At 49.8% G+C, this 141,800-nt stretch overlaps 1 protein-coding gene across 21 annotated transcripts; it reads left to right on the top strand.

Annotated features, from left to right (window-relative positions):
• The first annotated feature begins 80,853 nt into the window (after positions 1-80,853).
• LOC132587502 (tropomyosin alpha-1 chain) lies at positions 80,854-136,893 on the top strand. Of its 21 annotated transcripts, none has more exons than XM_060259772.1 (10): positions 80,969-81,102; positions 82,904-83,029; positions 83,219-83,344; positions 108,716-108,849; positions 111,453-111,570; positions 112,976-113,046; positions 114,591-114,666; positions 119,922-119,984; positions 120,640-120,709; positions 135,925-136,893. In XM_060259772.1, exons 1-10 carry the CDS (start codon positions 80,989-80,991, stop codon positions 136,005-136,007), a joined length of 981 nt encoding a protein of 326 aa, XP_060115755.1. In that variant the 5' UTR covers positions 80,969-80,988; the 3' UTR covers positions 136,008-136,893. The 21 variants fall into 21 exon arrangements, with proteins under 21 accessions (XP_060115740.1, XP_060115743.1, XP_060115742.1 ...); XM_060259754.1 differs by lacking the exons at positions 82,904-83,029; positions 135,925-136,893 and adding exons at positions 123,883-123,961; positions 125,972-126,211; XM_060259755.1 differs by lacking the exons at positions 82,904-83,029; positions 114,591-114,666; positions 135,925-136,893 and adding exons at positions 113,363-113,438; positions 123,883-123,961; positions 125,972-126,211.
• Positions 136,894-141,800: the final 4,907 nt, after the last annotated feature.

The following is a 141,800-nucleotide window of genomic DNA, read 5'->3' as shown; positions in this document are numbered from 1 at the left end:
TTTCCCTTCCTCCCCCACAACAGACACCCTGTGAGGTAGATGAAGATATTGGATTTATATCCCGCCCTCCACTCCGGAGAGTCTCAGAGCGGCTCACAATCTCCTTTCCCTTCCTCCCCCACAACAGACATCCTGTGAGGTAGATGAAGATACTGGATTTATAAACCGCCCTCCACTCCAAAGAGTCTCAGAGCGGCTCACAATCTCCTTTCCCTTCCTCTCCCACAACAGACACCCTGTGAGGTGGGTGGGGCTGGAGAGGGCTCTCACAGCAGCTGCCCTTTCAAGGACAACCTCTGCCAGAGCTATGGCTGACCCAAGGCCATGCTAGCAGGTGCAAGTGGAGAAGTGGGGAATCAAACCCGGTTCTCCCAGATAAGAGTCCGCACACTTAACCACTACACCAAACTGGCTCTCCTAATTCATGTCCTTCAAAATGTCCTCTCGTTGATGGCCTTGCTCAGGTCTTGCAAAACCGAAGGCCCTGGCTTTGGTGAAGTCCATCCATCTCAGGTCGGGTCTTCCTTATGAATGAACATATGAAGCTGCCTTATACTGAATCAGACCTTTGGTCCATCAAAGTCAGTATTCTCTTCTCAGACTGGCAGCGGCTCTCCAGGGTCTCAAGCTGAGGTTTTTCACACCTATTTGCCTGGACCCTTTTTTGGAGATGCCAGGGATTGAACCTGGGACCTTCTGCTTCCCAAGCAGATGCTCTACCACTGAGCCACCGTCCCTCCTTTTCCCCTGCTGCTTTCTACTTTTCATAGCATTGTCTTTTCCCAGCGACTTTTGCCTTCTCATGATGTGCCCAAGGTACAAGAGCATCAGTTTGGTCATCTTAACTTCTGTATAGCAACCCTGGACTTCTCTAGCGGTCTCCCCTCCAAGTACGAACCGGGGCTGGTTCTTTTTAGCCTAACTCTTCTGCGTCCCTGGGTTCCGATCCTACAGAATTTGCACTTGGCCGCTTGCAACGGAAGGTGCGGAAGAATATCGGCGCCCCATTGGCTGCAAAAGGGCTGGCCAGTGGAAAGAATTTAGAAGCTGCCCCGAGAACCGCTTTGCAAAAGCGGACACAATGGCGCAGCAACCCTGTTGTCAAATCTGCAGATTCAATGATGAGTCGATGTAGATACAAAGAAATTATTTTATTGATACTGATACTTGTGGCCTAAGCCAAGGCTTGAAAAGACTAAAGTACATACAGTAGATACATTGCATATAAGGGGTACTTCAAAAGGATTCCTACAAGGGGGGGGGGATTGTGCAGGAAACATTCACACTTAGATGTTACAAATACATTCTCATGTTGATTAGAGGCCCAATTGGCCTTGATGCTTCCAGGCTCCTTCCTCTCCCCCTGAGCCTGAGCTGAGAAGACACAGATAAGACTTTTCACACATTTCCATTTCAAAGCAGGAACACTCTCTACGGGGAGGGAGGGGGGATAGGAGAGAGTTTGTTAGCAGCATTTGGTTACACTTTGGTTTTACGCAGCATGCTCCTTGGTTGAGCCAGAGTTATAGACAGACTTGACATGTGTTATCTGATGTTCACTCGGAAGCCTTCCTCACTGCTGGGAACACTCCCTCCCCGGGCCAGAATCCTTCAACGCAAATATTTTCCTCCCCTCCATAAACTTTAACGGAGTTTGCAATTCCCCAGGCTTCCGAAATCGTGGGTTTGCGATGAAACTTGGCAAGAGCCGCCTGTGTTCCTTTGGCGCTGGGCAGCTTCAAGCTATAAAAGGCAAACGCGAGCCTTTTGTTTACGCGGAGGGAAATCTGTGGGTCGTGCCAGGGTATTCGACAGGGGCTCTTCGCGTCTGATTTTCCGTCATCGTTCATGCATCTCTAGAAAGAACTATTGCAGAGAAACGGATCTAACAAAAGTATGGAGGATTTTTTTAATGGGAAGATGGGGTGGGGAAAATCTGAGCTGCAGAGAAAGGGCTGTCCTCGTTCACAAGCCTGGAAGCCCACCACAAGACTCAAGATGCAGGATTTGATATTGTCCATATCACAGCTTACTCGTGTTTTAAAAAGCAGGGAGCGCTGGTGGCTCAATGGCAGAGCCTCTGCTTGGCATGCAAAAGGTCCCAGGTTCAATCCCCAGCATCTCCAGTTAGAACAGGGGTGTCAAACTCATTTGTCATGAGGGCTGGATCTGACATAATTGAGAGCCTGTTGGGTGTCGGGTCAGGCCATGTGTGTATCTATTTAAAATTAGGTAGCAATACTGCAGTCTGAACTCTCTGCCCACGATCTGAGTTCGATCCCAGCGGAAGCTGGTTACAGGTTGCCGGCTCCAGGTTGACTCAGCCTTCCATCCTTCCGAGGTCGGTCAAATGAGTACCCAGCTTGCTGGGGGGGGGGAAGCGTAGATGACTGGGGAAGGCAAGGGCAAACCATCCCGTAAAAAGTCTGCCGTGAAAACGTTGTGAAAGCAACGTCACCCCAGAGTCGAAAATGACTGGTGCTTGCACAGGGGACTACCTTGACCTTTTTAGCAGAGATATAAACTTTTTAAAGGACCCAGACAAATATGACTAAAGATTAAAAAAAAAAAAACATGCTTAAAACATCAGCATTTGCTGGTCTTAAAGGTGCTTTCTATATATTTCTCCCATGGGATCTAGGGAATTGGACAAAGGAAGCTCTGGCTCTTTCCCTCCCTCCCCAGGAGACCAGGAGGGGGAGGAGCCTCAGCCAATGCAGAAAATAGAGGTTTTGCTCTGTAGCTCTGCTGTGCGATTGAGCAAGCCTGGCAAAGCAAGCTGAGATGCAGGAGGAAGCAAGAGAGAGGGAGAAGGAAGCAGATGACAGACCATTGCTTGGGGGCCTGATAGGAGCCCTCTGGGGGTCTGATTCAGCCCCCGGGCCGCATGTTTGCATATTAGGCCATACCTCCTGATGCCAAGCCAGCTAGAATTGCATTCCTGCTGAATAAAAGCCCTGCTGACCTTAATGGACCAATGGTTTGATTCAGTATAAGGCAGCCTTATGTGTTCATGTATTATACAAGAAGAGCTATGGCTCAGTGGAAGAGCCTCTGCTTGGCATGCAGAAGGTCCCAGGTTCAATTCCCGGCATCTCCAGTTTAAAAGGACCAGGCAGGAGGTGATGGGAAAGACCTCAACCTGAGACCCTGGAGAGCCACTGCTGGTCTACAATACTGCACTTGATGGGGAGAGAGTGTGGCTCAGTGGAAGAGCCTCTGCTTGGCATGCAGAAGGTCCCAGGTTCGATCCCCAACATCTCCAGTTAAAAGGACCAGGCAGGAGGTGATGGGAAAGACCTCAACCTGAGACCCTGGAGAGCCATTGCTGGTCTACAATACTGCACTTGATGGGGAGAGAGTGTGCCTCAGTGGGCAGAGCCTCTGCTTGGCATGCAGAAGGTCCCAGGTTCGATCCCCGACATCTCCAGTTAAAAGGACCAGGCAGGAGGTGATGGGAAAGACCTCAACCTGAGACCCTGGAGAGCCATTGCTGGTCTACAATACTGCACTTGATGGGAGAGAGTGTGGCTCAGTGGCAGAGCCTCTGCTTGGCATGCAGAAGATCCCAGGTTCAATCCCTGGCATCTTCAGTTGAAAGGACCAGAATGGGGGTGATGTGAAAGACCTCCGCCAGAGACCCTGGAGAGCGGCTGCCAGTCTGAGCAGACAATACTGACCTGGACGGTCTGATTCACTGAAAGGCAGTCTCCTATGCACATATGTATAGTCTGTTACAAAGACAACATTAAAGCATGTTGGGTTTGGATGGGATTTACAGTACTAGAAACAAATGGATGTGCAGCGATCCATCTTTCACTGAACGGAACACAAGATGCAGGGCTTTTTCTTTTTGAGCAGGTGTACACAGGAACGCAGTTCCGGCTGGCTTGGTGTCTGGGGGTGTGGCCTAATATGCAAATGAGTCCCTGCTGGGCTTTTTCTACTAAAAAAGCCCTGATCACATGCCTTGTGGGTGCGTGTCAAGTTTGCGGCTGAAGGCAGCTGTAGCGCCTCCTCATCAGAGGGCTGACCTCTCTACCCGCTACTTTTTGGTTTTTAGAGAAGCCATGTTGGATCAGGCCAATGGTCCATCCAGTCCAACAGTCTGTGTCACACAGTGGCCAAAACAACCAGGTGCCATCAAGAGGTCCACCAGTGGGGCCAGGACACTAGAAGCCCTCCCACTGTGACCCCACCCCAAGCACCCAGAATACAGAGCATCACTGCCCCAGACAGAAGAACATAAGAGAAGTCATGTTGGATCAGGCCAATGGCCCATCCAGTCCAACACTCTGTGTCACAGAAGAACATAAGAGAAGCCATATTGGGTCAGGCCAGTAGCCCATCCAGTCCAACACTCTGTGTCACACAGTGGCCAAGAAAACCAGGTGCCATCAGGAGATCCATCAGTGGGGCCAGGACACTAGAAGCCCTCTCACTGTGCCCCTCCAAAGCACCAAGAATACAGAGCATCACTGCTCCAGACATAAGAGAAGCCATGTTGGATCAGGCCAATGGCCCATCCAGTCCAACACTCTGTGTCACATAAGAACATAAGAGAAGCCATGTTGGATCAGGCCAATGGCCCATCCATTCCAACACTCTGTGTCACAGAAGAACATAAGAGAAGCCATATTGGGTCAGGCCAATGGCCCATCCAGTCCAACACTCTGTGTCACACAGTGGCCAAGAAAACCAGGTGCCATCAGGAGATCCATCAGTGGGGCCAGGACACTAGAAGCCCTCTCACTGTGCCCCTCCAAAGCACCAAGAATACTGAGCATCACTGCTCCAGACATAAGAGAAGCCATGTTGGATCAGGCCAATGGCCCATCCAGTCCAACACTGTGTCACACAGTTGCCAAAAAACCAGGTGCCATCAGGAGGTCCACCAGAGGGGCCAGGACACAAAAGCCCTCCCACTGTGCCCTTGAGGTCAAAAGGCATACTGTTCGATGCACTTCTGGTGGTCGGGTTCCTACCTAGCATCCTCGAGATCTCTTCGAAATGGTTCAAACGCCGAGCCACGTTGTCATGTGTTTAATGTGAACGCTGCAGAGATTACAGTATGGAAGACGGAGAGTGGCTTGCAAAATCCATCAAGGCTTGGCCTGCTGGACTTCTGCCCAGAAAAAAAAAATTCCTCTCTTAACAGCATAGCAAGGAAGGTCTGGGAAGTATCTTCAACCACAAAGGCCTCTGTTCTTTCTTATCCTTATTAGAGCAAAGTGGGATTTTTTTTTTTCAAACACGGTGAGACGAGTGACTCATCGCCGAAGGATGCAAGACTCTCCGCAGAATGCGATCCCTTCTCTTCCCGCTAAGTGCAAGGCTGGGTATAGAGTCCCTGTAGACACAATTTCAGATGTAGATCTTACCCAGAGAATGAGCTCTTGTGCATTTTCTTGCCATGATTTAGTCTTTGCCGGATAAGCTCATGCAGAAACAACCTAAACAATGAGGCAAGGCGAAAAGACCATCTTCTGGAAAATTCGGCGTAACGCAGAGTGGAACGCCAACCCACGCCGGAGAGGGTAGCAAACAGGGCCAGTGCGTGAGAGTAGACAGTGTAGGTGGCTGTCTAGAGTGCCACCTGGTCTAGGGGAACCACAAGGTGCCCCTTCTCCTCACACCCAGTGCCCACTGCCTTCCTGACTTAGCTGAGGCTTGGGAATAGGGTTGCCAAGTCCAATTCAAGAAATATCTGGGGAATTTGGGGGGTGGAGCCAGGAGACTTTGGGGGTGGAGCCAGGAGACTTTGGGGGGTGGAGCCAGAAGCAAAGTTGTGACAAGCATAATTGAATGCCAAAGGGAGTTCCGGCCATCACGTTTAAAGGGACCGCACACCTTTTAATGAAGGAGCAGGGCACCTTCTTCGGGGGCTCACAGAATTGGACCCCCTGGTCCAATCTTTTTGAAACTTGGAGAGCATTTTGAGGAGAGCCATCAGATGCTATGCTGAAAATTTGGAGCCTCTCCCTCAAAAAACAGCCCCCCACCCCTCCAGAGCCCCAGATACCCATGGATCAATACTCCATTATACCCTATGGGAATCGTTCTCCATAGGGAATAATGGAGTGCCCAGCAGATATTTCCTCCCTCCCCCCGCTTTCTGATGGCTCTGAAGTGGGGGGGGGCTCCAAACTGGGGGATCCCCTGCCCCCACCTGGGGATTGGCAACCCTACTTGGGAAGCCTTGGCGAAGTTGAGGGGCGTGGTGGCGAGCGCTCTCAGAGCCCAGCTCTGAGCGCGCCCGCTGCCTTCCTGACATCAAACTGATCCCGGAATCTGTTTCTTAGACCGGGCCCCTCAGCTCTCTGGGGCAGAGAAAACACAATTTACTGGCAGCGACATGAATGCAGATGACTTTTGCTCGAGCAAAACCTTCCAGTCGGGCAGAGGCAAATGAATTTACCGGCCTGAGTGATCATGAATCCTCTGGGTATGACGTAATCAGGGCTTTTTTTGTAGCAGGAGCTCCTTTGCATATTAGGCCACACACCTACCGATGTAGCCAATCCTCCAAGAGCTTACAGGGCTCTTTGGTGTAGAGCCAGTTTGGTGTTGTGGTTAAGGGCACGGACTCTTATCTGGGAGAACCGGGTTTGATTCCCCACTCCTCCCCTTGCAGCTGCTGGAATGGCCTTGGCTCAGCCATAGCTGCGGCAGAGGTTGTCCTTGAAAGGGCAGCTGCTGTGAGATCCTTCTCAGCCCCACCCACCTCACAGGGTGTCTGTTGTGGGGGGAGAAGATATGGGAAATTGTAAGCCACTCTGAGTCTCTGATTCAGAGAGAAGGGTGGGGTAGAAATCTGAAGTTGGCTTCTTTTTCTTCTTACAGGGCCTGTTGTAAGCTCCAGGAGGATGGGCTACACCAGGGGGTGCAGCCTAATATGCAAAGGAGCTCCTGCTACAAAAAAAAAGCCCTGAAAAGCATCTTGCTCAAAGCCTATCTGAAAGTAGGGATGCCAGCTTCCAGGTGAGACCTGGGGATCCCTTGGAATTAGTCGTCTCCAGACTACAGAGCTCAGTTCCCCAGGCTCCATCCCCAAATCTCCAGGAGTTTCCCAACCAGAATCTGGCAACCCCACCTCCCCCTCTGGCGGTGGCTGGGGGGGTCTGGCAACTCTCTCAGGAAATCAATGGAATGGTAGCATTTGAGCCAGCTGTGGTAGAAGAAGGAGCAGTGGACTTGGATCTTGGACAACCTGGGTTCGAATCCCAAGTCCTTCCTCGGTAACTTGCTGAGTGACCTTGGGCCCATCACAAACTCTCAGCTCGGCCTACCTCACACGGCTGTTGTTAGCAAATGGAGGAGGGGAGGCCGATGTTCTGAAGCCGCTTTTGAGTCCCACCTAGGGAGAAATAAAGGTAAAGGAAAGATCCCCTGTGCAAGCACCAGTCGTTTCCGACTCTGGGGTGACGTCTCATCACCATGTTTTCATGGCAGACTTTTGACGGGGTGGCTTGCCCTTGCCTTCCCCAGTCATCTACGCTCCCCCCCCCCAGCAAGCTGGGTGCTCCTTTAACCGACCTCGGAAGCATGGAAGGCTGAGTCAACCTTGAGCCGACCACCTGAAAGCCCAGCTTCCGCCAGGGATCGAACTCAGGTCGTGAGCAGAGAGCTTGGACTGCAGTACTGCAGCTTTAACACTCTGCGCCACGGGGCTGCTAGGGAGAAACAGCAGGATCTAAATAAATAAAACAGCACTTGAAGAGTTGGAATTGCCCGGTTTTTCTTTGTGTTCCTCAGTTCTGAATTCTGTTTTATGTTCCACGGGAGCAAACGGGGCCGTGGTGGCAGCACGTTATACCGCTGGCGGAACATGGAGTGGCCGCGCTTCAGAAAAGCAGATGGGTTAGGGCTGTACCATGTCTGGGTGCCACACTCCTTATCCGATAGTTTAGCAGACGGAAAGAGACTCTGTGTACGCACAGGGGCGCATTCCACTATGACGCCCTCTGCTCTAAAGCTGAATTCCGCCAGCGTTGCGTCTGCTAAGTGCCGGCCTCAAATTTCACTCCAATCGAAGAAGACATCTCTTATTTGTTTTCCATTAGTGGAGGTCTCTCAGGACGCTAACAAAAAGCACATTTCCAGAGGACGCCGAGACAGAAAGTGATGCCTTGCTCCATCCCACCAGGGGGTGCTGCTTTAGCATGCTAACCTGCGACCGCATCAAGGTGAAGCCGCAAGAGGAGGAAGTGGAGTAGTTTGTGGCCAAGAAATGGTCCGGTGCTCCATCTTCGCAGAACCGATGAGATGCGTTTCTTTGGGGCGATTCCCTTCGCCCGCCAGCTGTGCTCTGCTCATGACGTGCTGTCATGCAGGCTCTTGGCAGCTGCGCTTTCTGTCTGCAGGCGTGGGTTGCAGACCGTTTGCGGCGTGGCTCTCAGCTCCGGGCATTCATGCCGGGCAGGGTGGCCGGGTGGTCCGACTGGATGAGGATGTTTGACCCTCTGGAGAGTTGCCGTGGGGACTGTCTGGGATGGAGCACCTCTGTCTTTAACAGCTGCTTGGCAGGTGGAGGCGCAACTGGGGGACGCCTTCCCGCTGGGCCAGGATTGTGAAAGGAAAAGGTGGTTTCTGAACCTCCAGGTTTAGAGGCTGTCTGCCTCTCTAGCACCAGGAGGCAGCATTGGTCGAAGGCCTCGGTCTCGGTGCCCTGTTGTTGGCCCTCCAGAGGAACTGGTTGGCTGCTGTGTGAGACAGGATGATGGACTGGATGGGCCCACACTGGTCTGATCCAGCAGGACTCTTCAGATGTTCTTCTCAGAGGAAGGCCTCGGCCTCTCTGTCCTGTTGTTGGCCCTCCAGAGGAACTGGTTGGCCCCTGTGTGAGACAGGAGGCTGGACTAGATGGACCCTCCCTGGTCTGTTCCAGCAGGGCTCTTCGGATGTTCTTCTCAGGGGAAGGCCTCGGCCTCTCTGCCCTGTAGTTGGCCCTCCAGAGGAACTGGTTGGCCACTGTGTGAGACAGGAGACTGGACTAGATGGACCCTCCCTGGCATGATCCAGCAGGGCTCTTCTGATGTTTTTCTCAGGGGAAGGCCTCGGCCTCTCTGCCCTGTAGTTGGCCCTCCAGAGGAACTGGTTGGCCACTGTGTGAGACAGGAGGCTGGACTGGACTAGATGGACCTTCACTGGTCTGGGCTCTTCGGATGTTCTTCTCAGGGGAAGGCCTCGGCCTCTCTGCCCTCTTGCTGGCCCTGGACCCTCACTGGTCTGATCCTCTCCCCACATACTGGAAGACGACATCCAGTTAAACAGATGCATGTAGTAGATTCAGGCTAGACAAAAATAAATACTACTTTAAGAAGAGTTGGTTTTATACCCTGCTCTACACTAGCCGAAGGAGTCTCAGAGTGGCTTACAACCTCCTTCCTCTCTCCACAATAGACACCCTGTGAGTAATGCTCCCTCTAAGCCAGGAGTGTCAAACATTTGGTCTGGGGGCCGAATCAGGCCTCTGGAGGGCTCCTATCAGGCCCCCGAGCAACTGGCTCTCGACTGCTTCCTTCTCCCTCTCTCTTGCTTCCTTCTGCATAACAGCTTGCTTTGCAAGGCTTGCTCAACTGCATAGGAGCTACAGAGCAAAACCTCTGTTTTTGCCATTGGCTGAGGCTCCTCTCTTGGGGAGCTTGCTTTGCCAGGCTCTCTCAATCGCACAACAGAGTTCCTGAGCCAAGCCTCTCTTGCTTCTATTGGCTGAAGCTCCTCCCCCTCCTGGTCCCCTGGGGGAGGAAGGAAAGAGCCGGAGCTTCCTTTGCCAAGTTCCCTGGATCCCATGGGAGAAATACAAAGAAAGCACCTTTAAGACCAATGAGTGCTAACGTTTTAAGCATGTCTTAAGTTTTTAAAAAGTATATATTTAATTGTGTCTGTCTGTGTCCTGTATAAAGTTTATATCTCTGCTACCTAATCTTAAATAGGTCAACACATGACTTGGCCTGAGATGGCCTGGCCCAACGAGGTCTCCTCTAGCTCAGAGAAGGCTACTGGAAATTGAACAGAGAGCGTTTTCGCACTTACCTTAATCGGCAGCGACGTCCCTCTTCACCGCGCAGCGTCTGCACGGATTTCGCACTAATTGCGCCGCAGAACCCGGAAGAGCCGCAAAGTCTCGCGGCTTCTGCGTCGCAAATGTAAACTGGGTTTTGGCGGTTTACATTTGCGACGCAAAAGCCGCGGGACTTTGCGGCTCTTCCAGGTTCTGCGGAGCAATTAGTGCGAAACCCGTGCAGACGCTGCGCGGTGAAGAGGGACGTCGCTCCAGCTTAAGGTAAGTGCGAAAACGCCCTCAGTTTATCACCTGCCTAAAACCAAGAGCTTAGAAGCACCCTACTGGAAATTGACCAGAGTTTTGGAAACCGACTTTTTTTTTTTGCATTCTAGACATGAATTATGGCTCTGGAAAGGTCACCGTTGAGTGCATGAGCGTGCAAATAACAATTATAACATGCTAATTTAAGCAAGATCCAGGGTTGTTTATTTTGCGGTTGCTCCACTTCCAGGTGGCAGCGGGAGATCTCCCGCCCGTTTCAACTCCTGTCCAGGTGACAGAGACCAGTTCATCGGGAGGAAATGGCCGCTTTGGACGGTAAACTTTTATCACATTACAGCCCAGCTAAGTCCCACCCCTCCCCAAACCCTGCCCACCCCAAATCTCCAGGTATTTCCCAAGCCGAAGCTGGCAACCCTAGCCTTTAATGGTGGGGGAGATGCCAGGAATATCACTCTGCTGCTACGATCTATATAGATGGGAAAGGAAAGGTCCCCTGTGCAAGCACCAGTTGTTTTCAATTTCGACTCTGGGGTGATGTCGCATCATGATGTTTTCACGGCAGACTTTTTTACGGGGTGGTTTGCCCTTCCCCAGTCATTTACACTTCCCTCCCCTCCTGGTATAGAACAAAATATGGTCATTATTATAATAAAATTCAATAATAGTTACTTGAAAATCATTGCTTGATTTTTTTCATGACTGTTATATTATTAGTTTGAATCTATCACAGTCTTTTTTATATATATAGGGTGTGTAGCGTATGTAAACATTGGAATAGATCTAAAAATTATTTCATCTAATTGTTTTTCTTTCTCTGACATAGCTGTAAGCAGGGGTGGAATTCTAGCAGGAGCTGCTTTGCATATTAAGCCACACCCCCAGATGTAGCCAATCCTCCAAGAGCTTACAAGGTTGTTTTTTGTAAGCTCCAGGAGGATTGGCTACATCCGGGGTGTGTGGCCTAATATGCAAAGGAGCTTCTGCTAGAATTCCGCCCCTGACTGTGAGTATAATGGTCATGATAAAATGTATATTAAGGGAGCTGAAAAGTAAAGCCGGTTTGGTGTAATGGAGAGCCGGTTTGGTGTAGTGGTTAAGTGTGCGGACTCTTATCTGGGAGAACCGGGTTTGATTCCCCACTCCTCCACTTGCAGCTGCTGGAATGGCCTTGGGTCAGCCATAGCTCTGGCAGAGGTTGTCCTTGAAAGGGCAGCTGTTGTGAGAGCCCTCTCCAGCCCCACCCACCTCACAGGGTGACTGTTGTGGGGGAGGAAGGTAAAGGAGATTGTGAGCCGCTCTGAGACTCTTCGGAGTGGAGGGCGGGATATAAATCCAATATCATCATCATCTTCTTCTTCTTCTTCTTCTTCTTCTTCTTCTTCTTCTTCTTCTTCTTCTTCTTCTTCTTCTTCTTCTTCTTCTTCTTCTTCTTCTTCTTCTTCTTCTTCTTCAGTGTTTCAGAGAATATCCTATTTTTGTTGTATGCCCCATACATAATATGAAGGTCCTTGAGAACGGTGAATAATTTGACATAATTAACTTTTTCTATACCCTATTCCCTCTTTTTCTTATTGTACCATTGGGGTGCCCATGAGCACACATTGTGGGACCCCAGACAGCTGGCCAAGAATTTCAATAGAAGGAACTCTTTGAGTACAGCGGCCATTTTTTGTTTAATGCTGCTAGTCACGTGACTGGAGAGACCGAACTCGCCCTCGTGACTCCCCTCCAGTGCGCTTCTCCAGTTGGCACTTACTGTACCTTCTCCTTGGGGTGTGCCTAAGCTTATCTTCGAGCTGCTCTGGCAAGGAGAGAAGTATTTCGGTGTCAGCTCAAAGCCTCCTTCTAAACTGGGCCTTGGCTCCTCATGCTGGCTTTATTTTGGGCAGTCCTTGAAATCAAATACCTCCCTTGCCTGGCAGTTCCTTAGCCCTTCTGTTCTCAGTGGATGCTGAAGCGCCCAGCTAAATACGAGGCTGCTTGCTTTGTGCTCTCGTCAGGCATTTAATCCTTGGGCTGGTCCCGGTAGGGTTGCCAATCCCCAGGTGGGGGCAGGGGATCCCCCAGTTTGGAGGCCCTCCCCCCGCTTCAGGGTCGTCAGAAAGCGGGGGGAGGGAAATGTCTGCTGGGAACTCTGTTATTCCCTAGGGAGATTTATTCCCATAGAAAATCATGGAGAATTGATCCACGGGTATCTGGGGCTTTGGGGGGGGCTGTTTTTGGGGGTAGAGGCACCAAATTTTCAATATGGCATCTAGTGCCTCTCCCCAAAATACCCTCCAAGTTTCAAAAAGATTGGACCAGGGGGTCCAATTCTATGAGCCCCAAAAGAAGGTGCCCCTATCCTTCATGATTTCCGAAGGAAGGAAGGGATTGAAAAGGGGTGCCGTCCCTTTAAATGTGATGGCCAGAACTCCCTTGGAGTTCAATTATGCTTGTCACAGCCTTGATCTTGGCTCCACCCCCAAAGTCTCCTGGCTCCACCCCCAGTCCCCAGATATTTCTTGAATTGGACTTGGCAACCCTAGAGGCCGACCAGGAAACGAACAGCGAGCTGCGTCCACATTTGAGTCCAGTGGCGCATTTCAAACCAACGAAATTTTATTCCATTATGTGCAAACTTTGTTCTGCTGCTTCAGCCCACCTGGATCTAGCAAGATACATCAATATGTTAAATATTGGGAACTGATCCATAGCAAAATCAAATAAGGGATCCGTTCATTAGGAGCAAAATAGCTCATGAAATCTCCGACACAGCTCCAGACCCATATGAATCTAAATTCATAACAACTTGGTTTCCCCTTTTGAACTGCATGGTGGGAAATGATATAATTCCTAAGATCCCGCAATATATATCTATGTTGGGGTGTCAAATATGCGGCCCAGGGGCCAAATCAAGCCCCCGAGCAACTGACTCATGTGTACTTCCTTCTCCCTCTCTTTTCCTTCCTTCTGCATCTCAGCTTGCTTTGCCAGGCTTGCTCAGGAGCTACAGAGCAAAGCCTCGATTTTATCCATTGGCTGAGGCTCCTCCCCCTCCTGATCCCCTGGGGAAGGAAGGAAAGAGCCAGAGCTTCCTTTGCCCAGTTCCCTGGATCCCATGGGAGAAATACAAAGAAAACATCTTTAAGACCAACAAATGCTAATGTTTTAAGCATCTTTTAAGGGTTTTTTTTTTAACTTTGTGTTTGTCTGTGTCCTTTGAAAAGTTTATATCTCTGCTACCTAATCTTAAATAGGTACACACGTGGCCCAGTCAACCGTGGCCTGGCTCAACAAGATCTCATTTACATCATAACAAATGAGTTTGACACCCCTAATCTATGTTATATTTTAAATTTTTGGTGAATTCTTATTATGTGACAATTGTGGGGTTTTTTTTCTTTCCTTTTGGAAGAACTATCATAATAATGGCATTCCTGGTATGTCATACGGTGGTATGATAGCACTGGGGCTTTTTTTGGTAGAAAAGGCCTAGCAGGAACTCATTTGCATATTAGGCCACACCTCCTGACACCAAGTCTGCTGCAACTGCATTCCTGTGCATAAAAAAGGCCCTGAGCAGCACAGATGAAAAAGGCATACTATTGTCTGTCGCAGGACACTGAATAAAGAAAAAAAATACGTTAAATATTGGGAATGCAGAAAGCGAGCGGCTGAGTTCTTTAATGCTTCTCTTCCTCGTAATTATACTTGCTTGGGTCGAGATTTGAACCCAGGACTTTGCTGTTAATGCTTTTGAGCAGCTCTTGCCCTCGGCCGGGGCCGCATCCTCTGCCTTGCACGCGGCTTCAACGGCTGAGGCATGCCCAAATGCCTCCCGATTTCATGGGGACGTTCCCCTCTTTATTAATCAGCCGCTCCTAAAAGGGCTGTTTGATCTCCACGTGCAAAGCATTACTGACTGTTATGATTCGTGCCTGTCAGATCGAATCAGGCCGCAGCGAGGAACACCCCGTGGATTCCTTGTGGACTTTGCCTTCCCGAGACAAATCTGCCCTTCTTTGATCCAGCCGGGCCTTGGAAGCTGTTTCAAGTTTACATTCTGAAGATCACGTTTCTTTTTCGAAACCTCCCTCCAGGGCCACATAAAAGATTTCTTCCAAAATAGAGAACTATTCTGTACGGGGTGCAACCAGGCTCATTCTGTTTGGGGAGGGCTCTGGAATGCTAGCGAGTGAGTTCTGCCCAGGTTTATAGACATGGCTATTATCTCTCGGCACAAGTTTCGACTGTCCCCGGCAAGAGATCTTTCCAGCAGAGAAACATGCCTTTAAAAGGGAAACGGCTCGCCTCTGTTCCAGCAGTTCCTTCCACAGGCAAGGCCTGCCTGTGGAATTGTGGGGGGGAGAGATGGCTGTCCTCGGCCCATTTGAGAAGTGCATTTCCTCTAGGTCTGCGTGGCTCAGCAGCTGCATTTGTCTCTAGGGCAAACTGTTGAACAGTTTCATCCCACCCATTTGTCCTCACAATAACCTTGGGAGGTAAGTTGGGCTAAGACAGGATGGCCAATCTTGCTTAATGTAAGAGCCACATAGAAGAAAGGTCAGTGTCTGAGAGCCTCAAGACGTGAACATTGGATGTTGGAAGGAAGGAAGGAAGGAAGGAAGGAAGGAAGGAAGGAAGGAAGGAAGGAAGGAAGGAAGGAAGGAAGGAAGGAAGGAAGGCAGGCAGGCAGGCAGGCAGGCAGGAAGGAAGGAAGGAAGGAAGGAAGGAAGGAAAATGGGGGAAGGGGAGGTAGAAAGAAAGCAACTTGAACGTTACATTCTCCAAGCTACTGGAACAGAGAACACCCCCTGGCTATGAAATTTTGGAAATAGTGAAATTTGTTGTAACAGCAACACTATTTTGAACTACATGGGTGAAACACTTTGTTCTGTGTACGTTTTAAGGCCTGACTTGGATGTTATTAAGTGTGATGCTTGTTGAATGAGATAAACTTACATAAGGATTTTCTTCACACGGAGGCTCGGCCTTGATTCTCTCGCTTCCTTCCGTGCTTCTCGCTTGTGTTGCCAAGCCTCCAGGTGGGACCTGGAGCTCTCTTGTTTTTACAACTGACCGCCAGCTGGCAGAGATCAGCTCCCCTGGAGAAAACGGCTGCTTGGAAGGGTGGACTCTAGGGCCCTGCTGAGGCCCCTCCCTCCCCCAAACCCCACCCTCGCCCAGATCCACCCCCAAAGTCTCCAGGTATTTCCCAACCCAGACTTGGCAACCCTAAGAAAATAGCAAGAGTCCAGTCGCACATTAAAGACTAACAAAAAAAATGGTGGCAGGGGACTGGAGGAGCTTTTGGGAGTCACTGCTATCTTCTTCCGGTAAAAATATCTGAAGAATTTAGCAGTGACCCACGAAAGCTCATCCCTTGCCACAGATTTTATTAGTCTTCATAGGGTTGCCAATCCCCAGGTGGGGGCAGGGGATCCCCCAGTTTGGAGACCCTCCCCCCGCTTCAGAGGCGTCAGAAAGCAGTGTGGGGGAGGGAAATGTCTGCTGGGCACTCCATTATTCCCTATGGAGACCGATTCCCATAGGGAATAATGGAAAATTGATCTGTGGGTATCTGGGGCTCAGGGGGATGCCTGTTTTTTGAGGTAGAGGCACCACATTTTCAGCATAGCATCCAGTGCGTCTCCCCAAAATACCCTCCAATTTTCAAAAGGATTGGACCAGGGCGTCCAATTCTCATGAGCCCCCAAAGAAGGTGCCCCTGTCCTTCATTATTTCCAATGGAGGAAGGGCATTTAAAAGGTGCGCAGTCCCTTGAAATGTGATGCCCAGAACTCCCTTTGGAGTTCAATTATGCTTGGCGTGACCTTGCTCCTGGCTCCACCTCCAATGTCTCCTGGTTTGGTTCCCCAAAGTGTTTCTTGAATTGGACTTGGCAACCCAAAATCTTTAAGGTGTGAATGAACTCTTGTTGTTTTAAACTACAAACAGTTAGGGTTCCAGGTCCCCCCTAGCCACTGGTGGGGGTAGGGAATAAGGTTGCCAGCTCCAGGTTGGGAAACTCCTGGAGATTTTGAGATAGACCCTGGGGAAGACAGGGATTTCAGTGAGGTACAATGCCATTCTAGAGCCCGCCCGCCAAAGCATCCATTTCATCTAGGGCAAGGGATCTCTGTAGTCTGGAGAGGAGCTGTAATTTCAGGGGATCCCCAGGTCTCACCTGGAGGCTGGCATCCCTTTGGGCTCCCGGAGAGCACCCTATTTAATCAGCCTAAATGCTTTTCTTACTTAAGGAATTGCACCCATTAATACAGCAGCCCTCTGTTTATATCTCTTGTCTCCCTGCAGCCGTGAGTTTTCCTGGAAGCCTTCTCGCTCCTTGTGAGTTTTACCGGAGGCTCTCCCCGCACACCGGAGTTCTTTGCGTAATTAAGAAAAGAGAGACATTATGTTGATTGCTTTGCCATATGGCATCTAGTCTTAGACGAGGCCTCTTGCGCTTTGCAATTTAAATTTAAATCATACCCAAAGACCGACTGCCTTCGCCCAGAGAATCTGCTCGCTCATTCACTCAAAGCGATACCCAGTGCGAGGCCATGCCCTTGAAGGATTTCCAACTTGCCTGTTTTATGCTGGTGGAACGGGTTTCTTTGCCCTGTTGGGATGGTTGTCATTTTTTAAAAACATCAGGGAGACAAAATTGGCCCGTTTGTAACCATTCCGTGCCTTTTTGGCACAGGAATTTGTTGTCTCGAAGAGCTGCGCAAACAGATTTTTGCTTTCGTTTTGGGGGGAGGCTGCTCCACACCTCAAAATTAAGCTGTTGTTTCTCTTGGGTGTTTTCTTAGGGTTTCCGGGTCGCGGTTGGAAAATACCTGGAGACTTTGGGGGTGGAGCCGGGAGAGGGCGGGGTTTGGAGAGGGGAGGGGCCTCAGCATGGGACAATGCCCCAGAGCCCACCCTTCCAAGCAACCCCGTAGCGCAGAGTGGTCAAGCTGCAGAGCTGCAGTCGGAGCCCTCTGCTCACAACCTGAGTTCGATCCCAGAAGAAGCTGGTTCAGGTAGCCAGCTCCAGGTTGACTCAGCCTTCCATCCTTCCGAGGTCGGTCAAAGGAGTCCCCAGCTTGCTGGAAGGAACATAAGAACATAAGAACATAAGAGAAGCCATGTTGGATCAGGCCAACGGCCCATCAAGTCCAACCCTCTGTGTCACACAGTGGCAAAAAAATGTTATATACACATATACACTGTGGCTAATAGCCACTGATGGACCTGTGCTCCATATTTTTATCTAAACCCCTCTTGAAGGTGGCTATACTTGTGGCCGCCACCACCTCCTGTGGCAGTGAATTCCACATGTTAATCACCCTTTGGGTGAAGAAGGACTTCCTTTTATCCGTTTTAACCTGTCTGCTCAGCAATTTCATCGAATGCCCACGAGTTCTTGTATTGTGAGAAAGGGAGAAAAGTACTTCTTTCTCTACTTTCTCCATTCCATGCATTATCTTGTAAACCTCTATCATGTCACCCCGCAGTCGACGTTTCTCCAAGCTAAAGAGTCCCAAGCGTTTCAACCTTTCTTCATAGGGAAAGTGCTCCAGCCCTTTAATCATTCTAGTTGCCCTTCTCTGCACCTTCTCTAATGCTATATATCCTTTTTGAGGTGCGGCGACCAGAACTGCACACAGTACTCCAAATGAGACCGCACCATCAATTTATACAGGGGCATTATGATACTGGCTGATTTGTTTTCAATTCCCTTCCTAATAATTCCCAGCATGGCGTTGGCCTTTTTTATTGCAAACGCACACTGTCTTGACACTTTCAGTGAGTTATCTATCATGACCCCAAGATCTCTCTCTTGGTCAGTCTCTGCCAGTTCACACCCCATCAACTTGTATTTGTAGCTGGGATTCTTAGCTCCAATGTGCATTACTTTGCACTTGGCCACATTGAACCGCATCTGCCACGTTGACGCCCACTCACCCAGCCTCAACAGATCCCTTTGGAGTTCCTCACAATCCTCTCTAAAGGGATCTGTTGAGGCTGGGTGAGTGGGCGTCAACGTGGCAGATGCGGTTCAATGTGGCCAAGTGCAAAGTAATGCACATTGGAGCTAAGAATCCCAGCTACAAATACAAGTTGATGGGGTGTGAACTGGCAGAGACTGACCAAGAGAGAGATCTTGGGGTCAGGAAAGCGTGGATGTCTGGGGAAGGCAATGGCAAACCACCCCGTCAAAAGTTCTTCTCGTCCCCCTCCTCCTCACCTTCTCCTCCTCCTCTTTGCCTTCTCCTCCTCCTTTTCTTCCTTTTCCTCCTCCTCTTCATCTTCTCCTCCTACTCCTTCTCCTCCTCCTTTTCTTCCTTTCCCTCCTCCTCCTCCTCTTCATCTTCTCCTTTTCCTTCTCTTTCTTCTGCTCCTCCTCCTCCTCTTCGCCTTCTCCTCCTTCTCCTCCTCCTTCTCCTGCTCCTCCTCCTCCTCTTCACCTTCTCTTCCTCCTTTTCCTGCTCCTCCTCCTCCTCTTCACCTTCGCCTTTTCCTTCTCCTCCTCCTTCTCCTTCTTCTGCTCCTCCTCCTCCTCTTTCTCCTCCTCCTCATCTTCATCTTCTTCGTGTGCTCCAAGAAGCACAGAAAGTCGAAAGGGGGGGGAAGTGAGGCAGAGATTAGCCTTTTAGGCCGCCCCACCCAGAGAATGTAGAGGGCACGGGAAGGGCGATATTTGTATTGGGGGAGAAGGAATTTCCAAATTGCTTACTCTCTGCCCCCCCCCCCCAGCCATGATTCCCTGCAAAACCCCCAAGCGTGCGTTATTTGGATTGGCATCGTTCAGAGAGCCCAAATGCAAGAAGACGTACGGCTTCACCTGCTGTGATTTTAGTGTTTGCAGCTTGGGATTCGGTGTCAGGGCCGCTGCGGTCACTTCTAAGCCCTCAATTTCCTGTTCGGAGTTTGCACAGGGTTTCAGGTTACTCCAGATATTTGCACCTGGATCACGCGGATAGCGATACGGTCAGTGAGGCCTGTTTTCGTTGTTCGTCTTGCTGGCAGCGCCGGATTCCCCCCAACTGACAAACCATCGCTAACCTGGAAAGCGGGGGGTTCTCTCAATCTCAACAAATATTCTGGGCAAATGAAGAGCAAGGCTTTGTTTGTGTGGATGGGCTGAACTGAAGCCAGGATTCAGCCTTCAAAGAGCCGAAGTGGGGAGAGGGGGGGATTTGTCCAGCTGCAGGGCAGCCCACTGGTTTCTCCGAGGCTCTGCCTTTTCTTTCCCATGTTCTGCTCCACAATATACTAGAACAGACTCTAAAAAGGTAAAGCTAGTCCCCTGTGCAAGCACCAGTCATTTTCGACTCTGGGGTGATGTTGCTTTCACGTTTTCATGGCAGACTTTTTATGGGGTGGTTTGCCATTGCCTTCCCCAGTCATCTACACTTTCCCCCCAGCAAGCTGGGGACTCATTTTATGGACCTCGGAAAGATGGTAGGCTGAGTCAACCTCAAGCCGGCTACCTGAACCCAGCTTCCGCCGGGATTGAACTCAGGTAAGCGGCCCCATGGCACAGAGTGGTAAAGCAGCAGTACTGCAGTACTGTGGTCTGAACTCTCTGCTCAGGACTTGAGTTCGATTCCGGCGGAAGCTGGATTCAGGTAGCCGGCCCAAGGTTGACTCAGCCTTCCATCCTTCTGAGGTAGGCAGGGCTGAGAACAGCTCTGAGAGAACTGCGGCTGCCCCAAGGTCGCCCAGCAGCTGCAAGTGGAGGAGTGCGGAATCAAACCCAGTTCCCCCAGATTAGAGTCTGTGCTCTTAAGCACTATGCTGAACTGGCTCTCAGTTCGACAGGATCTCCCTAATCCAGCTACAGCTCTCCGGTTAGAGGAAAAGAACATTTGCTCCCTTTGAGCGGGTCATTTGTGAGGGCAGTGAGAACATTAAGGCATCCAGCCCTACAGCGTTGGATTACAGACAGGATTCATCGGTATTCCACACACACACTAGGGAAGGGGATGAAAGGCACCTGTTAAATATTTTTGTCTGTATTAATTAGTGTTATAATGCTGTCCCTTCCCACTTTTAATGCTTTTCAGCAGGGCATTTTTTTGCATATTAGGCCACACCCCTGATGTAGCCAATAGAAGAAGAAGATGATGATGATATTGGATTCATATCCCACCCTATGCTCTGAATCTCAATGTCTCAGAGCAGCTCATAATCTCCTTTACCTTCTCCCCCCACAACAGACACTCTGTGAGGTGGGTGGAGCTGAGAGAGATCTCCCAGAAGCTGCCCTTTCAAGGACAACTACTACGAGAGCGCAATGGCTGACCCAAGGCCATTCCGGCAGCTGCAAGTGAAGTTGGCCTGTCTCTTTTTGACCAAATAACCCATCTGTCCACAGACGGCGAGGAGCCCTGACCTCTGACTCTTTGCCCCTAGGAGCCCTGCCTAAGCTATTTATCAGGGCAAAGAATGCCCGAACGCTCACAGATCACAATGGGGAAAGGAAACCAATGATGGGAAAGGAAATGAAGCCAAAGTGATGACATCACACGGAGCGTGTGCTGAGTGTGGGAGACTTAAAAACCAAGTCTGGGAGTTAATCACTCTGCTCACTGACTTTCCCCAGAAGAACTTCTGGGCTTTATTTCTGAGTCCGAGTCGTAAGGCCGGTCCTGCTGTAAGGCAAACTAGGCCAGGGCTTTTTTTATACCAGGAACTCCTTTGCATATTAGGCCACACCCCACTGATGTAGCCAATCCTCCAAGAGCTTACAGGGCTCTTCATAGAGGGCCTGTTTGGTGTAGAGACCCAGTTTGGTGTAGTGGTTAAGTGTGCGGACTCTTCTTTGGAAGAACCGGGTTTGATTCCCCACTCCCCCACTTGCAACTGCTGGAATAGGCTTGGGTCAGCCATAGCTCTCGCAGGAGTTGTCCTTGAAAGGGTAGCTTCTGGGAGAGCTCTCTCAGCCCCACCTACCTCACAGGGTGTCTGTTGTGGGGGGAGAAGATATAGGAGATTGTAAGCCGCTCTACGTCTCTGATTCAGAGAGAAAAGTGGAGTATAAATCTGCAGTCTTCGTCGTCTTCTTCTATTGTTAGCTCCAGGACGATTGGCTGCATCAGGAGGGTGCGGCCTAATATGCAAAGGTGATCCTGCTCAAAAAAACACCCTACCTGGGCCCCAACCTTCTGGGGGTGTGACTTAGGCTTCCCAACCCCCCCGCCCTGGCGGGGGACTCCAGAATTTATAGCCTCCTCCCCCGCTCTTCAAAAGTCCAGAAGCGGGGGGGGGGGGAGGGAACGGCGCCAATTTCATGCCACTCTCCTGGAGAGAGCCTGCCTGATTCCCTGCACCCACCGAAGGCTCGGCACTGGAGTCCAGTCATCACCCAGGCATGCTAAGAAAGAGCCTAAAAAGAAGGGAAGGGAGGGGGGGGGTGTCTGTCCTGTCCTGTTAGTAAGGAAGATTTGTAGAGCCTGCGCGATTTGTAGATCTCATTGCTCAAACGGTGGTTGGTGTGTAAATAAACATTCCTTCCAGGCACCGAGAGAGGGGAGATCTAGCAAACATTTTCTCCTCACACAAACCTGCCCTGTGCCTTCACTACAGAACAGAAAGGCATGGGGTGTTCTTGATGAGATTTTGAATGATGCATGAACTGATAAACTGCCTTGCCCTCAAACTGTCAGCAGCAACTTCTGCAGAACTTTGCAGTAGAATACTTATTGAGAACTTTTGGGGTTGCTTTGCTTTTAAGAAGAAAAGCCTCTCTTCCAGAACAGGAATTGCAGTGGGTGGGTGTGCAGGCAAGGAGTAGTCTTCTGACGCTGTTTTGCTCTGCGGCTAATGTGCTTTCTACAATGATTTAAGGTATTGGTTTAGAGTGCTTAAGTTTTCGTTTTATGTGCTTTTCAGCCGGGCTGGGCTAAGCGCAGTCCCAGCCTTGTGTTCTTGTGGAGACTGTTTATTTTTTCATTGTCTTATCTGATTTATTGCCTCCTCTGCTTTTATTGCCTTTGGCTACCCCATGTTCAGCTTAACTTTAGTATATGCTGGCCCGGGTGTCTGGAACATTCTGAAGAAATTTGTCTTAATTTTTAAAACCTTGCTAAAACTTTGAACCCAGTGGCACCTTTAAGACCAACAAAGTTTAATTCAAGGTATATTTTTTCATGTGCAAGCATACTTATTCAACTCATTTCCAGATTACAGAAGTTATTTTCACTTGAGAAAATGGGTGTTAAAACTAACCTGTTTTTATTTGCTAGCATTGTTTAGCTGAGTTAATTATCTTGCTCTCCTTCCCCCCCTTAAGATATAGCAGGTTTTTTTTTATCACAACAAACACACCAAACAAACCAATCCTATAACAACTGGGGGGAGGGATTTTCCAGGTAAAGATCAGATAGTTTGACAGGAATTGTATTTTTTGTGAAAAAGAAGCAATATAGTTTATTGCATTATGAATATGTTGGTTCTAGATTACATTTAAACATATTTTTGAGCAATGTTTCCTCTAAGCTGAGTTAGAGTGAGCTAGTTCAGTTTTTAGTCTCCAGGTCACATATTTTTGTCTTAGCTCAGGAAAAATGGCCCCACATGAAACTAATTTATGCAGGAGCTCATGACTTCAATGCCAGTAGCTCACAAAGTAGATATTTTGCTCACATGACCCCACAGCTTAGAGGGAACATTGCTTCTGAGTCTCAGGTGTTCTAAATGCAGTACTGCAGATATTGTTTTGATATTGTGTTCTTTTCTAATCCCACTAAATGGAAAGACGAATAACTGATACTTGAAAGTATTTCCTGTTATTATGGCATATCTCCAGATTACAAAGTCAATTTCTACTGGAGAAAATGGATGCTTTGGAGGGTGGCCTTTGGGAGCATTGTAATCCCCTGAGTTCTGTGTCCTCCCCAGGCTCCACCTCCAAGTCTCCAGGAATACCCCAACCTGGAGCTGGCAACCCTACTCCTGCCTCTGGTCAGTGACAGGTCCTGGCAACCCTAGAGCTATTCTATTACATGATGGTAACCAGAGCTGCTTATTAGGATTTTTGGTAGGGGTGATATATGCAAACCTCCACTCCCAATTGCTAGACATAGAGGAGGACATAATATGCTCTAGTGTGCATATAAGAATTTTCTCTGGTGTGAATTATCTTAAGCTTCCAAATTGCCAAGTTCCTGAAGCATAAAGAGCTACAAATTCTTTTTTGTGGCAAAGGGAATGCAACTGAGAAATACTTGACCACAGAATTACCAGAGGTATGATAGAGCTACTTAGCCTTGTAATTGTGTTTGACCTGAGAAGACAGCAGTAACTAAGTCTTACTAGGTTGGGAATGGCTTCCACTGTTTAAGGGGGAAGCCCATATCTGTTTTGAATTAAGTGACATTATTTAGCAAGCTTTCATCCAAATTTGTCAATTAGAATCTTATCATTTGAATTGAGTCTAGCACTAAAGTCTCTCCCCCCCCCCCCCTTTAGAATCAGGTGTGCTGGAGTATCTAATAAAAGTTCTTCAATAAAAAAATTCAGATTAATTACAGCACCTTGCTATATCTGATCATTTTTGCTGGGGAGGGATATATACATTTAGTATTAGAAGAGACCCCATTTTGAAGTGTAGGAGGATAGCCATTGCCCATGGGTTTGAATTTTTTAGATGGACAGATTCAATTTAAGTGATGTAGAAATTAGGATTCCTAAACCCCCGTGAAGGGTTTTAGAGGTGGGGTTTGATGCAGTGTGCTGGAAGTGATATAGAGGGGTGAAGCTCAGGAAGTGACATCACTTGACCTTTGACTTGGAAGTGATGTCACTTCCTTGCTCCTGGCTCCACCCCCAAAGTCTCCTGGCTCCACCCCCAAAGTCCCCAGATATTTCTTAAATTGGACTTGGCAACCCTAGTGTGACTCAGTGACAGGGCCAGGTTAACAAATAGGCCAAGTAGGGTGTTTAGGGGCCCACACCTTTAGGGGCCCCAGGCTGGTTTGCCTCTCTCTGCCTCTCCCCGGCAGCTTTGTCAAAGGGGGTTTTGAGAAGGTGCCTGCAGGAGATATTAGGAGATCATTTACAAGGGGGGGGGCAAGATTCCAATTGCCTTAGGGCCTCCACAGGGTTTAATCCAGCAGCATTCAGTGATGATATCAGTGCAGGGGTGGGGGTTTGCCAGAAGTTTGCCTTGCCTAGGGTGCCAGAGATGAACTCCGTGGCGGAGTGGTAAAGCTGCAGTGCTGCAGTCGGAGCCCTCTGCTCATGACCTGAGTTCGATCCCAGCGGAAGCTGGTTCAGGTAGCCGGCTCCAGGTTGACTCAGCCTTCCATCCTTCCGAGGTCGGTCAAAGGAGTCCCCAGCTTGCTGGGAGGAAAGCGTGGATGACTGGGGAAGGCAATGGCAAACCACCCCCTAAAACAGGGGTGGGGAACTTGGTGTGGCCCTCGGGGATTGCTGGGCCGAACCGAGCCATGTGGCAGCCTCCCTGGGGCCTAGTTAGCCAGCGTGGATCGTGGGGCCCAGCCGCGCTGTGCAGCAGCCTCCCGAGTGTGTGACCTGATATGCTAATATTAGGGGATATGGTCTAATATGCTACTGAGTTCCTATACATTTGCCTAGGGCGGCGGGCTGGATGTGTGTGTGTGTGTGTGTGTGTGTGCGCGCCAGATTAGGCTCTCTCCACATGACTTCAAAGAGAAAAACAATGATTTGCATTAATTTTGCAGGCCTGAATCATTCTCCCTCGGCGGAGCACTGTTTTTAAAGTTGAGAATTTTTTATGGCCCACGAATGATGTTATAAATATCCGTACGGCCCTTGGCAGAAAAAAGGTTTCCCACCCCTGCCGTAAAAAGTCTGCCGCGAAAACGTTGTGAAAGCAACGTCACCCCAGAGTCTAAAACGACTGGTGCTTGCACAGGGGACTACCGGTTTTTGCCTTTAGGGTGTCAGACAGTCTAGGCCTGGCTGTGTCCGAGTGGAGGGCTCTTGTGTCGTCATAAGCAGTTCAGAACGGGGCTGGCGCTGCACGCAACCCGGGCTCTGCAGGACGTTGAGAGATCCCTCTTGCAAGGGCACTAAATCACTTGTCAGCTACTCAGACTTTAAGCTGGAGGCAACTTTAATAGGAACCCGGGTTTCTCAGGCTCTAATCTGCTAAGGCACTGGCATTGGAAGTATTCCCAGGAAAATGTGGCTCTGGCACAATCTGTGGAAGATTTACCGTCTGTCAGGCCCCGCTGGGGTCTGTGGAATCTCAAGGAGAATGAGGGTTGCGAGCCTTAAAAACACGTTTCCTATAAAAGTCAAAATGCCCCGAAGTCAAGGGAATGGACTTCCAAGTGAATGTATAGAGAAGCAGATACTAAATCAACTGTTGTATTTTCTTTTTTTGAGAGAGAGAAACTTCAAATGAAAGTGATTGTGCAGAACTCTGGAAAGTTTTGGGGGCTGGCGGCTGGGAAGGCACCCTTGGGAGGAGGAAGCCCAGAACTCGAGGGGCTGGGAAGGGCCAGTTTGGTGCCCAGACTCTTATCTGGGAGAACCGGGTTGGATTCCCCACTCCTCTACTTGCAGCTGCTGGAATGGCCTTGGGTCAGCCATAGCTCTAAGTGTGCAGACTCTTATCTGGGAGAACCGGGTTGGATTCCCCCCTCCTCCACTTGCAGCTGCTGGAATGGCCTTGGGTCAGCCATAGCTCTAAGTGTGCAGACTCTTATCTGGGAGAACCGGGTTGGATTCCCCCCTCCTCCACTTGCAGCTGCTGGAATGGCCTTGGGTCAGTCATAGCTCTAAGTGTGCAGACTCTTATCTGGGAGAACCGGGTTGGATTCCCCCCTCCTCCACTTGCAGCTGCTGGAATGGCCTTGGGTCAGCCATAGCTCTCACAGAGTTGTCCTTGAAAGGGCAGCTTCTGGGAGAGCTCTCTCAGCCCCACCAACCTCCCCGGGTGTCTGTTGTGGGGGAGGAAGGTAAAGGAGATGGTAAGCTGTTCTGAGACTCTGAGATTCAGAACCTGTTCATTCTGATGGAGCTCAGACAAAACTAAGAATCCTGTACTCAGCCGCCCTGAGCCTGCCTCGGCGGCGAGGGCGGGATATAAATAAAGTTATTATAATATTATTATTATTATTACTCATTGGTGGGGGCACATTTTTACTCTCCAGAGCCAGGGGTGGCCAAACTGTGACTCGGGAGCCAGATGTGGATCTTTCACTCATATTTTTTGTCTCTTGAAGCACCCAACGGCCAACTTGAAAGAAGGCATTTGTCTCTTTAAATCACTTCGCCACGCCAAGCCAGCTGGCAGCTTGGAGAATGCATTAAAGTTGCTTTCTTTCCATCTCTCCCTCCCTCCTCATCTTCCTTCCTTCCTGTTTGGTGTCATGGTTAAGTGTGCAGACTCTTATCTGGGAGAACCGGGTTGGATTCCCCCCTCCTCCACTTGCAGCTGCTGGAATGGCCTTCGGTCAGCCATAGCTCTCACAGAGTTGTCCTTGAAAGGGCAGCTTCTGTCAGAGCCCTCTCAGCCCCACCCACCTCACAGGGTGTCTCTTGTGGGGGGAGAAGACATAGGTCGGAGATTGTAACCCGCTCTGAGCCTCTGATCCAGAGAGGAGAGAAGGGCGGGGTATAAATCTGCAGTCTTCCTCATCTTCTTCTATTGTAGCATGGCTAGTGGCTGGGCTGGGGGTGGGGAGTCTGCAAATGCGTCTTACATTTCCTGAAGGACAGCAGAGCCTCTTGAAAGTCTGCCCCTGTTGCTGTGGGCTGCATGCCTGTCCCTCCCACACTCCGCTGGCCGATACACAGATATTCCCTGTCTGCATTCAGAGCTGAAGGATTGGCTGCAGGGTTCAGAGTTGGGATGGTTGCCAGGTCTCCCCAGCCCACCACCAGAGTTTAGGGTTCCCATCTCCAGAATTCCGCCCCTGCGAGGGGGGACCTGATCTCTGTAGTCCGGAGAGGAGTTGGAATTCTAGGGCATCCCCAGGTCCCACCTGGAGGCTGGCATCCCTGGGAGTAGGGTTGCCAACTGCCACTTGGGAAATTCCTGGAGTTTGTGTGCCCCTGTCACCCAGTTCGGGTGAAGCGGATTTTAAGAGCAATTCAGTCATCCGGGCATGACTCAGATTTTCCGTCCGTCAAAGCAGTGGCGACTTTCCTAGGCCGGTGGATGCCAGAGAGACACAAATCCGGGTGGAATTGTTGATGCGACGTCATTGTTCATGTGCAAGAGGAGGATTCAGCTGTCTCCTTTCAAGAGCCATCCTGTCTTCTCCTTACTTGCAAAATTCCTGTGCGGTTCTCAGCAGATGCCGAGCTTCTCCGCTTTCACTTGGGCAACGTTTGCAGCCTCTTTCCACTTGTGGCCATAAATTAATTCCGCCCCCCCCCTTCCCCCTGCAATGCAGAGTTGGGTCTCCTTCTGGAACCAGCAGGTTGAGCCAATCCCGGCTATTTATATCTGCTCGGTGTCTCTGGAAAGCAGTTCGGTTGATCGATCCCTTTCTCATTTGGAATACTGTGTACAATTCTGGTCACCGCATTCTGGTCAACATTCTGGTCAACTAGAATGATTAAAGATTTGGAACGCTTTCCCTATGAAGAAAGGTTGAAACGCTTGGGACTCTTTAGCTTGGAGAAATGTCGACTGCGGGGTGACATGATAGAGGTTTACGAGATGATGCAGGGGATGGAGAAAGTAGAGGAATAAGTACTTTTCTCCCTTTCTCACAATACCAGAACTCGTGGGCACTCAATGAAATTGCTGAGCAGTCGGGTTAGAACGGATAAAAGGAAGTCCTTCTTCACCCAAAGGGTGATTAACATGTGGAATTCACTGCCACAGGAGGTGGTGGCGGCTACAAGCATAGCCAGCTTCAAGAGGGGATTGGATAAAAATATGGAGCAGAGGTCCATCAGCGGCTAATAGCCACAGCATATTGTTGGAACTGTCTGGGGAAGTGATGCTCTGTATTCTTGGTGCTTGGGGGGGAGCGGGCAAAGTGGAAGGGCTTCAAGTTCTAGCTCCACTTGTGAACCTCCTGATGGCACTTGTGGGGTTTTTGGCCACTGTGTGACACAGAGTGTTGGACTGGATGGGCCATTGGCCTGATCCAACATGGTTTCTCTTTTGTTCTTATGTACTCCAGAGAAGTCACACTTTGCTCAATGGGACTTGCGGCTAAACATGCCCGCAATATTTGCCAGCACTGCAGTTGTTACACTAGCACTCTGTTGTAACTGCTTTTAAAAGGAAGGAAGGAAGGAAGGAAGGAAGGAGGGAAGGAGGGAGGGAAGGAAGGAAGGAAGGAAGGAAGGAAATAGATGGGGAGGAAGAAGTGGAAAGAAAGCAAATTTAACTTTAAATGCATTCTCCAAGCCAGCAGCTGGTTTGGCAAACTGATTTAAAGAGACAAATGCCTTCTCTGGGACATCTGACGGGGTGGGGGGCTTTGAGAGCCACACAGTATATGTGAAGGCCGCAGTTGGGCCACCCTGCTCTAAAACAGCCATTTGTCTCCAGGGGAACTGGTCTGTGTAGTCTGGAGATGAGCTGGAATTCTGGGGGATCCCCAGGTCCCACCTGGAGGCTGGCCTCCCTAGCACTAGCCTTAATTGCCCAAGGGTGGGTGGCAGAAATAGACATTATTTCATTTGTAGGATCGCGAGTGCAGGAAACCTCTTCTGCCCTGGGCTTAAACCTATTGCCAAAGGTGAATTTTGCCCTACAGGAGGACAGCGTGGGCTGGAAGGTGAAGCGCCCGTTGGCGTATGGCACTGCTCCTCCGGAAGCACGTGTGTCGACTGCATCATCAGCTTTATTAATAAAGCCGAGGTAAGTCTCTGGGCTCTAGTGTGTGTTCAAAGGCTATCATTATTTCAGGCAGCAGAAATTAAGACCTGAGTCATTCCAGTGCAGGTAAAGATAATTAGCCTGCCCTTGTCGAAAATAGCAAGGGTTCGGACGACAGCTGCGGTTGGGAGCTCCCAGGACACAGCGAATCTTACCAAATTGCGCCCCCCCCTTCCCCAAAATGGTTAATTAAATCGTCAGGACTTGTGCCCGCTGAACTCCAGAACCGATCTGGAACTGGACGTTTTGTCTTTTTGATAATCCAATTGGGCCTCTGGAGGGTACAGGACAAGTGGGGGAGCTGTTTCCGGAGAAGAAACGGCTGGCATGTTTTGTTCTGATTTAAGTTAAAAGACAACACAGAAACCACAGGATTTGAAAAGCAAATTCACATATGCTAAACCCACCTTCACCAAGTATAGCTATATATCCACAGTATTCCAATGTATTTCTCTTTTAGAATAGTATATCAGAAGAATGGGGGTTTTTTTATTCACATACTCAGATAAGAAGAGCCCTGTGGTGCAGAGTGGTAAAGCTGCAGTAGTACTGCAGTCGGAGCCCTCTGCTCACGACCTGAGTTCGATCCCAGCGGAAGCTGGTTCAGGTAGCCGGCTCCAGGGTGACTCAGCCTTCCATCCTTCCGAGGTCGGTAAAAATGAGTACCCAGCTTGCTGGGGGGGGGAAGTGTAGATGACAATGGCAAACCACCCCGTAAAAAGTCTGCCGTGAAAATGTTGTGAAAGCAACGTCGAAAACGTTGAGTCGAAAATGACTGGTGCTTGCACAGGGGACTACCTTACCTTTTTAATCAAATAAGGGATATCGGCTGTTTATCTCTTTACATATACCAGCCTATCTTCCACTATATTTTTATGTATTCTTTTTTTTCTACTGGCAAACTAGAATGTTATTTATATGCGTGTTACATGTTTAAATTAAACCTCTGAGAAACCAATGCCCTCATTTTAACCCAGAGCTAACATTACAACAGACTCTTATTTATTGCACTTCACACCTCATGACATAGACATCAATATGCTATTCCGACTTACATTGCCTTCGTTGTTGTCTCAGCCCAGTCAACGCAAACTAACAAACACCAGACCCCAACTTGTGACTCTTTTAATCTGCTAAAAACATTTCCATGATTTTGCATACTAACTCAATGCCCACTTTCTCTATATTTACGACTGCTTGCCATTCCATCCTGTCGTCTGATGAAGTGTGCTTCTAGCGCACGAAAGCTGACATTCTGAATGAAACTTGGTTGGTCTTAAAGGTGAAACTTGACTCCTGCTTTGTTCTACTGCTTCAGACCAATACCGCTGCCCACCTGGGCCTATCTGCAAAGGGAAGCTGTCGTCTCAGTTCAGTTTCAACTTCCTGAAAGCCCGGCTCAGTCTGATACAACAATCCATCTTTTCCGCTCGTGCCCGTTTGGGATGGCGAGGAGCCAGGGTTGCCAACTCTGGGTTGGGTAATTCCTGGAGACTTTGGGGATGGAGTCTGGGGTGGGCGTGGTTTGGGAAGGGAGGGAGGGAGGGAGCTCAGGGTGCTGTGATACCCTAGAGTCCACCTTCTCCTGGGGAAGGGATCTCTGTAATCTGGAGACCAGTTGTAATACCAGATCTCCAGCCGTCACCTGGAGATTTGTAGCAGAAAACAGGAGAAAGTAACACAAAACTATCTTACAACAGAAAAACCCAGAGGAATCGTAACTAAGTAACCAGGGGTGGAATTTTCCTTTGCATATTAGGCCACACCTCCCCTGATGTAGCCAATCCTCAAAGAGCGTACAAGTCTCTTTTTTGTAAGCTCTTGGAGGATTGGCTACATCAGGGGTGTGTGGCCTAATATGCAAAGGAGCTCCTGCTAGAATTCCACTCCTACAAATAACTAAGAATCACCAGGCCTCATTTTGGGCAGGAGTGGAGCTCCAGAACCTCTAAATTTTATTGTGCTCTTTCTTTCTCTCCCCCCCCCCCTCAAAAAACCCCCAAACACATGCTTCTGGGCTCCACTGTTCAAACCCCCTGTGAGAATTTTGCTGAACTCTTAAGATTCGCCAAACTTTCTAATATTTTTCCTCACAAAAAATAGGGAAAGAACCAAAACGTATAAAACAGACCAATGGAAATCTTCATCATGCCACTGTGGCCACATTTGTTGTTGTTCAGTCGCACAGTCGAGTCCGACTCTCTGCGACCCCATGGACAAAGTCACGCCAGGCCCTCCTGTCTTCCACCATCCTCTGAAGTCTGCTCAAATTCATGTTACCACAGTAACGCTGTCCAGCCATCTCCTCTTTTGCCGTCCCGTTCTTCTTTTGCCTTCTGTCTTTCCCAGCATCAGGGTCTTCTCCAGGGAGTGCTCCCTTCTCATTGGGTGGCCAAAATATCTGAGCTTCAGCTTCAGCATCTGACCTTCCAGGGAACAGTCAGGGTTGATTTCCCTTAGGACTGATGTGGCCACATAGGAGAAAGTAATTTAAAAAGTATGGTGGGAGTAAGGTTTTATTATGACAATTCTAATTCAAAAAGCATTTGAAGGTAGATGCTGAGCTGATATAATTTAATACGTCTTCTGGTGATGTCAGAGGTGGGTGGCCTATGCAAATGAGTTATGTAAATGAGTTGATCTGATGAGCTCCAGCCCCTCTTTTTCTACAAAATGACCCCTGCATATTCTTCTTATACAAAATTATTTAAAACAGCACAACTCCATAGGAAATTCTTTATAAACATCAGTGCAAAAGTCCATGTATTGTAATGAAATGGTCCAACATGTTTGTAGAATTCTCACGCAAGAAAGTCTCTCCGTATTGTTAAAGGTTTGCAGTGTCTTCATTTGCTGCATCTTCGTTTGCAGTGTCTAGTTTCCAATTGCTTTTCAAACGCAAGTAATTGTTTCCAAGAAGTTGCGAAGAATTTGGAAATAGTCACCTTTGGGAAGGGTTGAATTATTTCTTGGACGTGTCCTTGTTGTAATCTGCCCTAAGCCCTGCTTGCAGCAGGCTTAATAAATCTACATAAATAAAATCAGTAACTGCTCAAAGATGGCAAAAAAAAATAACATCCTTCCAGGCCCAGCAGAACTGCAGGGCTCCGATGTTATTCAGTTGAGAGTTCCACCAGGTTGGAGCCAGGACGGAAAATGCCCGGGTTCCGCCTGAGGACCAGCCCTCAGATTCAGCAGGAACTCACAGGAGCACAGCTCCTGAACCTTTCTGAAGGTTCCCCCTCCTCCTCCCCACCTACCTTGTCCATTGAATAGGAGGTGCAGCTGCATCACAATTCCTGGATTAGGAGAGCGGGCAGCCAGCCAGCCACCAGGGGCTTTGCCACACCCCCAGCAGCCCTCATTAACCCTTGGAGAAGCTCCCCACCCTTTCTCCACTTCTTATGTGATTTGGGGCAGTAGGTGGCTTGCTGGCCTTTTGACTGTGGGGGGGGGGGGCAACCCAGGAGAGTCCCAGGTGAGTGAGGCCTGCTTGGGCTGGCTGGATTTCCTGCTTGGGCTGTCTCACCTTTCTTGCATCGGGTTGTTTTTGGCTGGGCGGGGTGGTGGCATATGCTAATGAGTTATGCTAATGAGCTCCACCACCTATTTTTCTACAAAATGACCCCTGCTGAGGACAGCTAGATATCTCTTAAACCAGGGACCACCAGCATGGGAACTGATCTCCTAGATCCCCTCTTTACGCCTTGCTGACCGGCGACCGCTGATACTTTCTACCAAGCAGCTGGATCTTCTCTCCATTGTCTACAGCAGGGGTGGCCAAACTGTGACTCGGGAGCCACATGCGGCTCTTTCACACATGTTATGCGGCTCCCGGAGGTCAAGGAGGAACTTAATGCAGACTGACTCTCAAGTCTTCCCTATGCTGGTCTTACGGGGACTGTTATTCCCAGCTTTTGTCCTTTAAAAAGTATCCTTCTAAGATGGTTGCGTTATATAGTGCATACCTATGTATTTTATCTTTCTGTGCAAAGAAAGCATTAAGAGTTTTCATAAAGACATGTATGTAATATTTGTTCATGTCTTGCGGCTCTCAAACATCTGTTGTGTATTCTATGCGGCTCTTACGTTGAGCAAGTTTGGCCACCCCTGGTCTACAGTCAAGTGTTTCCAAAGGAGCTCCTTTTCACTCCAACCTTCCCAGATCTACCTTCCTTCTTCTCCCTCGGTCATAGGTCCGTCGTGTCTGGATCAGATTGCTCGCCTGTGGGCAGGTCTGGGGTTCTTTTACATTTTGCATGCCATATGTGGTGGTTGGGGATGCAGCACAGCAAACAAATTAATAGTAATCTGAAATGAAGGGCAGAACAGCTCCAGGACTCCTGCATGGCCCGAGGGACTGAGCTTGGGTTTCTTCTCATTTATTATTTTTCACTTAATTAATATCCTCGCTTTCTCCCCAGTGGGGGACCCAAAGCAGTTTACATCATTCCCCTGGCCTCCATTTTTCCCGTCACAACAACCCTGTAATGTAGGTCAGGCTAAGAGTATGAGGTCAGCCCAAGGCTTCCCAGCAAGCTTCTGTGGCGGAGTGGAGAACTCGAACGCTGAAATCTCCCAAATCCTACACCAGGGAGGGGTGGCCAAACTTGTTTAACGTAAGAGCCACATGGAATAAACGTCAGGTGTTGGGAGGAAGGAAGGAAAGAAGGGAGGGAGGGAGGAGGGAGGGAAAGTAGGAAAGAAAAGAACTTTAAATGCATTTTCCAAGCTGACGGCTGGTTTGGCTTGGAGAAGTGATTTAAAGAGAGAGATGCCTTTTCCAACTTGGCCAATTTAGTGGTGAGGGCTTTGATAGTCACGCAATATGTGTGAAAGAGCCATATGTGGCTCCCAAGCTGTAGTTTGGCCACCCCTGGACTAGACTGTCACTCTAGCCATGACCCCCAATGCCTCTCCAAATAGAATCCATCACTTCTGAAACTGAGGGGACTCTTCAAAAGCCCTTTGGCTGCTTCTGAAAAGCACTTTATTGGATGGTGGACAGTGTCTGGCCTTAGAGAAGGAGTATGCTCCAAAAACTAAAGATGCGTAACGCATGTGGTTAGGACCAATGCAAATATCGCAAAGCTGTGTCCATCGCAAAATAGTACACAGGCCACGAGTTCCCTAGAACTCTTCAGCAGGCTGGGCGTTCTGTGCAAAAAAGCTTGTTCTTTTACGGCACGGTTTCAACATTTTCCATGTTTTTTTTTTCTCCCTCGCCACTTTTTCTCCCGTCGCACGAAGTATCCAGCGTGGTGAAGAGTTCTAGAGAAGGTGGAAACTTGCGCTCTTTCTGTTATGCAAGCCGTTTGGTGATATTTGAGTTGTTCCTAATAAGAGGTGTTAGATGACTTTCTGTCTGTGGGCTGAAAAGTTTGCTTGCAAAGTTTGGCTAAGAGGAGTCGGGCAAGTGGAGCTACAGAACTGGCCTCCTTTTTACACCTCGTCTTGTGGGGTGTGCTGTTAGTAAAGGCTGTCCCTGGAACTGAGTTGTTTTCCAGTGCTTAATAAGCACTGTGTTGAATCTTCTAGATCAGGAGTGTTGAGCGCATTTCTTATGAGGGCCACATCTGATGTAAATGAGACCTTGTCGGGCCCGGCCATGTGTGTCATAAAATGTAATGCCAGGTAGCAGAGATATAAACTTTATAAAGGGCACAGAGGATTAAAGATTTTTTAAATCTTAAAAATAAAAAGCATGCTTAAAACGTTAGCGCTTGTTGGTCTTAAAGGTGCTTTCTTTGTATCTCTCTGGTGTGATCCAGGGAACTGAGCAAAGAAAGCTCTGGCTCTTTCCTTCCTTCCCCAGGGAAACAGGAGCAGGGGGAGCCTCAGCCAACAGAAGGAAGAGAGGCTTGGCTTAGTAGCTCTGCTGTGTTATTGAGAGAGCCTGGCAAAGAAACTATCCCTCTGCCCCTTCCTCCCTAAGGGAGGAGCTTTAGCCAATGGAGAAAACAGAGGTTTTGCTCTGTAGCTCCTGTGCGATTGAGCAAGCCTGGCAAAGCAAGCTGTGATGCAGAAGGAAGCAGGCAAGAGGGAGAAAGAAGCAGATGACAGCCAGTTGCTCAGGGGCCTGATAGGAGCCCTCCAGGGGCCTGATTCGCCCCCTGGGCCACATGCTTGACCGCCCTGGTCTAGATTTTAGGAGTGAAAAATCCAATCTGTTCTCCTGCCCATGGACTGACAGTCAAAACTAGATGTGATGGGGGAGGGGGGGGAGACAAATTTAGACAAATTTCCACCAATTTGTCAAGTGTAAGGTAGTTTTGCTGGCAACCGAGACCAAGATACTTCATGGCATAGTATTCCCCATTACTATTTTGGGATGTGAAAGTTGGACAAGGCAGAAAGCTGACAGGAAAAAAGATGGATTCCTTTGAAATGTGGTGTCAGAGAGGAGCTTTTTAAAAAATATATATAATTTTTATCTAACTTTTTCAAATAAAAAAAGAAACTTAAGCGTAGAGTAATCCATCAGTATTTCCATATACAATTTTGTAATCAGAGGTCGTTAATACATAGATGTAAATAACATTAAAACAATTAACAGTACGCTTTGTAACTCTGCTATAATATTCCTTATTTCTTCTTGCTTCTGTTAGTAGATATCCATTCTTCCATACATTACTAATACTTCTTATCATTTATATTACTACCATAACTGTAGCGATGTAACAACCTCGGGGATTTCCTTTTATAGAATAAGATAGTCCAAAATTGGATACCAGATGGTATAGAAGTCAGAGTTTTCCAGTTCTATGTCTGTTTTTGTCAAATCCGTTAGCGTACCCTTAATATAAAGCTGCCATAGTTTCATATGCCGGTGATTCAGATTAGGAGCAGATGCTCACTTCCATTTTGCTGCAATGGTTATTTTGGCCACAAATGTTAGTATAGCGGTTCTTTTCACCAATACTGAAGTCAATTTTAACTGATCTCTATAGTTTAGCAGAATTGTTTCTGCTGATAGAGGTATTCTTATACAGTGATGATATTTACCTTATCCTGAACTTTTAACCAATATGTATATATTTTAGGGCACCATAACCAACGGTGTGTATATGTTCCAGCTTGTGAACATTATTTTCAACATAGTGGTGAAAGAGCCCCTATTACTAAATGATAACTGTTTTGGCGTACAATACCAGAAGGGTGATAATTTAAACGTAAGGGTCTTAATTATTGTGATATTTGTTGTATTTTCAACTGGTTTCCAAATTGTATCCCAATTTTCTTGGGTAAGCATACTTAGAACATTCTTTTTGCCACTGTTTTTGGTATGATATGATAGATTTTTGATGTTTGGAGTCTATATAATTTATATTTTTGAAATAATACCTCTCGTTTGTGTTTCACTAATTTTCAGTACCATCTCTAGTTCAGTTAATGGCAATTTCATAGTGTCTAGTAATTTAATTGAAGAACAGAGATGTGCCACTTGAAGGTATTTAAACCATGGTATTTTACTACCTATTATTGTTTCTAAGTCTTTCTTTTCCTTTAATATATATTTACTTCTTACCATTAGATCCATTAACTTTGCTATGCCAGCTGTGTGCCAGAATCTATATTCTAATGTAGCCAGCCCTGGAGATTATCAAGCCTGTCCTGTAAAATATGAAAATCTAGAGATTTCAGGTAAGTACTGTTTGCGCATAATGTCCCATTCTTTCAGTATAGGTTGCAGATAAGGAATTAATTTTGCTGTGCTACGTCTTTTTTGGGGGGTCTGCCAGATTATTTCTTTTATAGAGTACGGTAAAGAGTATTCATTAAGAATGTCCACCCAGTCTGGTTTTTCCTGTTCCCTTAGCATAGTTGTAATTTTTGATGCAAGGACTGCCTTATAGTATTGTAGAATGTTTGGGACGTTTATGCCTCCTCTCTTTGCCTGTCTGTAAAGTGTACTTGCTTTAATTCTGTGTCTTTTGTTGTTCCAAAAGAAGTTCAGCAACATTTGTTGCCACGTTTTCAGAAGTTTTAATTGAATATTTATTGGAATGTCAGAGAGGAGTTTAAAGGATACTGTGGACCGCCAAAAAGACAAATCAGTGGATTCCTAGATGATATCCATTCTGAACTCTCCCTAGAACAGGGATGTCAAACCTGCAGCCCAGGGGCCGAATCAGGCCCCTGGAGGGCTCCTATCAGGCCCCTGAGCAACTGACTGTCTTCTGCTTCCTCCTCCCTCTCTCTTGCTTCCTTCTGCATCACAGCTTGCTTTGCCAGGCTTGCTCAATCGCACAGGAGCTACAGAGCAAAACCTCTATTTTCTCCATTGGCTAAAGCTCCTCCCTTGGGGAGGAAGGGGCAGAGGGATAGTTTCTTTGCCAGGCTCTCTCAATCACACAGCAGAGCTACTGAGCCAAGCCTCTCTTCCTTCTATTGGCTGAGGCTCCTCCCCATCCTGGTCCCCTAGGGAAGGAAGGAAGAAGCCAGAGCTTCCTTTGCCCAGTTCCCTGGATCCCATGGGAGTAATATAAAGAAAGCACCTTTAAGACAGAGTGCTAATTTTTAAAGGATGTTTTAAGGGTTTTTTTTTTTAATCTTTGTGTTTGACTGTGTCCTTTATAAAGTTTACATCTCTGCTGCCTAATCATAAATATGTACACACACGGCCCGGCCCGACAAGGTTTCATTTATGTCTGATATGGCCCTCATAACAAATGAGTTTGACACCCCTGCCCTGGAAGCTGAAATGACTAAACTGAAGTGGCCATCCTTTGACCCCATTCTGAGAAGACAAAAAAGCGACTGGAAAAGAGAATCAAGCCAGGAAAAGGGGAAGACCTAACATGAGATGGGTTGACGGCCTTCAGTTTGGAAGACGTGAGCCAGGCTGTAGGATATTTGGGAGGTTATTAATTCACAGGGTCGCCAAAAGTTGGAAGCTACTTGACGGCTCTTCTTCAGGGGTGGAATTCTAGCAGGAGCTTCTTTGCATATTAGGCCACACCCCCTGATGTAGCCAATCCTCCAAGAGCTTACAGGGCTCCAATTCATATCAGGAGGAGGAAGAGATTGGATTTATACCCCATCCTTCACTCAGAGCAGAGTCTAGAGAGCCAGTTTGGTGTGGTGGTTAAGTGTGTGGACTCTTATCTGGGAGAAGCGGGTTTGATTCCCCACTCCTCCACTTGCACCTGCTGGAGTGGCCTTGGGTCAGCCATAGCTCTCCTAGGAGTTGTCCGTGGAAGGGTAGCTTCTGGAAGAGCCCTCTCAGCCCCACCTACCTCACAGAGTGTCAGTTGTGGAGGGAGAAGATATAGGAGATTGTAAGCTGCTCTGAGTCTCTGATTCAGAGAGAAGGGTGGGGTAGAAATCTGCAGTTCTTCTTCTTCCAGTCTCCTTCCCTTCCTCTCCCCACAACAGACACCCTGTGAGGGAGGTGGGGCTGAGAGAACTCTGAGAGAACTGTGACAGACCCAAGGTCACCCAGCTGGCTGCATGTAGAGGATTGGGGAATCAAACCTGGTTCTCCCAGATTATAGTCCGCTGCTCTTAACCACTACACAAAACTGGATCTCAGAGCAGGCGAATCAGGACAAAAACAGTTGTCAAAAACAAGAGTCCAGGAGAGGTAAACTGTAGACGATAGTTTGTATGTATATTTACACCTAACATTTATGACCCCACTTTTCTGCTTTCTCAAGGTCATGAGTTTCTCAAGGTTTACAGAGAGCGGAGTTTTTACAACCGGAATTTGTCCTGTGGATTAGCGAGACCGATTGCGATTTTCTTCCGACCTTTCAAATGTTGATGTGTGAGATTTTTTTTTCGACGCCTGTGCCGAAGACGGGTGCGCGTCACACCCCTTATCTAAATAAGCACCTGTGAGCGACTCGATACACCGGTGGAAGGTCAGGATTGTTATTACCTGGGCAGGTGTCCGCACCCACATCCTTCCCTCTGCTTCCTCTCCAGAGAAGCTGCAAACTGCAGCCGCCCAGAGAAAGCATGAGCCACAGCCAGGGTTTGATCAGTCACAACCGCCCGCCATGGCACTGTCTCCACCTTAGTAAACAGCTCTCGACAGGGTTGCCTGGACAAGTTCCTGTGTGCGGAGGAGAAGACAGCCACGCATGCAGTTGCTGAGCAAACGCTGCCAGGATATCAGAAGGGAGAGGGGTCATCAGGGGTGGAATTCTAGCTCCTTTGCATATTAGGCCACACCCCTCTAATGTCGCCAATCCCCCAAGAGTTTGCAAAAAAGAACCTTGTAAGCCCTTGGAGGATTGGCTACATCAGGGGTGTGTGGCCTAATATGCAAAGGAGGTCCTGCTAGAATTCCACCCCTGGGGGGGTCATTGTAACCCTCTTTCAGGGGGGAGCCGTGTGGGTCTGCAGCGGAAGAGCTTGATTCAAGATTGGGGACACCTTCTTTGAGTCCAACAGGTTTTTCCGAGCATGAGCTTTTGAGAGATACCTGGTCTCTGATGAAGGGAACCGTGACTCCTGAAAGCTTATAGCCTGAACATCTAAGTGATTGTGAAAAGGGTCTTGGAGCGCGTCTGTGGCAAATGTGATGGTTAAGAGCCACATAGAATAAGCATCAGATTTGGGAGGGAGGGAGGGAGGGAGGGAGGAAGGAAGGAAGGAAGGAAGGAAGGAAGGAAGGAAGGAAGGAAGGAAGGAAGGAAGGAAGGAAGGAAGGAAGGAAGGAAGGAAGGAAGGAAGGAAGGTGAATAGATTAAAATTCTTGAGTGAAGAGTTCCTGCTTTTTATGGCACACATCCAAACCCATGGTAATCCCACCATTAACTAGAAAAAGTATAGGAAAAGGAAAGGTCCCCTGTGCAAGCACCAGTCGTTTCCGACTCTGGGGTGACGTTGCTTTCACAACGTTTTCACGGCAGACTTTTGACGGGGTGGTTTGCCATTGCCTTCCCCAGTCATCTACGCTTTCCCCCCAGCAAGCTGGGGACTCATTTTACCGACCTCGGAAGGATGGAAGGCTGAGTCAACCTCAAGCCGGCTACCTGAAAACCCAGCTTCCGCCGGGGATTAAACTCAGGTCGTGAGCAGAGTTTAGGACTGCAATACTGCAGCTTTAACACTCTGCGCCACGGGGCGTAAGTATAAGTAAAAGTATAGGGTTGGCCAAACTTGCTTAATGTAAGAGCCACAGAGAATAAATGTAAGATGTTTGAGAGCTGCAGGATATGAAAGTAAGATGTTTGGGACAGGGAGGGAGGGAGATGTGGAAAGAAAGCAATTTCAACTTTAAATTCATATCCAAGCGGCCAGCTGGCTTGGTGGAATGATTGAAAGAGAGAAATGCCTTCTCCAAGGCAGCCAGCTTGGCGGTGGAGGCTTCAAGAGCCACACATGATGTGTGGAAGAGCCTTCTTTGTGACCCACCCCTGTTATAAAGTATGTTTAAGGCAAGGACTTCCCAAAGCCACAGGTAGGGGGCAGGTGGCTCTGACAGGTGTGTGCCTCACCTAGAAGCAGAGTGTGCTTTCCCTCTGCAGTAATGCTGCTTTCATTCATGCGCAAATATATGCAGATATAATAGGCTTACACTATTGTGATGGATCAATTAAATAATAATTGGGTGTCGGCCTCCACTACAAGCCCTGTGTGTTGTCCCGCTTAGCTTAGCGGCTTGGCTACAAAGGCTAAGTGCTGATTAAAGGGAAATCAAGGCCCGGCTGAAACGTCGGGCACGCCTAGGTGGAGGCTGCAGATGGGCGGAGGCTGGGCGGGGGAGCATTTTGAATGGAGCTGGGGAAATCTCAACAGGCAGGCAAGAAACAGAAAGGGGGGGAAGGGAACTGTGAAGAAACCTAGCATGGGCCAATCTAGGACTGACCAGGAGTCCTGCGCTCCAGTCTCGATGACTCTCACGTAGAGTTGCCAATCCCCAGGTGGGGTGACGGGCTATCGGGACTATCCGCAGGGAGTCCCCTGCCAGGTGGGTGGGGGAGGGGATCCCCTGTTTTTTAGAGGCCCTCCCCCGCTTCAGGGTCATCAGAAAGTGGGGTGGGAGGGAGGGAAATGTCTGCTGGGCACTCCATTATTCCCTATGGAGACCGATTCCCATAGGGAATAATGGAGAATTGATCCGTGGGTATCTGGGGCTCAGGGGAGGCTGTTTTTTTGAGGTAGAGGCACCAAACGTTTTGCACAGCATCCAGAGGGTCCATTTCTATGAGCCCAAAAAGAAGGTGCCCCTATCCTTCATTATTTCCAGTGGAGGAAAGGCATTTAAAAGGTGTGCAGTCCCTTTAGATGGTGGTGGTGGCGGTGGTGGCTGCAAGCATAGCCAGCTTTAAGAGGGGATTGGATAAAAATATGGAGCAGAGGCCCATCAGTGGCTATTAGCTACAATATATATTTATATGTGTGTGTGTGTGTATACACACACACATATATTGGCCACAGTGTGACACAGAGTGTTGGACTGGAGGGGCCATTGGCCTGATCCAACATGGCTTCTCTTATGTTCTTATGTGACACGGAGTGTTAGACTGGATGGGCCATTGGCTTGATCCAACATGGCTTCTCTTATGTGACACAGAGTGTTGGGCTGGATGGGCCATTGGCCTGATCCAACATGGCTTCTCTTATGTTCTTCTGTGACACAGAGCGTTGGACTGGATGGGCCATTGGCCTGATCCAACGTGGCTTCTCTTATGTGATACAGAATGTTGGACTAGATGGGCCATTGGCCTGATCCAACATGGCTTCTCTTAGGTTCTTATGTGACACAGAGTGTTGGACTGGATGGGCCATTGGCCTGATCCAACATGGCTTCTCTTATGTTCTTAGATGGCCAGAACTCCTTTTGGAGTTCAATTACACTTGTCACAACCTTTCTCCTGGCTCCACCCCCAGTGTCTCCTGGCTCCACCCCCAAAGTTTCCTGGCTCCATCCTGAAAATCCTCAGATATTTCCTGAATTGGACTTGGCAACCCCACTCATAGCAGAACAACACACAGGGCTTGTAGTGGAGGCCGACACCCAATTATTATTTCATTGATGCCCTACAGTTATACCGATTTTTTCGTTTAGCCTTCACTTCTCCAACAGCCGTGACCAAATACGTTTCTCATTATTGAGTGCTGTGGCTTATTTCCCTGATCTGTTCAAAAGCATATCTCCCTGCAGTCTTTAGCTTCTTGTTCTCTCTCTCGTGCAGGTTGTGGCCTTGCTGGAACAAGCCACGTTCACGCCAACCTGGGAAACATGTTCGGCTCGTAATTCTCCAGAAGCGATCCCCGCACATTTTGCAGGCAAGTCACCCATAACAACAAATACGTTTAGAGGCGTTTCACAGTTGGGAACACGGTGTGAACACCTTCTCGTCCCATTTGCTAGCCAGCCTTTCTTGTTATTGTGGTCGGAGTATGAAAAAACACGCCCTGCCGGGACCAAAGGCCACAAGGCTATAGCACAGGGGTGGCCTAACTGCGGCTCAGGAGCCACACATGGCTCTTTCACACATATTGTGTGGCTCTCGAAGCCCCCCACCGCCCCATTGACCAGCTTGGGGGAGGCATTTCTCCCTTTAAATCCCTTCTCCAAACCAAGCCAGCTGGCAGCTCGGAGAATGCATTTAAAGTTAAAGTTGCTTTCTTTCCACTTCTCCCTCCCTCATCTATTTGCCCCTTCCTGCCTGCTCTCAGACATCTAATGTTCATGTCTTGCAGCTCTCAAACATCTGACGTTTATTCTATCCGGCTCTTACGTTAAGCAACTTCGGCCACCCCTGCTATAGCACATTGTAAGTGAGCGCTTCAATCTTTGGAAAATGTTTCTTGGATGGTGCCTTGTTTGGTCATAATAATGTAGAATAATTGAGCTATACTTGTTCATTGTGGGCATTTCATTCGCTGAAGAAGACATTTTGGAAGGGGCTCTATATCTAGAATTCCTGTGTGGACGTTGGACTTGATTTTTGTGGTATGATATATTGTGAAGATTACTGGTAACCATATGTGATGCCCTTGTGCTTTATAAAATTATGTAAATTGTAGGCCCTGTACGCTCTTGGAGGATTGGCTACATCGGGGGGGGGGGGTGCGGTCTAATATGCAAAGGAGTTCCTGCTGCAAAAGAAGCCCTTCTATCGATGCTTCATAGGCTGGATGGCTGTCAGGGGTTCAATAAATAGCCCTGTTGATTTACGGAGAGTCGCCTGGGCCCAACGCCAGGCATTCTTTGAGCTACCGCTTGGAGCTACAAAAGCATTCCTCGGGGAGATGCATCCGGGAGGCATCTCCCCTCTTCGCTGATGCCTTTAAGAGACAGATGGGCACAAAAGAGATGCGGGATTTACGATGGGAAAGCCGGACAGGAGGCCTCCCCAAAGCCCCATGTTGCTGGTATAAGCCTTTGGGACAGCGGTGGCCAAACTGTGACTCTCAAAGCCCCCACCACCCCGTCGGCCAGTTGGGAAAAGTCATTTCTCCCTTTAAAATCACTTCTCCGAGCTAAGCCAGCCAACGGCTTGGAGAATGCATTTAAATTTGCTTTATTTCCACCTCTTCCTCCTTCCCCATCTATTTCCCTCCCTCCCTCCCTTCCTTGTCTTGTGGCTCTCAAACATCTGACGTTTATTCTATGTGGCAAGTTTGGCCACCTTTCTGAGAGTTCCACCTCCTTGTCCATTGAATAGTAGGTGCAGCTGCATAACAATGGAATTGACTGCCACAGTGGAATTCACAGTGGAATTCACTGCCACAGGAGATGGTGGCGGCTACAAGCATAGCCAGCTTCAAGAGGGGGTTAGATAAAAATATGGAGCAGAGGTCCATCAGTGGCTATTAGCCACAGTGTGTATATATATGTGTGTATATATACATATAATTTTTGGGGCCACTGTATGACACAGAGTGTTGGACTGGTTGGGCCACTGGCCTGATCCAACATGGCTTCTCTTATGTTAACCATCCCTGAATGAGCTCCACCACCTATTTTTCTACAAAATGACAGCTGCAGTGAAGTAAACCTAAAATTGTCATGTTAACCACATATATGCCAGATTCCATTACCATCAGATCGATCCAGATTTTTGTCGTTTTACGGATAAGATTATCATTAAAATTTTTGTAACAAAATAGGTGGTTTTGTAGTTTGGTGAGCCAGTTTGGTGTAGTGGTTAAGTGTGTGGACTCTTATCTGGAAGAACCGGGTTTGATTCCCCACTCCTCCACTTGCACCTGCTGGAATGGCCTTGGGTCAGCCATAGCTCTAAGTGTGCAGACTCTTATCTGGGAGAATGGGGTTGAATTCCCCACTCCTCCACTTGCAGCTGCTGGAATAGTCTTGGGTCAGCCATAGCTCTCTTATCTGGGAGAACGGGGTTTGATTCCCCACTCCTCCACTTGCAGCTGCTGGAATGGCCTTGGGTCAGCCATAGCTCTCTTATCTGGGAGAACCTGGTTTGATTCCCCGCTCCTCCACTTGCAGCTGCCGGAATGGCCTTGGGTCAGCCAGAGCTCTCTTATCTGGGAGAATCGGGTTTGATTCCCCACTCCTCCACTTGCAGCTGCCGGAATGGCCTTGGGTCAGCCATAGCTCTGGCAGAGGTTGTCCTTGAAAGGGCAGCTGCTGTGAGAGCCCTCTCCAGCCCCACCCACCTCACAGGGTGTCTGTTGTGGGGGGAGATTGTAAGCCGCTCTAAGTGATTCAGAGAGACGGGCGGGGTATAAATCCGCAGTCGTCTTCTTCTCAGGATTAGTATCTGCCAGCAAATAAGGAACCACCCAAAGTTCAGTTCACATCCAGGAGCATTCAGGCTGGCCCTTGCACAACAAGGCAAACTGCAGGCCGAGAGCAGGCCGACTGGCGTGTCTGACCTCAGATGAGGGCAGGCAGACTGCAGGGGGACGAGAGGAGGTCATGCTGGAGCTGGTGTTTTGATCCTGAGTGCTCTTCCCTTGGCGCTGAGAGGAGAGGATTAAGAGATTGTCTTTAGCACTCGGTGCGAGAGGTCCGTTGCCGGGTAGAGCCTTGATCCAGGATGCCTGCCATTCCCTGCAGCCTGGTGCGAGGAATTCATTGCATTTCTGCGCCTGCCTAATGCGTCCGTCTCCGCCTGCCAGTTACTCAGAGGACGGGGGTTGGGGCTTATAGGGTTGCCAGGCCCGACTCAAGATATAGCTGGAGACTTTGGGGGTGGAGCCAGGAGACTGGGGGTGGAGCCAGAAGACTTTGGGGGTGGAGCCGGGAGCAAGGGTGTGACACCCACGATTGAACTCCAAAGGGGGTTCTGGCTATCACATTGAAAGGGACTGCACACCTTTTAAATGCCTTCCCCGCGTTTGGAATAATGAAGGATAGGGGCACCTTCTTTGGGGGCTCATAGAATTGGACCCCCTGGTCCAATCTTTTTGAAACTTGGAGGAGGGTTTGAGGAGAGACACTAGATGCTATGCTGAAACTTTGGTGCCTTGACCTCAAAATACACCCCCTCCCGAACCCCAGATACCCGCAGATCAATTTTCCATAATACCCTATGGGAACCAGGGGAATAGTGGAGTGCCCGGTAAACCTTTCCCTCCCCTCCCCCTGCTTTCTGATGACCCTGAAGTGGGGGGGAGGGCCTCCAAAATGGGGGATCCCCTGCCCCCACCCGGGGATTAAAAAAATCAAAGGTACATAACCCTCCGTGAAAACCAGCTTCTATTATTAAATTATACAAAGTCAACAAAGATAAACATACTCCTATACAATTCCCGCTATCCTAAATTACAAAACAACCATAACTTTTAGTCCTTAATGAAAAAGGAAGCCTTAGCACCAAGAGTCCTCCTTTTCATCCTATGGTAAAACTTCCCATCTCGTTCCATGAAATCCTGGTGTGGTACTCCAGATGTTTTAATGTCTGTCCAAAGATGCAGCCCGTAATCCAAGTTTCCAAGGACAAGGTCGTCCCGAACCCTCGTTTCGCGTGAGCTTCTTCAAGCGGCAACAATCCTCTTAGCAATTTCTCTTCAGTATTAGGCCAAACAGCCAGCATGTTTAAACGAACACCTACAAGGTGTTGTTATTATTATTGTACACCTGGGGATTGGCAACCCTATGTGGAACCTGCCTCGTTGCTTTACGCTAGGGTGCAGCACGTGGGTTGCCACAAGGGGCAGACGTGGGGTGCTTACAGGCGCAACACCATCTGAGCTACGGGTACAGCTGCCAACTCCAAGTTAGAAAATCCGTGGAGATTTGGGGAGGGGTCAGGGGTGAGACCTCCGCAGGGTAATACGGTGGCTCAGTGGTAGAGCATCTGCTTGGGAAGCAGAAGGTCCCAGGTTCAATCCCTGACATCTCCAAAAAAGGGTCCAGGCAAATAGGTGTGAAAAACCTCAGCTTGAGACCCTGGAGAGCCGCTGCCAGTCTGAGAAGACAATACTGACTTTGATGGACCAAAGGTCTGATTCAGTATAAGGCAGCTTCATATGTTCATGTTCAACTCCATGCTCCAAAGGTACCGCTTCCTCCAGAGGAACTGATCGTAGAATCATAGGGCGGGAAGGGACCTCCAGGGTCATCTAGACCAACCCCCCCCCCCCCCCGCACAATGGAAGAAATTCACAAAGTACCACCCACACACATCCCCAGTGACCCCTGCTCCATGACCAGAAGATGGCAAAAACCCCTCCAGGATCCCTGGGCCAAACTGGCCTGAAGTAAAATAGCTTTGTTGTTGTTGTTGTTGTTCAGTCGCACAGTCGAGTCTGACTCTTCACGCCAGGCCCTCCTGTCTTCCACCATCCTCCGAAGTCTGCTCAAATTCATGTTAGTGACATCACTAACGCTGTCCAGCCATCTCATTGTTGGCTGTCCCCTTCTTCTTTTACCTTCTGTCTTTCCCAGCATCAGGATCGTCTCCAGGGAGTGCTCCCTTCTCATTGGGTGGCCCAAGTATTGGAGCTTCAGCTTCAGCATCTGACCTTCCAGGGAACAGTCTGGGTTGATTTCCCTTAGGACTGACTGATTGGATCTTCTTGCAGTCCAAGGGACTCTCAAGAGTCTTCTCCAGTGAGCGCTCCCTTCTCATTGTTTGGCCAAAGTATTGGAGCTTCAGCTTCAGCATCTGACCGTCTAGTGAACAGTCTGGGTTGATTTCCCATAGGACTGACTGACTGGATCTTCTTGCAGTCCAAGGGACTCTCAAGAGTCTTCTCCAGGGAGTGCTCCCTTCTCATTGGGTGGTGAAAGTATTTGACCTTCAGCTTTAGCATCTGACCTTCCAGGGAACAGTCTGGGTTGATTTCCCTTAGGACTGATTGGATCTTCTTGCAGTCCAAGGGACTCTCGGGAGTCTTCTCCAGCACCACAAATCGGTGCCTGACCCCAAAATGGCAAATCAGCATTTCCCTGGGCGTGTAAGAAAGGGCTGCAAGAACTAAGCCCTGATGCTTAGTGAGATAAATTTTTGCGCGAAAAAAAATGGGAAAGGAAAGCAAAAATAAAAAAAAACCCACTGGGTCCTGTGCCACGTTAATCACTGCTCCAGACACCAAAACGATCTGTAACCTCTGTACAGGAGAACTTCTTGATGGATTGCGTCTTATCTCTCTACGGCAAGCAGCTTGCTTGTAATTTCTTTTGTGTTTTATAAAAGCTAACCACTCCAATCCAATCCAAAGACCTTCATTGGCATAGAAGTAAAAAGTACAGCACGGCAAATTTACACAGAGTTTCAGTTATAAAAACTAGTCAAGCATCAAGAAGAGGAGCTAGTCTTTTGCTCCCTAGCTAACAACTCCCTCTCTGTTTTTTTTTTTAAATGCAAAGATGTGCCTTTTTTCAAAATCCCAAAGCCCAAGGCCTGTTCTTAATTACGGAGGGATTTTGAAACCCTCTCTCTGAACATTCAGTTCCCCCAACCAGAAATCGAATGGCCCTTGCGCAGAGATGTTTTGTGTACACAGGAAGCCGGGGCGGCTGCAGCTGATACGGAGTCTGGAAAGGCAAATACCGGCCACCCCAAAACAGCCTCTGGCCACCAGTGGTCTCACACCAGCCTGTTCTCTCTTGCTGTGTTCTGTCTGCTCTAGCAGGCAGCTCCAGATGTTTTGACGGAACGGGCAAGGAAACCTGCGGAGAAAAGTGCTGAGATGACATACCCCATCGCTTAGGTTATTCATAACTTGAATTATTAGGTTTCTGTCCTGAAAGAAAATTATGGGAATCCTTCTTTTCCGGTCTGTGCTTCTCACTGTATTAACATCTCGAAACCTCATGCATTGCTCATTTTGGGGGGAGGGGCCGGGGCTAAGTGGCAGAACATCTGCTTAGCGTGGAAAGTCCCAGGTTCAGTGAGAACATCAGAGAAGCCATCAGGCCAATGGCTCATCCAGTCCAACACTCTGTGTCACACAGTGGCCAACACTCAGGTGCCATCAGGAGGTCCACCAGCAGGGCCAGAACTCCAGAAGCCCTTCCACTCCTACCCCCTAGCACCAAGAATTCAGAGCATCCTTGCCCTAGACATAAGAACCTAAGAGAAGCCATGTTGGATCAGGCTAATGGTCCATCCAGTCCAGCACTTTGTGACACACAGTGGCCAAAACCCAGGGGCCATCAGAAGGTCCACCAGTAGGGCCAGAACTCCTGAAGCCCTCACACTGTTGCCCCTCCCAAGCACCAACAATAGAGAGCATCCTGCCCCACACAATCCCCGGCATCTCATAAGAACATAAGAGAAGCCATGTTGGATCAGGCCAGTGGCCCATCCAGTCCAACACTCTGTGTCACATAAGAACATAAGAGAAGCCATGTTGGATCAAGCCAAGCCAATGGTCCATTCAGTCCAACACTCTGTGTCACATAAGAACATAAGAGAAGCCATGCTGGATCAGGCCAATGGCCTATTCAGTCCAATACTCTGTGTCACATAAGAACATAAGAGAAGCCATGTTGGATCAGGCCAATGGCCCCTCCAGTCCAACGCTCTGTGTCACATAAGAACATAAGAGAAGCCATGTTGGATCAGGCCAATGGCCCATCCCGTCCAACTCTCTGTGTCAAACAGTGGCCCAAAAAAACCCCAGGTGCCATCAGGAGGTCCATGACTGGGGCCAGGACACTAGAAGCCCTTCCACTGTTGCCCCCCCTCCCAAAGCACCAAGAATACAGAGCATAACTGCCCCAGACAGAGAGTTCCATCAATATGCAGTGGCTAATAGTCACTGATGGACCTCTGCTCCAGATGTTTATCCAATCCCTTCTTGAAGCTGGCTATGCTTGTAGCTGCCACCACCTCCTGTGGCAGTGAATTCCACATGTCAATCACCCTTTGGGTGAAGAAGCACTTCCTTTTATCCGTTTTAACCTGTCTGCTCAGCAATTTCATCGAATGCCCACGAGTTCTCGTATTGTGAGAAAGGGAGAAAAGGACTTCTTTCTCTTCCTTCTCTATCCCAGGCATAACTTGTAAACCTCCATCATGTCACCCCTCAGTCGACGTTTCTCCAAGCTAAAGAGCCCCAAGCCTTTTAACCTTTCTTCATAGGGAAAGTGTTCCAAACCTTTAATCATTCTAGTTGCCCTTTTCTGCACTTTCCCCAATGCTAGTGAGCTCTAACACAGAAAAGCTCGCACAAATACCTTTTGTTAGTCTTGGAGGTGCTATTGGACTCCTGGGGAATCTAAATGGTAAAAAGCAGGGCTTTTTATTTAGCAGGAACGCACAGGAACAGAGTTCTGGCTGGCTTGGTGTCAGGGGGTGTGGCCTAATATGCAAATGAGTTCCTGCTGGGTTTTCTTTACAAAAAAAGAGTCTGTGCAAAACAAAGGTGATGTCAAGGGGTGTGGCCTAATATGCATATAATTCCCTCTGGGCTTTTCCTACAAAAAACCCTGTGCCAATCAGAGGTGGTGTCGGGGTGTGTGGCCTAATATGCAAATGAGTTTCTGCTTGGCTTTCGTTGCAGAAAGCCCTGTGCTAAACAATGGTGGTGTCAGGGGATGTGGCCTAATATGCAAATGAGTTCCCGCTGGGCTTTTTCTACCAAAAGGCCCTGGTAAAAAGCAAGGCAGATAAATGTGTGAGTTAGTCACAAAAGAGGGACAAGTGCTGAAATTATAAGAGAACCAGGAAAAGGCGTCCGACAAAAGAAAGAAGCGCCTCTACCACCTTCGTCTGTCTGTGTAGGATCTTGTTTCCTGGCTTGGAAGGGGACAAGCAGCGTTAAACCTTTCAAAGCCCATGACTTCAGTGGACTTAGAAGGACCGTTAGGAAAGCACCGTTAGCATATTAAAGCACAAAACTGAACTGGACGTGGCCAAAGGAGGCAGCTCTCCAGCAGCTTTAAGATTCCGTGTTGCCGCTGCTGCTTCAGTGCAGTTTTCAGGGGGGAAAGGTACATTTTGACAATTACAAATCACTGACAGGAATCCATATCATTACCCCTCTCCCCTTTGTGTTTCCCCAAATAGATTCTTTGCGTCAACATGTTGTCTTGCGTGTCCCTGACATTTCACCTGCTGTTCCTCCAGTGGGATGTCTCTTTATCTTAAGAAGGAATAAAAAAGTTCTTTTCTCGGTAAAAGTGGAACGAGGGGACTATAAAATTGATACATGGCCGCAGCTGGGTTTTCCGACGAGAACCTTGACACATTTGTATGCAAAGAGTTCTCCGAGATCTTGGCCAAATTCTTCGCTGGAGTGATAAATTCTGCTTTACTGTTCCTGGCCTGCCTTCCTCCTTCAATGAGATGATTAGAATGTATGAAGGATGATCTAATTTCCTCCCAAAATAAAACTCACTTAGAATATAAGAATGTAAGAGAAGCCCTGTTGGATCAGGCCAATGGCCCATCCAGTCCAACACCCTGAGTCACAGAAGAACATAAGAGAAGCCATGTTGGATCAGGCCAATGGCCCATCCAGTCCAACACTCTGTGTCACAGAAGAACATAAGAGAAGCCCTGTTGGATCAGGCCAATGGCCCATCCAGTCCAACACCCTGAGTCACAGAAGAACAGAGCTCTCTTATCTGGGAGAACCGGGTTTGATTCCCCACTCCTCCACTTGCAGCTGCTGGAATGGCCTTGGGTCAGCTAGAGCTCTCTTATCTGGGAGAACCGGGTTTGATTCCGCACTCCTCCACTTGCAGCTGTTGGAATGGCCTTGGGTCAGCCAGAGCTCTATTATCTGGGAAAACTGGGTTGGATTCCCCACTCCTCCACCTGCAGCTGCTGGAATGGCCTTGGGTCAGCCAGAGCTCTCTTATCTGGGAGAACAGGGTTGGATTCCCCACTCCTCCACTTGCAGCTGCTGGAATGGCCTTGGGTCAGCCAGAGCTCTTTTATCTGGGAGAACCGGGTTTGATTCCCCACTCCTCCACTTGCAGCTGCTGGAATGGCCTTGGGTCAGCCAGAGCTCTCTTATCTGGGAGAACCAGGTTTGATTCTGCACTCCTCCACTTGCAGCTGCTGGAATGGCCTTGGGTCAGCCAGAGCTCTATTATCTGGGAAAACTGGGTTGGATTCCCCACTCCTCCACCTGCAGCTGCTGGAATGGCCTTGGGTCAGCCAGAGCTCTCTTATCTGGGAGAACAGGGTTGGATTCCCCACTCCTCCACTTGCAGCTGTTGGAATGGCCTTGGGTCAGCCAGAGCTCTATTATCTGGGAAAACTGGGTTGGATTCCCCACTCCTCCACCTGCAGCTGCTGGAATGGCCTTGGGTCAGCCAGAGCTCTTTTATCTGGGAGAACCGGGTTTGATTCCCCACTCCTCCACTTGCAGCTGCTGGAATGGCCTTGGGTCAGCCAGAGCTCTCTTATCTGGGAGAACCAGGTTTGATTCTGCACTCCTCCACTTGCAGCTGCTGGAATGGCCTTGGGTCAGCCAGAGCTCTCTTATCTGGGAGAACCGGGTTGGATTCACCCCTCCTCCACTTGCAGCTGCTGGAATGGCCTTGGGTCAGCCAGAGCTCTCTTATCTGGGAGAACCAGGTTTGATTCTGCACTCCTCCACTTGCAGCTGCTGGAATGGCCTTGGGTCAGCCAGAGCTCTCTTATCTGGGAGAACCGAGTTGGATTCCCCACTCCTCCACTTGCAGCTGCTGGAATGGCCTTGGGTCAGCCAGAGCTCTTTTATCTGGGAGAACCGGGTTTGATTCCCCACTCCTCCACTTGCAGCTGCTGCAATGGCCTTGGGTCAGCCAGAGCTCTCTTATCTGGGAGAACCGGGTTGGATTCACCCCTCCTCCACTTGCAGCTGCTGGAATGGCCTTGGGTCAGCCAGAGCTCTCTTATCTGGGAGAACCGGGTTGGATTCCCCACTCCTCCACTTGCAGCTGCTGGAATGGCCTTGGGTCAGCCAGAGCTCTCTTATCTGGGAGAACCGGGTTTGATTCCCCACTCCTCCACTTGCAGCTGCTGCAATGGCCTTGGGTCAGCCAGAGCTCTCTTATCTGGGAGAACCGGGTTGGATTCCCCACTCCTCCACTTTCACCTGCTGGAATGGCCTTGGGTCAGCCATAGCTCTCTTATCTGGGAGAACCGGGTTTGATTCCCCACTCCTCCACTTGCAGCTGTTGGAATGGCCTTGGGTCAGCCATAGCTCTCTTATCTGGGAGAACCAGGTTTGATTCTGCACTCCTCCACTTGCAGCTGCTGGAATGGCCTTGGGTCAGCCATAGCTCTCTTATCTGGGAGAACCGGGTTTGATTCCCCACTCCTCCACTTGCAGCTGCTGGAATGGCCTTGGGTCAGCCATAGCTCTCTTATCTGGGAGAACCAGGTTTGATTCTGCACTCCTCCACTTGCAGCTGCTGGAATGGCCTTGGGTCAGCCATAGCTCTCTTATCTGGGAGAACCGGGTTTGATTCCCCACTCCTCCACTTGCAGCTGCTGGAATGGCCTTGTGTCAGCCAGAGCTCTCTTATCTGGGAGAACCGAGTTTTATTCCCCACTCCTCCACTTGCAGCTGCTGGAATGGCCTTGGGTCAGCCATAGCTCTGGCAGGAGTTGTCCTTGAAAGGGCAGCTGCTGAGAGAGTCCTCTCAGCCCCACCCACCCCACAGGTGGGTGTGGCGGGGAAGATATGGGAGATTGTAAGCCACTCTGAGTCTCTGATTCAGAGAGAAGGGCGGGGTATAAATCTGAATTCTTCTTCTTCTTCAATTTGTCATCCGAAGGTGCCGTTGCACCCCCTGAACCTTTCCTTGTGCCCCCGAAGTGTTTTTAGAAAGTGGACTTGTGATTTGCCATCGTTCGATACTGGCAAATAATCGAGCATTTCAGCTTGCAAAAGAAACTTACACATCGCAGGCTTGTCAAGCTTCTAGCTCTCCATGTCCTTTGTCTTTCAGCTGTCACGCGCTCTTTTAAAAACTCCGCGTTCTCAGAAATCAGCACAGACCGTAACGCAAGTGTACTCAGCCTGTCCTATTTCGACCTTTTCCTGGGGAAGGATGCTGGGAGGCACAAGCCGGATATGAGTTCACACATTCATGAGTTGCGACTCATGCGTTGCCTAGGCTGCACTGTCAGCTCAAGGCCACTCGCCGGGTAAAGAGAAAGGCGGGACCAGGTCTCCACCCAAGCTTTCAGCATGACCCCGATATCAGGCATCTATTGGGCAAAGCAGGAGTCAAGTGTCACCTTTAAGACCAACCCATTTTTATTTAGAACGGAAGCTTTCGTGTGCTCTTAAGCACACTTCATCCGACGAGGAATGCGGCACAGTGAGCAAAGCCATACAGAGCTGAGCAGAGCCATACAGAGCTGTTAGGCGGTGGCCCGGAATGCAACGTGGTACAGATTTAAGAACCAACGACAGTGAATTCTGTCATTGTACCATTTTACGTCCTAAACCGCTGCCTGCCAGATCATTTTACTTCCCTGCCATTGGTTCTTAAATCTGTACCATGTTGCATTCCGGGCTGCCGCCTACCAGCTCTGTATGGCTCTGCTCAGCCATGTATGGCTTTGCTCACTGTGCCGGATTCCTCGTCGGATGGAGTGCGCTTAAGAGCACACGAAAGCTTCCGCTCTAAATAAAAATGGGTTGGTCTTAAAGGTGACACTTGACTCCTGCTTTGTTCAACCGCTTCAGACCAACAGGGCTGCCCGCCTGGAGGCATCTGTTGGGTTCTTCCTGCTGGGATCTTTTCTTGCATAAAATCCCACCAGACTGTGGCTTCCAGTGTAGGGTTGATTTTCCTCTGGGAACAAAACGACGGGGCTCCTTCTGATCACCTGTTTCTTGGGCTCCGACTCCGGCTGCTGTTTTTGTCATGTTTAGATTGGCTATTGGGTTGCGACTTCAGCTCCTTCTGTACTTTCCTGTGATCCCTAGCATGGCGTAGTGGTGAAGTGCCATGGACTCTTATCCAGGAGAAGCTGCTGGAATGGCCTTGGGTCAGCCACAGCTCTAAGTGTGCAGACTCTTATCTGGAATAACCGGGTTTGACTCGCCACTCCTCAACTTGCAGCTGCTGGAATGGCCTTGGGTCAGCCATAGCTCTGAGTGTGCAGACTCTTATCTGGGAGAACCAGGTTGGATCCCCCACTCCTCCACTTGTAGCTGCTGGAATGGCCTTGGGTCAGCCATAGCTCTAAGTGTGCAGACTCTTATCTGGGAGAACCGGGTTTGATTCCCCACTCCTCCACTTACAGCTGCTGGAATGGCCTTGGGTCAGCCAGAGCTCTAAGTGTGCAGACTCTTATCTGGAATAACTGGGTTTGACTCACCACTCCTCCACTTGCAGCTGCTGGAATGGCCTTGGGTCAGCCATAGCTCTGAGTGTGCAGACTCTTATCTGGGAGAACCGGGTTGGATTCCCCACTCCTCCACTTGCAGCTGCTGGAATGGCCTTGGGTCAACCATAGCTCTAAGTGTGCAGACTCTTATCTGGGAGAACCGGGTTTGATTCCCCACTCCTCCACTTGCAGCTGCTGGAATGGCCTTGGGTCAGCCAGAGCTCTAAGTGTGCAGACTCTTATCTGGGAGAACCGGATTTGATTCCACCCTCCTCCACTTGCAGCTGCTGGAATGGCCTTGGGTCAGCCAGAGCTCTAAGTGTGCAGACTCTTATCTGGGAGAACCGGATTTGATTCCACCCTCCTCCACTTGCAGCTGCTGGAATGGCCTTGGGTCAGCCGTAGCTCTAAGTGTGCAGACTCTTATCTGGGAGAACCGGATTTGATTCCCCACTCCTCCACTTGCAGCTGCTGGAATGGCCTTGGGTCAGCCAGAGCTCTAAGTGTGCAGACTCTTATCTGAGAGAACCGGGTTTGATTCCACCCTCCTCCACTTGCAGCTGCTGGAATGGCCTTGGGTCAGCCGTAGCTCTAAGTGTGCAGACTCTTATCTGGGAGAACCGGATTTGATTCCCCACTCCTCCACTTGCAGCTGCTGGAATGGCCTTGAGTCAGCCAGAGCTCCAAGTATGCAGACTCTTATCTGGGAGAACCGGGTTGGATTCCCCACTTCTCCACTGTCAGCTGCTGGAATGGCCTTGGGTCAGCCAGAGCTCTAAGTTTGCAGACTCTTATCTGGGAGAACGGGGTTTGATTCCCCACTCCTCCACTTACAGCTGCTGGAATGGCCTTGGGTCAGCCAGAGCTCTAAGTGTGCAGACTCTTATCCAGGTGAATGGAGTTTGATTTCCCACTCCTCCACTTGCAGCTACTGATGTGACCTTGGGTCAGCCACAAGTTCTCTCAAAACTTTTCTGCTCAAGAGCAGTTTCTAGGAGAACGCTCTCAGCCCCACCTACCTCACAGCCTGATCTCATCAGATCTCGGGAGCTAAGCAGGGTCAGCTCTGGCAAGTACTTGAGTGGGAAACCTCCTTGGAATACCAGAGCCAGGAGGCAGGGGCAGGCTTTATTCAGCCATTGTCTGAATCTCCTCCATGAAGAAGAAGGGACACAGAGTGCAACGGTACAATGTCACGAGTCACCAGAGGTCGCCATGACCTCCAGGTGCACGCATCCACGAGCATAAAAATACCCCAAAAATCCAAAAAGAAAGAGAGAGAATCCAACAAGATTTCCCAGGTATAAGTTTTCGAGAGGCAGATCTCCCTTTGCCAGATGAAGTGACCACAGCAGGGGGCAGCAGAGGGAGCAGTAGCATCAGACTGTTCTTAGTTTCTTCCTTTTAATAATGGGGAGGGGGGCTAAATAGAGACCACAGGGTAATGTCATCTCCCCCCTCCCTCCCCTGCAATTGCAGAGGCTTCCACCCTTACAGCATAGCTAGATTCGAGTCCTGGAAAACCTGAGAGGCCAAGCACATATGTATATGACCAGGGAGCTTTCGCTCTGGGAAGGTCCTCCCTGCCACAAAGTTTGTTAGTCCACCTCTCCTTCCTTCCTTCCTTCCTTCCTTCCTTCCTTCCTTCCTTCCTTCCTTCCTTCCTTCCTTCCTTCCTTCCTTCCTTCCTTCCTTCCTTTCCTTCCTTCCTTCCTTCCTTCCTTCCTTCCTTCTTCCTTCCCTCCCTCCTCCTTCCTTCCTTCCCTCCCCTCCTTCCTTCCTTCCTTCCTTCCTTCCTTCCCTCCCTCCCTCCCTCTCCTCCCTCCTTCCCTCTCTCCCTCTCTTCCTTCCCTGCCTCCCCTCCCCCCTTCCTTCCTTTCCTCCCCTCCCTCCTTCCTTCCCTTCCTCCCTCCCTCCTTCCCTCCCTCCTCCCCCTCCCTCCTTCTCTTCCTTCCCTCCTTCCCTCCCTCCTTCCCTCCCTCCCTCTCTTCCTTCCCTCCCTCCCTCCTTCCCTCCCTCCCTCCCTACCCTCCTTCCCTCCCTCCCTCCCCTCCCTCCCTCCTTCCCTCCCTCCCTTCCTTGCTTCCCTCCCTCCCCCTCCTCCCTCCCTCCCTTGCTTCCCAGGCTCTGAGGACTGCAAGCAGGAGGGAAACCGAAGGGGGGGGGAGCTGGCCTGGGGCCCCTAAAGGCATGGGGGCTCATAGACCAGTGCCTACTTTGCCTAATTGTTAATCCAGCCCGCCTGCTTCCATCCGTCCATCCATCTTGCGTTTCTCAAGCATCTGACCTTCATGCTCTCAAACATCTGACGTTTCTCAATGTAGCACTTTTGTTAAGCAAGTCTGGCTGCCCCCTGGTCTTGTTCTTATACCCAGGACATCCAGTTGGTTTCTAGAACACTACTGGGCTCAACCGATCAGCCCGCTAACCTATTTCCAGGTCCTCGCGCAGCATTCTCAAACTGGACCTGACCTCTAGCCCTGTTTCCAACTGGTCCCTGCTGCCTGCAACCCAGCCTTGGCAGAGGTCGACTTTGCGTTCCCCATAACAATGGTTGCTGGAATGGATGGTCCGTAGCCAGAGGCCTCTGTGGAAAGCCATTGTTCACCTATTGTCCTGACGGCTAAAATAGCTCTCGATGAAACAGGATCGCCTGGCTGCCTCCCGTCCTCTTATCTCCTTCATGCTGCTAATGCCTTTTCCCAGCCACCTTTCAGGGCTACTTGATTAACAATCCCAGGATGGTTGGGATGGGTGTGAAACATTTTCACACACACACACACACACACACACAAAGCCTGTGAACTCCTTGGCAAGCTGTGAAGCTGCTATTTCAATGCCCATTGTTCAGGCAGGGAGAAGCTTCTAGAGGTGATCCGTTACTCGGAAAGGCTAATTTGGAAACTCGGAAGGTGTGGGCCGCTCTCCCCACCTAAAATAAATGCTGTTGGGAATAGCACGTTGAACGCATTCTTATTTATAGAGATGAGCGGGCTACAAAGGAGAACACCGGGTGAGGGCAAGTCAAAGGGCCCCGTTCTACAACAGGCAGATGCTGAAAATTCCGAGAGCCAAATTAGATGTGTCCTGGGTGATGTAAACACAGTTCAGTTAGAACATAAGTACATAAGAGAAGCCATGTTAGATCAGGCCAATGGCCCATCCAGTCCAACACTCTGTGTCACACAGTGGCAAAAAATTTTTATATATACACACATACACTGTGGCTAATAGCCACTGATGGACCTCTGCTCCATATTTTTATCTAAACCCCTCTTGAAGGTGGCTATACTTGTGGCCGCCACCACCTCCTGTGGCAGTGAATTCCACATGGTAATCACCCTTTGGGTGAAGAAGGACTTCCTTTTATCCGTTGTAACCTGTCTGCTCAGCAATTTCATCGAATGTCCACGAGTTCTTGTATTGTGAGAAAGGGAGAAAAGGATTTCTTTCTCTACTTTCTCCATCCCATGCATTATCTTGTAAACCTCTATCATGTCACCCCGCAGTCGACGTTTCTCCAAGCTAAAGAGTCCCAAGCGTTTCAACCTTTCTTCATAGGGAAGGTGTTCCAGCCCTTTAATCATTCTAGTTGCCCTTTTCTGGACTTTCTCCAATGCTATAATATCCTTTTTGAGGTGCGGCGACCAGAACTGCACACAGTACTCCAAATGAGACCGCACCATCGATTTATACAGGGGCATTATGATACTGGCTGATTTGTTTTCAATTCCCTTCCTAATAATTCCCAGCATGGTGTTGGCCTTTTTTATTGCAATCGCACACTGCCTTGACATTTTCAGTGAGTTATCTACCACGACCCCAAGATCTCTCTCTTGGTCAGTCTCTGCCAGTCACACCCCATCAACTTGTATTTGTAGCTGGGATTCTTGGCCCCAATGTGCATTACTTTGCACTTGGCCACATTGAACCTTGTCTGCCACGTTGACGCCCCTCACCCAGCCTCAACAGATCCCTTTGGAGTGCCTCACAATCCTCTCTGGTTCTCACCACCCTGAACAATTTAGTGTCCGTGGGCTTAATTTGTCATTTACTAGTGAAAAGAGGCCATAAGACAATATGGTTGCCAGCTTCCAGGTGGTAGCTGGAGATCTTCCGCTATTACAACTGATCTCCAGGCAACAGAGATCAATTCACCTAGAGATAGGGTTGCCAGCAATGTTCCCTCTAAGTCTTGTGAGTAAAACGTCTACTTTGTGAGCTACTGGCACCGAAGTTGTGAGCTCCTGCATGAGTTAGTTTGCGCTGGGGCCATTTTTTTCCTGCGCTAAGACAAAAATGTGTGAGCCAGAGGCTAAAAACCTGTGATCTAGCTCACACTAACTCAGCTTAGAGGGAACACTGGTTGCCAGTCCCCAGGTCTGAGTGCGGGATGCCCTACTTTCTGCCCACCCTGCCCCAAACAGCAATGATGCCATGCTGGCAATTATTAGGAAGGGAATTGAAAACAAATCAGCCAGTATCATAATGCCTCTGTATTAATCGATGGTGCGGTCTCATTTGGAGTACTGTGTGCAGTTCTGGTCGCCGCACCTCAAAAAGGATATTATAGCATTGGAGAAAGTCCAGAAAAGGGCAACTAGAATGATTAAAGGGCTGGAACACTTTTCCTATGAAGAAAGGTTGAAACGCTTGGGACTCTTTAGCTTGGAGAAACGTCGACTGCGGGGTGACATGATAGAGGTTGACAAGATAATGCATGGGATGGAGAAAGTAGAGAAAGAAGTACTTTTCTCCCTTTCTCACAATACAAGAATTCGTGGGCATTCGATGAAATTGCTGAGCAGACAGGTTAAAACGGATAAAAGGAAGTACTTCTTCACCCAAAGGGTGATTAACATGTGGAATTCACTGCCACAGGAGGTGGTGGCGGCCACAAGCATAGCCAGCTTCAAGAGGGGTTTAGATAAAAATATGGAGCAGAGGTCCATCAGTGGCTATTAGCCACAGTGTATGTGTGTATATAACATTTTTTGCCACTGTGTGACACAGAGTGTTGGACTGGATGGGCCATTGGCCTGATCTAACATGGCTTCTCTTATGTTCTTATGTTCACACAGAAGTGATGACATCATGCTGGGGATGTCGTGTGCTCTGGTCTGAGGACAAAGCTCTGCGGTTAGAGGGCAATCGGTGTGGCGACACGATTCTGGCTATTCTCCTGTTTCATCTGCCACTTCTACTGGCCGCAGTAATTTACTAGGAACCCGTGCTAAGGCAACCGCTCTCATACGCATTGGCTCATTACTCTCAATTGCGCAATTGCGTATGAGAGCGGTTGCCTTAGCATGGGTTCCTAGTAAATTATTGCGGCCGGTATAAGTGGCAAATGAAACACGAGAATAGCCGGAATCGTGTTGCCACACCAGTTGGATGAGCGGACTGCTGCCTTAAGGAATATATCAAGTGTTTTCACAGTTCTACCGATGTCTGGAAACATATGAGAATAGCAGCAATTGCAGGCCTCAGATTCAGTGGGAGCTCACAGGAGCGCAGCTCCTGAACCTTTCTGAGAGTTCCTCCTCCTCCTTCCGAGAGTCCCACCTCCTTGTCCATTGAATAGTAGGTGCAGCTGCATAACAATCCCTGGATGAGCTCCACCACCTATTTTTCTACAAAATAGAAAAAGGAGAGCCAGTTTGGTGTAGTGGTTAAGTATGCAGACTCTTATCTGGGAGAACTGGGTTTGATTCCCCACTCCTCCACTTGCAGCTGCTGGAATGGCTTTGGGTCACCCAGAGCTCTAAGTGTGCGGACTCTTATCTGGGAGAACCGGGTCTGATTCCCCACTCCTCCACTTGCACCTGCTAGCATGGCCTTGGGTCAGCCATAGCTCTGGCAGAGGTTGTCCTTGAGAGGGCAGCTGATGTGAGAGCCCTCTCCAGCCCCACCCACCTCACAGGGTGTCTGTTGTGGGGGAGGAAGGGAAAGGAGATTGTGAACCGCTCTGAGACTCTTCGGAGTGGAGGGCGGGATATAAATCCAATATCTTCATCTACCTCACAGGGTGTCTGTTGTGGGGGAGGAAGGTAAAGGAGATTGTGAACCGCTCTGAGACTCTTCGGAGTGGAGGGCGGGATATAAATCCAATATCTTCATCTACCTCACAGGGTGTCTGTTGTGGGGGAGGAAGGGAAAGGAGATTGTGAGCCGCTCTGAGACTCTTCGGAGTGGAGGGTAGGATATAAATCCAATGTCTTTCATCTACCTCACAAGGTGTCTGTTATGGGGGAGGAAGGAAAAGGAGATTGTGAGCCGCTCTGAGACTCTTTGGAGTGGAGGACGGGATATGAATCCAATATTATTATTATTATTATTATAAAATGACCTCTGAGGAATTGTACCTATTTTTGATTTCAAGCATCCGGGATTGATTTTCACTTCAAGTGGACGTATGAACTAAGGACTATGATCTTGATTTAAATGTTATGAATTAGATGTATGTTGGAAAACGTTATATAAAAGAATTGAAAGAGTTGAAATATATACTATACGCAGCGTTTTTGCGAGTTTTCAATCACCCACCTGGGGACTGGCAACCCTAGCATCGATCAGCGTGCCAGCTTTTGAGTTCCCTGGAACTCAGACATTAAAAAACAAAAGGTGTACATGCGTGCATGGGGAGGTGGGGGGAGAAAGAAGTAGGGAAGAAGTTTCTGGCTTCCAGCCTGCACCTTCTGCAGGAAGCGTAGCAGACAATTTGATTAGGTGGCGTAGGATGGAGCGCTGGCTTCAAGTTGCACCTAAGCCCTCTAGGAAGAAGGAAGAGAGGCCCCTCTGAGGACAGAAGCACCAGCCGTTAATCAAAGGTCTCTCCGGTGCCGTACAGAATGTGCAGTTGGAATAAGCAAGGCAGCTTCTGCCTCTCTTCCACTTCGAAAGAGAAGGGATTCAAACGGTTCTATTATAAGCCGGGGAAATAAGCCGCATGAAATGGACTGGAATTCTTCCCAGTGGATACAGTTCCAAAGAGGTGGAAGGGAGCGTAAGTGCTTGGTGAAATTTCACAGCAGGGTGTGCCCTCATTGACAAGTAGGGTCATGAGCTCCTCTCTCTTTTTTGCGCAAGGTAGAAAGCGTGTCCTTGTTTTCCTGGGTCAAAATCTAGAATGCGATGTGTAGCTGGAACTGGTCTTGCCATTGAATTCCTGGTTCCTGTGATCCAGCAGAGCTTGGAAAACAACGGGCCGCAATGTTTAGGAAGTTGGACTTGGTTTTTAGGAAGATCTGGGTTCAAATCTCTACTTGGTGTGTTACCTTGAGACAGACCCTGTCCTTCGCAATGCTGTTGTAAAGATAAAATGGGGAGTTCACGTAAAGGCCAAAGATTGCCAAGCCCGGCTGGAAACCGAGAAAGGTGGAGACGTGTGATGTCATTTCCAGGAAAACCAGGAAGTGACATCAGGAATTTCTGGAAACTCAATGGTTTTAACATAGAGCTCTCCCATGTGCAGCGGACATTTGAGAAACACGTACAGCATGCTGAACGCTGGGAGAAAGAACAGGGAAAAATGTACTAGAATGATGTGAAATATTAGAACAAAACAAAATACAAAAGTTTTTCTGGGGTCAGAACTAATAGCTTAGACATATCACCATCACTCTTCAAAACACGACCATTTTGATTATGTCATAGCCAGTTCTCAGTTGCCGTTCTGGCCTCAGAGAAGCCCAGAACACGCACCCGTAGAGGCCAAATTCAGAAATATTACCTAGTGGTTAAAAAGTCTAAGGCAGGGGTGGCCAAATTTGCTTAACATAAGAGCCACCCAAAATAAACATCAGATGTTTGAGAGACGCAAGAAAGGGAGGGAGGGAGGAAGGAAGGAAGGAAGGAAGGAAGGAAGGAAGGAAGGAAGGAAGGAAGGAAGGAAGGAAGGAAGGAAGGCAAATAGATGGCGGAGAGAGAGGTGGAAAGAAAGCAACTTTAACTTTAAATGCATTCTCCATGCTGCCAGATGGCTTGGCTTGGATAAATGCAGGCCTCGGATTCAGTGGGACCTCACAGGAGCACAGGAGCACCTTTCTGAGAGTTCTACCTCCTTCTGAGAGTTCCACCTCCTTGTCCATTGAATAGTAGGTGCAGCTGCATAACAATCCCTGGATGAGCTCCACCACCTCTTTTTCTACAAAACGACTGCTGGATAAATGATTTAAAGAGAGAAATACTTTTTCCAAGCTGGCTGATGGGAGGGTGGGGGCTTCGAGAGCCACACCATATATGCAAAAGAGCCACAGTTCTGCCACCCCTGTCTAGGCCCCCCCCCCTCTGCCACTTCAGTATTAAGGAATCTCTCCCGAAGCGTTCTCCTCCTCTTCAGAGATATTTCAAGGCATGAGCTCACGCCTTTTAGCCCCCAACATTTGGTGTGGTATCTGAGCCTGGACTCTTGAATTACATACCCGGGCAGCTGTGGAGGGTCGCACTATAAATACTTGCACCCTTAAGAACTTAGCAAGGAGTGGGGAGGGACCGTTTTTGAATGACAGCTTGATCGGGAAGGGTGCCGTGACCAACGGGACAAGCGAACACAAATTCATATCATCCCGGAGTCCCAGGAGCGTGTGTTTGTGTGTGCACGAGGGGATGGGGTACATATGCCCCCATCGCTTTTCCAAGTCTTAAGCCAAGAGATGAATTCTTTTGTCTCAGTCCTCTGCTGGAACCAATGTTCCCTCTAACCTGCAAAGTCTTCTGAGCAAAGATTCTACTGTGTGAGCTCTACTGGTTTTATAGTTGCAAGCTACTGGCATTAAAGGTGGGAGCTACTGCATAAATGAGTGTGCTCTGGGGTGATCCTGAGCTAAGACAAAAATGTGTGATCTGGAGGCTAACTAACTTAGCTTAGAGGGAACTCTGGCTGGAACACAGATGGCTGCGGCATTCCAGGATGATTTCAAATACCGTCTTGGAGGCACGAGCGGGGTGGGGTGGGGGGCCGTCAGAGCCCCTGGGATCTATTTCAGGTGCTGCCATATTTAGCACGTAAATCCAACTGCCTCGCTGGATTCAGACAAAATGGCCGCCTCACTCAGGACCAGCTTGGTGTAGTAGTTAGATGCATGGGAGAACCAGATTCCACGTTCCACATGCAGCCGGCTGGGTGACCTTGGGTCAGCCACAGTTCTCGCTGAGCTGCTTTCTCAAAAGCTCCCACAGCCCCACCTACCTGAGTTGCCAATCCCCAGCCAGGAGAAAATACAATAGAGAGAATCACGGAGTAGGATGAGAACCCAAAGAAAAACCGTGACAAAATAACGCATACAATCATAAATTCACGTGTAATTATTAATGCATGAAACTTCAAAGTATTTTATTGCCATGATCCATTCCAACGATTAGTATTTTAAGGTAAGTACATATAATTCATTTACAGAACACATCTAAGCACAATTACATCAGAACAAATAGTTTAAAGTGTTTAGTGCTACAATGTGCTTGCAAGTCAAAGTGCCTGTGCAGATTTTTCTTTCAAAAGGAATATATCTGAAGATTAGAGGGACGTTGGGGAATGATGTGCGGTCTCATTTGGAATACTGTGTACAATTCTGGTCACCGCACCTCAAAAAGGATATTATAGCATTGGAAAAAGTCCAGAAAAGGACAACTAGAATGATTCAAGGGTTAGAACACTTTCCCTATGAAGAACGGTTACAATGCTTGGGGCTCTTTAGCTAGGAGAAATGTCAACTGCGGGGTGACATGAGAGAGGTTTACAAGATTATGCATGGGATGGAGAAAGTAGAGAAAGAAGTACTTTTCTTCCTTTCTCACAATACAAGAACTCGTGGGCATTCAATGAAATTGCTGAGCAGTCAGGTTAAAACGGATAAAAGGAAGTCCTTCTTCACCCAAAGGGTGATTAACATGTGGAATTCACTGCCACAGGAGGTGGTGGCAGCTACAAGCATAGCCAGCTTCAAGAGAGGGTTAGATAAAAATATGGAGCAGAGGTCCATCAGTGGCTATTAGCCACAGTGTGTATATATATATGTGTATATATATATATTAAAAAAAATGTGGCCACTGTGTGACACAGAGTGTTGGACTGGATGGGCCATTGGCCTGATCCAACATGGCTTCTCTTAGGTTCTTATGTGACACAGAGCGTTGGACTGGATGGGCCATTGGCCTGATCCAACAGGCCCCTATGGAGACCAGTTCCCATAGGGCATAATGGAGAATCAATTTGCGGGTATCTAGTGGTCTGGGGTGCTGTTTTTTGAGGTAGATGCACCAAATTTGCGGCATAGCATCTGGTGCCTCTCCACAAAGTACCCCCCAAAAAAATTTCAAAAAGATTCAGGGGGTCCAATTCTATGAGCCCCAAAAGAAGGTGCCCCTGTCCTTCATTTCCAATGAAAAGAAGTCATTTAAATTGAGCACGGTCTCTTTAAATGTGATGGCCGGAACTCCCTTTGAAGTTCAGTCGTGCTTGTCACACAACCGGGGGTGGAATTCTAGCGGGAGCTCCTCTGCATATTAGGCCACACACCCCCTGATGTAGCCAATCCTCTAAGAGCTTGCAAGGCCCTTTTTTATAAGCTCTTGGAGGATTGGCTACATCAGGGGTGTGTGGCCTAATATGCAAAGGCGCTCCTGCTAGAATTCCACCCCTGGTCACAACCTTGCTCCTGGCTCCACCCCCAAAGTCCACAGATATTTGCTGCGTTAGACCTGGCAACCCTACGCCTAACTCACAGGGTGTCTGTAGTGGGGAGAAGGAGGGAGGGAGACCGTAAGCCAATCTGACCTAGACTCCAAGTCAAGGGTAGGGTAGAAATCCAGTCTCCTCCTCCTTTCTCCAGTGGTGACTGGGGAAGCCCTTCATGGCACGTAGCCTGTCTCTCCTGGTTGTTGGCAGAGATCAAGATCTATTTTTTGTTTGGGGCTTTGTTTTTAATACACGCAGAATGGAAGAAGCGCCGCATGCATGCTTCCCTTTTGCCTAAAAGTTATATTGCTGTGCTCTAAGGATTCTGATTGGCTCAGCTAGCGTGATGTCACAGAAGGTTTTCCCCTTTGCCATCAGCTGCTGCCCAGATTCTAAAGAAGAGCAGGGTGGGGGATAGCGTAAAGGAGAGGCAATTGTGTAAAGCAGGGGATGTCAAACATGCGGCCCTGGGGCCGAATCAGGCCCCTGGAGGGTTCCTATCAGGCCCTCAAGCAACTGGCTGTCATCTGCTCCCTTCTCCCTCTCTCTTGCTTCCTTCTGCATCACAGCTTGCTTTGCCAGGCTTGCTCAATTGCACAGGAGCTACAGAGCAAAACCTCTAATTTCTCCATTGGCTGAGCCTCCTCCCTTGGAGAGGAAAGGGAGAAGGCAGAGTTTGTTTTTCCAGGCTCTCTCAATCGCACAGCAGAGCTACTGAGCAGACTCTCTCTTCTGTCTGTTGGCTGGGGAAGTCTCCTGGGAAAGGAAGGAAAGAGCCAGAGCTTCCTTTGCCCCGTTCCCTGGATCCCATGGGAAAAATAAAAAGAAAGCACCTTTAAGACCGAGTGCTAATGGTTTAAGCATGTTTTAAGATTTTTTTTAAAAAAATATTTGTGTTTATAAATTTATATCTCTGCTAAAAAGGGAGTAAAGGTGCAAGCACCAGTCGTTTTCGACTCTGAGGTGACGTTGGTTTCACATTTTCATGACAGACTTTTTACAGGGTGGTTTGCCATTGCCTTCCCCAGTCATCTACACTTTCCCCCCAGCAAGCTGGAGACTCCTTTTACCGACCTCGGAAGGATGGAAGGCTGAGTCAACCTGGAGCCGGCTACCTGAATCCAGCTTCTGCTGGGATCGAACTTAGGCGTGAGCAGAGGGCTCCGACTGCAGAACTGCAGCTTTACCACTCTGCGCCACGGAGCTCTTAAATATCTTAAGTAGGTAATCTAATCTTAAATAGGTGTACACATGGCCTGGCCCGACATAGCCCGGCCTAATCTGACATGGCCCAGCCCAACAAGGTCTCATTTACGTATATCAGATCCAGCCCTCGTAACAAATGAGATTGATACTCCTGGTAAAGGAAGCCGGGAAGCAGGCATGGAGAAATCCGGATTCTGTATGAGGACAGAATGCATTTGTTGTTGTCGTTCTGTGACTTCTTAGCTGCAAATATCCCAACATGCACATTGGCATCTGCTTGAAACATGCCTTTTCGGATAGCTGACGGCCATCAGACTTTGTATACAGATCACAGTCATTCATGAGCTCCTTTTAACCAGCCTCCGTAAATGCTTACTCAGCTGAAGAGCAGTTTGTTCAGAACTGGCGTAACCTGTCCCGTCTGGGTGCTATCACGCTGTTATCCCCTGAGCGGCATCGGAAGTCGGTATCCGCAAGGGGAAAGGCGAGGGCCACAGCACCACACTACACCACAAACACACACACTCTCTCTCTAACAGAGCTGGACGGCACTTTAATTATGGTGCATTGTAAGCCCAAGTGGAAGAAAAACACCAAATTATTTTCATTGAGAACAGTTTCCCTGGGATGTTCTGCCATCAGTGGGGCTTCCTCATGAGCAGGTTTCAGTGCTTTGTGCCCCTTCATGGGACTAGGGATGCCAACCTCCAGGTGGAGCCTGGTGATCCCCCCCCCCCCCAAATTACAGCTCATCTCCAGACTCCAGACATGAATTCTTTGGAGCAGGGGTGCCCAAATTTGCTTAACATAAGAGCCACAAAGAATAAACGTTAGATGTTTGAGAGCTGCAAGATGAAGGAAGGAAGGAAGGAAGGAAGGAAGGAAGGAAGGAAGGAAGGAAGGAAGGAAGGAAGGAAGGAAGGAAGGAAGGAAGGAAGGAAGGAAGGAAGGAAGGAAGAAGAAGAAGAAGAAGACTGCAGATTTATACCCCGCCCTTCTCTCTGAATCAGAGACTCAGAGCGGCTTACAATCTCCTATATCTTCTCCCCCCACAACAGACACCCTGTGAGGTGGGTGGAGCTAAGAGGGCTCTCACAGCAGCTGCCCTTTCAAGGACAACCTCTGCCAGAGCTATGGCTAACTCAAGGCCATTCCAGCAGGTGCAGGTGGAGGAGTGGGGAATCAAACCCGGTTCTCCCAGATAAGAGTCCACGTACTTAACCACTACACCAAACTGGCTCTTAGGAAGGAAGGAAGGAAGGAAGGAAGGAAGGAAGGAAGGAAGGAAGGAAGGAAGGAAGGAAGGAAGGAAGGAAGGAAGGAAGGAAGGAAGGAAGGAAGGAAGGAAGGAAGGAAGGAAGGAAAATAAATGGGGAGGGAGGGAGAGGTGGAAAGAAAGAAATGTTAAATGTTAGCTTATAGAAGTGATTTAAAGAGGCAAATGCCTTCTCCAAGCTGGCCAATGGGGCGATGTGGGCTTTGAGAGCCACACAATATGTATAAAAAAAATCTTTACTTGAGTTTGTCTGTGTCCTTTATAAACTGTATATCTCTGCCATCTGGAATTACATTTTTTATGACAAGGATGGCCCAGCCCAATAAGGTCTCATTTATGTCAGGTCGAGCCCTCATAAGAGCCCCGCGGCGCAGAGTGTTAAAGCTGCAGTATTGCAGTCCTAAGCTCTGCTTACGACCTGAGTTCGATCCCCGGCGGAAGTTGGGTTTTCAGGTAGCCCGCTCGAGGTTGACTCAGCCTTCCATCCTTCCGAGGTCAGTCAAATGAGTCTCCAGCTTGCTGGGGGGGGGAAGTGTAGATGACTGGGGAAGGCAATGGCAAACCACCTCGTAAAAAGTCTGCTGTGAAAACGTTGTGAAAGCAACATCACCCCAGAGTCAGAAATGGCTGGTGCTTGCACAGGGGACCTTTCCTTTCCTTTCCAGCCCTCATAACAAAAGGGTTTGACACCCTTGGCCTAGACGGTCCACTGCTCTGATCCAGCAAGGCTCTTTTTGCATTGATCTAAGAACAGAGCAAGGGAGTCTCCCAAGCAATTCGGCTGCACAGCGCGGTTACCTGGCTGCATAAAAGCTGTCCCCCATCAAGGCGTCACCGGATTCGTGTTTTATTTAGGAAAAAAATAGCTCTGTCTTGGAATCTGGACGCCAGTGGGGTAGCCGGGCAGCCAAAACAAAAGGGATTCCTGTGGCATCTTAAAGACCCAGGGATTATCGAAGCAGAAGCATTCCTTGTCTAGACCCAAACATAAAAGAGACATTCTCCTCTCCCCCCCACCCCACATTAACAAGTCTGTGCAGGCAGCTGATGGGGGGGAAAAACAGGCCTCCAACACAAGATGTTTGGAATTCTCTGGGGACCACAAGCAGCCAGGAAAGGAGAGGACGCAACAATACTTTACAAGCCTTTCAGTTGTATAGGCCCCTCGCCAATGTATCTGCGGGATCTCCAGCGTCCAAGGAAAGGGGAAATCCTGTGCGTTCTCCTTGATAGCGAGGCCTTCCTTGGAGCAGTTTCAGGAGCAGCAGCTCGGAAAGTGTGAAACGTTTTCCCCAGCCACCTTTGCCCGCACATGTCTTTTCTTGGTTGGGTACGAGACGAGCAAGTTAAATTGCCTTAAGATCCAGCGCTCTGGGAGAACGTCTGTGGAGGTGAACAGGAGAACTCTTCAGAAATTGAACAAAGCAGTTGCACCTTGAAGACCAACAAAGTTTTATTCAGAATGTCAGTTCTCCTGTGCTCTAAGCACACTAAGTCAGACAATAGTGTGGAATGGCAAACAGTCCTAAATATCTCTCGGCTTGGCTTCGCGAACGAAGATTTAAGAAGGGTGCAATAGTCCACGTTTGCTGCAGGCTCGCTGGTGGCTGACAAGACCAATGTGGGACAGGCAGGTCCGGCCACAGCGGCTGCAGGGAAAAGTCTGATTTAGGGTTGGTCCTGTAGCAGTGCGATTCTTCCTCAATCTCCTTTTGTCCTCAAGACCAGCTATGCGTGCGTTCTCAAAGGAAGAGACAGCCTGGTGGATGGTGTGCCTCCATGCTTTGCGATCTGAGGCTAGGTCAGACCACTGGTGATGGTTGATGTGACAGGTGCTAAGGGATTTCTTCAAGGAGTCCTTGTACCTCTTCTTTGGTGCCCCTCTGTTTCGATGGCCGGTGGAGAGTTCGCCATACAGGGCAATCTTGGGAAGGCGGTGGTTTTCCATCCTAGAAATATAGAGAAATATAAAGAAAGCGGGCAGTGAGCTAGCATGTAGAGTCATTGAAATGTTTCTTAGCAGATGACTCTGCATGCTAACTCACTGCCCGCTTTCTTGATATTTATACATTGCCATTCCATGCTATTGTCTGATGAGGTGTGCTTAGAGCACACGAAAGCTGAATAAAACTTTGTTGGTCTTAAAGGCGCCACTTGACTCCTGCTTTGTTCTACTGCTCCAGACCAAGATGGCTGCCCCCCTGGATTTACTCAGAAATCGAACAACTCAAGTAATATATAAGAGCTGACAGGCTCCTGTTTCCTTACCAGGTGTGTGTGGGAGGTAGGGTTGCCAATCCCCAGGTGGGGGCAGGGGATCCCCTGGTTTGAAGACCCTCCACCCGCTTCAGGGTCATCAGAAAGCCGTGGAGAGGGGGAAGGAAATGTCTGCTGGGCACTCCATTCCCTATGCAGGGGTGGCCAACGGTAGCTCTCCAGATGTTTTTTGCCTACAACTCCCATCAGCCCCAGCCAGCATGGCCAATGGCTTGGGCTGATGGGAGTTGTAGGCAAAAAACATCTGGAGAGCTACCGTTGGCCACCCCTGCCCTATGGAGACTGATTCCCATAGGGTATAATGGAGAATTGATCCGCGAGTATCATTATTCCCATAGGGTATAATGGAGAATTGATCCTACTTCTGCAAGGCCTGCCTGTTTGACAGGCAGGGTGTGTGTGTGTGTGTGAACTGAACAGGCCTGCCTGTTTGACAGGCTTTGGCGGGTGTGTGTGTGTGTGTGAACTGGCAAGTATCTTTTTAGGGAGGAGGGTAGGGTTGCCAATCCCCAGGTGGGGGCAGGGGATCCCCCGGTTTGGAGACCCTCCCCCCGCTTCAGGGTCGTCAGAAAGCGGGGGGAGGGGAGGGAAATGTCTGCTGGGTACTCATGATTCCCTATGGAGACTTATTCCCATAGAAAATAATGGAGAATTGATCTGCGGGTATCTGGGGCTCTGGGGGGGCTGTTTTTTGGGGTAGAGGCACCGAATTTTCAGTGCCTCTCCCCAAAATACATCTAGTGCCTCTCCCCAAAATACCCTCCAAGTTTCAAAAAGATTGGACCATGGGGTCCAATTCTATGAGCCCCAAAAGAAGGTGCCCCTATCCTTCATTATTTCCTATGGAAGGAAGGAATTGAAAAGGTGTGCTGTCCCTTTAAATGTGATGGCCAGAACTCCCTTTGGAGTTCAATTATGCTTGTCACAGCCTTGATCTTGGCTCCACCCCTAATGTCTCCTGGCTCCACCCCCAAAGTCTCCTGGCTCCACCCCCAAAGTCCCCAGATATTTCTTGAATTGCACTTGGCAACGCTAGAGGAGGGGGGCAGAGAGAGTGGGGATTTGTACTATCAGTTTGCTTTCTGGAGACCAAGTCCCAGGAGGAAAGGTTGAAGGAGCTGGGGATATTTAGCCGGGAGAGGAGGCAGCTGAGAGGTGATATGATCACCAAGTCCTTGAAGGGCTGTCCTATAGAGGATGGTGTAGAATTGTTTTCTGTGGCCCCAGATGGTAGGACCAAAACCAATGGGTTGAAATTAAATCAAAAGAGTTTCCGGCTCAACATTAGGAAGAACTTCCTGACCGTTAGAGCGATTCCTCAGTGGAACAGGCTTCCTCGGGAGGTAGTGGGCTCTCCTTCCTTGGAGGTTTTTCAACAGAAGCTAGATGGCCATCTGACAGCAATGAAGATCCTGTGAATTTAGGGGGAGGGGTTTGTGAGTTTCCTGCATTGTGCAGGGGGTTGGACTAGATGACCCTGGAGGTCCTTCCAACTCTAGGATTCTATGATTCAACCAAAAATGCTTTCAACTATTATTGCAAGCTGTCTTGAGCCGTGAGGAAAGCAGGGATAGATGAAAATAAACCGTGATAGTCATGTGTATCCCAGAGTGCCTAAACTAAATGATTCGCTCCAAATCTGACAGCACTTTAGGGAACAACAAGCATTTCAGAGCAGAGGTCCATCAGTGGCTATTAGCCACAGTGTGTGTGTGTGTGTGTGTGTATATATATATATATATATATATATATATATATATATATATATATATATATATTTGGCCGCTGTGTGACACAGAATGTTGGACTGGATGGGCCATTGGCCTGATCTAACATGGCTTCTCTTATGTTCTTATGTTCTTATGTTCAGGGTGTGAGCTTCCCGGAGTCAACGCTCCCTTTGGTCAGGACGCAAACTCAAGGCAACCGTCTCGGGAGTAAAAAAGTGCAGACAAGAGCACTTGTTGTGTGCGACTTGGAGCCTAAATATTTTTATACCTCCCCAGTTTTAGACGGGCCACACTTAATCCCTCCCTTTGTCGACGTCATCCCCCCGTTTGGTTCCCACATGTGTCGTTCCTATTAGAAATGTAATGACATGCGAGAATTTGATCCAGCCAGGCTGCGGTTTCAAAAGTCTGTCTTCCCCACATGGGGCAAAGCATGAAACATGAAGGCTTCCGCAAGTGGTTTGCATCCGTGTTGATTTTAATGTTGCTTAGATAAACAATTAGGGATCATGGTCTATTAGGGAGAGCCAGTTTGGTGTAGTGGTTAAGTGCGCGGACTCTTATCTGGGAGAACCGGGTTTGATTCCCCACTCCTCCACTTGCACCTGCTAGCATGGCCTTGGGTCAGCCAGAGCTCTGGCAGAGGTTGTCCTTGAAAGGGCAGCTGCTGTGAGAGCCCTCTCCAGCCCCACCCACCTCACAGGGTGTCTGTTGTGGGGGAGGAAGGGAAAGGAGATTGTGAGCCGCTCTGAGACTCTTCGGAGTGGAGGGCGGGATATAAATCCAATATCTTCTTCTTCTACCAGTGGTCCCCAACCTTTTTGGCACCAAGGACCGATTCTGTAGAAGACAATTTTTCCACGGACTGCGGAGGGGCGCGCGCGATTGTTTCGGGATGATACAACCATGCACTTTATTTCTATTAGTTTGGTGTGGTGGTTAAGCGCGTGGACTCTTATCTGGGAGATCCAGGTTTGATTCCCCACTCCTCCACTTGTAGCTGCTGGAATGGCCTTGGGTCATCAGCCATAGCTCTGGCAGAGGTTGTCCTTGAAAGGGCAGCTTCTGGGGAGAGCTCTCTCAGCCCCACCCACCTCACAGGGTGTCTGTTGTGGAGGAGAAAGATTGCGAACTGCTCTGAGTCTCTGAAATACGGAGTGTAGAGCAGGATATAAATCCAATGTTGTCATCTTCTTCTTATTACTACGACTTTGTAGTATAGAATGAAATAATTGTACAACTCACAGCCCGGTTGCTAACAGGCCACGGACCGGTACTGGTCCACAGCCCGGAGGTTGGGGACACCTGGTCTATACAACTGTGTTGAGCTTACTGGAGCTAGGCTTCTATTATATATTCAGGTGGGTAGCTGTCGATACTCCCTCTAAGCTGCAGAGTCTTGTGAGCAAAAATTCTACTTTGTGAGCTACTGGCACTAAAGTTGTGAGGTCCTGCATGAATTGCTTGGGGTTTAACAAAGAATGGAACTTGGAGATTCCAGCATGTGGACCTTACCCTGTCAGCCTCTGTGACATTCCAAGTGATCCACTCAGACCATGTGGGTGCCCATGTGCTGCTCGTCCCCCAAACAACCACTTGGCAGACTTGTGCAGAGCTGCTATAGTACGGTAAGGCATAGCGGAGTCCTCTGTGCATCTACCTTGAAGCAAGTCCTATTGAACCTGCAAGGATATACTTATCACCCCTACGAAATCGGCAGAAGGATTCTGACCTCAGTTGCAAAGTCTGTGAGCTTTAGCCTGGTGGAGTCCCCAGTTCAAATCCTGCCTCCACCAGAGCCTCAAGAAGTCTGGTAGTCTCAAAAAACGCTAAGAACCGGGGATGGAATTCTAGCAGGAGCTCCTTTGCATATCAGGCCACACCTCCTGATGTAGCCGATCCTCCAAGAGCTTACAAGGCTCTTTTGTAAGCTCTTGGGAGGATTGGCTACATCATGGGGGGGTGGCCTAATATGCAAAGGAGCACCTGCTAGAATTCTACCCCTGCTAAGGACGCTTTCTTGAGAGTAAGTCCCAATAGGCCTGCATGGGATTCTGAGTAGACCTGATTAGGATGCCACTGGAAGTCTCCTACATGTAATAGGGCAGCTGACGGCTTGGAGAATGCAGTTAAAGTTGCTTTCTTTCCACCTCTCTCTTCTCCCCCATCTAATTTCCTTCCTTCCTTCCAGCATCTGATGTTTATTCAAAGTGGCTCTTTAGGTAAAGGAAGTCTGGCCACTCTTGCAATAGGGTGATCATGTGAACCAATTATAGGGCTGTTGAAAGGAGTACCATGGGGATTTGTTTCTATTTTGTTTAGACAGAGGTGCAATACTTAAGTGTTTATATCCCACATTATATGCTTAATGTGCTCAACAGACTTTGTCTTCTAATCTGTACAACAGTCCTGTAAAGTTGGCCAATGCTGTTGCAGAAGAGGTGAGGCTGGAGTGGGAAAGTCTGTGGCTTGGCTGAGGCTGGGGAATCTTGTGACAGAGGTGAGATGGGGGGAGGGGGAGCTCACAGTCTTGAGCCTGCCTTGGTGGGGGAGGGCGGGATATAAAAATAAATTTACTACTACTACTACTACTACTACTACTACTACTACTACTACTATTATTATTATTATTATTATTATTATTATTATTATTATTATTATTATTATTATTATTATTATTACAGTTAAGCCTCTTGCACCAGCTCACAATTAATGGAATTGACTGACTACTCAACTAATGTAGCTCCTTCCTTCCTTCCCTCCCTTCCTTGCACCTCTCAAACATCTGACATTCATGTCTTGTGGCTCTTAAACATCCGACGTTTATTGTATGTGGCTCTTACAGTAAGTAAGTTTGGCCATCCCTGGTTTAACGTCTGTCCCGAGTGGCCCAAATAAAGGGCGTGTTCAAACACACTAATATGCTTTGCAACTGGATTTTTACTCTGCGAGAATGGCAAAGTCCACTTGCAAACGAAGCCACGTGAAAGCACCCCAGGATTCTGTACTGTAATGTAACCTGCAGGGGTTGTTTTGTAGAGAAATAGGTGGTGGAGCTCGTTAGCATAACTCATTAGCATATGCCCCCCCCCAACCAGCCAAAAGCAACCCGACACAAGAAAGGAGAGCTCCGGGCGAGCGAAGCCTGCTTGGGCTGGCTAGAGATCCAGGCAGGCAAGCAGGCCTCGCTCGCCTGGGACTCTCCTTACCACCACCACCCCCCCACAGTCAAAAGGCCAGCAAGCCACCTGCCGCTCAAAATCACATCAGAAGCGGAGAAAGGATATCCAAAGGAAGACAGGACTTTAATTTGGTACTTGCTCTCAGCTGCTAGGACATTGTATGCGCGGCTGTGGAAACAGGGAAAAATACCAGAGGAATGGGATTGGATTGTGAAAGTTTTATCGTGGAGTGAGATGGACAAATTAACTAAAACTTTAAGAGACTATGATTTAGATATATTCAAAAAGGAGTGGGAGAAATTTAAAGGATATATGGGGAAAGAGTGGAATGTAAAAAGACATTGGGCAATTTTTTAGTATTAATGAGAAAAGAAAAATATTGAACTTTGATTGGTTAGCGGTACCTTTATAATTGAATTTAAATTTATGACTTCGGGGAAGTCAAATACTGGAGGGGGGGTTGAAATATCATATGGGTTAGTATAGAAAAGAGACGATTAAATATTGTAACCATATGTTATTAATAAATTGTTAAAACACAGAAGTGGAGAAAGGATGGGGCGGGCTTCTCCAGGGGTTAATGAGGGTTGCTGGGGGTGTGGCAAAGCCCCTGGTGGCTGGCTGGCTGGCTGCCCACTGTCCTAGCCCAGGGATTGTTATGCAGCTGCACCTCCTATTCAATGGACAAGGTAGGTGGGGCGGGGGGGGTCTGTCAGAAAGGTTCAGGAGCTGTGCTCCTGTGAGCTCCTGCTAAATTCAAGGCCCAGGCTAACCCAGTCTCATCGGACCTCAGAACCAAAGCAGGACTAGCCCTTGGTTGGGAGACCACCAAGGAAGCCCAGGGTCGCTGCGCGGAGGCAGGCAATGGGAAAGCGCCTCTGACCAGGTGTTGGAAATGTAAAAAACATGAAGGTTCTTTCTTCCATATGTGGTGGACTTGTGAAAAAGCGAAAGAGTACTGGAAGATGATACAACAAGAAATCTCCAAAATTTTGGGTTACGATTTCAAGAAAACTGCAGAGACGTTTCTTGCTTGGATTACAATTAGAAAAAATTCCCAAAGGAAGACAGGACTCTAATTTGGTACTTGCTATCAGCTGCTAGGACATTGTATGCGCAGCTTTGGAAGCAAGAAAAAATACCAGAGAAATGGGACTGGACTATGAAAGTTTTATCGTGGAGTGAAATGGACAAACTAACTAGAACGCTAAGAGACCATGATTTAGAAATATTCAAAAAGGAGTGGAAGAAATTTAAAGGATATATGGAGAAAGAATGGAATGTAAAAAGACATTGGACAATTTTTTAGCATTAATGGGGAAATAAATATATATATATTGAACTTTGATCAGTCAGAAGTACCTTTAGTATTGAACTTGAATCTATAACTTCGGGGAAGTCAACATTGGAGGGAGGGGGGGATTGAAATGCCATATGGGTTAGTACTGAAAATTTATAATTAAGATTTGTAACCATATGCTATCAATAAATTGTTAAAACACGGAAAGCGCCTCTGACCATCTCTTGCCTTGAAAACCCCGACAGCACTTTCCGCCACCATTGCAGCGTAAGGTTATGTTTTGATGAAGCACACCAAAATGCCCCCACGCCCGGTTTTATAAGTAGTTGTGAGTTTACGGGCATTTTCAGTTTTTATTATAGTGTAAACTTTGGGGCTGTAGGCCAAGAAGCCTTCTGCTGGAATAAGAGCTTGCTAATCCACTGTGGACGCCTCATGCTTGGGGGGTGCAAGGCCCAGATCAAGCTGCAGTCTCTTCCGCTGGGCTCAGATCTTGCTCTCTCTCTCTCTCTGTTTAGAAGAAACAGAAGAAAATGAGAAGAGCCCTGTACCTGTCTTGCACGGGGGCCAACCAGTTCCTCTGCATGGCCAACAACAGGGCAGAGAGGCTGAGGCCTTCCCCTGAGAAGAACCTCAGAAGAGCCCTGCTGGATCAGACCAGGGAGGGTCCATCCAGTCCAGCCTCGTGCCTCACACAGTGGCCAGCCAGTTCCTCTGGAGGGCCAACAACAGGGCTTAGAGGCTGAGGCCTTCATAAGAACATCAGAAGAGCCCTGCTGGATCAGACCACGGAGGGTCCATCCAGTCCAGCCTCCTGTCTCACACAGGGGCCAGCCAGTTCCTCTGGAGGGCCAACAACAGGGCAGAGAGGCCGAGGCCTTCCCCTGAGAAGAACATCAGAAGAGCCCTGCTGGATCAGACCAATGAGGGTCCATCTAGTCCAGCCTCCTGCCTCACACAACGGCTGACCAGTTCCTTTGGAGGTCCAACAGCAGGGCAGAGAGGCTGAGGAGTTCCCCGATGTTGCCTCCTGGTGAAGACCTTTGGAGGAGGAAGAAGAAGAAGAAGAAGATATTGGATTTATAGCCCGTCCTACACTCTGAATCTCAGAGTGGTCACAATCTCCTTTACCTTCCCTCCCCCAACAGATACTCTGTGAGGTAGGTGGGGCTGAGAGACCTCTCCCAGAAGCTGCCCTTTCAAGGACAACTCCTACGAGAGCTATGGCTGACCCAAGGCCATTCCAGCAGGTGCAAGTGGAGGAGTGGGGAATCAAACCTGGTTCTCCCAGATTAGAGTCCATGCACTTAACCACTACACCAAACTGGCTCTCTAAGAGCATCAGAAGAGCCATGCTGGATCAGACCCGTGAAGTTCCACCTACTCCAGCATCCTGCCTCACCCAGTGGCCAGGAGCAGGGCAGAGGCTGAGGTCTTCCCCTGAGGTTGCCTCTTGGCAGAGTTATTCAGAGGTTGACTGCCTCTGAACATGAGAAGAGCCCTGCTGGATGAGACCAGAGGTCCATCTAGTCCAGCATGCCATCTCATACAGTAGCCAACCATCTCTCTGGAATTTAGACAGCAGGACACAGAGGCTGAGAACTTCCCCTGAGCAGAATCTCAGAAGAACCCCACCAGATCAGACCAGAAGGTGTCCACCTAGTCCATCCCCTGTCTCCACACAGCAGCCAGCTAGTTCCTCTGGAGGTCCAACAACAGGGCATAGAGGCCAAGGCCTTCCCTTGAGGTTGTCTCCTAGGTGCTGGGACTCAGAGGTTGACTGCTTTGAACGTGGAGGTTCCTTTTCGCCATCCCGTCTAGGAGTCACTTAGTAGCCCTCTCTTCCGCAACTCCTACAAGAAGAAGAAGTAGCCCTCTCTTCCGCAATTCTCTTTCACCTAGGGTTGCCAGGTCTCTGTTGGAAAATACCTGGAGACTTTGGGGGTGGATCCAGGAGAGGGCGGGGTTTGGGGAGGGGAGAGGCCTCAGCATGGGACAACATCCATCCTACCTTCCAAAGCAGCCGTTTTCTCGAGGGGAAGAAAATATACAGCGCAAATCACCGGTGAACAATAATAATCTCGCACTGTTTGTGTGTACATGCATTCTTGCTTAGTGCCATAAGACAAAATAAGGGAGCACAAGGAGTTGTCTCCTCCCTCAACCGCAAGGGAACAACTCCTTGTGTTCCTTTCTTATATTGCGCTAAACAAGGCATGCACACACACAAACAGTGCGAGATTGTCATTGTTTTACCGGTGATTTGCGCTGTGTATATTCTTTCCATAGTCCAGCAGTTCAGCAGTTCAGTCCAGCAGTTCAGCTACCTGGGGTGCATCATCTCCTCAGATGCCAAGATCGACAAGGAGATTGACAACAGGCTGGCAAAGGCAAACCGTGCATTTGGCCGACTGCACAAAAGAGTGTGGAGCAACAAGCATCTGAAAAAAGGCACAAAGATCAATGTTTACAAAGCGGTTGTGATGACAACCCTCATCTATGGCTCCGAATCGTGGGTTTTATACCGTCATCACCTGCGACTCCTTGAGCGCTTTCATCAGCGCTGCCTTCGCACCATCCTCAACATCCACTGGAGTGACTTTGTGACCAACACTGAAGTCCTCAAGCGGGCAGAGGTTACCAGCATCGAGGCACTGCTGTTGAAGACGCAGCTGCGCTGGGCGGGGCATATTTCTAGGATGGAAAACCACCGCCTTCCCAAGATTGCCCTGTATGGCGAACTCTCCACCGGCCATCGAAATAGAGGGGCACCAAAGAAGAGGTACAAGGACTCCTTGAAGAAATCCCTTAGCACCTGTCACATCAACCATCACCAGTGGTCTGACCTAGCCTCAGATCGCAAAGCATGGAGGCACACCATCCACCAGGCTGTCTCTTCCTTTGAGAACACACGCATAGCTGGTCTTGAGGACAAAAGGAGATTGAGGAAGAATCGCACTGCTACAGGACCAACCCTAAATCAGACTTTTCCCTGCAGCCACTGTGGCCGGACCTGCCTGTCCCACATTGGTCTTGTCAGCCACCAGCGAGCCTGCAGCAAACGTGGACTATTGCACCCTTCTTAAATCTTCGTTCGCGAAGCCAAGCCGAGAGAGAGAGAGAGAGATTCTTTCCATATACACCGGTACCAGTCGATGGTATTATTTTCTCCAGGGAAGCTGGTCTCTGCTGGCTGTAGATGAGATGGAGAAGCGGCAGATCTCCAGGCCCCACCTGGAGGCTGGCGACCCTACCAGTCCCACCCCCCATCCCAAGCTGTGCCACGCAGGGAACTGCGCGTCGGAAGAATTGCGTCAAACAGGATTTCCTTGGGCCTCTCCTGCTTCTCAGAGGCCCCCTCGACTTTCTTTTGGGGGGTAGGGTTGCCAGCCTCCAGGTGAGGCCTGAAGACCTCCCACTTTTCCTCCTCTCCCCAAACCCCGCTCTCTCCTGGGGTTGCCACCCTCCAGGTGAGACCTGGAGATCTCCCTCTTTTCCAACTGATCTCCAGCTGGCAGAGACCAGCTCCCCTGGAGAAAAGGGCGGCTCGGAAGGGTGGACTCTAGGGCATTGGACTGTGCTGAAGCTCCTCCTCTCCGCAAACCGCACCCTCTCCTAGGGTTGCCACCCTCCAGGTGGAGCCTGGAGATCTCCCTCTTTGTCAACTGATCCCCAGCTGGCAGAGACCAGCTCCCCTGGAGACATGTGCTGCTCGGAAGGGTGTACTCTGCCGCGACCCCTCCCCTTTCCAAACCCTGCCCTCTCCTGAGGTTGCCACCCTCCCGGTGGGGCCTGGAGACCTCCCTCTTTCCCAATTGATCTCCAGCTGGCAAAGACCAGCTCCCCTGGAGAAAAGAGCGGCTGGGAAGGGTGGACTCTAGGGCATTGGACTGTGCTGAAGCCCCTCCTCTCCGGAAACCCCGCCCTCTCCTGGGGTTGCCACCCTCCAGGTGGGGCCTGGAGACCTCCCTCTTTTCCAACTGATCTCCAGCTGGCAGAGACCAGCTCCCCTGGCGACGTGGGCTGCTCGGAAGGGTGTACTCTGCCGCGACCCCTCCCCTTTCCAAACCCCGCCCTCTCCCGGAGCCACCCCCCCCCAAGCCTCCACTGGCATTTGCCAAGCCCAACCTGGCAGCCGCCCTTTGGAGAGCCCCCCGGGGTCTCTCTCCTCCGGGCCTGGCCGGCGGTGGCTCTTCTCGTCGGGCGCGCTCAAGCCGCCTGGTGCGTTAGTGCGCCTGGGGCGCGCCTTTCCCGGCCGGTCCTCCCCGCCCCATATATGGCCACGGGGCCGAGGAGGAGGGAAGCGGGGCCGGGCCGGGGCGGAGGCAGGAGCGCAGCCGGCTCCCAAAAAAAGTATTGGCTGCGGGGAGGAGGAATGCGGGCGGGGGGGGGGCAGTACTTATCTGGCCGGCGCGGCTCCGGCGGCGCCCGCACTCCAGCCCGCCGCCCCGTCCCGTCCAGGAGCTCCGCCGCGCTCGCCTTGCCCGGGGGGAGCCTGTCGCGCTTGCCGGCCTCTTCTCTCGCTCCTTCTCGCCGTGCGCCCTGAGCCAGCCGAGCCGCCGCCATGGACGCCATCAAGAAGAAGATGCAGATGCTCAAGCTGGACAAGGAGAACGCCTTGGACCGCGCCGAGCAAGCCGAGGCCGACAAGAAGGCCGCCGAGGACCGCAGCAAGCAGGTGCGCCCCGCCTCCCCCCACCCCTCCGCGCCCCCGGGGCAGCTGCAGGGCGCCCGGAGCGCGCGCTCCATCCAAGGCTCCCCTCACCCCCCCGAGGGCTCTTGCGGCCCCCTTTGGCTTTGGATCGATGGGGGGGCACTTCTTGGGGGCTCCAGCCGGGTGGCAACGAAGCGGGCTTGGGTGGGGGCCGGGCTAGCCGGCGGGAGGAGTTGGCACCGGCGTGGGCTCGAAGCTGAGTTGGCAGGTTTTGAACCTCCAGCTCTCCCTTTATTGTCCGAGCCGGGGGGGGGGGGGGAGGATGACCCCAGAGCGCACCCTTCGATGCAGCCCCTCCCAACTGGAAGGCCAGGAGTTCACAAAGTAGAATTTCTGCTCACCACACTCTGCAGCTTCCGGGGAACTTTGGTTGGCACACCTTGAGTTCCCTGAGTGTCGGGCTGTTAGCCCCGATTTTACCCCCAGCGTCTCCTCCCGGTGGGACTTCTTTCATCGGGAGTAAGCCCTCCTGAGCTCCAGGGGACCGGCTCCCCCCCCCTCGTCCCGAAACCGGCGGTGCCCTACAATGGTGCCAGCCACCCCGAAAAGGTGCCCTCGTGCTCTTAAGATCCTTGTGGCTCGGAGAGATGCAGTGGAAAGGCCCGATTCCTTCCAGACGTTGGGGGTTTGCGGAGGCAAGAGGAAACGTGGTCGGTTGGCGTCCCTGCCTCTCTTCTTTTTGCCCCTGAAAAGCAAAGGGAGCTGGAGAAGGAAAAAAAAGAAGAAGGGCAGAGGGGTGCAGAGGGGGAAATGGCTGGTTTGGCTCATTCCGGGGGGGGGGGGGTCCGGGGGTTCAGAGGGCAGGATGCAGCAGAGGCCGGTGGCGGAAGGGGCATCCCACAAGCCATCTGATCCCCAGCTCAGGGGAAGCTGAAATGAAAAGGACTGGCGTCCCGCCCGCAACCAGCCTATTTGACTTGGAAAGAAGCCTGCCGCCCCAGTCAAACATGTCCATGGAATCCGGCTGAGCCCTGTGATCTCCCAAGCATGGATTCAGGGGCAAACCCTGGTGCTTCCAGCTGGCCTGGGGAGGCCGTGGCTCCCAGTCGGCCCAAAGCTGCTCTTGACAGCCTCCCCGTGAGCAGTCTGAAATTGGTGGCGACTGACTTTTCCTAGCGGGTTTCGCTGAAACTGGCCACCGTGACTCACCCTGGCTAGGTGAGGGCCTCTGCGTTCGAATCTAAGCGCAGGGAGTCTGGCTGACTTGTGGATCCGGCTGCACCCACGGCTCATGAGGACCTCGGATGTCTCCTTGCGTCCGTTCCCTACTCGGAACAGTTTTGCCCCCACCAGATTGGGGCTAGAGGCAGGGCCGGATTAACAATAAGGCCGAGTAGGCACTGGCCTAGGGGCCCCCACACTTTTAGAGGCCCCGGGCTGGCTCCCCACACCTGTTTCCCCCCCTATTTGCTGCCCACCCAGCCTGTACACGCAGCCAGCAACTGAGCCGCTCTTTGCCCGACTTGCCTGGTGTGGCAGCTGCTGACGTCGTCGTCTCCAAGTTTGCCTCTCTCTGCCTCTCCCGCAGCTTTGTCCGAGAGGCTTTTGAGAAGGGGCCTGCGGGCTGCAGGGGGGGCTCTGACTCTGAGATAATTTGCAAGCCCCCCCCCCTGAGATTTTGACGGCCTAGGAGCCTCCGTGGGGTTTAATCCGGCCCTGGCTAGAGGGGCTGGAGAAGTGGGTGGAAGGGAGGCAGATCTTACTCGGGAATCCCAACGCAACCTGTTGTTTCCTCCTCTCTTTGTCCGGCCACGTGGGTGGCTAGCTGGAGGACGATATAGCGCAGTTGGAAAAGCAACTGCGGGTGGCGGAGGACGAGCGGGACCGGGTTCTGGAAGAGCAGCACACCTCCGAGGAGAGCCTCCTCGCGGCCGATGAGAAGGCCACCAAGGTATCGTGTCGTGGGGATGCTAACGTTTCTCTCTTTCTCTCCTTTTTCTCTGTCGTCTGTCCTTCTGCACCCACACCTCTTCTCTGCACCGTCTTGTTGCCTGCTGCACCCACACGCCCCTTCCACGCCCAACCCACCCACCACCACCGCTTCTGTCCTTTGCCCCCCCTTGGTTGCCTGCCGGGCTAGCTGGAGGATGAGCTGGTGTCTCTGCAAAAGAAGCTCAAGGGCACTGAAGATGAGCTGGATAAATACTCCGAGTCCCTGAAAGATGCTCAGGAAAAGCTGGAGCTAGCGGAGAAAAAGGCTACAGACGTAAGTAAACTCCCCGGCCACGGCCCCATGCACGGACTCCGCTTCCCTTTTTCTGTCCGCCGTACTTCTCTCCACCATTTTACACCCTAGGCCGCGAGGCCTGGCATCACCTGGCCAGTGTGGCCAGACCAGCGGCCCAACGGTTTCCTTGAATAATTGTTACCCACTGCCAAAGATGTGGCTAGAGAAGTTCTGTGCTTGGCGTACCTTTGCTGTCAGCGGGGATGACTCGAACCCGAGGCGGAAGGCTGCCTCTTAGGGTTGACCGCTCGGGCAGGGGCGAACGAGACTGTGGTTTGCACACCGAATTCTGACACACGCAATGATGGGCGCCTAAAGCAGAACCGGGTGGCCCAGGCTACCCTCACCTCATCAAATCCCAGAAGCTAAGCAGGGCTGGCCTCGGTTAGTATTTGGATGAGAGACCACCAAGGAAGTCCAGGGTTGCTACGCAGAGGCAGGCAACGGCAAACCGCCTCTGTTCAGCTCTTGCCTTGCCTAGACGGCCCAGGCTAGCCTGATCACATCAGATCTCGGAAGCTAAGCCCCGGTTAGCACTTGGATGGGAGACCACCAAAGAACTCCAGGGTTGCTCTGCAGAGGCAGGCAACGGCAAACCACCTCTGTTCAGCTCTTGCCTTGCCTAGATGGCCCAGGCTAGCCTGATCACATCAGATCTTGGAAGCTAAGCCTTGGTTAGCACTTGGATGGGAGACCACCAAAGAACTCCAGAGTTGCTATGCAGAGGCAGGCAACGGCAAACCACCTCTGTTCAGCTCTTGCCTTGACCTAGATGGCCCAGGCTAGCCTGATCACATCAGATCTCGGAAGCTAAGCCCTGGTTAGCACTTGGATGAGAGACCACCAAGGAAGTCCAGAGTTGCTACGCAGAGGCAGGCAACGGCAAACCACCTCTGTTCAGCTCTTGCCTTGACCTGGATGGCCCAGGCTAGCCTGATCACATCAGATCTCGGAAGCTAAGCCTTGGTTAGCACTTGGATGGGAGACCACCAAAGAACTCCAGGGTTGCTCTGCAGAGGCAGGCAATGGCAAACCGCCTCCGTTCAGCTCTTGCCTCAACCTGGGTGGCCCAGGCTGGCCTGATCTCATCAGATCTCAGCAGCTAGGCAGAGTTAGCCCTGGTTAGTCCTTGGATGGGAGACCTTCAAGGAAATCCTAAGTTGCTACGCAGAGGCAGGCAATGGCAAGACCACCTCTGAGCATCTCTTGCTTAGAAACTCAAGAGGTCCCCTTAAGTTGTCTGGAACCTGAAGGCACTTTCTCCCATGACAAGCGGAATTCATAGTGCTTTCGGAATAACAAAAAAAACCCCTTCTGTGCTACGAACTTGGGCTTGCTTCCGTTTCTCCGTGGAGCGGCGTCTCTGAGTTTTCCTAGAGACGTAAAGCAGGGCAGCCAGATCCTTTCGGAGCCTTCTGCCGATTTTTGGAGTGTTCACAGAAGGCAGCTCAGGCTACCGTAGCGGCCCCTCAAGGAAAACGTGGTTTCCCCCATCAGAAGGCCGGGCTCGGAAGATGATACTTGCTGGGTCTGCAGTCTCCGGGACAGAGATCCAGAGAATAAGCATAGGGTTATATATAGCTCAGCACTTTATATGGTATAGCGCAAGAGCTTCTCTCCCCCCTCCTCTTTGCAGCCTCTCATCCCACCCACCTGTCTGACCCCTGACGAGTATTAAATAGTTCCATGCATGTAACTCTCAAACATTTTCAGCTCCACCATCCATTACAGTGTAACGGGACATTCTTTCCGAGTAGAGACTTCTTCCCGCGATTAGAGGGAGGGCTGCTTGTGCCGAGCTGATGATAGCATTTACATTTGGCTCCTTACAAAAAAACAAACCCACTTTGGCTTCTTTGGCATCCAGGAAAACGGATCTATGCAGCAAGAAGTTCTACAGAGCTTGGCCAAACTAGGCGGCTTAGGGGCGTGAGATAAAAATAAGTCAGGGGGCGAACGGTTTAGCAAGAGGGATTCTCGAGTTGGAAGACAAAGTCATTCCCACCCCCTCATTTCATTCATTGTGTTGGTTTAAGGGGGGGGGGGAATCCTGAGGATGGGGGGGCGGGAAGAGATCTCTGGTGCCCAGCAGAGAAAGGAATCCGCTCCACTTAATTTCAGCCCCTAGAACCACAAAATGACCGTCTGTCTGAGACCAGCAGGGCATAATCTGCTTCAGATGTGTTTTCTCTGCATGTGGCTTTCTATAGAGGGGAGTCAGCCGTTTATTTAACTTGTTCAAAGGAACCGCATATAGATCCTGGGGAGATATTCCTTATAAGGGAAAGAATGCAGACTATTTGGAAATCGCTTCCCTCGGATGAAGGCTGGAGGGAGCACAGAAATGCTACTGGGTTCAGAGAGAGAGAGAAAGTGCAGGCAGGAGAGAGAGTTTCCTTCCTTCCTTCTGTAGCTTTTTTGTTTAGGGAGCAGTGAAATTAATTCTGGAGGGGAAACGTAGGGCGTCTTTTGGTAGCCGCTTTCCCAAAGAGGCATCTCATAAGCACTGTGTTTTCCATCCGGCACAAAAGTCCTTAATTGAAAGAGAGAGAGAGAGGAGTGGTGATTGTGGAAGGAAATGGAAGGGAACTCCCATGAGGGTGAATCTCGAAGTTCACATCGGCCAGAGAGGAAACAGCTTCCTTGCTGACGCAGGTCTTTCTCATCGGAGAGACAGACGGATGTCTCTCATTAGGGCAAAAGGTAGGGCAGGTCTGGGGAATGAGCTCACCTTTCCAGGACGGTGTTGGGTAATAATCGTGGCTGGTTTGGTGTGAGTCATGGCCGGGGCAGGCTTTATTCAGCCTCCAGATCACTTCCTTTGAGATACCGATTTGACTCAAACGGGTTTGGAAGTTCTTCACGAGCAACACTTGGTGGCTCTTCTTCTCCTCTTCCCTCCTAGGCCTCCCCCAGCAGTCTCTCCCGATACCCTTTTCCTGTACAGATGCATCCTTTGTTCGAAAACATTACCAATTCTGGGTACTGAACCTTTCATTTTATGGTTGAGTAGCTGAGCTATAAAATGAAAGGTTCAGTAACCAGAATGAGTCAAGCTGCAGTACTGCAGTCCAAGCTCTCTGCTCACGCCCTGAGTTCGATCCTGGTGGAAGCTGGGTTCAGGTACCTGGCTCAAGGTTGACTCAGCCTTCCATCCTTCCGAGGTCGGTAAAACGAGTGCTTAGCTTGCTGGGGGGAAAGTGTAGATGACTGGGGAAGGCAATGGCAAACCGCCCCATAAAAAGTCTGCCGTGAAAATGTTGTGAAAGCAACGTCGCCCCAGAGTTGGAAATGACTGGTGCTTGCACAGGGAACTATCTTTACCTTTATAGCCGAGTATCTGCTTTGCATGCAGAAGATCCCAGGTTCAATCCCCGGCATCTCCAGTTGAAAGGACCAGGCAGGAGGGGATGGGAAAGGCCTCTGCCAGAGGCCCTGGAGAGCCGCTGCCAGCCTGAGTAGACAATACTGACCTTGAAGGACCAAGGGTCTGATTCAATAGAAGACAGCTTCATGAGTTCATGTATTATAGGGTAGGGGCAGTGGCTGAGTGGTAGAACCTCCGCTTGGCATGCAGAAGGTCCCAGGTTCAATCCCCGGGATCTCCAGCTAAAAGGACCAGGCAGCAGGCGATGCGAAAGACCTCTGCCTGAGACCCTGGAGAGCGGCTGCCAGTCTGAGCAGACAAGACTGACCTTGGAGGAAGTGGTAGACTTCAGCTTGGACTACAGAGAAGTCCCAGGTTCAATTCCTGGAAACTCCAGTTCAAAGGACCAGCCAGTGAGTGATGGGAAAGACCTCAGCCTGAGACCCTGGAGAGCAGCTGCCAGTCTGAGTAGACAATACTGACCTTGGTGGACCAAGGGTTTGAGTCAATAGAAGGCAGCCACCTGTGTTAATTTGTACTAGAGTTAAGGAAGGCCGTGCCTGAACGTGCTCCGCTTTGTACAGAGGGCAGTGTAATTCATGCCCTCTGGGGGGGGGGGGGGACACACGGACACATACATTTGGGCTGGATCACGTGCATTGGGATGGGAAACCCGCACAGGTTGGCCTGAACATCCTGGAGGAACGGAAGGGCAGGATCAAGAGAGAGAGAGAGAGAGAGAATGAAGCTTTACCAGCCACAATCGGTCTTGTTCCTTAGCAAAACCCAAAACAAACAAACCCCCAGTCTTTGGTGGCACTGGAGAGATTTATTGCAGCAGGAGTGTGTGAGAGCCGAAAGCTGCTTTCTGAACTGCAGGCTGCCTGGCCTGAAGAAGGGGGTGGGGGCTAGTTCACAAAAGATCCTGCTGCCAGAAACGTGAGCCTTTAAGGTGTCCCCAAATCTCTTCTTTATCTGTGCTGCAGCAAGCTATTACGGCTAGTCCTCCCCGCCCCCCCCCGAACTTCCTCCCTAAGTGTATTTAAGGATTACAGCCCAAAACTCTGCAAGAAAACACAGCTTCACAGGACTCCAGCCTTATGGTTTGATCCTAAGCAGGGGCTTGCTTTTTTTTTTTTTGAGTAGGAATGCACAGGAACTAGGGTTGCCAATCCCCAGGTGGGGGCAGGGGATCCCCCGGTTTGATCATCAGAAAGTGGGGGAAGGGGAGGGAAACATCTGCTGGGAACTCTACTATTCCCTATGGAGACTTATTCCCATAGGGAAAAATGGAGAATTGATCTGCGGGTATCTGGGGCTCTGGGGGGCTGTTTTTTTAGGTAGAGGCACCAAATGTGCAGCATAGCATCCAGTGCCTCTCCCCAAAATACCCACCAAATTTCAGAAAGATTGGACCAGGGAGACCAATTCTGTGAGCCCCAAAAGAAGGTGCCCCTATCCTTCATTATTTCCAGTGAAGGGAAGGCATTTTAAAAGGTGTGCAGTTCCTTTAAATGTGATGGCCAAAACTCCCTTTGGAGTTCAGTTATGCTTGTCACACCCTTGCTCCTGGCTCCACCCCCAATGTCTCCTGGCTCCACCCCTAAAGTCCCCAGATATTTCTTGAATTGGACTTGGCAACTCTTAACAGGAATGCAGTTTCAGCTGGCTCGGCGTCAGGGGGTGTGGCCTACTATGCAAATGGAGTCCTGCTGGGCTTTTCCCACAAAAAGGTCCTGTGTGAAACAATGGTGCCATCAGGGGGTGTGGCCTGATATGCAAATGAGTTCCTGCCGGGCTTTTTCTACCCCAAAAGCCCTGGTCCTAAGAGAGCGTCAAGCGGGCAGCCGTGTCGATCTAAAGCAGCAAAACGGAGTTTGAGTCCAGGGGAACATTTAAGACCAATAAAGTTTAATTCTGGGTATGAACTCCCATGTTCACGGACACAAACGCTCACACCTCGAATTAAACTTGGTTGGTCTTCAGGGCTTTTTGTGTGGGAAAAGCCCAGCAGGAACTTATTTGCATACCAGGCCATACCCCCTGACATCACCATTGTGTTGCACAGGGAGTTTTGTAGGGAAAGCCCAGCAGGAACTCATTTGCATATTAGGCCACACCTCCTAATGCCAAGCCAGCCGGAACTGCGTTCCTGTGCGTTCCTGTTCAAAAAAAAAAGCCCTGTTGGTATTAAAGGTACCATTGGACTCAAACTTCATTCAGCTTGGTCCTACGCATACTTACTCTGAAGTAAGACTAGTTGAGTTTAATGGGTCCTGCTACATAAACATGCAGAAGATCGAAGCATTGATCCAACAAAGCAAACCCAGGATCGGTCACATCTGATTTGGGTTTGTTTTCCCGCCCTTGGCTTGCTTTTGGGGATTCTTATGGAGACGTCATTAACGGACAGTGTTACATTCAGACTGATTTCAAAGTCCCAGTCAGGGGCATTCTCTTGGTTGAAGATATTCTTGGGCAGTTGGAAGAAATCCTCCAGCAGCCGCAGTTTTCAGAACGGGAGCCTGTGCATCTTAATATTCATGCACACATTTTTTTCCCCCGTTTTTGCTCCGTCTGTACCCCACTTCTCTCTCCAAAGCTGCATACAACAGGCTTCCTGTTTCCATTTTGTCCTCACAACAACACCCTGTGAGGAAGGTTAGGTCGAGAGTATGTGACTGGCCCAGGGTCACCCAGCCAGTCTCCATAGCAAAGTGGGAATTCAAACCTGGGTCTCCCAGGTTATAGTCCAGCTCTTGTAGTGCGTGGACTCTTATCCGGGAGAACTGGGTTTGATTCCCCACTCCTCCACTTGCAGCTGCTGGAATGGCCTTGGGTCAGCCATAGCTCTGGCAGAGGTTGTCCTTGAAAAAGCAGCTGCTGCGAGAGCTCTCTCAGCCCCACCTACCTCACAAGGTGTCTGTTATGGGGGGAGAAGATATAGGGGATTGTAAGCCGCTCTGCGTCGCTGACATTCAGTGTATAGAGTGGAATATACTAAATCCAATTTCTTCTTCTTCTTCCCACTTCATTGCATACATACATACATATGCACTAAACTGGCCATCTGACAGCAATGCTGATTCTGTGAATTACACGACAAAAAATGCAAGCCAACTTATGAAGAAGTATATAGAAACTGGTCCAAATGTCCAAAACATGTATATTCAAGTCCCAAAGTGGTGTGGTGACAAGCCAATAGATTAAGTACTTGTTTCTTTCCAGTCTTCATCAGACCTGGGACCAATACTGATTCAATTATATAGATTTCACATCGGCTACAGCTCAGTATGTGGCTTCTTGCAGCCAAGGTGAAATTGCTGCTGGAGACGCTCCGCGTCCCTCTTTTTTGAAAGCTGTGTAAAAAATCTATATAATTGAATCAATATTGGTCCCAGGTCTGATGAAGACTGGAAAGAAACAAGTACTTAATCGATTGGCTTGTCACCACACCACTTTGGGACTTGAATATACATGTTTTGGACATTTGGACCAGTTTCTATATACTTCTTAGTAAATCGGTCACTAGCTTGCATTTGTTGTTGCGTTATCCATTATAGTGACCTCTCTCGGATTGTATTCGATTCTGTGCATTAGGCAGTTTATGAGATGGAGGGCAGGAAGGGTTGCATCAGTGCTGAATTCTCGTGGCCCTTTCTTGCTCACGCAGGGAAATCCTGATCGCCACTTTGGGGCCAGGCAGGAGTTTTTCTCCAGGGATCCTGGAAAGTTTTTTGCCATCTTCTGGGCACGGAGCAGGGGTGTGTGTGGAGAGAAGGTGTTGCAGGGGGTTGGACTAGATGACCTTGGAGGTCCCTTCCAGCTGCATGATTCTGTGTGCAACCCCCCCCCCCCGGTTTAATAGCTAGAGCCCAGGGGAGACAACTGAAGCCCATCATTGGAACACGGCTACTGTGCAGGGAACATCTCAGCTGTGAGCTTCCTGGCCGTGCCACCTTAAAGAGACTGGCACCCTTCTGAGCCCACAGATTCAGTCAGAAGGGTGCCACGCAGCTTAAGATTTAAGCCTTCGGGAAACCACTGTTTTTTCACCCTCAGACCCCATACACACATAATTAGGGGGAAGAAGCTGTTGTGAGGCTGGCTGAGAAAGTAGGAAGGAAGTGCTCAAAAATATACATACATATATGCAGGGGTGGAATTCTAGCAGGAGCTCCTTGCATATTAGGCCACACCCACCCTGATGTAGCCAATCCTCTGAGAGCGGACAAAAAAGAGCCTTGTAAGCTCCAGGAGGATTGGCTACCCCAGGGGTGTGTGGCCTAATATGCAAAGGAGATCCTGCTAGAATTCCACCCTTGCGTATATGCAAAGATTTCACTTAACCAGCCCCAAGACTTGTTAAGTCCTCCGCGTTTGTTATCCTATGGCAGGCAGAAGGTGCCGATGCTCAGATTTCATTAAAGTGTCCAAATCACTTCTTTTAAAGTTGGTTTCTCATCGGCTCCATATTTAGTGAGAGGATCATTTCAGGTGGGGAGCCGTGTGGGTCTGTAGCAGCACCTTAAAGACCAACAGAAGTTTCCAGAATAAACTTCCAAGAGTCAACGCGCACTTTCTCAGTGAGCTTTCTCAGACAAAAGCATTCACCCTGAGAAATTCTGCTGGTCTTCAAGGTGCCAATAAGACGTTTGGTGAGAGCCTGCTTTATCTTTGCACATTTGACTGTTGGTGAGTAGTCCCTGCAAAGAATAGTTCTTGGGATCTGTAGCTGTCTTGTGGGTCACTCCTTCTTCCTAAGCCTAATCGTAGCATGTGGCCAGCTTCTTAAGGCTCTTCCCTCTTATTTCTTGCTTCCCCCTGTCCACTTCTGTCACTCCTGAATCTTGCATTTGAAGCTAGAGAATAACTGAGGCCTGGTTTGTTCACCTTCTGAAGGGAATGCAATAGAAGATGGGACTACACTCCAAACTGCAGAGGCAACCTTCCACCAGTGAATTTCCTTCACAGAATGAAACCCAGGGCTTTTTTTGTAGCAAGAACTCCTTTGCATATTAGGCCACATCCTCCTGATGTAGCCAATCCTCCTGGAGGTTACAGTAGGCCCTGTACTAAGAGCCCTGTAAACTCTTGGAGGATTGGCTACATCATGGGGGTGTGGCCTAATATGCAAAGGAGCCCCTGCTAGAATTCTATCCCTGGACCCTGTACTAAGAGCCCTGTAAGCTCTTGGAGGGATTGACTCCATCAGGGGTGTGTGGCCTAATATGCAAAGGAGCCCCTGCTAGAATTCTATCTCTGGACCCTGTACTAAGAGCCCTGGAAGCTCTTGGAGGATTGGCTACATCATGGGGGTGTGGCCTAATATGCAAAGGAGCCCCTGCTAGAATTCTATCCCTGGACCCTGTACTAAGAGCCCTGGAAGCTCTTGGAGGGTTGGCTCCATCAGGGGAGTGTGGCCTAATGTGCAAAGGAGCCCCTGCTAGAATTCTATCCCTGGACCCTGTACTAAGAGCCCTGTAAGCTCTTGGAGGATTGGCTATGTTGGGGTGTGTGGCCTAATTTGCAAAGGAGGTCCTGCTACAAAAACGCCCTGATGAAACCTATCTGTAATTAAAAGTAGCCTGGGATGGAACCAAAAAATACCTTGCTAAATGCTGGAATTTTTTTAAACATAGGATGGCATCCTAAACATTGGTTTTTCAGAGATTCAGGTGGGTAGCCATGTTAGTCTGAAGTAGCAGAACAAAGTTTTGAGTCCAGTGACACGCTTAAGACTAACCAAGTTTTATTCAAGGTATACGCTTTTGTGTGAATGCACATTGCTTCAGATAGAGTGAAGCAGAACTTTCTCAATCATTGCATGCAGAAAGAGCTGTTTCTGTAGGTAATAGATATAGATAATATGTTTCTACACGTGTAGAGCTCTTTCTATATGCAATGGTTGAAGAAATTCCACTTCGCCGTATCTGAGGAAGTGTGCATGCACATGAAAGCCTTTGCCTTGAATAAAACTCGATCTTAATAGTGTCATTCAGGCGCAGTCGCCGCTAACCCCTTGTTCTCTAGCACGTGAGAATCAGATGTTAGATTCTTCTAAGCACGCGCAATGTGGTTTCTGCTTTATCGGGAACACCAGTGGTAGAGTGGTGTTGACAGGGGTGAGGGTAATCCTTGGGACTCCCCCACCTTGCTCTGCACTGTGTGGTTTTGAGCAGTAGGTGGCGGTCTTGCCTCACTGGGAAATATTTGCTCTTTTTCCTCCCACCCCCTTTTCAGCAGCAGCCTGCCCCCCAAACTCGCCCAGGGGCCTTTAACTTTCTTCTCCTGAGTGCAGCTTGCAAGAGAGAGTCTCTCTGCCTGGACCCCAAGGAGTTCCTTTGTACAGCCTTTAAAATTAGGCCCTTCTCGCACTCATCCTGTGTGCTATTTATTTCTTAAGAGGTGCAAAGCAGCCCTTTCTCCAATGCTTCTTTCCCTTGGCAATGTGTATGGAGAAGGGCTTTTTCCTCCCAGCTCCTTTTAAGAACATAAGAGAAGCCATGTTGGATTAGGCCAGTGGCCCATCCAGTCACACAGTGGCCAATATGTGTGTGTGTATATGTATATATATATATATATATATATATATATATATATATATATATATATATATATATATATATATATATATATATATATATATACACACACACACACACACACACACACACACACACACTGTGGCTAATAGCCACTGATGGACCTCTGCTCCATATTTTTATCCAATCCCCTCTTTTGCGGTTCTTTGCAATCCTTTTGCAGTTCGCAAGCCGAAAATGCAGCACCCCAGTGCCAATACCTGGCGAGGTGATGGGACCAGGCCTTTTTAAAAGCAGGAGCGCACAGGGACGCAGTTCCGGCTGGCTTGGCGTCAGGGGGTGTGGCCTAATATGCAAATGAGTTCCTGCTGGGCTTTCCCTACCCACTTAAGCCCTGGATGGAACCAACGAGGACGGGGCGGGGGGGGGGAGAGATACTTTGTCGGCCTCCTTTGCCCCGAGGGGCCGGCCTGGGCACCTTTTGCTCGCAGGGCGCGCCGCTTTCCCGGCGGTCCCTCCCTCCTTGGCAGGCGTTTATGAGCCCCGCCGGACGGCTCCTCCTCCCCTCCCCGGGCCAGGTGGTTTGCGGGGCGGGCGGCCGGAGGCGGAGCTGGAAGCTGGGCGGGTGCGCGCGTCGCCTTGGAGCGCAGCCGTGGCGTGGCACCGGAGCCGAGGCCGGGGGGCGCAAGAGCGCGTCGCTGCTGCGCTGCACGGCCGGCTGCTGCTGGGCGCCTCCTCCGCCTCCTTCCCTGCCCTCCCCTCGGCTCCTTGGGCGGCCATGGCGGCGGGGCTGAGCTCGCTGGAGGCCGTGCGCCGCAAGATCCGCAGCCTGCAGGAGCAGGCGGACTGCGCCGAGGAGCGCGCCGGCCGCCTCCAGCGGGAGCTCGACGAGGAGCGGGCTTTGCGCGAGCAGGTAAAAGGCCCGGGCGGCCTCTCGGCGGAGAAGGTGGAGGGGAAAGGGGGTGCTGCTGGGGCTGCGGGCCCCGGGAGGGAGGGAAGGAGGAGCCGGCCGAGGCCTCTCCGGGCACCTCTCGCGCTTCCCTTCCCGGCGCCAAACGAGCCAGAGAGAGAGAGAGAGAAACCCCTTGGCTTTTCTGCAACTCGGACGCCGCCCTGCCTGGAGGGGGGGGGGCGCCTGTGCGCTGGAGAGGTTGCTGGAGAGGTTTTGCGCACATCCCCCTCTCTCCAATGGCAAAGGAAAGGTCCCCCGTGCAAGCACCAGTCGTTTCCGACGCTGGGGTGACGTTGCTTTCACGTTTTCACGGAAAGACTTTTGACGGGGTGGTTTGCCCTCGCCTTCCCCAGTCCTCTACGCTTCTCCCCCCCCCAGCAAGCTGGGGACTCCTTTGGCCGACCTCGGAAGGGTGGAAGGCTGAGTCAACCTCCAGCCGGCTACCTGAAAACCCAGCTTCCGCCGGGGATCGAGCTCAGATCGATCTTAGGCCTGCAGTACCGCAGCTTTAACACTCTGCACAACGGGGCGCCTTCAGGGTAGATAGGAAAGGAAAGGTCCCCCGTGCAAGCACCAGTCGTTTCCGACTCTGGGGTGACGTTGCTTTCACAACGTTTTCACGGCAGACTTTTGACGGGGTGGTTTGCCATTGCCTTCCCCAGTCCTCTACACTTTTCTCCTAGCAAGCTGGGCACTCCTTTGACCGACCTCGGAAGGATGGAAGGCTGAGTCAACCTCCAGCTGGCTACCTGAAAACACAGCTTCCACCGGGGATCGAACTCAGGTCGCGAGCAGAGCCTAGGACTGCAGCGTTAACACTCTGTGCCAAGGGGTCCAATGGCAAACCACCCTGTCAAAATTCTGCCGTGAAAACGTTGTGAAAGCAACGTCACCCCAGAGTCGGAAAGGACTGGTGCTTGCACGGGGGACCTTTCCTTTCCTCTCCATTTCCCCAGCAGGCCTCCTGCCCTTTATTTTCCGGGGTGGGGGGAGGAGAGACAAATTGTGCAGGAACTGCAGGTGCCGAGCTGGCCGCTCTGCTGAACCATGAGGGCCGTCCGGGTGCGCTTAGAGGAGAAGGGAAGGCTATAGAGCAGGGGTGGCCAACGGTAGCTCTCCAGATGTTTTTTTGCCTACAACTCCCTGATGGGCTGATGGGAGTTGTAGGCTAAAACATCTGGAGAGCTCTCATTGGCCGCCTCTGCTATAGAGGAGGGCTGGCACAGGTGTGGCCGTTTGCCGTGTGGTTCCGGGCACAAGGTGGCTTTCTAGAAAGCGTGACCTTCAGGTAGGGTGCCTCTGAGCATAGTGCAGTTTCTAGCAGGACTGGGGGTTTCCTGGGCGGGCAGTGCCTATTTAGTGGCAGGGTAGATTCCCATCTTAACTTAACATGGGGTGCATCAGGATACTGCAGTGGCTGACACAGAGAGCTTTTAAATCAGGGATGCCCTTCGAGCATTTAATCGGCTAGCTTTTTTGTCATATAGAGGATGGGGTGGAATTGCTTTCTGCGGCCCCAGAAGGTCGGACCAGAACCAATGGGTTGAAATTAAATCAAAAGTGTTTCCGGCTCAACATTAGGAAGAACTTCCTGACCGTTAGAGCGATTCCTCAGTGGAACAGGCTTCCTCAGGAGGTGATGGGCTCTCCTTCCTTGGAGGTTTTTCAACAGAGGCCATCTGACAGCGATGAAGAGCTTTTGGATTTGGGGTAGGGATTTGTGGGTTTCCTGCATTGTGCAGGGGGTTGGACTAGATGACCCTGGAGGTCCCTTCCAACTCGTATGATTCTAGGTAAAATAGAACCTCCATAAACCGGAGCAGCATACCTGTTTAACAAATACTGGGAGGTCATTCCCACCATGCGTTGCTATTCTTCCAGTACGGCATCTCAGGTTTTCTTTTTACACCTGGACACAGCAGAAAACCCAATCTGTGCTGCAGCAGTTGTAAAGGATACTCACACCCATGTACAAATTATAGTGTGGTTTGTTTTTTCGAGGCGTGGAAGCTGCTGTTCCAGCAATCTGCTGATCGCCGCTTTTCAGTACTGAAGGGAAGAGCTAGAACGGAGCAAAAGTAACAGCCGTGAATATGGATTTGGGGGGGCAGGAGGTCGTCCCTGCTTAACTATGAAGCTCAAACATTGGCCTACTGTTCCCTTTAAGCCTGGGGTGGCCAAACTGACTTGGGAGCCACATGTGGTTCTTTCACACACATCGTGTGGCCCCCACCACCCCATTGACCAGCTTGGAAAAGGAATTTGCCTCTTTAAATCACTTCTCCAAGCCAAGCCGACTGGCAGCTTGGAGAATGCATTTAAAGTTAAAGTTGCTTTCTTTCTACCTCTCCTTCCCTCCCCCAGCTATTTCCCTCCCTTCCTTCCCTGCCTCAAACATCTGACATTCATGTCTTGTGGCTTTCAGACATCTGACATTTATTCTGTGCGGCTCTTGTGTTAAGCCAGTTTGAAGAAGAAGAAGAAAATATTGGATTTATATCCCGACCTCCACTCCGAAGAGTCTCAGAGCGGCTCACAATCTCCTTTACCTTCCTCCCCCACAACAGACACCCTGTGAGGTGGGTGGGGCTGGAGAGGGCTCTCACAGCAGCTGCCCTTTCAAGGACAACCTCTGCAAGAGCTATGGCTGACCCAAGGCCATGCTAGCAGGTGCAAGTGGAGGAGTGGGGAATCAAACCCGGTTCTCCCAGTCTGCACACTTAACCACTACACCAAACTGGCTCTCCTGCTCTGAGCTCTGGGGGCTGAGCGCCCAGCTGGCTGCTTGGAGAATACATTTAAAGTTGCTTTCCTTCCACCTCTCCCTCCCTCCCTTCCTTGTGGGTCTCAAACTTGCTTAATGTAAGAGCTACATAGGATAAACATCAGATGTTTGAGAGCCATAAGAAATGAACATTCATGTCTTGTGGCTCTCAAACATCTGATGTTTATTCTATGTAGCTCTTACATTAAGCAAGTTTGGCCACCCCTGCTCTATGCTGTGTGGGTGAGCACCCACTCATGAATGCAGGAATCCCTGCTCAGAAGCGATCTGGAGTTGGTGTAGAGCAGGGGTGTCAAACATGCGGCCTGGGGGCTGAATCAGGCCCTCGGAGGGCTCCTATCAGGCCCCCGAGCAACTGGCGGTCATCTGCTTCCTTCTCCCCCTCTCTTGCTTCCTTCTGCATCTCAGCTTGCTTTGCAAGGCTTGCTCAGTCGCACGGCAGCTACAGAGCAAAGCCTCAATTTTCTCCGTTGGTTGAGGCTCCTCCCTCTGCTGGTCCCCTGGGGAAGGAGGCAAAGAGCCAGAGCTTCCTTTGCCCGGTTCCCTGGATCCCATGGGAGAAATACAAAGAAAGCACCTTTAAGACCAACAAGTGCTAATGTTTTAAGCGTATTTTAAGTGGGGTTTTTTTTTAGTAATGTTTGTCTGTGTCCTTTAAAAAGTTTATATCTCTGCTACCTAATCCTAAATAGGTATACACATGGCCTAGAATGACATGGCCCAGCCCGACATAGTCTCATTTAGGTCAGATCCGGCCCTCGTAACAATTGAGTGCGACACCCCGCCGTAGAGCCTTACACTGCTCGTTGCCCTTTTGAAGATTACAGCAATTACATGCTGCTCAGGATGTGAACTCATTAAGGGGGGAAAATCCAAGGGAGCATTGCTTGTAGCTACAGGTCTACAATGGGCGCCCCTTCTTTGGCGTCTGCGGAGAAAGAAATCTTTCATCTCCCTGGGCTGGAAGAAGTGGCTACATTTCATTTCATTCAGAATGCTGCAGTTTGTCCCTTTCTCTTTCGGAAACCTGATCTGGTATATTTTTATCATGTCCTTTCTTCCCTCTAAGAGCCCCGTGGCGCAGAGTGGAAAAGCTGCAGTACTGCAGTCGGAGCCCTCTGCTCATGACCTGAGTTTGATTCCAGCGGAAGCTGGTTCAGGTAGCCGGCTCCAGGTTGACTCAGCCTTCCATCCTTCCGAGGTCGGTCAAATGAATACCCAGCTTGCTGGGGGGAAAGCAGGGACTGGGGAAGGCAATGGCAAACCACCCCGTAAAAAGTCTGCCGTGAAAACGTTGTGAAAGCAACGTCATCCCAGAGTCAGAAACGACCGGTGCTTGCACAGGGGACCTTTCCTTTCCTTCTTCCCTCTACACCAGCGGTCCCCAACCTTTTGGGCACCAGGGACCAGTTTTGTGGGAGACAATTTTTCCATGGACCGGCGGCGGGGAGGGGGAGTGAGTCGCAGTGGAATGATTTGTGCATTTTTGTGTACTTTTATTTTGGTGTGCAGACTCGTATCTGGGAGAACTGGGTTTGAATCCCCACTCCTCCGCTTGCAGCTGCTGGAACGGCCTTGGGTCAATCATAGCTCTTGCAGAGCTGTCCTTGAAAGGGCAGCTTCTGGGAGAGCTCTCTCAACTCCACCCACCTCACAGGGTGCCTGTTGTGGGGGAGGAAGATAAAGGAGATTGTGAGCCATTCTGAGATTCAGAGTGGAGGGCAGGCTATAAATCCAATGTCGTCGTCGTCTTCTTATTATTATTATTACATTGCAATATATAATGAACATATGGACATGGACATATGAAGCTGCCTTATACTGAATCAGACCCTTGGTCCATCAAAGTCAGTCTTGTCTACTCAGACTGGCAGCGGCTCTCCAGGGTCTCAAGCTGAGGTTTTTCACACCTATTTGCCTGCACCCCTTTTTGGAGATGCCAGGGATTGAACCTGGGACCTTCTGCTTACCGAGCAGAGGCTCTACCACTGAGCCACAGCCCCATTCATGGCTCTCCAGGGTCTCCAGCTGAGGTTCTTCACACCTATTTGCTTGGACCCTTTTTAGTTGGAGATACCAGGGATTGAACCTGGGACCTTCTGCTTACCAAGCAGATGCTCTACCACTGAGCCACTGTCCCTCCCCAACTCACGGCCCAGTTGCTAACAGGCCATGGATCGGTACTGGTCCACGGCCCAGGGGTTGGGGACCCCTGCTCTACACCACAACAGCGGAGGAATTCCTGTGAGCTTTCTCTGTACCCAGGATTAGAGGCACAGACTGCGTGTGCATGCATTCGCAACTCAGATTTTGAGATCCAGCTGAAGTGGGAATGCTTTGAGAGAGAGGGGCTGTGTGGCTTAGTGTTAGAGCACCTGCTTGGCATGCAGAAGGTCCCAGGTTCAATCCCTGCCGTCTCCAATTCAAAGGACCAGGCAGGAGGTGATGTGAACAATCTGCCTGAGACCCTGAAGAGCTGCTGCCAGTCCGAGTAGGCAAAACCAACCTTTATAGGTTGGACAGGGGAAGGTCCTTGTGAATTTCCTGCATTGTGAGGGGGGTTGGACTAGAAGATGACCCTGGGGGGGGGGTCCCTTCGAACTCTGTGACTCTCAAGGCAACTGGAAGGAAGCCTGCAGCGGCCGACCTTCACAGTAACTGTGCAAGAATTCCGGAGCTGGGTGTGTGGTTGTGTTGTTCCCCCACCTCTTTGCACCCCACGGATGCAATTTTTGCAGGGTTTGAAACACAGGTGTGCCTGAGATTCTTACGCTGAAGCCCTCTTGCATTTCAGCTGAGAAGTAATGCCCCGGTGTTCAGTAAGTCTTTGTCTTAGCATTTGTTTAAAAAGAACACACACACACACAAAATCTAATCTGGAGCAGCCTTGAATATAGAACTCTGCCATTCACACACTGATTGTGACTATTGATACTGGATTGAACTGCGTGTTGTTTCAATGGCCCCTAGCCCCACCCTCTTGTGCCCTGCAAGGAGGCTGAGGTGTGAACTTGGCCTTTCCTCTGGGGCATAACTCGCTGGCATGTAGCCAGCCTGGCTATTCTCTCCATGCAAAGTGCAGGTCCCAGGAAGCTGCGGGCAAATCGCTGAAGTCTGGGGCATGCACCCCAAACTGGACTGGGTTGCCATTTCGGCAGCTGCGCTACGCTTGGTTAGGAGTAAAGCTCTCCGTGTTCTGTGGTTTGTGATTCACAGAAAACGCAGTTAGGATCCTTACGTCAAGACAGTGTGCGATTGCAATAAAAAAGGCCAGCGGCATGCTGGGAATTATTAGGAAGGGAATTGAAAACAAATCAGCCAGTATCATCATGCCCCTGTATAAATCGGTGGTGCGGTCTCATTTGGAGTACTGTGTGCAATTCTGGTCGCTGCACCTCAAAAAAGATATTATAGCATTGGAAAAAGTCCAGAAAAGGGGAACTAGAATGATTAAAGGTCTGGAACACTTTCCCTATGAAGAAGGGTTAAAACGCTTGGGGCTCTTTAGCTTGGAGAAACATCGACTGCGGGGTGACATGAGAGAGGTTTACAAGATTATGCATGGGATGGAGAAAGTAGAGAAAGAAGGACTTTTCTCCCTTTCTCACAATACAAGAACTCGTGGGCATTCGATGAAATTGCTGAGCAGTCGGGTTAGAACAGATAAAAGGAGGTACTTCTTCATCCAAAGGGTGATTAACATGTGGAATTCACTGCCACAGGAGGTGGTGGCAGCTACAAGCATAGCCAGCTTCAAGAGGGAATTAGTTAAAAATATGGAGCAGAGCTACATCAGTGGCTATTAGCCACAGCATACTGTTGGAACTGTCTGGGGCAGCGATGCTCTGTATTCTTGGTGCTTGGGGTGGGGCAAAATGGAAGGGCTTCTAGCCCTACTTGTGAACCTCCTGATGGCACTTGGGTTTTTTGGGGGGTCACTGTGTGACACGGAGTGTTGAACTGGATGGGCCATTGGCCTGAACCAACATGGCTTCTCTTATGTGACACAGAGTGTTGGACTGGATGTGCCATTGGCCTGATCCAACATGGCTCCTCTTATGTTCTTCTGTGACACAGAGTGTTGGACTGGATTGGCCTGATCTAACATGGCTTCTCTGATGTCCTTATGTGACACAGAGTGTTGGACTGGATGGGCCATTGGCCAGATCCAACATGGCTTCTCTTATGTTCTTATGTGACACAGAGTGTTGGACTGGATGGGCCACTGGCCTGATCCAACATGGCTTCTCTTATGTTCTTATGTGACACAGAGTGTTGGACTGGATGGGACACTGGCCTGAACCAACATGGCTTCTCTGATGTCCTTATGTGACACAGAGTGTTGGACTGGATGGGCCACTGGCCTGATCCAACATGGCTCCTCTTATGTGACACAGAGTGTTGGACTGGATGGGCCACTGGCCTGATCCAACAGGGCTTCTCTTATGTTCTTATGTGACACAGAGTGTTGGACTGGATGGGCCATTGGCCTGATCCAACAGGGCTTCTCTTATGTTCTTATGTGACACAGAGTGTTGGACTGGATGGGCCACTGGCCTGATCCAACATGGCTCCTCTTATGTTCTTCTGTGCCACAGAGTGTTGGACTGGAGGGGCCATTGGCCTGATCCAACATGGCTCCTCTTATGTTCTTCTGTGACACAAAGTGTTGGACTGGAAGGGCCACTGGCCTGATCCAACATGGCTTCTCTTAGGTTCTTATGTGACACTGAGTGTTGGACTGGATGGGCCATTGGCCTGATCCAACATGGCTTCTCTTATGTTCTTCTGTGACACAGAGTGTTGGACTGGAAGGGCCACTGGCCTGATCCAACATGGCTTCTCTTAGGTTCTTATGTGACACAGAGTGTTGGACTGGATGGGCCATTGGCCTGATCCAACGTGGCTTCTCTTATGTTCTTATGTGACACAGAGTGTTGGACTGGATGGGCCACTGGCCTGATCCAACAGGGCTTCTCTGATGTTCTTATGTGACACAGAGTGTTGGACTGGAAGGGCCACTGGCCTGATCCAACATGGCTTCTCTTAGGTTCTTATGTGACACAGAGTGTTGGACTGGATGGGCCATTGGCCTGATCCAACAGGGCTTCTCTGATGTTCTTATGTGACACAGAGTGTTGGACTGGAAGGGCCACTGGCCTGATCCAACATGGCTTCTCTTAGGTTCTTATGTGACACAGAGTGTTGGACTGGATGGGCCATTGGCCTGATCCAACAGGGCTTCTCTGATGTTCTTATGTGACACAGAGTGTTGGACTGGATGGGCCACTGGCCTGATCCAACAGGGCTTCTCTGATGTTCTTATGTGACACAGAGTGTTGGACTGGAAGGGCCACTGGCCTGATCCAACATGGCTTCTCTTAGGTTCTTATGTGACACAGAGTGTTGGACTGGATGGGCCATTGGCCTGATCCAACATGGCTTCTCTTATGTTCTTAAGTCTTTGGGCAGTCTTCAAGCAGCGGCTGGGCAAACACTAGTCAGGGACACTCTAGGCCAGAGGTGGCCAAGTTTGTTTAACATAAGAGCCACATAGAATAAATGCCAGATGTTTGAGAGCCTCAAGATATGAACGTCAGGTGTTTGAGAGCTGCAAGATACGAAGGAAGGAAGGCAAATAGATGGGAGGGAGGCAGAAGGGAAGCGACTTTAAATGCTTTCCGCTGGCTTGAAGAAGTGATTTAAAGAGACAAATGCCTTCTCCAAGCCAGCCGATGGGGTGGTGGGGGCTTTGAGAGCTTTGAGTTTGGCCAGCAGACAACCGTTCGAATCCTGGCTTGCTGCAAGGAATGTCGGTGTCGCCGTCTTCGCTGTTTTCCCCCCCATCACTGAAAATCTGTAGTATTCTACATCAGGGGTGTGCGGGGAGACCCGGCTAAGATCCCAGATTGCACTGGGAACAACCAAAGATGGAGCAAATGTTTCTGTGCCTCATGCAAACCTGCTGTTAAGGTGACGTCGACTTCGGACTGCTGTTCTAGATCTGAGGTTTCTGTCGCTCGTGTCTGGATGAACGCACGAAGCTTCCTGAACTCAGATCTGTGGTCTCTCGAGGTCAGCGCCGCCTCCTCTGGCTGACAGCCGCTCTCCAGAGTCTCAGGCAGGGAAAGGTCTTCCGTATCACCTCTTTCCTTGATCTGGCAATGGGTACCTGACCTTGCTGAGTGGCTCAGCGGTAGAGCATCTGCTTTGCATGGAGAAGGTCCCAGCGTTTCCCCGTGAAAGGATCAGCCTAAGACCGTGGAGTGCCGCGGCCTGTTGAGTTGACGATACTGACTTTGCGAGACCAAGGGTCTGTGTAGCAGGAACTCCTTTGCATGTTAGGTCACACCTCCCTGATGCGGCCAGTCCTCCAAGAGCTTACAGGGCTCTCCGTACAAGGCCTGCTGTAAGCTCCAGGGGGGATTGGCAAGAGAGCCAGTTTGGAATAGCGATTGAGTGTGCGGATTCTTATCTGGGAGAACCAGGTTTGATTCCCCACTCCTCCACTTGCAGCTGCAGGAATGGCCTTGGGTCAGCCATAGCTCTCGCAGAAGTGTCCTTGAAAGGGCAGCTTCTAAGAGAGCCCTCTCAGCCCCACCCACCTCACATGGTGTCTGTTGTGTGGGGAGAAGATACAGGAGATTGTAAGCCGCTCTGAGACTCTGATTCAGAGAGAAAGGTGGGGTATAAATCTGCAGTCTTCTTCTTCAGAGCTCTCTCAGCCTCACCCACCTCACAGGGTGTCTGTTGTGTGGGGAGAAGATACAGGAGATTGTAAGCCGCTCTGAGACTCTGATTCAGAGAGAAAGGTGGGGTGTAAATCTGCAGTCTTCTTCTTCAGAGCTCCCTCAGGGTGTCTGTTGTGTGGGGAGAAGATACAGGAGATTGTGAGCCGCTCTGAGACTCTGATTCAGAGAAAAGGGCGGGGTATAAATCTGCAGTATTCTACATCAGGGGTATGTGGCCTAATATGTAAAGGAGTTCCTGCTATTAAAAAGCCCTGATGATGCCACTTGTTATATGGGAAAGGCTGTGGCTCAGTGGTAGAACCTCTGCTTAGCATGCGGAAGGTCCCAGGTTCAATCTCTGGCATCTCCGCTCCAAAAGACCAAGTCATAGGTGATGGGAAAGACCTCACTCCTGAGACCCTGGAGAGGTTCTGCCAGTCTGAGCAGACAATACTGACCTTGACGTTAGTTATTGCCTGGCAGTGTGTGCGTAGAATAGCCACGAGATCCTAAAATGACCTGGCAGCCAGAAGTTCTAGCTGTTTTAGTGTTACGCACCACTAGGTGGCGAGCTAGACTTGGTTTTTAAGGCAAGAGACATTTCAGAGGCGGTTTGCTGTGGCCTGCCTCTGCGTCACCGCCCTGGTATTCCTTGGAGGTCGCCCTTCCGTTCGTTACCCAAGGCTGACCTTGCTTAGATTCTGAAATCTGAATGATGTCAGGGCACCCATGGTCTGGTTCAGTACAAGGAAGCTTCATGTGTTCAGATAACAGTTCTTGCAGCACTGCTTGTGTGTGATTGTCTGAACTGAGCCCTTTGGAAGGGGAGGCCTGGGGGGGGGGGGGGTTATCCTTCACCTCCCTGGCTGGAAAGGAAACCTTTTGTTTCCCTTTGCGGTAGCCACAGCACATTCCTGCAGCCCACTCCGTCATTGTGAAACTCGTTTACAAACCGCAATTGTAAAAGGAGAAACTGTTGCCTATCTGTAAGTCCAGGGAGTGCCCGGCTGGGTCACTGTTAGCTTTGCTTACCATATAAGGCAAAGTCCTGCTTTACAGCAAAGAACAAGAAGAACCCGAGAGTAGTGATTTGGGCCTTATAGGGTAGTGACATGGCCTTGCGGCTTTGGGAAGAGGAAGTTGGATGCTGACCTTTAATCGTTCCGGGTAGGGGAGGCTGCGATGGGGGAAGAGAAGAGATTGTAATGTAATTATTAACGTGCGGGTGAATGGCTTTCTACCCTTTGGCCGCGGAGTTCTTTGCCAAGTTTCCCTTCCCAGAAAGTGGAAAGGCTGTAGCTTTTACAGCCTGAGATATCCTCAGCTCTGTGTTTTGGGAACCGAAAGCGAATGGAGTGAAAGGGTGGAACTTTGCTCCGTTGGAGTAATTGGGGGCGCAGTTCTCTGAGGGCTCCCAAGCCAGGCCCTGGCGCAGTTCTGGTCAAGGGTGTGCTGAAGGACTTCCCGTTTGGACTGGGCCACACGCTTAGCTTCCTGGTGAAATGGGCACTTGGGGGTGATCACGTTTGGCGTCTTTCCCTTAAATTCCTTTGTACGGTTTACACAGTGGAGATTTTCTAATTGGCTTTGGAAAAGCTGCATTTATAAAAGCGTGTCAGATTGTGGCTTAGCTTGGGATGCCGTTTTTGCTCGCTCTTCCAGATTATAAAGCGGCAATTTTTTTAAAAAAAAACAACCTTAAAAGATGACACGGCTTTTGTTGTAGCAGGAACTCCTTTGCATATTAGGCCACACCCCCTGACATAGCCAGTCTTCCGAGAGCTTCCGAGGCTCTTAGTACAGGGTCTACTGTAAGCTGCAGGAAGATTAGCTATATCGGGGGGTGTGGCCTAATATGCAAAGGAGCTCCTGCTGCAAAAAAAAAAAGCCCTATGACACAGGAGTATGTTCTCTGAAAAACAAGGTCTCCTGCTTTCCTCAAGTGTTTCCTCACCCCTTGGCAGGTTTGTCCTTGTTCTCATAGCCCACCTGGAGGTGGGGAGCCCTGAGGTCAGACTGGAACATCAAGACATGAACATCAGATGTTTGAGAGCCGCAAAACAGGAAGGAAGGAAATGCGTGAGGGAGGGTGAGGTGGAAAGAAAGCAACTAAAGAGTCTTATGGAATTTTGTATTAATATTAGGTAGTCTTTCAGATTATCTAATTATGTCTTGTGATCATGATTATTGGTTTTTCTCATTGTTGTTAGTCTATTTAGGTTTTAAATTATTTGTAATTTGTTTTGTATTTACTGTTTCATCTTGCGCTTAAGGCCATTGGTCAGAGAAGCTCACAAATAAAAGGGGAGGGAAGGAAGGCAAATACAATAAGGGAGGGAAGGTGAGGTGGAAAGAAAGCAACTTTAACTCCAAGCTGGCTTGGCTTGGAGAAGTGATTTAAAGAGACAAATGTCTTCTCCAAGCCGACCGATGAAGTGGTGGGGGCTTTGAGAGCCACACAATCTGTGTGAAAGAGCCACATGTGGGTCCCAAGCCACAGTTTGGCCAACCCTGATCTAGAGCAGTTGAGCACAAAACTGTTCTCAGGGGCTTGTCTAGTGTTACTAAACGCCTGGATGCCGAATTGTGCCCAGACGGGTATAAAGAGGGGAGGTGAAGTTTCAGTGGAATGCAAGATAAAAGCAAAAAGATGTGAGAAATGGCCATTTGCAGTATTATTATTTCGCAGTGTGTTAATGTGGTGTGTAAAGAGCAATTTGGAAAGATGTGTGCAAAAGAGAAGAAGTCTCTGCCCCACAAAGCTTACAGTGTAAATTTAGCAGTTTGCGGGGGTGGGGGAGGGGTGTTTCATCAGGACAGCAAGAGAAACAGATGCATGCTCCTTTGTTCTGGTGAATGCTATAACTGTTCCTTTCCTTAATGACCTAACCTCATTCTTTCTGCCCCTGGGCTCTTCCTATGTGTTGGAACACTTTAGGAAGAAGGACCGGTGAAAACAGCATCCCTTTTGTTTCCCTTAAAATGGATACGCTCCTCTTGGAAAACCCCCTCGTAGAAATGGTCACTTCCACCAGCGGCTGTCCAAAAGAACACGTGTGTTTCTAGTTGCACTCTACTCCAGGGGTGTAAAACTCATTCGTTATGAGGGCCAGATCTGAGATAAATGAGACCTTGTTGGGCCGGACCATATCGGGTCGGGCCGAGCCATGTTGGGTCGGGCCGGGCCACGTGTGTACCTATTTAAGATTAGGTAGCAGAGATATAAATTTTATAAAGAACACAGACAAACAAATATATATATTTTTAAAAACTTAACACATGCTTAAAACGTTAGCACTCATTGGTCTTAAAGATGCTTTCTTTGTATTTCTCCCATGGGATCCAGGGAACTGGGCAAAGGAAGCTCTGGCTCTTTCCCTCCCCTCCCCTGGGGACCAGGAGGGAGAGGAGCCTCAGCCAATAGAAGGAAGAGAGGCTTGGCTCGGTAGTTCTGCTGTGCAATTGAGAGAACCTGGCAAAGCAAACTATTCCTCCCCCTTCTTCCCCAAGGGAGGAGCCTCAGCCAATGGAGAAAATAGAGGTTTTGCTCTGTAGCTGCTGTGCAATTGAGCAAGCCTTGCAAAACAAGCTGTGATGCAGAAGGAAGCAAGAGAGAGGGAGAAGGAAGCAGATGACCGCCAGTTTCTCGGGGGCCTGATAGGAGCCCTCTGGGGGGCCTGATTCGGCCCCCAAACTGCATGTTTGACACCCCTGCTGCTGTTGTAGGGTAAAATACCTGCAGAAATCGCGTTAAGAACTGCAGAAAGGGAAGGAGGGAGAGAGGAACTGAAACGAGTTGATAGTCTTTATTGTGGGGTAAAATACCTGCAGAGAAACCACGGTGACAACTGCAAAAGGGGAAGAGAGGGAGACGGGCAATGAAATCAGTCGCTGTTCCAGACTGAAAATGATCTCGGCGCCTGGTGGATTCGTGCCTGCGGGCGAAGCGTGGCCTGGTGCCGTCGCTTCCCTTTACAAAGAACTCATTTCCATTTGTAAACTTCAACATCCGCATAGCATCGCTGGACTTCCTTGGTCGGCCTCTCATCCAAGCACCAACCAGGGTCTGACCCTGCTTCGCTTCTGAGATCTGACAAGATCAGGCTGGCCTGGGCTATCCAGATCAGGGGAGGCAAACAGAGGTGGGTTTGCCATCGCCCGCCTCTGTGCAGCCACCCGGGGCTAACCAGGGCTGACCCTTCTTAGCTACCGAGATCTGACAAAATTGGGCTAGCCTGGACCACCCCAGTCAAAGCAAGAGAGAAGCGGAAGTGTTTTGCCCTCGCCTACCTCTATGCAGTGATCCTGGGCTCCGTTGGTGGTCTCCCATTCCAAGTACCAACCAGGGCTGACCCTTCTTAGCTTCTGCAATCTGACAGGATTGGGCTAGCCTGGGCCACCCAGCTCAGGTAAACGTAATTGTTGTTGGCACCTGTGCCGAAAGCGACGGCCACCCCAATGTGGTGTGGCGTTTAGCGCAGCGCCTCGCTTCGAAAAAGCACAGCTGCTCGATGAAGTAACTGGTATGCCCTTCCACGTGCGCCGCCCTGGAAATGTATGATCAGGGATCCAGGGGTGGAATTCTAGCAGGAGCTCCTTTGTATATCAGGCCACGCCCCCCTGATGTAGCCAATCCTCCGAGAGCTTACAAAAAAGAGCCTTGCAAGCTCTCGGACGATTGGCTACATCGGGGGGGGGCATGGCCTAATATGCAAAGGAGCTCCTGCTAGAATTCCGCTCTCAGGTATCTGATCTTGGGGAAGATCCCACACAAAGCAAAACAGTCGCCGTAGAGCGTCTTTCCCACCAAGAACGGCTCGTTTCTCTGCTCTCCGATTTCTTTTCTCTAAGTCCTTCCGGCATCCTTTGGGCCCAGAAGTCTGTTCCTCAGTCACCTCTTTGGTTCTGTTTGCAGTGAGTGAAAGCCAAATCCCCCCTCCTGACGCTTTTCCCTTCCTTCCTTCCTGTAGGCGGAGAGCGATGTGGCATCTTTGAACAGACGCATCCAGCTGGTAGAGGAGGAGCTCGATCGGGCCCAGGAGCGCTTGGCAACCGCTCTGCAGAAACTGGAGGAGGCTGAGAAGGCGGCCGATGAGAGCGAAAGGTGGGGTGGCTGAGCCCCCAAGGCTCCTGGCCTTGAGTGGCAATCAAGCCTTTGTACAGTCAAGGATCGGGGCACGGCGAGTTCTTGGGTTCGTGTGGCAGCTTGCAGTCCCTTGCCCCTTTTTGGCAGTCCCCGAGAGCCAGTTTGACATCGTGGTTAAGAACACCCGACTTTAATCTGGGAGAACCGGGTTGGATTCCCCACTCATAGAATCCTAGAGTTGGAAGGGACCTCCAGGGTCGTCTAGTCCAACCCCCTGCACAACTCACAAACCCCTCCCCCCAAATTCACAGGATCTTCATTGCTGTCAGATGGCCATCCAGCCTCTGTTGAAAAACCTCCAAGGAAGGAGAGCCCAACACCTCCCAAGGAGGAAGCCTGTTCCACTGAGGAACTGCTCTAACGGTCAGGAAGTTCTTCCTAATAGAATCCTAGAGTTGGAAGGGACCTCCAGGATCATCTAGTCCAACCCCCTGCACAATGCAGGAAACTCACAAACACCTCCCCCTAAATTCACAGGATCTTCATTGCTGTCAGGTGGCCATCTAGCCTCTGCTTAAAAACCTCCAAGGAAGGAGAGCCCACCACCTCCCAAGGAGGAAGCCTGTTCCACTGAGGAATCGCTCTTAAAAGTCATAGAATCATAGAATTGGAAGGGATCTCTAGGGTCATGTAGTCCACCCCCTGCACAATGCAGGAAACTCACAAATACCTCCCCCTAAATTCACAGGATCTTCATCGCTGTCAGACGGCCATCCAGCCTCTGTTTAAAAACCTCCGAGGAAGGAGAGCACACCACCTCCCAAGGAGGAAGCCTGTTCCACTGAGGAATCGCTCTAACCATCAGGAAGTTCTTCCTTATGTTGAGCCGGAACCTCTTTTGATTTAATTTCAACCCATTGGTTCTGGTCCATTGGTTCTGCACTCCTCCACCTGCAGCTGCTGGGTGACCTTGGGTCAGTCGCGGTTCTCTCAGAGTTGATCGGTCAGAGTTCTCTCGGCCCCACCTGCCTCGCAGGGTGTCTTTTGTGTGCAGCGGAAGGGAAGGAGATTGGAAGCTGCTCTGACACTCGGAGTGAAGGGCAGGATATAAATCCAATCTCTTCATCATCTTTTTTTTCCCCTTTGGTTGCCCTGGTTCTGTACAAGCCAAACTTCACAGGGTTGGTTCCGAGATGCCTGGAATCCCAAAATGGCCACCTCTTACCCACACACTTACTCACGGGAAACACGGTCCTTCGGGAAACTTCTGATTTCACCAGCCAAAATCCTGCAATGATGACATTCTTTGCGTGTGATTCCTGTTGTAGAGCAAGGGCCTGCTATATCTCAGGGAGGCACTGAGAGGGTCTGTTGTAGAAGAAGAAGACTGCAGATTTATACCCCGCCCTTCTCTCTGAATCAGAGATTCAAAGCGGCTTACAATCTCCTATATCTTCTCCCACAACAGGCACCCTGTGCGGTGGGTGGGGCTGAGAGGGCTCTCCCAGCAGCTGCCCTTTCAAGGACAACTCCTCCGAGAGCTATGGCTGACCCAAGGCCATTCCAGCAGCTGCAAGTGGAGGAGTGGGGAATCAAACCCGGTTCTCCCAGATAAGAGTCCACACACTTAACCACTACACCAAACTGGCTCTGAGTGCTGCACCCAGAGAGAGATGTAAACCCCCCCGTCCCCCAGGTTACCCTCAAGCACAAAAGTCCCCAAACCTTTTGAGCCTGCGGACACCTGGAATTTTGACATGGTGTGGTGGCTGCAGTTACAAAATGGCTGCCACAGAAGGCAGGACCAACCACAATCTATTTTCCTTCCTTGCTTCCTTCCTTCCTTGCTTCCTTCCTTCCTTGCTTGCTTCCTTCCTTCCTTCCTTCCTTCCTTCCTTCCTTCCTTCCTTCCTTCCTTCCTTCCTTCCTTCCTTCCTTCCTTCCTTCCTTCCTACCTACCTACCTACCTACCTCTGACGTTTATTTTTTGTGGCTCTTATATTAAGCAAGTTTGTCCACTCCTGCCCCAGATTCTCTGCTTTTTAAAAAGAGCGTTGTTAGCCCCTGTTGTTGGAGAGGTAGACTCAGGAGCAGGCTGGCTGAAATCTTCAAATCCAGGGTGTTTCACACAGCTAGCAATACATGGTGTTTGACCCTCAAGAACATATACCTTGAAATGCTTTTTTGTTTCTAAGATGCTACTGGACTGCAGTCTAACTCCAGCAGAATATGGGAGGTGCTGCAGGGTGCAGGAAGTTTCCGAGGGTAACGAAGTTGGACTTTGGTAGAAGAGCTGGATTCGAGTCCTGTAGCACCTTAGAGACCCAGAAGCTTTGGTGGGGGTGGGGGGATACAGGCTTTTAAGAGCCAAAGTTCCCTTTGCTGAAGGTAAGGGAGCTCCCGCTCTCAGAAGCGTACACCCCCAAAACCTTGCTGGTTTCTAGATGGTCCTGGATTCAAATCCAGCTGCAGGGTGCCGAGTCCAGCCTCGCTGGGTGCAGAATCTTGACGGCCCGCGGAGAGAGGGTTGAATACTGATGTTTTCAGCATCGAGTGCAGGCAGCCCTGGCCTCAGGCCCTGACGTCTTCTAACCTTCCCGTCCGTCTGGCGCCTTTTTCAGAGGAATGAAGGTCATTGAGAGCAGAGCCCTGAAGGATGAGGAGAAGATGGAGATCCAGGAGATCCAGCTGAAAGAGGCCAAGCACATTGCTGAGGATGCTGACCGCAAGTATGAAGAGGTCAGTGCTTGAAGGCAGCCAGGGTGTCTTGGTTTGACTTCCCTCGTTGCTAGGAAAGCTGTGGAAATCCAGGCTGGGGCGGGGAGGGTGGAGTGTAGCTTTTTTGGGAGACCGCTGTGGGGGCCGGTGAGGCTCTTTGTGAGGAAGGAATCGGGAAACATCAGTTTTTTCATCTTGGTCATTAATTTGTCAGGTTTTCTTTTTTTAAAAAATTGGCCAGTGAAGTCAGTATTTCTTTAGGGTTTGTAGAATCTTTCGGGCTCAAGTGCCGTGTTCTACTGGAGAAAGTTTTTCTTCCAGACGTTTCGTTCTCAGCTGCGGAGAACATCCTCAGTGGCGTTGCAGCCGGAGCAGGCGCTCTGACCTTCTTGGCTGCTGTGCAGCTGTCCTCACTCAATACGCAGCAGCCGAGAAGGTCAGAGCGCCTGCTCCGGCTGCAACGCCACTGAGGATGTTCTCCGCAGCTGAGAACGAAACGTCTGGAAGAAAAACTTTCTCCAGTGGAACACGGCACTTGAGCCCGAAAGATTCTACAAACCCTAATGATGATGCCAGCCGTGAAAACCTGAAATCTTTGATAACAGTATTTCTTTGTTTCCATGAATACAAGTGATGGTGGTGGTGGTTTTCCGTTGCTGCATTTTGGGGCAAACATGACAACTTCCCAGTGAGGGGGCAGATTTTTTTCCCCCCCAGTGTGCAGTTATTTTTAAAAGTTTTGGCCTTAAATTTCATACAATAATGAAAACATTGTCCTATTTTCATTAATTTGTTTCAATAAAAAGGCATTCAACGGGAGCATTCTTCAGCATCTGGCCAGGTTTTTCTTTAAAAAAAAAAAATTGTCAGTAAAATTAGTAATTTTGACCCTTTGACTGGTTTCCGCCCCTGGAGACAGGGTGTAGAAAAGAAAAGGATGTTTTTACTAGTGAGTATCAAGAGATGGCCCCAGTCCTCTAGAATCCCAAGAGAAGAATAAGTCAGATCTGGGAGTTGTGAGTCTCTCTCCCAGACGAATTATCCTTCACTTATGCGGACAGGGCTGTGGAGTTGCCCTCTCCACTTTGGGAACATTCGAACTTTTCTTCCTGTGTTCCCATTTCACCTTGAGGGAAATGAGGGTAGAGAAGCCCTTGAGATTGGGAGGGAAGACAGCAGGCGGACCTGTGGGAAGAGACAGACAGGTGTCTGGGAAAGAGACGTGAGGGCGGAGAAATTTGGCCCACCCCTTTGCCCAGCAGCAACCATGACTAAGGAGACTGCCTGGCCTGTGCGGCAGCTCGGTTGCCACGGCGACTTGATTATCGGCGAGCCGAGACCTCTGCTCCCAGCTCCGAGAGGATGCATGGCTCTGCAGCCAGAGGCGAGCGTTCTTCCCTCCCTTTTCCCTTTCGTCTCCCTCTAGGTGGCTCGTAAACTGGTGATCATCGAGAGCGACCTGGAGCGGGCTGAAGAGCGGGCCGAGCTCTCAGAAAGGTAAGCGCCCGCCCCGTTGCTGTGGAGCATCTCGGGTGCTGTGGCTGAGCATGACGATATATATATATATATGGCAGTCTGTCGGTGTCCAGCTCTGCACTGTGACTGGCTCGTGTCCCGTGGCAACCGTGTGCACCAAATCCAATGGCGTCTGTCTCTGTGCGTGTGATGGCTGCATGTCGACATGTGGTCTCCCTGGGGGAGGGAGGAGGGGGGAGCAGGGGGAGGTTTGGGTTTTTTGGTTCACTGCACGCTTTGTGACTCGCTCACTGAATTTTGTGAATGGCTCTGTGCGTTTTCATGTGTCCACTAACAGCCAAGTTCGACAGCTGGAGGAACAGTTAAGGATAATGGATCAAACGTTGAAAGCGCTAATGGCGGCGGAGGAGAAGGTACTGGCGCTCGTCTACACCTTGTGTCTGTCTCTAGAATGGCCCGACGTAGGCGCAAACCTACCTCTTTTTCAGCTGTCCTCACCTAACCTGCTAGTTGCGCCCTTCAGCGGTAGCGGCCAAGGCTCCCCCTTTTGCCCTTCACTTTCCTTTGCGTTCTGCTTGTGTGGCTTTCTGTGGGCCTTTTGTGACGCGTGTGTCTGGGCGGCTGTGTTTGTGCGCGTGTGATAACCTTCTGCTGCTGTTCAAGCCTCGAAAGGGAGCTGAGCTCGTCTGAGGTGGTTTGGGATGGACTCGTCTGGAATCAGTTTTGGGCCCCCGATAATACGCCCGCTAAGCTGGGGAGTCTTGTGAGCAAAAATTTGACTTTGTGAACTACTGGCATTAAAGTTGTGAGCTCCTGCATAAATTAGCTTACTCTGGGGCCGTTTTTCCTGAGCTGAGGCAAAACTGGGTGAGCCGGAGGTTAAAAAACTGTGAGCTGCTCACACTAACTCAGCTTAAAGGGAACGCTGGACTCCCCACCGGTGTTCACACTGTTGTGCTCATGGGAACTCCTGTTCTAAATAAAAACAACTGAGAGCCAGTTTGGTGTAGTGTTGTGAGCCGCCCTGAGCCTGCTTCAGCGGGGAGAGCGGAATATAAATTAAATATTATTATTATTAAGTGCATGGACTCTTATCTGGGAGAACCAGGTTTTATTTCCCACTTCTCTACTTGCAGCTGCTGGAATGGCCTTGGGTCAGCCAGAGCTCTCACAAGAGTTGTCCTTGAAAAGGCAGCTTCTGTCAGAGCTCTCTCAGCCCCACCTACCTCACAGGGTGTCTGTTGTGGGGGAGGAAGGTAAAGGAGTTGTGAAGTCTCTGAAGTCAGAAGTGGAGGGCGGGATACAAATCCAACGTCATTGCTCTCTTCTTCTTGTGGCTGGGCATCATCAGGAATTCACTTTGGGTGCATGAGTTCACTTCGGGGCATTATGGCAGATTGATCTTTTTGGTCTCAGACAGGCCCAGCTCCTTTCAAGGCCCTCCTTTTGCTCTTGAGATTTCGGTTTTCATTTTTCTCTATCTTTTCCCTCCCCTCTTCTTTTTTTCTCCCCCCCCCCCATTTTGCTTGACTGATGTTCCTCCTGCCCCCTTTCCGAAATAATAGCAAATGCGCAGAACTTGAAGAGGAGTTGAAAACTGTGACCAACAACCTGAGGTCGCTGGAGGCTCAGGCCGAGAAGGTAGGGCTCTTGCTGGAGAGGCGCAGGCAGGGCCCAAATGGGTCGACAACCCCGGTCTTCTGACAGATTCCCCAAAATTGGTCCCTCTGCCTTGCCTCCCTAGAACAGAAGTGGCCCAATTTGCTCAGCATAAGAGCACATAGAATAAACGTCAGATGCTTGAGGCAGGGATCTCCAACACTGTGCCCTTGGGTGCCACGACACCTGCTAATATCTTTAGCCAAGCGTTTTTAGGAAATGGGCCAGCAGTTCTGAGAGCCAGTTTAGTGTAGTGGTTAAGTGTGCGGACTCTTATCTGGGAGAACCGGGTTTGATTCCCCCCTCCTCCACTGGCACTTGCTGGAATGGCCTTGGGTCAGCCATAGCTCTGGCAGAGTTGTCCTTGAAAGGGCAGCTGCTGTGAGAGCCCTCTCCAGCCCCACCCACCTCACAGGGTGTCTGTTGTGGGGGAGGAAGGGAAAGGAGATTGTGAGCCGCTCTGAGACTCTTCGGAGTGGAGGGCGGAATATAAATCCAATATCTTCATCTACCTCACAGGGTGTCTGTTGTGGGGGAGGAAGGGAAAGGAGATTGTGAGCCCCTCTGAGACTCTTTGGAGTGGAGGGCGGGATATAAATCCAATATCTTCATCTACCTCACAGGGTGTCTGTTGTGGGGGAGGAAGGGAAAGGTGATTGTGAGCCGCTCTGAGACTCTTCGGAGTGGAGGGCGGGATATAAATCCAATATCTTCATCTACCTCACAGGGTGTCTGTTGTGGGGGAGGAAGGGAAAGGAGATTGTGAGCCCCTCTGAGACTCTTTGGAGTGGAGGGCGGGATATAAATCCAATATCTTCATCTACCTCACAGGGTGTCTGTTGTGGGGGAGGAAGGGAAAGGTGATTGTGAGCCGCTCTGAGACTCTTCGGAGTAGAGGGTGGGATATAAATCCAATATCTTCATCTACCTCACAGGGTGTCTGTTGTGGGGGAGGAAGGGAAAGGTGATTGTGAGCCGCTCTGAGACTCTTCGGAGTGGAGGGCGAGATATAAATCCAATATCTTCATCTACCTCACAGGGTGTCTGTTGTGGGTGAGGAATGGAAAGGAGATTGTAGGCTGCTCTGAGACTCTTCGGAGTGGAGGGCGGGATATAAATCCAATATCTTCCTCTTCTTCTTCTGATTGGCCACTGGAGATCTGAAAGAAACTGCCAGACGGCTCAGCTGGCTCAATATGTTTATTTGTGCGTTAGCAGGAAAACACTTTCAAACGATGCATTCATATTTTAAAAAGCACCTTTTCAAGCAGAGCCACATATGGCTCTTTCACACACTTTGTGCGGCTCTCAAAGGCCGCACCTCCCTGTTGTCTCTTTAAATCACCTCTCCAGATAAAGCCAGCTTGGAGAATGCATTTAAAATTAAAGTTGCTTTCTCCCCCACCTCTCCCCATCTATTTTCCTTGGAAGGAAGGAAAATAGATGGGGGGAGAGGGAGAGGTGTAGAGAAAGCAACTTTAATTTTAAATTCATTCTCCAAGCTGACTCCCTTCCTTCCTCTTGCTGGCTCTCAAACATCTGACTTTTATTCTACTTGGCCCTTACAAATTTGGCTGCCACCACCGCAGAGTGACTGTCAGAGTTGTGCATAACCTCACTCCCTGACACTCGGTGGCTGGCTCTGTCTCTTGAGGTAGCCGTTTTGCATCAGATCTCCAAAGGGGGCCCACGGGCTTAGAGAGCCCTGTCTTCAAGTGAATTTCTACCTGGGATTTTGTGGGTAGACCCAGAATCCTGCAAAGCCGCTTGTTCTGGAACTGATCTCTGGATGAGCGGGTCCTTCCAGTTCATACTCAGCTTTATTCTCTCTGTCCTCTCCACCCATTGGCCAGCTGCACAAGTATCCCTCCCACCATCCTAGGTCTCCAGCGAAGTGATGCCTAATCTGAGCCTTACACCCAAGGTTACCTTCACGCTCCACGGGGAACACCTCTTTGGCCAGGCTGTAGAGAGGCGCACCATCTCTGGCCCTCCCTCTGGAACGTTTTTGCTCCCAGATAAAGAGTCCCAGATGAGAGACAGTTTGGTGTAGTGGTTAAGTCTGCGGACTCTTATCTGGGAGAACCGGGTTTGATTCCCCACTCCTCCACTTGCAGTTGCTGGATGGCCTTGGTTCAGCCATAGCTCTCGCAAGAGTTGTCCTTGAAAGGGCAGCTTCTGCGAGAGCTCTCTCAGCCCCACCTACTTCACAGGGTATCTGTTGTGGGGGAGGAAGATAAAGGAAATTGTGAGCCACTCTGAGAGTTGTCCTTGAAAGGGCAGCTTCTGGGAGAGCTCTCTCAGCCACACCCACCTCACAGGGTGTCTGTTGTGGGGGAGGAAGATGAAGGAGATTGTGAGCCACTCTGTGACTCTGAGTTGTCCTTCAAAGGGCAGCTTCTGCAAGAGTGCTCTCAGCCCCACCCACCTCACAGGGTGTCTGTTGTGGGGGAGGAAGATGAAGGAGATTGTGAGCCACTCTGTGACTCAGAGTTGTCCTTGAAAGGGCAGCTTCTGCTAGAGCACTCTCAGCCCCACCTACCTCACAGGATGTCTGTTGTGGAGTGTGTGGGGGTGGGGGAAGGTAAAAGAGATTGTAAGCTGCTCTGAGATTCAGAGTATAGGGCTGGATATAAATCCAGTTTCTTCTTCTCCTCTCTGTGACAGCTTTAAATGACCTCATTTGGCTGTCTAAAAAAAATTCCCCTTTTGATTTCTGCTACGTAATGTACCTGGATCCTCATAAAACTGGAGGTTATAAAAGCAGAATTTGGATGTGAGCCATAATTTTGCACTGTCAGCCAGCTCTCGTTCAGCCTTCTTTGATAGTATGTCTTGGATGGGCGCCGAGGGGCTTTCCCAGTAATTAGCGATTACAGGTATCAAAAGTGGAACTGCTTGTGGGGTCTGTATTGATGAGAGACCACCTTGGGTGGAGCAGCAGCTGAGTAGCCCTCTTTGCAAACCCCCCCCCCCCCCAGTTTTTATAGAGTACACCTTTCTTCATCGGATGAGTAGGTACTGGGTCTAGACAGCTTAAAGTTCGCTTAAATATTGAGTCTTTAGAGAGAATTAGGGGTGTGCATTTGGTTTATCCGTGGTGGAGGGGAAAACCCCCAATGAAATAACCTTACTGGGCCCCGGGCAGGGGTGGAATTCTGGCAGCAGTTTCTTTGCATATTAGGCCACACCCCCTGATGTAGCCAATCCTCCAAGAGCTTACCAAAAACAGCCTTGTCAGCTCTTGGAGGATTGGCTACATCAGGGGTGTGTGGCCTAATATGCAAAGGAGCTCCTGCTAGAATTCTACCCTTGCTTACCGGCAACATTCTTTCTAAGCTACGGAGTCTGGTGAGCAAATTTGACTTTGTGAGCTGCTGGTATTAAAGTTGTGAGCTGCTACATAAATTAGTTTACTCGGAGGCCATTTTTCCCGAGCGAAGACAAAAATGGGTGAGCCAGAGGCTAAAAAAACTATGAGCTAGCTCACGCTAATTCAGCTTAGAGGGAACACTGCTTGCCAGGTATTTCAGGTATTTTTCCCAGCCGGATATCAGCTGGGGTATTTATCCAGCTCTCTGACACACACCCCTAGACGGAACTGATCTGCGAGCGGCACAGGGATCGAATTGCAGCAGAGGTCTGCTAACAGTAATGCAGAAGGAGTAAGAGGTTGTTCTGCTTGCAGAATATTCCTTCCGCTAGAAGAAAGCAAGGCCTGATCCAACCCAGTAAAATACGTTGACCGTGGAGCAGCTGGCGTAAACGTGTTAAGACGCTCCAGAGACTTTAGAAACTATGACCCTTTTCTGTGCTCTGTCCACGCAGATTTTAATTCTCCCAACGAATACAGCGGCTTTTCGGGGTGTTTAAATTGGCGGGCCCAAATATTCATCAGCTTGATTGATGTTTTTTTAAAAAAAAAACAATTAGCTATCCCTGGTTTCTGCTGTGGTCGCCTTTGAGGCGGCTTGTTTGCAGACGGGTTGAAAACGATGTCAGCTAGCTGCAGTGAATCGTTTAAATAGATTAGAACAGATAAGAGTAGATAAGGCACTAAAGAGTAGGGTGCAGCTGTTCGGTATTAAGTGCTGTTAAAAGCACAGGCTGACGGGGTTGAACTTAGCCTGGCATTCAACATGGAGTATCGATGGTGCCCAAGAGGTATTCCACGATCGGGGCACCTCTCCCAGGTTGCCACCTGTCTCGTTCCCGAAGGGGTGGGTACCTTGCAAAGGGCGTCAGATGGTGATCTTAATTAGTGGGTGAGCTTGTATTGGAACTGGTGATCCTTTGGGTGCCCTGCTTCCCAGATCAACTTCATTTGTTAGGCTTTCTATCCTGCTCCTTTCCCCGCCAAGCAGGGCTCAGGGCAGCTGGAGGTGAGACTTTAATTAGTTTGAAAGGCCAGGTAGTTACATTTGTGTAAACCTGCTGGTTCAGGCAGATCATAGAATCAGAGCTGGAAGGGACCCCCCCAGGGTCATCTAGTCCAACCCCCAATCTTGACTTTGGTGAAATGTGGTTGTCAGCATTTCATTGCTAGAGGATGTAGGGATGGCCACGGTTTTACGAGGGGATTCGTGGAGGAGGGAGAGGTCTTTCGGTGGCTACTAGCCATGGTGACCAAAGAACACTTCCACATTCAGAGGTAGTTAACTTCTGAACTTCAGAGCCAGGAGGCAACCTCAGGAAAAAGGCCTTGTCCTCCAGAGGAAGTGTGGGACAGGAGTCTGGATTAGATGGACCATTGGTCTGATCCAACAGGGCTCTTATGATCTTGTTAGGGGAAGGCCTCAGCCTCCATGCCTTGTTGTCGTCCCTCCAGAGAAAATGGTTGACCCCTGTGTGAGACAGGACACTGGACTAGATGGGCCACTAGTCCGACCCAGCAGGGGTCTTCTGATGTTCTTATGAAGGCCTTGGCCTCTATTTTCTGTTGTTGGCCCTCCAGAGGAACTGGTTGGCCACTGTGTGAAACAGGATGCTGGACTAGATGGACCACTGGTCTCATCCAGCAGGGCTCTTCTGATTTTCTTATGAAAGCTTCAGCCTCTCTGCCCTGTTGTTGGCCCTCCAGAGAAAATGGTTGACCTCTGTGTGAGACAGGATGCTGGACTAGATGGACCACTAGTCCGACCCAGCAGGGGTCTTCTGATGTTCATACTTGTGTAGTGTTGTTTTTGCAACATGGCGACTGATGCGTGTGGGCGTTCTTCTTTTCTTTCGGCTTGCAGTATTCGCAAAAGGAAGACAAGTATGAAGAGGAGATCAAAGTCCTTACCGACAAACTGAAGGAGGTAAAAATGTGCCCCCTTTTTTTGGTCCCTAAAGGGAAACAAAACCCATTCTCCTTGTGGAAACGAATGGAGAGTGTGAGTGTGTGAGAAAGAAAGAAAGAAAGAAAGAAAGAAAGAAAGAAAGAAAGAAAGAAAGAAAGAAAGAAAGAAAGAAAGAAAGAAAGAAAGAAAGGCTCTCTGCTCTTGTCTGCCTTTCCTCTCCTTTGAGTGGGAGATGTCCTTGGTGAACCGGGACTCTGGGCTGAAAGCAGAGATACATTTGAGTTGCAATTGGCTTTCCCTTTCCTTGCCAGAGTCTTTGCCTTCAGGTTCCTAATCAGTGACAGGATTCCAGGATGTCTAAAGCCAGTGAGAGCAGTCGTGTGAACCCTCCCCTCGCCTTCCTCATTGTTTTCCTGGTCCTCCAGGCATCCCTTTCCCCATTAAAAGGTTTGCCTCTCTTCTCTCTCAAAGGCCTTCCAAATAGAGGACAGCCTCTTCTCTCTCAAAGGCCTTCCAAATAGATGGCAGTGTGGCTTTACATGCCTGCAGCTACCAGATCCTTGCCTTTCTTCCCCAGCAATCCCCTTTCATTGCTTCTGGTTGCAAGCGCAGTGGGCCCTACCCCACATGCTCTACCAGGGTCTTGACTGGCATTTGTCTGTCTTTGTTGCAGGCTGAGACCCGAGCTGAATTTGCTGAGAGGTCAGTAACCAAGCTGGAAAAGAGCATCGATGACTTAGAAGGTACGTCTTTAAAAACAGATGTCTTTTTTGACACACAGCCTGCACCCCTTTTTACAACAGCCAATACTGTAGCAAGCCGTTTTGTAATTGTAGGGAGCTAGTAAACGCCTCTCACAGGTTTCTGCCAGCTTCTTGCCCGGTCTCAGGGAGGTCATACTGGGGTTGCCAACTGGGCGTTTATCTTCGGAGTTCAACTGGGCTGCTGTTTTTTCGCCTAACTGCGGATCCATCTCTCCCGAAATGGAAATGCAGCCCGTGTTTCCGATAGAGGAAAAGGAGCCGGGGGTTGGTTGAGCTTGTGAGCTCCAGATCGCGATCTGGTTGGAGCTCTGTATGTGCAGAGCTCTGTGTGTCTTTCAGCCTTGTAAGATCCCACTGTCTGAAGCTCACAGCTGTGCAGGAGAGATTCTCCAGTGCTTCGGTTCGTTGACTGCAAATGTCAGCGGAGGGGGAGGGGAAAGGGCGTAGTGTTCACTCCAATTAGGAATGCAGCGAGTTAGATTTTTGGCCACGATAAGAGAAGGTCAGAGTAGCAATTCGGTGGCACCCGGCGATTGATTTGTCAGCGGTTGTTTCTGTGTGAATAAACAGCCTCCGGGAGGCTTTAAATGGGTCGCTCTGAGGCTGTTGGCAAAGAGGTTGAAATTCTCTTTTTTCCCACCCCGCCCTAAAAAAAGAGAAAGAGCTTTTTGCAAGGCTCCTCGAGAAAGCTGGAAACGGTGGGAATGTCCCTCGTCTCTGGTTTGCCTGCATTTTGCTCTGGGCAAAACAGAATGCATCTCTACTCTCTCCTTCAGGGAGGGAAAGTGCTGTGATATTTGAGTGTTGCACTCAAGTTGGCCTGGAGAGCCTGTGTGTCTTTCAACCTCTGGATGTTGCGACATGCAGGACAGAAGAAAAACTCTATGTCTGTCTCTTGGGAAGGGAGCTATTTGAGGGAGTCTCTTGTGGCGCAGAGTGGTAAAGCAGCAGTACTGCAGTACTGTGATCTGAACTCTCTGCTCACGACCTGAGTTCTATCCCATTGAAAGCTGGTTCTGGTAGCTGGCCCAAGGTTAACTCAGCCTTCCATCCTTCCGAGGTCGGTAAAATGAGTACCCAGCTTGCTGTGGGGGAAGTGGAGATGACTGGGGAAGGCAGTGGCAAACCACCCCATAAACATTGTGAAAACGTTGTGAAAGCAACGTCACCCCAGAGTTGGAAACAACTGGTGCTTGCACAGGGGACCTTTCCTTTCCTTCCATCCTTCCGAGGTCGATAAAATGCGTACCCAGCTTGTAAATGACTGGGGAAGGCAATGGCAAACCACCCCGTAAAAAGTCTGCCGTGAAAACGTTGTGAAAGCAACGTCACTCCAGAGTCGGAAACGACTGGTGGTTGCACAGGGGACCTTTCCTTTTTTCCTTTCCTTGTTTCCAACACGGTTGTGTCCACTGGGCAGACATGGCTCTGTTTAGCTGTTTGTCCGGTGGGTGGGAGCGGGGGGAATCAATTCCAGTAACCTCTAATGGCATAACAGTAGCTTACAGAAAGGAATGAGCATACAGTTTGCCCATGTGTCAAGCTAATATAGATACATCGAATTGTAACGCCAATTGATAATTAATAATAATAGGGATTAAAAAGGACAATAACCTTAATCTTGAGTATCACAGACAACAACAAAAAATTGAAATTTTACAGTAAAATAGCTTAACGGGGGACGCGATTAAACAATTTTTAAAAAACCCTTTAATGGGATAAAACATAGACAGGATCCAAAACGGGTGAAACTGAGTAAAAAAAAAAAAGTCACACTAGCCAAAAAGGCAGTCAAGACAACACCACAGAAGAACCAATCAGATATTCATTGCCCTTTCTCAAGATTATGCTCTCTCTCGGCTTGACTTCGCGAACAAAGATTTAAGAAGGGTGCAGTAGTCCACGTCTGCTGCAGGCTCGCTGGTGGCTGACAAGACCAATGTGGGACAGGCAGGTCCGGCCACAGCGGCTGCAGGGAAAAGCCTGATTCGGGGTTGGTGCTGTAGCAGTGCGATTCTTCCTCAATCTCCTTTTGTCCTCAAGACCAGCTATGCATGCGTTCTCAAAGGAAGAGACAGCCTGGTGGATGGTGTGCCTCCATGCTTTGCGATCTGAGGCTAGGTCAGACCACTGGTGATGGTTGATGCGACAGGCACCAAGGGATTTCTTCAAGGAGTCCTTGTACCTCTTCTTTGGTGCCCCTCTATTTCGAAAAGATTATGCTAGCCCCTATGCAGTACAGCAGCCCCACACCCAACCCCATCCATCTGGGCGATCCACCAGCAAGCAAATCCTGGGCAACTCCCACTGGAGAGCTGGAAAGGTCAGAAGGGACAGGATCACAAGTTGCCGATGAAGCCCACAGAACGCAGGGCAATGGAGCAGTGAGCGTAAAAGCTCAATGCTTGCAAGGGCTGGTAAGCAACTCCCATGACTTGCAACGGGCAACAAGCCAAAAAGACACGGAGAACCGGATGAGGTGGGATAGAAAAGGTATAGAAAATGGGGTGGGATAGAAAAGGTGAAACTGGAGATGGAAGAACAGATAAGGCAATTAGAGCAAGGTAGAGAAGGGAGGGGAAAGGTGTACCATTGAGGCGGGGAAAGGGCAGAGACCTCCAGGGGAAGCGGTGGGTCGGGGGGAGCAAAATAATGGAAAGGAGGGAAAGGTAGAGCTGCAAAGACTACCGGAGGAATATGGTTGGTGGGTGGGGGAGTCTTTCCTTCTCTTCTGGTCTTGCTGTCTCTTTCTCCGCCAAGTCTGCATCTTTACTTGCTCCTAAAAACAAAGCAATGTGGAGACCTCCTTGTCAGAACATCAACAGGATAAGGTTTCTTTGGGCCTAAAGGAAAGGCGTCTTTGTCCCTCAACGTCCCCACATTACCTGTTTGCTGGTGTGTCAATGAATTCTGTATTAATCTCCCCCTCCACACATTCCCTTTAACTCGATCTGGTTGCGGGATTATTTTGGAATTCGTTTTGACTCCTGTTGTTGTTTTTTTCCCCTGTTTGATTTCTTTCACCACCACCACCCCGTCCCGCCACACCTCCGCCTTCTTCTGCACCTCTTCCTCTTTGCACTCCTGGATTGCGTCTCCTTCCACCGCTGCTCCCTTCTTGCACTTCCGCCTTCCCCCTTGGCGACTCTTAGATGAGTTGTATGCTCAGAAACTCAAGTACAAAGCCATCAGCGAGGAGCTGGACCACGCTCTCAACGACATGACTTCCATGTAAACGGCCTCTCCTGCCCCCACGCCTCCCTGCACCCTCCCGACTCCCTGCACCCTCCCCACCCCAATTCCTAAGCGCAGCCTTGCGAATGGAAGCTTGCTCACTCTTTAGTGAGGGTCCCAGTGGTGGATCAGTCTCCTTTTGAAAAGAGGAGCCGAAATTGCAAATATTGATTCTCCAAAAGGCTAAGAAATGCTCAGGAGGAATTTGGGGGGTTATCGTCCCATGGCTTTTTGGCCCCTTCTGTGATTTCAAGGGGCGTCCGTGACCACTTTGCCATAGTGGTGAAGTGTGCGGGCTCTTTTCTGGGAGAACCGGGTTTGATTCTGCACTCCTCCACTTGCAGCTGCTGGAATGGCCTTGGGTCAGCCAGAGCTCTCGCAGAGCTGTCCTTGGAAGGGCAGCTTTCGTCAGAGCGCTCTCAGCCCCACCCACCTCACAGGCTGTCTGTTGGGGCGGGGAGGTAGAGGAGACCGCTCTGAGATTCAGGGTATAAAGTGGGATATAAATCCAATATCTTCTTTGCGTGGAACTTTCCGGATGCTTGTCTCCACCTACAGCTAGATAAGCTGATTGGGTTTGTCTGCCAGCTGAGGTCTGACTGCTGGAGATTTTTGATTAATTATATCCTGTCCCTCGGGCTTGGAATCTTACCCAACACATTTCCAGCCTCCATCCACCACTGAGCAAAAAAGGAAATGGGAATGTTTCTCCCCCTCCACCCTTAACGAGTGGGCAAGTTTCCTGTCTGGGTTGGTGAGTTCCTCTAACATTTCACAAGGCTTGGTTTTACCTGGTTTTCTGCTTTCAAAACCACCCACCCTCCAAATTCCTGCTCCATTCCCCTTTCCCAGCTGTGAGTTAGTTTTTTTGTGCGTGTTTTTTTAATCCCTTTCTGTTTTCTTCTGTTCTGATTTGGAGTTTGCCACCCTAACCGCATTTGCTTGCAGATCGACTTTTGTAGTGTTATCAGGGTAGGCTTCCTGGTAAATAATTCATGGTTTAAGGCTTGGGAAGTTTACACAGACCATTTTTTGTATGTGCGGTCCACACCCCCTTTAGGTCATAGATCAGGTTGAGCGAGGGTTTTGTTTTGTTTTGTTTTCAGCCCAAGGATCTTGGTCTGTACCCCGTTTTGCTGCCAAAATCACAAGGCAGAATTGCATCTGTTGCCTTGTCATGTGGTTGACGTGGTCATCGCCTCCATTTAATGGAAAGGGTGGGGAGGAAAGCATAACATTTTCTTCGAAGCAGAACAAAGTTGGAGTCCACTTTTAAGTGGCACCTTTCAGACCTACAAAGTTTTATCCTGCGTGTCAGCTTTCTTGTGCACACACAAATCAAACTCTGTTGGGCTTAAAAGAAGAAGAGGAGGACAGCAGATTTATACCCCTCCCTTCTCTCTCAAGAAATGCATACATTTGAGCCCAAAGCTGCTACCCACAGAGGCTGCCTGCATCCACTCTGCATGAATCGCTACTCCTGGCATGGCCAGAACAGAGACTCATGCAGAGATGCAAGATGGACTCATCTGAAGCTGTGTAATTCTTCCCATGCATAGGGAGGATGTGAGCCTCTGATTCTTTTTGTGTGTGGGGGGGGGAGAGTTTGGGTGGGTTGTCTTCTGGGCACCCTCTGTTACCTCCAACCCCCCCCCCCCCCACTTGCCTAAATCTATGGGAGCTCAGGGACGGTGTTTGAAGCAAAGCGAGCCACAGTACACAAAGGAAGCAGGTTTGCAGAAATCCTACTAATTTGAAAACATAGTAACTTTCAGGCATGGCATTTTGCAGTTCTCTATGGAGTTTGGGTTTGCCTACTGTATGGGAGTAGAGCCCGTCCTCTGGTGGCGATTTTGTGTGTGTGTGTGTGTATGTGTAAAGCAAGGGGAGAGGGTTGCCTTTCTCCGATATGCTTCATTTTGATACTGCTTGCTGCATCTCCTCTCCCCTTACCCCACCCGCCTCCATTGCATCATTTTCATTTTCTGTCTCTTTATCTTCATGCAGATAGATATCTTTGCTTCACTTCTCCAACGACACCTTTTTGGCGCTGGACTCTCCATCTCCCTGCAGCTCGCAGCTGGTTCTCAGTTCCTTGCCCTATCCTCCTCCTGCTACCCTCAAAACCTCTCCTCCTCCTCCTCTTCGCCCGGGAGATGTGGGGCTCTCTCTCCTGGCGCTTGTGGACTGTACAAAAACTCCCCTCCTTTCGGTGTAAAATAAAAACGCCCCGCTGCGGATGCTGTATCTGTTTTCCTAATTCCTTCAGCCTTTTATTTATTTCCATCATTTCCAGTATGAGTTATAATAATAATAATAATAAAAAGATCTGCTTTCTCGCTGTTAGGGATTTTCTCTTCCCCCCCCTCCCCCTTCGTTTTATTTTGTGTCCTTCTCTCTGTGCCATTTCACAAACCATTTGGCTTCTCGGGAGTTACGGGAAGAGGGGATGCTTTTATTTCTTTGACTGTCTGGTTGTCAGCTAGAGGACAGGGCTCAAGAGCGGCTTCTCACAAACTGTTTTCAACAAATTGGTTTCAAGCATAGACAGCTTCAAGAGGGGATTGGATAAACATCTGGAGCAGAGGTCCATCAGTGGCTCTTAGCCACAACGTATTGTTGGAACTCTCTGGGGCAGTGATGCTCTGTATTCTGGGTGCTTGGGGGGCAAAGTGGGAGGGTTTCTAGTGTCCTGGCCCCACTGATGGACCTCCTGATGGCTCCTGGTTTTTTGGCCCCTGTGTGACACAGAGTGTTGGACTGGATGGGCCACTGGCCTGATCCAGCATGGCTTCTCGTAGGTTCTTAAGATCAAATTTTATTTTCGTTATTTCAAGCACATTTGAAAGTGGCCAAAATTAATCAACAAAACTCAGAGTTGCCAACCAGATGAAACCAGAGAGCCACGTAACCAGTGTTCCCTCTAAGCTGTGGAGTCTTGTGAGCAAAAATTCTGCTTTGTGAGCTGCTGGCGATGAAATTGTGAGCGACCGCATCGATTACTTTGCTTTGGGGCATTTTTCCTGAGCTCAGACAAAAATGCGTGAGTTGGAGGCTAAAAAAAACGAGGTAGCTCATGCTAACTCAGCTTAGAGGGAACGCTGGACATAATATTTTGGGGCTGACAAAAAAAAGACACCATCGAGGCAGGAAGAAGTCTGCAAGAAGGAACAAGGAAGAACTCGTGAGGTTGCGTCTCTGGTTAGAAGGCCATTGTCCGTCTGGAGAGAAATCTGAAGGTCTTCCATGAGCTGCCTCATATGCCTTTTGCCGTGTGAGTTCAGAGTGGAAATCAGAATTCTAGATGTAACCTGGAGAAGTGGAGGAGGGGGAGAGTGGGACATGGTATATCCTTGGCGTGTTCACATGCAGAAAGGTAGATCAGGGACTAGAGTTCTTGTTGTCTGGGACACGGGGAATGAAACCCTGACTCCTCCCTCATCTTACTGTGCTAATTTTAGTGTCCCCCACCCCCACAGATTTGGCTCACTTCCTGAATTAGAGCCCTGCTGGAGAGAAGTCCATAAAACATAGAAAAGCAGGGGGAGAGGGGAAGGATTGTTATGTTCCTCTTTCCTGGGTTGTTTATTTAGCTCAAACATTTGTTAACTGTGTTTCTTCCTTACAGAGCTCAAAGCAACGTACCGTATAGAGAAAAATATCTAAAACAGAATATATAAAACCAAAATTTAAAGTCACATTTCAGGACTGCTGCTACGCTCAACCAAATGCAGTCCTAAATAATACCGTCTTCAGCTGCCTCCTGAAAATTGACCGTAAAGGGGCCAGGTGCACCCTGCGGAGGCTGTTCCAAAATTGTGGGGCTGCCACTGAGAAGGCCCTGTGTCTCATAACCTGCCAAACAAGCTTCTTTGATTGATGAGACAGTCAGAAGGGCCTCACCCTGTGACCTTAATTCCCAGGCAGGAATGAAAGGGAATTAAGTCCTTCAGATGCCCTGGTCCTACGCCACGTAGAGCTTTAAAGATCAAAATGAATACATTTGTTTCCAAAATAGGGAAGTAGGCTGCATCCCAAACGCAAATGGATGGAAACGGAAGTCCCTGACAATTTTCTGGTCTGCTGTCTACAGAGTCACTGTCTCATTCTATCATACATAGCTGGAGGTGGGGTTGCCAGCCTCCAGGTGGGGCCTGGAGATCTTCCTCTTTTACCACTGCTCTCCAGCTGGCAGAGATCAGCTCCCCTGGAGAAAACAGCTGCTTGGAAGGGTGGACTCTAGGGCATTGTCCCACTCTGAGGCCCCTCCCCTCCCCAAACCCCGCCCCCTCCCGGTTCCACCCCCCCTAAAGTCTCCAGGTATTTTTCAAGACGGGCAATCCTAGCTGGAGGTTTCTACTGCTTGCAACATTTGAACCCTGTCATAGTGAGGAAGGGGGCGGCTTGCCACTTGGATGGTGGTTTTGTGCCACTTTCTCTTCAGCAAGGGAGGCGGAAGTGCAAGGGTTTCTTTGTCTGCTTCGGAGTCGTGTCACCCAAAGGACGCCCGTTTCTTGGAATGCCACCCGTCTCGTAGGGCAGGTTCAAAAGTTAAGGGGAAGATAAATTGGCAGAATCCCAGTTTCCCTTTCGCCGTGAGCCAGCCGGAGTCCTTGAGGCAGCTCGATCTGGACTCCCTCCTGTTTCCTCCCAAGGAAGGTGCCATCTGTAGGCTCATGCCAACTTCCTTGAGAAGAAATTGCATTAAATCCAAAGGGCCCCTTTCCCAAGCGAACACGCCCGGAATTTGAGGAAGGAAGCAGTGCTTTTAATGCTGCAAGCAGCCTGTAAATGTCTGTCATTGCTGTCCTGTCGTCAGGGAAATTCCGCAGTCTGCAACAAGCCAGACTTAAATCGAAAGCAGGGAATTAGGGGTGGAGAAGGGCAGAATTACGAGAACGGGAAAGCTCATTTTCTTCCTTTCTTCATCACCCCTGCAGGGGGATTCCTTGGCGTTCCCTTCCAAGGAACTTTGGAAGGGGAAGCACTGGGGGAGGGACGGTGGCTCAGTGGTAGAGCATCTGCTTGGGAAGCAGAAGGTCCCAGGTTCAATCCCTGGCATCTCCAAAACAGGGTCCAGGCAAATAGGTGTGAAAAACCTCAGCTTGAGACCCTGGAGAGCCGCTGCCAGTCTGAGAAGACAATACTGACTTTGATGGACCAAGGGTCTGATTCAGTAGAAGGCAGCTTCATATATTCATATGTTCACTGGACCCTGGAACTGGGTGTTGTGGGACAGAGTGTCTTTTGACTCCCTTTTCTGCCCCCCCCCCCAGAAGAGATCCTTGTGGCAAAGAAGCTGCTCTTGCCACCGAAAGCATCCTTTGAGGGGGTCCCTCCCTCAAGCAGACCCCATACGTCTGGGACCGACGTATCTACGGGACAGCCTCCTCCACTCTGTCCCTGTATGAGCGCTACGCTCTACTGCAAGAGTGGCCAGCGGTAGCTCTCCAGATGTTTCTGCCTACAACTCCCATCAGCCCTAGCCATTGGCCATGCTGGCTGGGGCTGATGGGAGTTGTAGGCGAAAAAACATCTGGAAAACTACCGTTGGCCACCCCTGCTGTACTGGTCGAAATCTACTGGTGATCCGCAGTTCTAAAGAGGTCCGGCTGTCCGCAGTTCTAAAAAGGTCCAGCCGCCGGGACCTTTTCACTCCTGGCCCCGACCTGGTGGAACTCTCTTGCCGGAAGACACCAGGGCCCTGCGGGATCTTTTACAATTCCGCTGGGCCTGCAAAGCAGAGATGTTCTGCTTGAGGACAGCGACGCCTGCCGCGCTGGCACCCTCCCTCTCCCCCCCCCCCCCATTTAAAGAGGGAACTGCTCCCAATGCCTGGAAAACAGAACTACAGGACTATAAAGTATGTTCACTGGGTTGCAACTGTTTTAAATTATTGGTTTTATTGATTTTATGTGTGCCTTTTGTGGTACATCGCCTAGAGCCCGGTATTGGTCGGGATGAGGCGATTCATAAATTTAATAAATTATTATTATTATTATTATTGCCAGTAAGGATTCTTTGGAGTGGTGAATGAGGTTCAGAGGGTACCGCTGGCGCAATGCCACCGTCTGTCCCCTGCCACCCTAAAGAGGCCTATACTCTTAAGGGCAGAGATTAGCAAATCCCTTGATTCTTCTCTGCTCCCAGCCCACGTTGGCTGAGGAACACCCCCCCCACACACACACACACACACACACTGTTCTTCTGTGCTGCGGGTAACCCACCTGCCTGTAAGTGGGAGGCGGGAGGGGAAGGGTCATTCCAGCGCCCCGACTGTTTCCTGGCTAAGGGGGAAACGTTCCTTTCTGTTTCGCATGCTGTCCCACTCTTCAAACGGATTTTTATCCGCGTCAGGACCAGAGTTCCCTTTAAGCTGAGTTAGCGTGAGCGGGCTCACAGATTTTTAGCCTCCAGCTCACACCTTTTTGTCTTGGCTCAGGAAAAATGGGCCCCGAGCACGCTTAATTTATGCAGTCGCTCACCACTTTAATGCCAGGAGCTCACAAAGTAGAATTTTTGCTCACAAGACTGCGGCTCAGAGGAAACGTTGGCCGGAACCATCCTGTTTGAGAGAGCTGCCGGTGTTTGAATATCCTTGGAATTTCTTTTCCTTGTCTATATTTTTTATTTTTCAAAAAAGGGGGTGTAGGGGACAAAAAAGGAAACAAGGAAATGACAAAAAAAAAAAGGAAACAGGGCAACGAAAAAGGTTCCGTTTTTACAGTTGTCTTGGACTTTCAAGAGTATAGATAATACATAAAACATCTATGTCAGATGTAAACTTGTTCAGAGTATTTCAGTTTTTAAAGCTTTTTTTCCCTCTTAAAGCTACAATGACAATCGGAAGAGATCTGATTCTGTTTCCATACATGAGACCCTTGTTTATTTAATGGACTGTATTAAACTGAAACTAAAAATTCCATCTCCTTGGGATTTCTTCCTGGTTGGGATTATCCAATGGTTGAGCTCTGTGTTAGATATTGGAAATCATAGAATCATGGAGTTGGAAGGGACCTCCAGGGTCATCTAGTCCAACCCCATGCAGGAACCTGGTCAGCCCCTTGTAGCTTAGCCAGGCCGGTGGCACTTTCCTTCTGCTGGTGTGCACTTTTCAGGCAAAGGGTTCTTCTGTCCCCTCCTTCCCAGTACAAACCCCAGGAGCGGCTTTGGCCTTCTCTCTCTCTGTCCTTATATTGTGCTCCTCCGCTTCTCGGTGAGCTTGGAAACAAGCAAATGGGAGTGAGCAGCCAAAATGCCCAAGGAAGGACAGATCAAGGTGGGGTTCCAAAGGTTTGCCCCGGGGGTGGCCAAACTGAGGCTCTTGTGCACATATTGTGAGACTCTTGGAGCCCCCACCACCTTGCCAGCTGGCTTGGAGAATCCACCCAAAGTTGCAAAGGCACACAGCCCAAAAACTTGCTGCAAACAACTTTCATCCACGAGAGCAACAGAGAGCTGAGTTGGCGCTCCTTATGTATTGCTTATTGGTTGCTTTGGCTGTTTGAGTGGGTCAGCACGTGGAAATAAATGTGCGAACTGATTTTCTATAAGTTCCAAAAAGTCGTTCACAGCAAGTTTTTGGGCTGTGTGCCTTTGCGTGGATCCTTTCGGACGCAGCCTCCTCGGGTTTTTTTTGAGGGGGTTTGGTTTTTTTATTCAGCTGGCTTGAAGAAGGCATTTGTCTCTTTAAATCACTTCTCTAAGCCAAGCCAGCCAGCGGCTTAAAGAATGCATTTAAACTTAAAGGTGCTTTCTTTCCACCTCACTCTCCCTATCTATTTCCCTCCCTCCCTCAAGCCTCTGACAGTCATGTCTTGCAGCTCTCAAATGCCTGACGTTCATGTCTGACAACTCTCAGACGCCTGACATCGATTCTACATGGCTCTTACGTTAAGCAAGTTTGGCCACCCCTGGTTTGCCATGGTCTCTGAACGGGCAGCAGCGTGGCACACCAAATCCCTTCTCTTTCAGAGTGGGGGTGGAGGTTGAAAATGGTATGGAAATCAGGTCCACCAGCAGTGGCTCAAAGTACACGGGCTGCCCCACGATCCTAGCGATGTGCTTGTGTGTCCCTCGTGGGGACTGTGTGCGGGGAAACCTCTCGGTGGCCTGGTTCTGTCTCTCTCACTCTGCCTCACGGCGAAACCAACAAATGGCCGTTCTCCAGCGTGTTTCTTCTGCAGTTCTCGGTCTACACTGAACCTGTTACCAGTCCTGGAACTCTTCTCCACTCCACCCTTCCTTTCTGAGGTTCTGTCCCACCGCAAGGTAGTCTCTCTAACGTGTGTTTCTTTGAGCCTTTCAAGTCGATGTCTCGTCCCCGGAGAACTAAAAACTACTAAGCCTCTTTTGCATTGCCGGATTCTGTGACTTTGCCTCTAACTAACCCTGTGTTCTTTCTGCTTTTCTCTTTCTCTCTCCCTCTCCTGTCTCTTTTAACCCGCTTGCCGACTGCCTCAGACCAGCTCTACCACCAGCTCGAGCAAAACCGGCGCCTAACTCACGAACTAAAGTTAGCCCTGAATGAAGATTAAGCTTTAGGACGGATAAACCGTTCTTAACTGTGCGTTTCACGATTCATTTGATGTTGGAAATATGCAAGGGCGACCTGTGCGCGTTGAGAATAAGGGCTTTCACCCGTTGTCTGTTAGCATGAAGCTGGCTTGGCCTGGCAAAATCGCAGAACTCCCCAATCGGCTGCCATACCGTTTAGATTTTCCCGTTCCTTCTGCAGTCGCCAGAGAGCCAGTTTGGTGTAGTGGTTAAGTGTGCGGACTCGTATCTGGGAGAACCGGGTTGGATTCCCCACTCCTCCACTTGCACCTGCTGGAATGGCCTTGGGCCAGCCATAGCTCTAAGTGTGCAGACTCTTATCTGGGAGAACCGGGTTGGATTCCCCACTCCTCCACTTGCAGCTGCTGGAATGGCCTTGGGTCAGCCAAAGCTCTAAGTGTGCAGACTCTTATCTGGGAGAACTGGGTTGGATTCCCCACTCCTCCACTTGCAGCTGCTGGAATGGCCTTGGGTCAGCCATAGCTCTAAGTGTGCAGACTCGTATCTGGGAGAACCGGGTTGGATTCCCCACTCCTCCACTTGCACCTGCTGGAATGGCCTTGGGTCAGCCAGAGCTCTTGCAGGAGTTAGGTATAGTGGTTAAGTGTGCAGACTTTTGTCCGGGAGAACCAGGTTTGATTCCCCACTCCTCCACTTGCACCTGCTGGAATGGCCTTGGGTCAGCCATAGCTGTCGCAGGAGTTGTCCTTGAAAGGGCAGCTGCTGTGAGAGCTCTCTCATCCCCACCCACCTCACAGGGTGTCTGTTGTGGTGGAGGAAGGTAAAGGAGATTGTAAACTTTTATGAGTCTCTGATTCAGAGAGAAGGGTGGGGTATAAATCTGCATTCTTCTCCTCCTCTTTCTCCTCTTCCTCCTCCTCCCTTCTTCTTAAAACAAACAGCCGACCAACCCCAAACCAAGCAGCCTGTATCTTAAGGCCAGAGAGTTTTTACTAGCAGCTTAGGAAACTCAGCTGCCCCGTGACGCAGAGTGGTAAAGCTGCAGTACTGCGGTCTGAACTCTCTGCTCACAACCTGAGTTCGATTCCGGCAGAAGCTGCGTTCAGGTAGCCGGCTCAAGGTTGACTCAGCCTTCCATCCTTCCGAGGTGGGTAAAAGGAGTCCCCAGCTTGCTGGGGGGAAAGTGTAGATGACTGGGAAAAGCAATGGCAAACCACCCTGTAAAAAGTCTGCCGTGAAAATGTCGTGGTGCAACGTCACCCCAGAGTCGGAAACGACTGGTGCTTGCACAGGGGACCTTTCCTTTTCCTTTTCTAGGAAACCCAAGCTTTAGTTTCAAATGTCCAAAGTCAGAAGCTCTTTCCAGCTGGGCTCACGCCTGCGATTTGGATTTGCTGTTTGGAATTTGCCAGGAAGCCAGCTTCGTGTTGGGTCGCAACACCAGGCGCCCAAATCATAAGCTTGTTCTAGTCGATAACTTCCGATCTGTGTGAAGGCCTCTTCTGCATTACTGACGAAACCGTCGGTGACATTTTGGTGCTCTTTGGGTCCGGGATGTTGTGTTTTTGTGTACAGCGTTGGTTTGAGCATGCGTTCGTGGCTGTATGTAAGAAAAGTATGCATGTTAACAGGCAGCTAACTGTTGCGAGAGTTCCCGCCATCGCCTTTTGTTACTTTGCCTCGTAAGTGAGCCCACACGGATATTCCCCAAGCTGCCAAAATTGGGCTTGGAACACTGCCTCCCCCGCCCCGCCTCCTTTTCTGCATGTTTAAAACATCAAGGGTGCAGAATAGTTTCTGAAGCCTGCGTTTTAAAAGAACACGTTCCAGTTTCCTCCTCCTGGAATCCCTCTGCTGTTGGTTGTTTGGCTTACCTTAAATGAAAGTTTAAAAATTGTCTAGCTTGGATTCCTACGGAAATGGCACCAGGAGTCTTGTGGCGCTTTGTGGGACCAGATTTATTTTTAAGGGGCCGTGGCTTGCTTGCTTTGTTTTTAACGGGTTGCAATGTGGTATTTCTAAGCACCCTTTCTCACTAGCCTGTCCCTGTTTTTTGCAGCAGGAATTTGGTGCAAAAAAAAGGGAAATAGTTTGGGGCCCCAAATTGCCCTTCAGCCTGACTTCTGCCCCACGGAGAGGGTCTTCTCTGTTGAGTTGTTTTGGGGAAGCTGCAGCAGGTGCGTTCAGACCTCTGGCTTTGCCATCTCTCGATGATCAAAGTCTCTCGGCTGGAAAGTAGCTTTATGCGGTTAAATTTGCTCAGGGCTTTTTCGGTAGCAGGAACTTCTTTGCATATTAGGCCACACCCCACTGATGGAGCCAACCCTCCAAGAGCTTACAGGGCTCTTCGTACAGGGTCCAGAGATAGAATTCCAGCAGGGGCTCCTTTGCATATGAGGCCACACCCCACTGATGGAGCCAACCCTCCAAGAGCTTACAGGGCTCTTCGTACAGAGTCCAGAGATAGAATTCTAGCAGGGGCTCCTTTGCCTATTAGGCCACACACCCCTGATGGAGCCAACCCTCCAAGAGCTTCCAGGGCTCTTAGTACAGGGTCCAGAGAAAGAATTCTAGCAGGGGCTCCTTTGCATATTAGGCCACACACCCTTGATGGAGCCAACCCTCCAAGAACTTACAGGGCTCTTAGTACAGGGTCCAGAGATAAAATTCTAGCAGGGGCTCCTTTGCATATGAGGCCACACACCCCTGATGGAGCCAACCCTCCAAGAGCTTACAGGGCTCTTAGTACAGGGTCCAGAGATAGAATTCCAGCAGGGTTTCCTTTGCATATGAGGCCACACACCCCTGATGGAGCCAACCCTCCAAGAGCTTACAGGGCTCTTAGTACAGGGTCCATGGATAGAATTCTAGCAGGGGCTCCTTTGCATATTAGGCCACACCCCCATGATGTAGCCAACCCTCCAAGAGCTTACAGGGCTCTTAGTACAGGGTCCAGGGATAGAATTCTAGCAGGGGCTCCTTTGCATATGAGGCCACACACCCCTGATGGAGCCAACCCTCCAAGAGCTTACAGGGCTCTTCGTACAGGGTCCAGGGATAGAATTCTAGCAGGGGCTCCTTTGCATATTAGGCCACACCCCCATGATGTAGCCAACCCTCCAAGAGCTTACAGGCTCTTAGTACAGGGTCCAGGGATAGAATTCTAGCAGGGGCTCCTTTGCATATGAGGCCACACACCCCTGATGGAGCCAACCCTCCAAGAGCTTACAGGGCTCTTCGTACAGGGCCTACTGTGAGCTGCAGGAGGATTGGCTACATCAGGGAGGTGTGGCCTAATATGCAGAAGGATTTCCTGCTACAAAAAAAAAAGCCCCACTTTTGCTGATCCTCACACTGTCGAAATTAGCAGGTCTGTGCAAATGACTATTGTGTATTTTTTTTTTTTTGGTTCATCTCTTGGTTTTGTTTCTACTCCAAAACAGAGAAAGTGGCACATGCCAAAGAAGAGAACCTGAGCATGCACCAGATGCTGGATCAAACTTTACTGGAGCTAAACAACATGTGAACTTCCCCCTCTTAGCTGCAACAACCACAACATATTTTTTTTAACACCTGCTTTGCCATCGCGCCCCCCCCCCCCTCTTTCAATGTGTCTTTCGTGTTTTCCAAGTTGCCACGTTACAAAACAATAATTTTTAAAAATCTGCTAAACCCCAGGCATGGAGTTGGGGAAGCAGGAAAATGCTGAGACAGGAAAGTTGCATGTCGTTTCACCTAGTTTCTCTTTCTCTCTCTCTGGTTCTGATGTGCCATAACCCTGAGCACCCCAGTAACACAGCAGGTGAGCAGTCCTCGGTCAGGGGCAGAGAGAGAGAGACTCCCCACGGAGTTGCCAGTTAGAAATTAAAACAAAGATTAATGCTTGAAACCCAAGTGAGGGAGGGGTATTTGTGTGGGCCTTGGACTGGTATCGGTATCGTTCAGCGGCTTGTGCAGCTCGGCAAATTGATTTTCTTGGAGAGGAGACCTCCGGCTGGGAAAATTCAGCCTCCCCGTAGCCTCTTCTGGGTTCATGAACGAAACAGATCTGCAAACCACGGTCTTGATGCCATTTAACACTTGAGCTCAAGAAACATTAATGGCTCACTACCAGTTTGTAAGACAGCCTTTTTTTTGTTGTTCATTCCATTCGTGATGTTTTTAAGATCTGCTACAATGCCGGGGGCGGGGGGAAACCTAAAATATTTTACGTTGCTGAACTGGTTGGCATTCTGTTTCTTGTCTCCGACAAAAAGGGATTGGTTAAATTTGGTGTTTGCCACGAGTTTGTTTCGCACACTTTTTTTTTGTTGTTCTGTTTGGAGCAGTTTTTAAAAGAATCGTCTTGTATGTAAACATTGTATAATTGATAATGAAATAAAACACACACTTTAGGACATTTTCTAAAAAAACCCTGCTGTTTCCTGGCCTTCATTTCGGGTTTCCTGGTTTCTGTCTGTGCGGCTTCTCTGGATGGTGATAAAAACACAAGGCAGGAGGTAAGTCCTTCAAGAATCACTGCTGGGCGGGGCGGGTATTCATGGGAGCAATATTCCCTCTAAGCTGAGTTAGCGTGAGCTAGCTCTTAGTTTTTTAGCCTCTGGCTCTAGGGTTGCCAAGTCCAATTCAAGAAATATCTGGGGACTTTGGGGGTGGAGCCAGGAGCAAGGTTGTGACAAGCACAATTGAACTCCAAAGGGAGTTCTGGCCATCACATTTAAAGGGACCGCATACTTTTCTAAATGCCTTCCCTTCTTTGGAAATAATGAAGGATAGGGGCACCTTCTTTTGGGGCTCATAGAACTGGACCCCCTGATCCAATCCTTTTGAAAATTGGAGGGTATTTTGGGTAGAGGCACTGGATGCTGTGCTGAAAAATTTGGTGCCTCTAGCTCAAAAAACAGTCTCCCCCCCCGCCAAGTCCCAGATACCTGCGGATCAATTCTCCATTATTTCCTATGGGAATCAGTCTCCATAGGGAATAATAGAGTTCCTAGCAGACATTTCCTTCCCCTCCCCCCTCTTTCTGATAACCCTGAAGCGGGGGGGTGAGGGCCTCCAAACCAGGGGATCCCCTGCCCCCACCTGGGGTTTGGCAACCCTATCTGGCTCACACATTTTTGTCTTTGCTCAGAAAAAATGGCCTCAGAGGAAACTGATTTATCCCGTGGCCAAATTGCTCACTCGCAACTTTAAAGCCAGTAGCTCACAAAGTTTAATTTTTGTTCACAAGACTCCACAGCTTAGAGAAGACATTGCATGGGAGCCCCACACAACACCCCCACAAACACACACACACACCATGGAGGTAGTGCCCAGTTCTCTGGAAAGTCCTTATTACTGCCCCGACCTACAGCTCAGCTCAATGCAGCATTAAATAATTTGGAAATGGGATTGCTGCAAAGGGGTATCCCGTAGAGGACCACAGTATCTCTGACCATAGTACTGCGGATCTTGTCCCGATGCAGAAGTTTTGCCCGGCTCTGAGGCTTACAGTAGGCCCTGTAGTAATAGCCTTGTAAGCTCTTGGAGGATTGGCTACATTGGGGGACGGGTGTGTGTGGCCTAATATGCAAAGGAGCCCCTGCTAGAATTCTATCTCTGGACCCTGTACTAAGAGCCCCTGTAAGCTCTTGGAGGATTGGCTGCATCAGGGGGTTGCAGCCTAATATGCAAAGGAGTTCCTGCTAGAATTCTATCTCTGGACCCTGTACTAAGAGCCCTGTAAGCTCTTGGAGGATTGGCTGCATCAGGGGGTTGCAGCCTAATATGCAAAGGAGCCCCTGCTAGAATTCTATCTCTGGACCCTGTCAGCTCTTGGAGGGTTGGGCTCCATCAAGGAGGTGTGGCCTAATATGCAAAGGAGCCCCTGCTGGAATTCTATCCCTGGGACCCTGTACTAAGAGCCCTGTAAGCTCTTGGGAGGGTTGGCTCCATCAAGGGGGTGTGGCCTAATATGCAAAGGAGCCCCTGCTAGAATTCTATCTCTGGACCCTGTACTAAGAGCCCTGTAAGCTCTTGGAGGGTTGGCTCCATCAGGAGGGTGTGGCCTAATATGCAAAGGAGCCCCTGCTGGAATTCTATCCCTGGACCCTGTACTAAGAGCCCTGTAAGCTCTTGGAGAGGTTGGCTCCATCAAGGGGGTGTGGCCTAATATGCAAAGGAGCCCCTGCTAGAATTCTATCTCTGGACCCTGTACTAAGAGCCCTGTAAGCTCTTGGAGGGTTGGCTCCATCAGGAGGGTGTGGCCTAATATGCAAAGGAGCCCCTGCTGGAATTCTATCTCTGGACCCTGTACTAAGAGCCCTGTAAGCTCTTGGAGGGTTGGCTCCATCAGGAGGGTGTGGCCTAATATGCAAAGGAGCCCCTGCTGGAATTCTATCCCTGGACCCTGTACTAAGAGCCCTGTAAGCTCTTGGAGGGTTGGCTCCATCAAGGGGGTGTGGCCTAATATGCAAAGGAGGCCCCTGCTAGAATTCTATCTCTGGACCCTGTACTAAGAGCCCTGGAAGCTCTTGGAGGGTTGGCTCCATCAAGGGGGTGTGGCCTAATATGCAAAGGAGCCCCTGCTAGAATTCTATCTCTGGACCCTGTAACTAAGAGCCCTGTAAGCTCTTGGAGGGTTGGCTCCATCAAGGGGGTGTGGCCTAATATGCAAAGGAGCCCACTGCTAGAATTCTATCTCTGGGCCCTGTTCTAAGAGCCCTGTAAGCTCTTGGAGGGTTGGCTCCATCAGGGGTGTGTGGCCTAATATGCAAAGGAGCTCCTGCTACAAAACAAGCCCTGAATAGCTCACAACTTTAATGCCAGTAGCTCACGAAGGCAGAATTTTTGGACTCTGACTCTTTTCTCCTGCTTCAAAAATAGAAAGTTATAATTACATCCCAGAACGCGGTGTGCAAAAATGCAAAGGTTTAATTTATATAGCGCATCTGGGAAATGGCTAGATCCGGAAGGTTGGTCTAAACCAGGAGTAGGGAACAATGGCTCTCCAGATGTTTTTTTGCCTACAACTCCCATCAGCCCCAGCCGTTGGCCATGTTGGCTGGGGCTGATGGGAGTTGTAGGCAAAAAACATCTGGAGAGCCACTGTTCCCTACCCCTGGACTCTAAACTCTCCTTTCTAAGTGACAAATTTGAGTAACGATACTTGGAAAGAAGAGCCCCGTGGCGCAGAGTGGTAAAGCTGCAGTACTGCAGTTGGAGCCCTCTGCTCACGACCTGAGTTCGATCCCAGCGAAAGCTGGTTCAGGTAGTCGGCTTCTGGTTGACTCAGCCTTCCATCCTTCCGAGGTCGATAAAATGAGTACTCAGCTTGCTGGGGGGAAAGTGTAGATGACGGGGGAAGGCAATGGCAAACCACCCTGTAAAAAGTCTGCCGTGAAAACGTGAAAGCAATGTCACCCCTGAGTCGAAAACGACTGGTGCTTGCACAGGGGAATACCTTTACTTTTTTTTTTTTTTACTTGGAAAGAGCAGTTCTGCTACTAACCAAGGTGCATGCACTCATGTTCAGTTTATGTAGCTAGCAGCCCTTCTAGCTGTTCTGTGTTCACGAGGGCTGGAGAAGAGTTAGTGCAGAATTCTGATCTTAGGTCTGAAATGTCTGAGTCCGTCCTCCTTTCTACAAGAATACTCTTGAGCATAAAAGAGATCCTAGCCAGTTAACAGCCCATTCACATTCCTTGTTTATGACTGTACTGAAGTCACTCTGGTTGCCTTTTACACGGAACCGTTCACAACATACGGAATATCTATGTAGCCACTGGACCTGTCAAGTTTTGGCCCGAGGAAATGTAGCCCGAAGGCCTCAATCCTGTTTTTGGCACGTGCATTTGTTTTTAAATCTGTCGGCAGAGTCTTTTAAAACGGCAGAGAGCTCTCTTCACAAATATGGAAATACCATTCCCTTGGACGGTGCAGTCAAATGAAAATAATGTCTCTTAATTTGCATTTGATAATTGCATTGCAAATGAGAAGGTAGAAAGATTTTTGGCCCTGAGCGTAGAAGCAACATCTCCCAAGAGGGTTTTTTTTTTAAAGTTATAATTCATTAAATCCTGCTTGGGACTTCACACAGATACGTCATTCCCCTTCTTTCTGCTCTAGAACTTGAAATCAACATGACACTTAAGGTGCGTTCACACTACCTTAAATAATGTATTTTGCAACCGGATTTTTACAGCGTAAGAATAGCAAAAATCCAGTTGCGAAACACATTATTTTGTGTGGTGCGAATGCTCCCTTAAAACTAAAAGTGGGTAACAATCGACGGAAGCAGATTTGGTCTAAACACCTTGCCTGTTCCTGCTAGACCTGTTCAGTCCTGTAAGCAAACAGTCCAGATGGAGTTTGGGCAATCCATGAGTCAGAAGTTAGAAGGCACCAGATCTGGGGGGGGGGGGGGCGCAGAGGGGGGTGCTTGCCATGGGCGCCAACGGAGGGGGGACATCAAATTGAATACATATGAATATATGAAGCTGCCTTATACTGAATCAGACCCTCGGTCCATCAAAGTCAGTATTGTCTACTCAGACTGGCAGCGGCTCTCCAGGGTCTCAAGCTGAGGTTTTTCACACCTATTTGCCTGGACCCTTTTAGTTGGAGATGCCGGGGATTGAACCTGGGACCTTCCGCTTACCAAGCAGATGCTCTACCACAGAGCCACCGTATTGAGTCCATTGTATTCTTTGGGACCATAAGATAGAATGCCCCATAAGGGGGCATCATTTTTTAAATTTTGGCCCCCCCCCCTCAAAAAACATGTAGATCTGGTCCTGGAGGTTAGGTTTCCAATCTCCAGGTGGAGCCTGGAGATCTCCCGCTCTTACAACTGATCTCCAAACACCAAGATCAGTTCCCCTGGAGAAACTCCAAACACCAAGCAGTTCCCCCTGCGTGGAGGATGAAACGGAAGGCACTGTATCCTGTTCCCCTCCCCAAACCCTGCCCTTCCCAGACTTCAACCCTGACCCCCCACACACAAAAAAAATCAGTGTTCCCTCTAAGCTGAGTGAGCGTGAGCTAGCTCACAGATTTGTAGCCTCCAGCTCACACATTTTTGTCTTCGCTCAGGAAGGATGACCCCGCAGCACACTAATTTGGGCAGCCGCTCACAACTTTAATGCCAGCAGCTCACAAAGTAGAATTTTTGCTCACAAGGCTGCAGCTTAGAGGGAACATTCTCAATGCTTGTCAGAGCAGGGTAGGAACAGAGTTGAAGGGTATCCTGTCTGATAGCGTTGCAAGTTGGGAGTGGGACCTGATAAGGGGGGGGGGGTTGATAGCAGGAACTCCTTTGCATATTAGGCCACACACC

This window comes from Heteronotia binoei, chromosome 19 (assembly GCF_032191835.1).
Source record: "Heteronotia binoei isolate CCM8104 ecotype False Entrance Well chromosome 19, APGP_CSIRO_Hbin_v1, whole genome shotgun sequence".
Taxonomy (NCBI): domain Eukaryota; kingdom Metazoa; phylum Chordata; class Lepidosauria; order Squamata; family Gekkonidae; genus Heteronotia; species Heteronotia binoei.
Note: the sequence above shows the minus strand (reverse complement) of the source record. Positions and strands in the feature narration are given on the sequence as shown.

Excerpts from the sequence above, each read along its gene's own strand:
- LOC132587502 (XM_060259772.1), top strand. The coding sequence starts at position 80,989 with ATGGACGCCATCAAGAAGAAGATGCAGATGCTCAAGCTGGACAAGGAG. Across the intron at positions 81,103-82,903 it reads CCGAGGACCGCAGCAAGCAG|CTGGAGGACGATATAGCGCA; the intron begins GTGCGCCCCGCC and ends GTGGGTGGCTAG. Across the intron at positions 114,667-119,921 it reads TGGAGGCTCAGGCCGAGAAG|TATTCGCAAAAGGAAGACAA; the intron begins GTAGGGCTCTTG and ends TTCGGCTTGCAG.